This window comes from Strix uralensis, chromosome 22, assembly GCF_047716275.1.
Source record: "Strix uralensis isolate ZFMK-TIS-50842 chromosome 22, bStrUra1, whole genome shotgun sequence".
NCBI lineage: Eukaryota > Metazoa > Chordata > Aves > Strigiformes > Strigidae > Strix > Strix uralensis.
Window position 1 is genome coordinate 6,941,884 of NC_133993.1, and position 144,179 is coordinate 7,086,062.

General features: G+C 48.8%; 1 protein-coding gene across 2 annotated transcripts; it reads right to left on the minus strand.

Moving 5' to 3' along the window:
* Positions 1-11,767: 11,767 nt before the first annotated feature.
* LOC141953501 (acid-sensing ion channel 2-like) lies at positions 11,768-116,291 on the minus strand. 2 transcript variants are annotated; one of them, XR_012631923.1, is made up of 11 exons: positions 115,773-116,291; positions 61,059-61,209; positions 33,946-34,073; positions 19,660-19,810; positions 19,179-19,235; positions 18,469-18,622; positions 17,638-17,729; positions 15,774-15,853; positions 12,630-12,698; positions 12,237-12,411; positions 11,768-11,872 (listed from the first exon to the last, which is right to left on the minus strand). XR_012631923.1 is itself a non-coding variant. In XM_074892118.1 (10 exons), exons 1-10 carry the CDS (start codon positions 116,253-116,255, stop codon positions 12,310-12,312), a joined length of 1,467 nt encoding a protein of 488 aa, XP_074748219.1. In that variant the 5' UTR covers positions 116,256-116,291; the 3' UTR covers positions 11,768-12,309. The 2 variants fall into 2 exon arrangements, 1 of the variants encoding a protein (XP_074748219.1); XM_074892118.1 differs by having other exon boundaries at positions 11,768-12,411.
* Between the last annotated feature and the right edge of the window lie 27,888 nt (positions 116,292-144,179).

The window sequence follows — 144,179 nt, forward strand, 5'->3', positions numbered from 1 at the left end:
TTGGAGGCATCTTCATCTCAGTACAAAATATATACATGTGGCTGAAAGACAGAGGAGGAAGCTTTCTGAATGCAGGATGAACTGAATGGACAGCATTGGTCAAGAAAAGGGAAGTATTTGGTAAAAAATAAACAAAAGATTATCACTTATTCTGACATTTTCAAAGTCAGTACTCAGTTTGCAGCTGGTTGATTTTAAAAAGAGGAGGGAAATGTGTTTTGGGCCACCTGAACTGAGGGGGGTCTTTAAGATCCTGTTTGCATTCATGTAGGAGTTGTGCAAAAAGGAGTAAGTCCTCTGATATGAGGCAAATCATCCCCCCCTGTCTCAAAACCCCTTGCCTAGTTCTAAAGCCCTGAGAAATGTTGTCAGAGCAATAGTACAGGATTGTTATTTTTTTACAACTGTTTTCCCCAGCAGCTCTTGTTGCAGCTCCAAAAATTCTTGCCGATCCTCTCTGCTGGCTCAAGCCTTGTTTATCACTGCCTGTGCTCTTCAAACCCCATTTTTTTCCCCCAGCCCTGCCCTGCCGTAGGGCTGAGCTCTGCCCAGCTCCTGGGCATGCAGGACCCCGGTGCCTCTGTGCCACCTCAAACACCAGCGCTCGTCAAACTTTTATAACCTGGGCCAAGACAGCCACAGAATGCGACCGAGCAGAAAGCTATTTTTGTTTTTGAATTGATACTCACTGAGTGTTACTTCCTTCAATTCCAGTCCCTGGGCTTCTCTTGCTAGCAAACTCCTCCCAGCAAGCACTGGAGGTTACCTGCAGGCTCCGCTTTGTACCTTTTTCTGCCTTTGTAAACCAAGAAGGAAGGTCTTTGCTTTGTGGAATCCAGCCCTCCTATGAGGAGCTGGATGAGAAAAGCTTGACTCTTCTGAGCTGGATCCTCTGGTGTGTCCCCAGGGCAGAAGCTCTGATTGACCCTGATTAGACTAGATATTAGGAAGTATTTCTTTACAGAATGGGTAGTCAGGCGTTGGAATGGGCTGCCCAGGGATGTGGTGCAGTCCCCATCCCTGGAGGTGTTCAAGAGGCGGGTTGACATAGCGCTGAGGGATCTGGTGTAGTTGGGATCTGTCAGTGCTGGGTTAACGGTTGGACTGGATGATCTTCAAGGTCCTTTCCAACCGAGATGATTCTGTGATTCTGTGACCCAGTTGGGGCATTTGGGGCACCTCCATCTTACATTGTGCTAATTGCCCTTTCTCTGCATCCTTTCTCTCAGCATGGGAATAATGAGGATTTCTCACCTCTGTGTTGTCCCTAATTTTGTAATTCTGCAGCCAGGGCACCCAGTAAAGGATTGCACATGGACCCATGCTCACATCAGCTCCCTTGGGACCCATGGGCACTGACCCAAGTGGTTATGACCATACAGGTTTCCCAAAAGCCCTAAATTATCTTTTCAGTGCTCAGCCCTGTCCAAAAGGAGCTGGAAAAACACTTTCAGGGAACATGTCCCTTTTTCCTTTGAACACCACCAGGAGCTAAACTGTCTCAGGCAAGCTGTCTCTCCAAGCATGTGCTGCTCCAAAAATCAAGCTGTGAGTATCTGTAAGATGTAGATGGGGCTCATCCACCCTGCAGAGATAACCAGGACTGGGCTTTTGGCAGAAATGTCTCCCTGCAGGAAGCAAGAAACCTGCTGGAATACTTTGGGTTTTTTTAAGTTTTATACCTGCTGGGATTTGTCCACTCACTGGAAAGGCTGGGATGCTGGCTGGAAAAATACCTCCCATAAATTTATTTTTTTTTAAAAAAAGTGTGGTTTGGTTGTTATTTTTTTTAAACTCAGGATGTGGAAACACCTTTATTCTCCTTCAGAAGTCAAACCTTTCATATCTGGAATTTTGGGCTGGAAAACAGTTTTACTGTTTTCAGATTTCAGAGCAGAGAGTCCATTTTCAGCTGGTGAGAACAACAAACAGGTCCCTCTTTCCCTTTCATTTGCTTTTCCCCAAAGCACTTCTATTTTCAAACAAAAATCTGGAGTTGCAACAATTTTTTCCCTGAAGTTGGAGGGATTTGCCCTCAGCCCGTGGTGAGGAGACACCCTGGGCTTTTCTGGCACCCAAGCTCCAGCTGGAACCCAGCAACTTCCAGCCACTTCTATCTTGTAAATACAGGAGCCTTTGACTTCCCAGGCATTTAAAGTGATTTGTTGGTCCATGACTACAACCATGTGGCCCGGAGTGTCTATCCGTCTTCCATGAGTTCGCCGATGAAGCTCTGTGAGCTTTTAATGCTTCTCTTGGCAAAGGGACCTCTTCTGCAGCTTCAGCTCCTGGACTTCTGACGTGGCCATGCCAATCCCTCCCACATGTTTTGGCTGAAGTTCATTCACATTTTCTGTTTTTAGCCACTCTCTCGTGTTACTCTCCTCTGACTTTTCAGACATTTCAGCCTTTGTGTGTTTTACCCCATGGCAATTTCAGCCTGTGATATCTCATTTTGATGGCCTTGGGAGTGTGTTATTTATTAGTGCTGAGTGTCTGATTTGTGCACTGAAAATTCTGCTCTTTACCCATCTTCCAGGAGACACCAGCAGATCCTTCTGAGCTGAAATACACCTGAAGATTGGTCAAAGACTGAACCAGCCCCATCTCATGTTTCAGTACCTGGTTGTTGGGGACAGTCTTGGGTCAGAAGATGCAACTCATACAAAACTTCAGGGAGCAGCAGCCACAGCAACCAGCATCTCCTCCCATGAAAGAGATGGGAGCTTTGTGAGCTGTTGTATGTCCCTCAGATGCCTTCAAGGTGGGTTTCAGAGAGTCTTTTGCAAGAGCTGCTGGAGCATCTTGCAAATTCTACACCCATCTGAGCCATCACGTAAAGCAATCCTGACTCCTCCCGCTTTGTCTGCTCACACCCTTTGCAGCTGGATCAGCCCGTGTCTAAGAGCAAAGAGGAGGATGTCTCCAGGAAGGAGGCAGGAGACATGAAAGCCCAGCTTGCTCTTTAGCTGCTGCTGGTAGTGCAGAGTGGGGCCATCTCAGCTTGTTAGCATCAAGCAGGCTGAGAAGATGCAGGCTGCTTGAGTTTTAACAACACACAAAACTCCATTTTCCTTTCAACCTTTTTTTAATGCATGAGAAAAAAAAAACCCAAACAACACTTTGCTGCATTGTAAGGTGGTCCCTACAGAGGTTGGATATGATCTAAATTTCCATACCCTTGTGTCCTCTGGAGATGTGTGACTGCCCAGCCTTCATCTGGCTGCAGTCTCTCTGCTTGTATGAAATATCCAACAGATGAGATGTTTCAATAAAAGTTGTGCTGATGGAATCAGCTCAGGAAGAAGCAGAGCCAGAAAATATTTCTAAATTCCCATGCTCTTAAAACTGAAAACTTACTCAGGAAAAGTTTTACTGGGTCCAGGCAGCAGGAGGCTGGTGCCCACGGACTTTCCCAGTGGAGGCTTTCTATGCTGTAGCAAATATTAATAAATAATGAGGAAAGTTGTTTTTCAGGGAAAGGGTGAGATTGCCAAAAAAGATGCAGCCACCTGCGATAGAAATCTGCAGAATGGTTGTACGCTGGCAGTGCAGACCTGGGCAACCTTCTCCAGCTGGGGAAAACAAGCTGCTGCAGTACAGCCATCACCTTTGGTCCCCTTCCTCAGACAGCTCAGCAGACTGAATGTAAAGTGCCTTGCACTGGACAGATACATCACAACAAAAAGTAGACAGTAATAGGGTGGCGGGGATGTACCGTGACATGTCTTTTATGTTCCTTTCTCCTTGTACTCTAAGCCAGCATGGGGCTAATTTGCAGCAAATAATTTATCAAGTGCTTAGAGCTGCCCTTTTTGCTTGGCAGACCCTCTTGCACTTCAGCATAGCTGTTTTCTGTGCTTGCTCAGCAGGTTGGGTGTTTTTTTTTTTTTTCCCCTGAAACCCCCAATATTCCTTGCTTTTCTTGATCTTTAATCACCACTTTTTTTCCTGAGAAGGGGACTGTTAGTCCCAACAGGCAATGGGGTTTTGCACTGGCAGTGCAGTCTCCTTCCATCCCACCTTCTCCACAGGGGCTGCAGGTCCCTTTTCTAGGGACATTCTCAAATGCTCGGCTGGCTCATTTTGTTGGTTTCATGAAAATTTTAAGGTCTTGCATGCTGCTGAAGAAGTGGCAGAGCTGCCACTTGGTCTCTGGACCCAGGAATGAAGCTGCTGCCAACACACTTGTTAAAGGGGAGGGCTTGAGTGAATGCACTGGAATGTCACTTTATTTTCTTGTTACTCTTGTGAGCCAGGTAAAGTTGATTGGTAAAGGAAAAGGTGTAATCAGCTGCCAACGTAGCAATGCTCCAAAACTCCCAGCCTGCGTGGAGTTTCACATAGCTGCTAAAATCTATGGCTTGGTGGAAAGTAATTGCTCCTTGAGCAGTGGCACGAAAGAAACCTGATTTCTTATGGCTTTGTGCCCTTTATCCCCCCTCCCACAGTCCCCTTTGCCTCCAACAGTGCGTGTGCATCCCCCACCTCCTAGGAAAACGCTTCCAGGAGAAGGCAGCAGATGCTGGGAGCATCTCGGAGCCACATGCATGGTCCATCAGCCCTGCTGCTGCTTGGGCTGTGCCTGTCTTCATCCCAGCAGAGCTGCCAACTTGGTTTCCCCTGCTTCTACTCAACCGGCGGTGCTCATGTAACGGCGCGGGACCTGAATTATTTCTGAGAACCCACTGCCAAATTTTCTTGGAACTGACTTGTGGATTTGAAAGCTGCCGGAGGTGATGAATGAGCAGACAAATGGGCTGACAACGAGCTCTCTTAAGGAGACAGGGTCAAAGTCATGATTTTCTATTGCATCCTTAAAAAAAAAAAAAAAATAGCACAGCTACAATTCCTGGCTTCTTCATGACTCCATCCAGGCGCAGTACATCTGTGCCTGACGAATCTGCTTGCAGGTCTTGGTGGGGGCAAGGACTTGAGCTACAGGAGAGCCAGGAGTCTGGTTATTGGGTTGAGGAACATCCTCCAGCATGCCATACCATGGGCTTTTAAAACGGTGGGATCATGCTGCCAACCCCTGTGAGCGTACCCTGAGTCTCACCAGCTCCTCGCTGTGCGGGTGGGTGGAAGCAGAGGATTTGAGTGAAAATCGCAGTTTTCTTTGCACGTTTCCAGGCTTCCTCCTGAGCGTTCGAAACTGTGAAGCGAATGTCACCTTTCTCGCTTGGAAGGTGGGAGGAACAGGAAGAGAAAAAAACCACCAAATTTGGATTTTTTTTCTTTTTTAGAGAAAATTCTCATGATTCTTTAAGGCGACCTCAGGATTTTGGGGAGATTTGCTGAGGGGTGTTGCTCTGGGGATACAGAGCAGGGATGAGCATGGAAAAATGTCCAGATGTTGAATAGCTCCCAGAAAGTGTTGAAGAGCTCCTGTCTGGTGACCACAGCACCAATGTGTCTAAACCCTTGGGATGATGCACCTTCTCATGAAGTTTCTCCCACCTCACTTGATTCAGAGCTCCAACATCTGAATATTAGATCACTAAGATGCCAGGAAAGGGGATGTGAGAGCATCAGGAGGTGGAGAAGAGCATCAGGAGGCAGGTGAGAGGATCAGGATGCAGGTGTGAGGATCAGCAGGTGGGAAAGAGCATCAGGATGAGGGTGAGAGCATCAGGAGGGTGAGAGCATCGGGAGGTGAGGGAGAACATCAGGAGACTGGTGAGAGGATCGGGAGATGAAAGTGGGGTATTGCGGTTTTGTTTTGTTTTGTTTTCCCAGCAACTGTGAACACAGCACATTTCACAGCCTGCAGAATTTGAGCCTCACTTACTTTTTGACATCTTGAAGGGAGAAACACCACGAGGTTTCTGTGCAAGGGGGTTTTGTGACTATGGACACGGCGCAGTGGTGGATGAGAGCAGAGAAGGTCTGCAAAGAGCTTTTTAAGCCAGAGGATGGGACTTTCCTCCCAGACCTGGGGTCTGCCGCCTCTACAAGTGTGGTGGCACTGGGAGAGGTGATGGAAGATTTGTCATCCAGGGACACAAGCAGGGAAGCAGCAGGATGCGAATCTCTGCTGCCTGCTAAGGAGAACCCAGAGGAATGAACCAGCTCCACTTCTCGGCAGCCATGGGCACACCATGGGCTGAGCATCCGAGCAGGAGAAAAGCAGATAAAAATGGGAAAAACTGATCTGGACAGATAGGAGGAGCACAGGGAGAGCAAAGAGAGGGCACAGAGTACTTCCAGCTTGACACCAGTGCTCAGGCTGAGGTTTTAAGGCAGGTGATTAAGGTGATTTTTCCTTTGGCCAGCTCAGGAGTTTACATTTCAAGGGCCATGCCTAAGCCCGGTGGGTCCTGTGTCACCATCTGAGGGCAGATCTCCTGGAGGCTTCATGGCAGCTTCAAACCATGTTTTACAGCCAGGGTGAGAGCCGTGGGTCGATGTGCATTTCTTATCCCACTCCACGTGGTCCTTGCAGCAGCACCACCCTTCAGGCTCAGCCCAGCATCACCCTGTGGTGCCCTCCTGCCTGCTGCCATTGCGATGACACTGAACACCACAGTCCCTACAAGCTGAGCTGTTTATTAGTGCTTATACTAGTGTAGAGAGTAGGCAGGCATGTCCTCGGCCACCCCCAGGATGTGGTATAATGTTCCCTTTCTTCCAGTATGAATTTGGCTTTGCAGCTGATAGATAAGACAGCCGGAGTCAACACAATGTGCGTTGTCTCTAATCAATTGACACGCTAGATTCTTGACAGAAAAACACTGTGTACCCAGTGGTAATTATTTGTTCCCTGCCAGTCTTGGAGATCTCACTGCTTTCAGTGTGATAAGCAATTGAAATATGGACCTTTTTTTTAAACCACCCCCCTGAGGCTGAAAGTCAAAGGCATCAAACAGAGAAATAGCTGGGAGTGGAGTGACCCTGGTGCAAAGATCTGCCCAAGCTCTTGTGAATGCCTTGGGAAGACAAAGGCTTGTGGATGTCTGATGGTGGGAGAATTAGAATTAGGTCCAGCTTGCTAAGGGTTCAGGTGAGCTCAGACACCAACAGGCTCAAATGCAGAGTTTTGAGGTCTTCACTTCCAAGACCTTTACTACCATCTGCAAGATCCTCCCTGTGAGCCAGCCCAGAGAGTGCTGCAGGGATGGGGACCTGCTCTGGGACCACCTCTTGGAAAAGGGTTTCCTGTCTTGATTTAAAGACTTCAGGGGCTGTGGGACCACCCATGGTCCCAGACGGGTTGTTTCATTTGAATGCATTTAGCTCCCCCCTGCCTCCCTGTTCTGGCTTTGTCTGCCAAATTAAAGAACCCTTTATTAGAAATCTCTCCACAGAGAAATTTATAGACTGATGGAGCCACCTCTTCACCTTCCCTTTGTTAAACTAAATGACTCGAACTTTTGTCTCGCTGGCAGGCAGCTTGCCAAGCCTCACGTCCGCCCTTGCAGCTCTCGGTTGAACCCTTTGCGATGCACCAGCATCTCTCCCAAGAGCTGCTGCCTGAACGAGGCTTCGTGTTGTGTGGGAGAGTGGCAGTGGGCCACAGGGATATGCCCTGCCTTAGTGCAGCGTGAGGTTCTTAAATTTGGGATATGCAAGAGATGCCATGTTTTGACTCCTCCAGCCCCCGCTTCCTCCACCACCCATCCCCTCTGCTCCCCACTGTCATGGTTTAACCCCAGCCAGCAATCAAGCACCACGCAGCCACTCACTCACTCTTCCCCACTCCCTGGGATGGGAAGGATTGAAAAAAAAGTAAAACTCGTGGATTGAGATAACAGTTTAATAACTAAAATGAAATAAAATATAACAACAACAATAATAAAATATAATAATAATTATAACGAAAAGGAAGATAGCAAAAAGAGAGAAATAAACCCCCAGGGAAGACAAGCGATGCACAATGCAGTTGCTCCCCACCCGCTGACCGATGCCTGAGCAGGGATCGGCCCCTCCCAGCCAACTCCCCCCAGTTTCTATACTGGGCATGACGCCCTATGGTATGGAATAGCCCTTTGGCTAGTTTGGGTCAGCTCTCCTGGCCACGCTCCCTCCCAGCTTCTTGTACACTTCCTCACTGGCAGAGCACGGGAAACTGAAAAATCCTTAACTTGGGATAAGAGCTACTTAGCAACAACTAAAACATCTGTGTGTTATCAACATTATTCTCACATTAAATCTGAAACGCAGCACTGTGCCAGCTACTAGGAAGAAAATTAACTGTGTCCCAGTCAAAACTGGGACACCCAAATACAGGCTCTTCAGGCAGGAGAGGGCAGGCAGCCAAAGGGAAGAGGCTCTCGAATCAGCCCTGTGCTGAGTCTGTCTGCGAGCCGAGGCGGCTCTGATCAGCGCTACCTCTCTGGGCCAAATGAGCACATCAGGAGCCTTCAAGCCACAGGCTTGCAGAGAGCGGGGCAGCATGGCCCATCAGCTGTGGCTCCAGGGAAGACCCCGTGGCAGGAGGTGGGAATGGGGGAGACCTTCTAGGCAAGCATAAATCCACCAGTGTTGAAACTGCCAAGCCAACTTACACGGAGGGATGGAAGATGTCACGGCTAAAAGTTCACCTTTTTCCACCTTCTGCTGCCCTCCTGCTCAAACCGCCGGTGCTCCAGGGCACTTGGGTCAGCACCAAGCCAGTGCCATGTGTTCCTGGTTACAGCAGCCTCCTAAAAGCATGATAGCACCCTGGCACTGGATGTGGGATGGTTCAGGACAAAAGGACAGGAGGCAGCCAGGAGCTTTGCAAACCTCCAGTGCAGCTGGTTTCTGGGTCAGCTGGCTTTCAGTGTGCGGCAGTGTCTGTGCCTCAACGTACCCCCTCTGCTGCTGCTGCTGTCCCAGCTGTGTTGATGTAATGCACTTCGGTGGTGATCCCTAAGGGGCCTATGGGGCTTTTTTTTTTTTTTTTTTGGGTATCAAAACAAGCTCAGTATACAAATACCTCTAAGGCATTTAGGCATTAAGGCTGCCCCACGGATTTAGCAGAGTAGCCCAGGAACTGAGAGTTCTGAATTTGCCTAGTTTGGTGGTATCTCCTCCAGACTTGGCTGTCAAAGGGTACCAGCTTATCTGCAAGGGACAGGCATCATCAGCAGTGTCTCACTGCTCATCCCCCATCCCCTCTCGATACCCACACTCTGTCAGTGAGTTGTTTTTGCATTTGAGGGGCTGGATCCTGTAAAGTCCCAAGTTCACCCTTGGACTCCAACCCAAACAAAGGTGGAGGCGCTCCTGCTCCTTCAAGCACAAAGAAATACAGTACAGAGGTCCACCATGGCTATAGGGCCAACTCCCTTCCCAGCCATTTCTAGCATAAGGGACAGAAAGACCAGTTTGGATGAGGCACCCAGACAAGGCTGGGCTTTGATGGTTGGTTCAACCAGTTGTCATGGGCATGGCTAAGAGCCTACAGATGTTGCAGTGAGTCACCTTGAGCTAGGCCTCGCATGAACTCCCTCCTCTGGTCCAGAAGGGGGAACAGGCTGGCACAGGGATTTGGCAATGGGAGACAACCCTTGGCCGCTCCACAGCTCTGCAGCCAGGCTGCCAATGAGCACTTGGTACCAGCTGATGGCGGCTGGGCATACCATGGATAATGAATGTGTGGCTAGCATCCAGGTCTCAGGAGATGAAAACTGATAACACAAAATGAGCTCTTCAGCAAGCCCTTTGAGGGTGCGCTCTTCAGGAGCAATCAGAGATGCCATCCTCATGCCAGCAACCCCCCCTCCCCATTCAAGTGGCTTTCCTCTATAGGTGGTATTAGCTAAACTCTTCACATCACCTCCGGGTATCCCTGTGGAGTGCCACCTCATCAAGCTTCATCAGACTTCCAATGACTCTACCAAAATCTCTTAATGGAGATTTAATAAATTGCCAAGTGGAGAAATTTGTATGCCCTTTAGAGGGCACACACCTGAGCACACATGCTCCAGGCTCTGCCAGCCTGGAGAGGATTGGATTGAAGCCTGTCTCCTGCTTCTTGAAGTCTGAAAGAACTCTGCCTGCCTCCTTGCTTGGTGAAGGTTTTTTGGGTGCGTTCAATCCCAGAAACGAGGTATTTTGTTGGAAGCCTTACTGGTTTTTATTTTTGTCTAAGGGAGAAAACGTTGGGGGGCTGTAGAGGACATGCTGCTGTAGAGCAAGGCAAGGAGGAGGACATTGCAGCTAAACAGCCTGCGGGATGTCTTAATGTGGCTCCTTGGTGGCACCGCTCATGTTTAATTGAAGGAGGCTCCTGTGGAGCAGGGAACAGCTTTGCAGCAGCCAGAGACCTCCCAACCCGGCTGCTGGAGGAAAAGCCAAGACTGGGGAGCATTGCTCCAAGGCCCTGCTGCTGGCACGGTGGGGACGGCAGTGGACGCAGGTTTGGTGGCATGTGATGGGGGGACATGATTTGGGTTTTGCAGAGACAGGACCTGCCTTTCCCCGACACACTGCAGTGCACTGAGGGTGTCTGTGTGGCTGCTGGGACTTCTGTCCAAACACAGGGAATCTCTTGTTGACTTGGGTGGCCCAGGACAGGGACCTGCCCTGAGCACCCTTGGCAAGCTGCTTGCTTGACATTGTCCTTGGAGGCAGTATGCTCCAGAGCAAGTGATGGACTGGAAGCTCTTTGCACCATCCTCTGGGTAGCAGAAGGATTTGTCCTGAAGGGAAGTGTTTTTGTGCATGAACATGGGCACTTGAGACAGGCTAGGAGGATGGATTTGCACCTTCTCCAGGGCAAAGGGGTGTCCTCAGGCCCTCAGCCAGCTGCAAATCCCAACACACCTCCCCTCTGCAGCATCCGCTGTGGGTAAATCTGGGCTGACCTCCACTCCCCGTGGTTGGTTTAATGCCCTCCCAAGGTTTGGGACTCCCATCAGCTCTCCCAAAGCAGCTTTTCACAGTCCAGCTGTGATTCTCCCCGCTGTGGCCACCAGATTGGTGATGGTCACTGGCCATTCAGCAGCACCCAGCCATGAGCTAGCAGAGGTGCAAACACCCCCACACATGGCAACCTGTTCCCATTCCCCCAGCCTACAAAACCAGCAGGGTTTGGAGCTCCAGGAAACTTGTTCTCTTTACTGGGGTAAAGCAGCATCATTTTGAGCCAGTTCTATTTAGACTCCTGGTCACTAATAAATGGGGCTCCAAGATGACCACAGGGCACAACATCAGAGCTGGCTCCACTGTCATGGAGCAGACGAGGACGCAGCTGAGCACAAGAAGTTGAGCACGGCCATGGCATGATGCCCACCCCATCAGGAGGGGTGTGAAGACGCAGTGGAAGGAGTAAAGCTGGGGTGAGGGGTGAGGAATGGTCCTGGGCAGCCCCTGGGATGGGCTTGTACCGGTCACTGCCCCTCACCCTGTGCCGAGGCTGCGCTGGGGGCTCCAGCTTGGGGTGGGGGGCAAGGCAGAAATGACACAGCCCGGCCATTTCCACAAGACCAGCTTTAATATCAGTCATGAGAACGAGGAGAAAGCACAGAATCCATTAACGGGAAAAAATAAAAAATTAAAAAAAAAAATTAAAAAAAAAAATAAAGAAACCCACCGCCCCGTGCCCACCTGCCGCAGACGGACTATCCAGGCACTGCAGACGGAGGAGCACGACACAGCAGCCGGGGGGGACGATCCACCGAGAGCCACCCGGTCCGGCCCCTCTCCAGGGATGCTCACCTTGGGGTGACTGGTAGCGCTGAGGAGCCCCGGTGGTGGCCCGGCCTTGGGGGACCCGGCTTAGCTTAAGATTCATCACAGACTGACACGAAGGACAAGAACGTAAGAAGAATCCAAGAGCTGCGACTTTTTGTTTCTTTATTCTAATTCAGCCTACGACGTTAGTAATGGTGATTTCAGGGGATGGCTGGGCCCGCGAGTTCCTTCTTGTAGTGAAAATCAGAGACTGTAAAGAGGAACAGAGCTTATAAAGACAGATAGGAATATATTGCCATAAAAAGAACTGGCATGCAAGTGCTTTATACATTTGGCAGTATGTGAAATGGCAGGGCTTCGGTTTTGTTTTTGGTGGTGGTGGTGGTCTCTTTGTTTTGTACAGTTCAAAAATGAGCTGCTGCCTTCACATCTTGAAGACAACCCCCCCACAGGAAAGGACAACACAAGTCAAGTCCAAGGCGCCTCTCGCTTGGTTTTGGCAGAGTATATATATAATATATATATTTATTTTTTTTTAATGCATAGCGATTTTCTTCCTTTTTTTTTTTTTTTAATATATTTTTTAATTTTTTTTTTTTTCCCCCGTTGCAAACCTGAGCTCGGTCCCTGCTTTCCTGTGCAGTTTTCCTTCCTTAGGTGTTGGCACTGTGGAGCGGTCGGATGGTGTCAGCAGGCGATCTCCTCCAGCGTTCCCAGGGTGGCCTGCAGCGGCACGTTCACAGTGTGGCTGATGGTTTCCGAATGATTTGGCATGGGGTCGCAAGTGCTCTGCGGACGGAGAGCGGGGGACAGGGTTACCCTGGGGCCGCTGGACGCTCCCTGTCCCTCCCCAACCGCTATCTCCTTTCTTTGGCCGAGCCATAGCATCAATCCTTCGGAAATAACTCAAGCTGGGGCTGAACGCTGCATCCGTATCGAGCGACTTCACCTGCCTACAGATCCAACTGCAGGGAAATTTCCTCTTGTCTCCCAATGGGGCTCCTTACCACGTTTTCATCATGGCTCCCTTCCTCTTCCTCCTTTCCAAGTAGGTCTAATAATTTCTCCTTGATCAGCTGCAAAAGAGGAAGGTGGGTTAAGGTGGGCAGGAACAGGCAAGACATCTCCCCTGCCTTGCGTGGGCATCCACGAGGCACAGAGCAGCCTCACCAACACAGCCCCAGGGAATGCACCAGGTTTGGAGGACACCCGCTGAAGGATATGGAGAAGGAGACAATCTTTCCAAGGAAACCACCCCACGCGTCAAAACTGAATTCTTCACACGGAAAAAAAACAACCCCAAACTCAGTATTTTTAAATATATTTGGGGGTTTACTGAAAAATGTCATCTATGTGAGCACCGTTTCTCTTCACAGCCACATTATTTCCCTGGCAGTCACTGCTGCTGAAGAATGTATTTTCAAGGGAAATCCCAGAAAGGTAAAAAAAATGAGTGTTTTTCTGAAAAACTTCCACTGGGGGAAAAGAAAAAAATAAGAAAGCTAAAAATGTGAAAAATTGGTTCAGTTCCTAAGGAAGCAAGGTGGATGCTGGCTGGCATGTGGAGATGTGTGGTGGGGATTTGGGACCCCGATGAACCCAGGAGCACAACTCTGCCCTGAGGCAGGACCAAGAGGAGGATTGTGCTGAGCAAATGAAGCAAAAAAACCATCTCTAGGGTCAACATTTCATCCGATTTTGGCTAACCCACTGGAAAAGAACAGTTGTATCTCTTTGCTGGCAAGCTCGAAGAGTTCACAAATGCTTTGGTTGAAAACACAATGAGTTTTAGGTGCACTGAACCCCACCTTGATGGAACCCTGAGCCGATCAGATCAGCCACGTAGATTAGGCATCATTTAAGACATTTTATTCCTTTTCTCCCTGTCTGGTGTGGGTTAAATATCTGTCACAGGTGACCATGAAGATGTCCCACATAGGGCATAGTTGGGTGAACCTGCTGGTGCATCCGTGTGCACGGGGAGCCTCTCCAAGAAGACAGGATGCTCCCTTAAGCCATGTTTGCCCAAAAAGAAGAAGAAAAAAAGATAAAAAAATAACAGCAAGAGGAAACTATTTGCCTAGTTTTATAAGCAGATGTCAAACAAAGGAGTAAAACGGAGAAGAAAAATCCAAACTTTGTGAGGTTTCTTATTACCTTCTTATGAAAGAACCCCAAGTAAGCCGGGAATAGGCAATTTTAATGAAATATTGTGTGCATTCAGCCTGAGATATAAACTGAGGCGCAGGTTTTGTTTGCACTCCGAAGCCATTATGAGCTTTATGCTTGTAATTTTCAATATATTTTATTGCAGAGTAATGCCACCAAGTGCTAACAGCTGCCCAGAAGGGACTGTGATGGGGAGCGACTGTCTTAAAACATAAAGTCAGCATCCCAACTTTAATAACATGAAGAGGCTTTTCAAGATGCCCCAGCGAGCTCAGAGCAGAGAGCGTGGTTGCCTGACATCCCTGTGCACCCACCTGGCTCGGCACACATTAATGCAACAGCCACGAATGACCCTGACTGCAATATCCATGGGATTCAAAATCCCTGATCCCATCATGAGTCGGGGCTGAGGCAGGGCTACGAGAGTGCTGGACTACGCAGGTCTAAGATATTGTGTATTTGGGTGCAGGGGGCCCCAAGCCACTGCACTGAAATCACCAGGGAACGAGTCCATGAGCTGATTTAGCAGGAGGCACCTTCCCAGGGACAAGGGCAAAGGACCTTGGGCTCCGATTTGCCAAATTTGCTGGGAACTTCCTGCCTCCGTAGGTGTTTGCATCCTCCTTGAAACTATCCCAAGCCATAAACTCCTTCTTTCATGCTACAGAACAGGACACACGCTTGCGTGTTTGGGTCCTTGGGGTCATCTTGGTGCAAACAGGTTGCTCCTCGGTGGCTCACATCCGGCTGCAGCCCCTCTCCCTGCCTCAATTCCTCTTTTACAAATAAAAATCATGAGCCTAGTATCCTCAACATGAAGCCTTCTGTGATGTATTGAAGGACTGGGAAGGAAAATCAACTGCTGGCAGGGAGCATGCTCCAGAGAGGGTTATTTTGGACCACGGCTCATTTAGGTGAAAAATGGGGTGGAAAAAGTCCAAATAGCAGGAGGGTGCAGAGAGCTGCTTGAATCTGCCTCTGCGCTTGCAGGGGCAGCAGTGGAGGCTGCTGGCGGGACGATGCCCGCAGGCAGGCTGTGACAGCAGGGCAACGCCGAGGCCTGCGCTGGCACCACGGCACAGAAAAAGCAAAATCCCCTGGAGAGATGCTGAGCTGTGCTGCTGCGCGGAGACATCAGCATTCACTGGGGGAACTTGCTTAGGCAAAAAGAGATTAGAACTATACAAGGGTCGTAACTCTGCTGCTGGAGGGCAGGAGGAGGGAGGGCTGCCAGGAAGCTACGTCCCCTCCTGATTGCTTATTGCAATAATCCCCATTAAAGAGGGCTTGCACTTTTCTCTGGAGCACCTGCTCTTGGCCACCGCAGAGCCACGGCACCATGCTTGAGCTCGTCTCGGTGCTTCCTAGAAAGCTCCTTGCTCCAGGGCTGCTGGCAGAGCTGCAGACAGCAGATAACAGGGACTGGGGTTTTTCCACCGTACAAGGTCTGGCCTCGCTGCTTCTGCCGCCTGACGGCTGGACTGGGACTCAGGCATTAATTAAAGGTGGTTTTATGAGAAGATAATAACAGCATGCTGCTGGGAGAAGCCCAAATTGAGGACGGGGACAGGAAGGCGCAGCAGCAGGTCCCAAGCCAGCACCCCAGGCAGTGCGAGCCTCAGGGTGGGCAGCAGCACAGCTACATGAAGGTGGTGCTTAATTAGCCCAAGGGAGAAGCAAATCTCATTAGCAGAGGCAGGGTGCCAAGCGAACCTGGCTGTGCCATGCCGTGGCTGCGTGCCAGCCCCCCCTCACAGAGAGCCCCCGCTGACGCAGGGACCTCCGCACCACGCTACACGGCCGTGACTGATTATGTAGCACTACGGTAGAGCAGTAAGTATATAACATCATTAATTAAAATCAATAATCCATGTGGGAATAGCGGGCATGGAGGGTCGTGGTCCACGACCACCCCAGCTTGGCATCAAGGCTGGCAAACCCACACCCTGCCAGAGCAAGAAGGCGAAGGGCGAGGGTCTTACCTCATATATATAATCGAAGAGCTCTAGTATAGTGAGGATGCTAGCACCGATAAATAGCCCCATCTGGCCTCCAATGTCACCTAGGAGAGAGAACAACACGTGCATGGCTTTCATCCCTGGTGTAAACGCTCCTAGAGGCACCCGTGCAACCGTGGTGCAGCTGCCCTGGGCGCTGCCACCCCTGAAGAGTGGGGCAATGCAAGGGATGGCCCCCACAAACACCAACAGCTCTAATGCCATGAAAAGCATCTCGGGAAGGATGTTGCCGGCCACCAAAGTGTCTTTCCTGCTAATGAGGCCATCAGCTGGAAGCCTAATGAGGAAGCGATACTGCACACTGGCATCCGAGGGAGCCATCTGTCAGAGGCAGACAGCAAGCTTCATCCCAGGAATCCCAAAGCCCAATTCCCAAACTGGGCGGGGGGAGGAGAAAGATGCTGGAGAAGAATTAGGTAACATCCCCTGGAGCTGAGAAAAAACCCAAACCTGCTGAAGAGAGGAAAGGGAGACGGCCTGCTTTTTCAGGGGAGCATCTCAAGGCTGTCTCTGAGTCCCCCAGCGCCGGGGAAGGGCTGCGGAGGAGGCACCATGGGGAGAGGAGACTTGCAGGAATCTGCTGGGAAGGTAACTGCTGATATGAGATACTGTGCTATGCCAAACCGTGTGCTTTAGGGAAGATAAATCTCATGGATTTTGCTGCAAAACATCCATGGTTCAACTGTGTTGTGCCCCAGAGCAAAGGCACCCGTGGGTGGAGGGGCTATGGGACCTTTGCTGTGGGTGATGATGAAAGAGAGACAGAAGAAAGAGGAAAAAAGGTGCTTGGGGGGCAAAGTGCTGGTTCAAATAGGGGCTGAGGATTAGGGGAAGATGAGACTCTGCCCAAAGCCTGCAGTGCCCTGGGAATGCGGGTCATGCAAAGTCATGCAAATAAGGAGGCTTGTTTACAGAGGCTTCATCACCAGCCTCCTCTTCCTCGCTGCAGCACTCTTGGGGAACCCACAACTGGTGCAGAAGTGCTCCCAGCATGTATGTTTTGCAGAGCTACCACTGTGGGGTGGCGTTGGGGCACCCAATGGGACGTGGGGTGCTCTGCTCCCCACAGTGTCCCCATCCCAGGGGAGGCTGGCAGTGTCCAGCCCCACGGGGTGGCCCAGCTCCAGCCGCATCCCCGGAGGGATCTGGGGATTCAGGGTGGCACACGGAGGGGGCTGCAAGGCTGAGCGTGGGCACAGAGCATGCTTGCTTCTCCTGACCAAACACCTCCACCCTCAAACCCAACGGGTCCCAAGCACCCAGATCTGTAGCTGACACCTGCAAAGCTTGACCCAGTTTGAGGCTGAGCAACCCAACAACTCCTCCACCTTCTCCATCGAGCTGCAGGGCACCACCCAAAGGCAAAGAGCTCAGGGTCCTGGCTGGCCTGGCTGGAAAGGAGGATGAATTTGGAGCATGGAAAAGGTGAAGGGTAGATGTTTTTAAGAGCTGTTCTCCTCCACACACTGCCCTTACAGCATGGGGGGCACCACAGAGAGCATCCATCACCCGCTCAGCCCTGGGATTTCCAAATAATAGGGCCCTGGTAGCAAGCAGAGATGGAGCAGCTCACGTTAACCTTCCACAGGTGATACACGGAGTAGCTGTGGTCCCTAGGACATTCCTGGGACAGCTTGGGGTTGGAAGGAAAATAAGAGATAGGGTTGAAAGTGTGCTGGCCAGGAAGGTGTCTGGACCTTGCTGGGATTTTCAAGACAATGCACATAAGCTGTGCACCCACTCGTAGCATCTCTCTGTCCCATAAACACACATGGACTCCAGCACAGGCTCACACAGACTCCAAACTGCACCCCTGATCTCTCCTTACCAAGTAAGGCTGCCACTTCATAGGCTTTCTTCTGCTCAATTGTCTCATAGTTGAGTGCTTCAAAAAATATGTCCAGCACAAGAATATTCTCTCTGTAGAAAGAGGACAACAGCATCAGCCCATCAGCCACCAGCGGTCTCGTGTGCTTTGGGACAAGAGAAAAAATGGGACTTTGGGGCTTTATTCCCCTCTCTGTCCTGACTATTCTCTTCTTGGGGTCCTCAGCAACCCACAGACACTTGGACCTCCTGGAGACCAGGACCACAGGGCACCATCAGGACTCTGGTAGTCTTAGCAGAAGATGGAAAATGTTTCCCCAAAATCTCTCGGGATCTGAGCTCTGGATCTCACTTTGGTGCTAACTGCAAAAGTCCAAAGGATCCTTAATATGGAATAACTCTCGCTGCCTCTGCAAGACAATAATGTGCCCAGAACTGGGAGAGGTCCAAGACGGGGGCTGCCTGAGGTCCACAGCCCAGACTTGGGTAGAGAGCGGCCGTATCTCAGACAGGGCCAGCAAGACTGGGCTTCCCTGTCAAAATAGAGTTCTTGCACTGTTTTTGGTGGGTATGGAGTATGCTCATGAAAACAAGGCCAAGGAAGGAACATACAGTTGTCTGGAAACACGTCTACTGAGAAGAAAGCAACCTACACCTCCTCTCTTCAAGGGTTTCACCCTAACCTGCCCTGGAGGACACACCTCTGTCTGGCCATGGAGGCACTGGCAAGGTCTGGCTGGTCTTAGCACAGGCTGGCTTAAACAGCCAACGGGGCTTTTACAGACACTTTCCCCCCATAAAGCAATGAAGATCTGTTTTCTGCAACACTCACGAGATATATTTTTCCGACTTGTTGAACTTCTTCTCCAGGTACTTGGCCGAGGTCTTGCTGGGGATCTTGACCATGGAGAGCTCTTTGTTGTATCTGGTCAGGTTACAGGGTGTCCTGCAGATGCAGTAATTGCTGTCCTTTTCAGCAAGCAAACCTGGAGAAGGCCACAGAGTTAGATCTCATGGAGTGAGGGACACACAGCAGATGTGGGAGCAGAGTCATGCCACCCAGAGTGGGGCCAAGGAGTCATATCTCAGAAGAGCTGCAGGAAACCCCATCCTGGCCATTTCTCTCCCATTTCATTGCATGGCCATCTCCACCACCTTGGAGAGAGGCCTTTTGGGGGAGGCTAAACTCTGTTACCAGCATCTGCTTGGGGAACACGTGGTGATTGAATCTCCTAAATCCAGACACAGAATGGGTCCCTCCATCCCAAACCCAGACCCAAACCCAGAACCAGAGGTGCTCCCCGCCTACATATCCTGGGGTACCTGTTATCCTGAGGGTTTCTGCGTTCATGGAGCCCCATGCAGAACCAGAAGAAACTTTATCCCAGGGTGCACCCAGCCCTTCCCAGTCTCATCGAAACCCATCACCAGGCTGCAGCTACTCTAGATTATCCCAGTCCTGCCAGACAGTAGGACACAGGTTGCTGAAAGCCCCTCCAGCTTGGGACACCGTGGTACCCAGGGAGATCTCTTGGTACTCACCAAGCGCAGGCTCTGCGCATTCCTTATACTGCTCCGGGGTACAGAAGGGAGCATCCCCTGCACGGAAAGGACACATCCATCAGCGGGCATCAGCCACTGCTGCTGCAAGGGACCTGGGGACTGCTGGGCTCTCCATGGGGACCACAAAGACCTCCCTTCAGCAAAGTGAACCCAGGCTGGGGATCGGCAGCATCTGCCCCACATCTGCACGCTGCCTTTTCTTGCAAACTGAGGAGGGGGCTGCTGGAAATACCACCCAGGGGTGTTAACTGGGGCTAAATAAGGGGAAATCAGACCCATGTCCCTCTGTCATGTCTTGCCCTTATTTCTGGGCATTTTGCAAAGGCTGTTAGCATCCTTCTTTCCTTAGGGAAAGGTATTCCCAGCTCCTTTAATCCCTGTTCCCTTTCCAGCTTGTTAACCCTTAATGATGCAGGCTGGGTGGAGGGAGGGGGTCCCTGCCCACCCCTGGCACACTGACCTGGCATGTGAACCATTTTGCAGTTGCAGTTTTCCACAATATACCGGGTCTCGCAGTCGATCCTGCAAGCCGTGATACTGTAAACGGGAAAGAAGTCTAAGCCCATATCCGACGAGCGACATTCACCCCACGGTGGAGGCAGGTACGTCAGCTGCAAGAGAGGGAGGAGCGGGGTGTCAGGGGATGCTGGGGACCAGCAGCAAGGAGTGAGGTGCAGCATCTCCCTCCTCTTGCCACAGAGGAGCCCCCAGAGCACAATTTTAATGATGTTTTTAAGGAGGGGACCAAGCGGTGCTGTGGCAAGGGATGGCCATAGCGTGGCTTTTGCCAGGTGAGCACCTTTACCAAGCTCTTCTGCTCCAGAGTTGCTCTGCTGCGTCCCTCCAACCCAGCACCTCCGGAGCAGAGCTGCAGCAGGATGATGCATCAGAGATGTGCAGCACCAGAGGTTCTCCAAAACCAGCTCTGTGGTCTTTCCTGTACCATTAGGAAAATTCTGCCCACGCAGGGACTGAAGGAGAGGCTCCGACCTGCAAATTATCTCTGACTTCGGTGCGAGCAAACATGGGGTTGTTGGCACTGGTGTGTTGACAGCTCCCATCTCCAGCTTACTCTGACCTCTGAACTGTGCCACTATGTGCCACTCCTGGGGACAATGCAGACAGTGCTGGTGACATTGAGGAGCTAAAAGGGGTGGCAGTGAGATCCTGGCAATGGTTGCGATTGCTCTGGTATGAGCAAAGCTGCCACATTTGCACCGTTCACTTCTTCAGGCACTTTTCTCGATGAAAAATGCAGCAGATCACAACCCTCAGAGAGGTCCAGGGACTTGGGAAGCACGTGGAAAGCACCAAGAACAGTTCAGCAACTAGAGATTGCTGCAGAAGGTGAAAAATGCCAAGGAGAGGGCATACTGGTGCCATAAAGAGCCTCCAAACCTTCATGCTCCCCATGGAGGGATGGCTCTGCTCAGAGTGGTGCTGCCATGGGAGATGGTGCTGGGCTGCAGAGCAGCACCTCACTGCAGCCTTGGAGAAGGCAGACAAGTCATTCATGTCCTTTTCTGAACACCCATGCTCAGGGAGAGCCCTGTGGAGTTAGATCCACATTATCCGCTCTCCTGGCATCCCTTGATGATGAGGAACCTGTCTTCTTCCCTGTTTGCACATCACCTCGCATGAGGCTCATAAGTTGCTCTGCTCAGCGCTAGTGCAATGAAAACCCTTCTGCTGTTACCACTTTATTTAACACAAATGCAAAGATAAGATAAGCAGGACTCCACAATCCACCACAGAAACCTTAATTCAGAGCCCAGGACATGCTGGAGGAAAAATGCTCTCTGGCCCCCATGGCCAAATCTACCTTGTTCCTTTTCTGTCTGCAGCTTGGCAGCCTTTCCCACTTCTCTTTATCTTTGCTAAATGCTCTGCACTACTCTTTGCTAGAGAGCAAAAAATAACATTCCCCTAACCCCTCCTTCTTTGTGTTTTAAAGCAGCATCCAATTTGCTGTGCTTTGCTCCAAACACAGAACGTTTTGTGCTGGCAAAGCACGTTGGCTGAACAAAAACATTCCCTTCAAAAATGTAGTAACATTGATCACATGCTAAAATAAATATGTAAACATGTTGATGGACGATGAGCCTAGGACCTAGTTGGCAAGGCTCTACGGTGCTTGATTTGGGTTTCTTCTGGAGATGTGTGGGAAAGAGGAGAAAGATGACCCATGAAATGGAGGCACACTGCAGATACTGTTGGATAAATAACGACCCCATGAACCCTCCTGGCATGGACCTGTGGTAACAGTGACAAAACTACCATGGTGTGAGCTGTTTGGAGCCCATGCTCTGCTCTAGGCCTGCCCCATGAGATCTCCTGTGAGAGCAGAGCTCCAGTTCTCCAAAGCACCCTGTGAAAAGATGTTCACCTTGTGCACCAGCTTGCAGTGCTGGGTTGCTGGTAAAACTCCCTGTGGCTTTGACTTAGGAACCACTCAGACATTAAAAACCCATAATGGGCTTAAACTGCAGCCAGGAAGAGAAAGTGGGATGTTGGGATGAGCGTGTTTTGTGTGAGGGCAGCTGGGTATGGATCAGTCTGCCTTGGAGGGGCACAAAACCTGGAAGCTAAAGGAGGGTTTGGGGATGATGCCAGGCGTCAGAGAGTGATCCTGCCTTCTGGGGCTGGACAAGCTCTCAACTCAGCCAGGCCAAAGTAATTCCTTCTCTAGGAACAATTTTGCCATGAACAGTTCCCATCCAGGAATCCAGAGGTGCTTTGCTTACTCCAGCACTTTGCTTGCTGCATCTCTGGTCACTACACTGGCTCCCAGTTCCTTCTGTCTCTGAGAGGCTGATGCAGGTTTTATGGGACCAGCTGGAACCATGGACATGGCAGCCCTGTGCCATACCCATCTTCTAGATGAGCCACAGGTCCTCCTCACGATGAGGTGGTAGTTCAAGGTCTTCCCTTGCATGACGCCAAGGTCAGACCCATGAAGAACTCAGACCCAGCCTGCACAAGGGCGAGGGGTGTCTCCATGTGATGGTGAACCCCTCTTTGGCTCTGCTTCCCCCACCAGCTGGGAACCACCAACTCCCCCTGCTCCTGTGAGCACCATCCCTGCTCTCAAGTGCTGATGAGACAGAAAACTTTACAGTGATGTTCAGACACAGATGTGCATGGTCTGCTCAGCACCTCCGCGTCCTGGTGTGCAGAAGCAAAGAAACAGGATGCTCATGGGTGCCCGGGCTGCTCGCTGAGGGACCTGCGCTCTGGCATTCCCAGAAGCTGCCTAAATCCATGCTCAAGCTCAAGCTGCTTTGAAAAGCAACAGCAGCAAGAGCTGCTTGGAGCGACATGCACCGATCTCTGTGCTCAGGGGGTCAAGCTGAAGAGCAGACAAGATCCACATCAGATGTGAAGATGCAGCAGGTGATGGAGGGATCCCATCTGTGGGGACCAGCTGAGGCATTACAGGAAAAAAAAAAAGTTCGCAGCAATCTCAGCATCCTCCAAGAAATAGGCCTGGCTCTGAATGGTTTTGAAAGTCAGCAAAGCAGCACCTTGGAATGAAAATACCTAGAGTGTCTTTGTGACAATAGCGAAGTGCTCTCTGAAGGGGACCTTTTCTCATTTGCTTTACACTTGCAATATAATAGAGTACCAGATGCCATCATTTAGTCATCCACGGTGGAGAAAGGGGCCCATATGTTGCACGTTGTATGATAAAGGAGAATAAATAATTGCAGTCTCAGATGGTATCAGCTCTCTTCCAAGCAGAGCTACACACAAATCTTTTAAGCCCTTTAAATTTTATTCTGAATGTAGGTGACTGGATCAGAAAATGATGGGAGCTGCGACCAGATATTTAGCTTACACATTTTTTTGCTCAGCCAGTGTCGGATTTGAGCCACGGTGCTTGTGAACTGGCACCATGTCTGCAGGAGGTGCACAGCCTGACTGATTAATTAAACCCTAATCGATGCAACTTCATTAACCAAGTTAAGGCCTGTTTTGTAGCCAGGACCACGAGCACCGACTACCCCTATACAGCAAAGCAAAGCTGGTTTGCATCTCCCCAAAAGCACGGCATTCCTTGGGGATTTGCTGCCTTGCCACACGCACACGCCCCTGCCCACACTTGCACACACACATGCAAGTGCAATTCACTTCTCTCCATCTTCCTAAACATGCAGGAATAGGCACAACACATCTCCCCTGTCACACACCAAGACTTTTGCTCTCCCCACCCCTCTCTGAATCGCTGATACTTAAGAGCAGAAAAAGCCTCTTGGCACATTTAACACTGGTGGAGGTTTTTTTGCTCTGCAGTATAAAGGCTCTCCCTGTTTTGGAGAAAAGCACGTTGTGTCTGGCACCAACAGGAGACTCCAGGGAAGCTCAGATTTTCACTTTTTAAAGGAAATTTCCCCAGTGAACCCCCTCGCCATGGAGCAGAGTCCATCAGGTGCAACACAGGCACTTCAGTGCTGCCTTGTTTTGTATTAATCCCTGTCTCTCACATCTCTGTACCACAGGGCAGGGATTTCTTGCTGCTGGCCATGCCTCCGAGCAGAGCCCTGAGGTTACAACAGCTGTAACCAAAGCATCTCCCACACCCGGGGGACCGGCACCAGGAATCCGTGTGCCTCCCCCTCCATCACTGGCTCGGCGGGAAGCAGCGCTGCAGCAAGGGTTCATTTGAAGTATGACAAGCAAATCTGTGCTTCTTCCTTAGGGGCACGATTTTAGAGACAAATCTCCCTTGGCTGGCAGGGTTGGACCCTCCTTCCCTTGAGCAACTCAATGAACTCTCTCCAAGGGGCTCATCAAGGGCTATTACCTGGAGCCTCCATGGTAATTACAGCTTAAAAGACTCGTAGCTTCCCTCGCACTCTGTAATTTGTAATCAGAAGCAAACTCTCAACTGATCATCCTCCCTTCTCTGGAGGGAGAAGGCACATCATTAGGGACAGGGCTCTGCAGAGAGTAGAGGAGGCACATTTTCAAGATCCTGCCTCAACATGCGAAGATAATTTGGTCCCAGGAAAGCTCCCTTCGTCTGTCCCAGGTGGATTTGGTTGGCAGGCACCAACGTACCAAGTCCCTGATGTAGTCAGCTCTTGTCCTGCCTTTTATTTCCAATTATGTCTGAAGGCAGCTGCTCTGTTACCGTCTGTGGAGCCCCAGCAGCATCGCTCGCGGGTACAAAGCGACTGCCAGGAGCGCTGGGTCGCATCCTCTGAAATGCTCCCTGTTACTCTTCAAAGAGGAGACTATCCAGCCCCAGAGCTGGGTATGGTTTTACCCATCAAACAGTGCACCCTGCAGCGAAAGACTTCAGCCAAGCGGCCAAACTCTTGGCAGCCCATGACAGGTTTCCTGCCCAGAAGTGCAATGGAGCAGGATCCCAAGGTTCTTCGCTCCAGCCCCGGTGTCTTCTCCCCCCGCTAACCAGCCCCATCCCTGCTCCTGTTGCCTCTTGGCACAGGACTCCCAATGCCCTGCGAGTTAATGCAATGGTGAACCCATCCGCACGAGCATCCCTCCTTAACCCTCTCCTTGCCAAAATGTGTGCTTTCTCAGGGCTGCACTCTCAAGCAAAGCCTTTACATCCGAAGCACTCAGCCCCAGAGAGCTGCTCAAGCAACTCATTTTAGACACCTGACACTTGAATTTCCTGCCTGTGATGCTAACGAGGCCGCTGCATTGCCTGGGAGAGCGCACAGGGGAGCTGAGCCCGTCTCGCTAGCCAGCAAACAGGAGCGCCTGTGATGGAGCAATCCCGCCGACCGTGGCCATGTAAACACTGTAAACAGCAGAGACTCTAATTAGATTTGATTCCTCTCCCCTGCAGCCCCTCCTGGGCAGTGTGCAGCCATGCAGACGTCTCCTCCTCTTGAGAGAATCGCTTTCCCCTCTTCCAGATGATGCTAATTTGGGGCTGGCTGAAGGGCTCCGGCGTGGGACCAGCGGAGGCTGCCCAAGGGTGCTGAGCGGCTCCCCTCCAACCTGCTCTGCTATCATCGAAGATGAACTAATTTTCTTTGAAGCTGGAGGGAAAAAAAAAAATAAACCAGAAGGAAAAGCAAGTGTAAAGGCAGCACGGCCAGCTTCTGCCCTTGGTTCCTGCAGGAGAGTAGCGCTGAGCTCTAATTTTACTCTGCTGCTGTGGCAGCTTTCCAAGGGCTGCCCGCACTCACCCTTCCCCGGCACCGCGTGGTCTCACGCTTATAGAAATTCAGCTTTAGCCTCTAATTGAGGTTGACAAAATCGCATCCTCGCGCTTTTGCAATCGTTAATACTTAATTAATTAATGAAATGTTTTTTAAATTCTCTTGATCCCGGCTATTAGGGATTACGACAATCAGTTACGAACTGGCAGGCGCCGAAAGGAAAAGGAACAAATTGACTTGTCTCCTTAAAAGCAGGATGGATCTTGCTTGCCCAGAACGCAAGGCACGGAAGGGCGGCTCCCGTCAAACGGGGGAGGAGCACGTCGTGGTGGCGGGGGCTGTTCAGAACAGCCTCCTCCCTGCCACAGCCCTTTTTCCTGGCCATGCTGCTGCCCTTCGCGTGCTGCTCTTGGCCCTGAGCCTCCTGATAACTGCCAACATCTGCCTGCAGCTGGAGAGGTCTTTTTTTAAATTTATTTTAAGTGGTATCTCTGTTTTTTCTGCAAGTTTAATTTTATGCAATAGGGAAGATGTGGAAACACGGTGGAGATGTTTCCAGCATGAGGTTGGGGCAGTTTCAGCTCAATTTGCAGCTGGGCTCTGCGATGAACCCAGCTTTGGGGACAGGGCCTGAAGAATAAATCCTGTGAGGAGAGATTGAAGGAGTTGGGACTGTTCAGTGTGAGGAGGAGAAGGCTGAGGGGAGACCTCATCACTCTACAGCTCCCTGAAAGGACGTTGTGGAGAGGTTGGTGCTGGTCTCTTCTCCCAGGTGATTAGTGACAGAACGAGAGGGAACGGCTTTAAACTGCAACAGGGGAGGTTCAGACTGGACAGGAGGGAAAAATGTTTCCCAGAAAGAGTGGTCAGAGAGTGGAATAGGCTGCCCAGGGAGGGGGTGGAGTCCCCATCCCTGGGTGTGTTTAAGGGTCGTTTGGATGAGCTGTTGGGGGATGTGGGGTAGGGGAGAACTTTGTAGAGTCGGGCTGAGGGTTGGACTTGATGATCCCGAGGGTCTTTTCTAACCTGAATGATTCTGTGATTCTGTGACTCAGCTCAGATACAGCTCAGTCCCTCTCCTGCCTCCTCTGTGTCTGGGTCCCCACCTGATGCCACCAAACTTCACAAGCAACCAGCAGGGAGGGATGGAAACCTCTCCCTGAACATCGCAAAATCTAGATGGGGTGTGTTTGCATTTGCTCCAAATGAAATAATAACCAGAAACCTCAGTTCTTTAATGAGACATCAAATAGCATCAACTTAATAGAATTTCAATCCCAGGCAGCTTTAGCACTTGTAAAATGCTTAAAAAGCTCGGCGTACACACAGCTCGTTGGCACCGTCTCCCAGTTAATGATGCCGGAATTTGTCTATTTGCGCTGGGTGCGGGCTGTTCCTTCCCATTTACTCCCTTCACACAAGCACCAAAGAAGTTGTCTTTGAAGGATAAAAGCTTAACCCTTCTGGCACCTGGAAGGTCCCCCTGAGCAGAGCTGTTATACAGCCTATGAGTCCCCTGTGCTGGAGGTGAGTGGGCACCAGAAGAAAAATGTGACTTTGGAGCTCCAGGCTCCTCTGGGTCCTGGTTTCCTTGGAAATAATTTTGCAAATCAAATAGTAATATTGAAACCTCCTGTGGCTCCCCAAAAAGTCAAGAGCAGCCCCTTCTGAGCCTCATCCTGGGTTTTCTCCCAGGACTCACTGAACAGCTGCTCCTGGCATTTGCTGCACTGATTGTCTACAACTCGCTTCTAGCTCCCCCTAAATGACTTGTACCCATCACTCATGTGCAAACTTGGTCTTAAATTGCAATAAACTCTTCCCTCTCCCCCCTGGTCACCTCCTTGGCATATCTATAGGCAGCAGAAGTGTTCCCCCTCACTCCACTGGACACCACTGGCTCTGTTTGTTGGGACTACATTGGCCAAACTCTTACTGAGGTGCCCAAGTTGGGGGTTGTGCAGTGGGAGTTGGACCCTCTGAAGCTCCCCTGTCCTCAGCGAGCAGCTTTCTGTCTTTTTTAAAAAATCCTCTTATCCACAGTGAAGGGTTAGCAGGAGCACCCAGGCCATCACTTCACCTACATCCCTGATGTTTTCTCTTTCTGACCTCCTTCCTAAGAGAGCCCTTTCCAACCTCTGCCCATTCAGGTGCACTGTTCCTGGCCCTGACTCATTGCCATCATTTGCCTCCAAACCCATTTTCTTTCATACCCTTTTACAAACAGGCTGATTCACTCCTAACACTGTTTTCCAAGCAAAACCACTCTGTTGCCCTACAAAAACCGCTGTGCAATTGTTTTCTTACAGCTCCTGCTTTGAACCACTCCTGTGCAATGAAGTTTTCTATGTGGCTGGCCACCGCTGCCTGCCAGTTTTGCTTCTCGTTGTTGAATTAATTCAGGGTCTGATGATATACTGGAGGAAATCAACTGGGAGAGTGTGTGGGATTGAGGAAAACAGAAATCAGAGAGTGACTGTTTTTCCAGGAGGAGGTGTAAGACCGTAGGTAGGAGAAGATGCTCTGAGCGAGGGTTAGGAAACATGGGAAATGCTATTTAATTGCTCCTAATTTTCAAATCCTGCTGCCTACACCCTGTTGGGAACTAGGGGTTTCAGAGCGATTGCTGCCAGACCCTGAGTCCCGTTTTCCTGCCTCTGTAATTACACTTTTGATACTGCAGTTGTTGGTAGCTGATGCTCTCTGTCCCATGCAAGCATTATGAGGGGATGAGTCTCCAAGGCACACTAGAGCCCTATTAAACAATATTGCTCCATCTTCGAACCTGTTGCTTAATTGAAGCCTCTTAAATTTTTATTGCCAAGTTGGCAGAAATTGCCATTTTTAGTGCGCTTTTCATCTTCTCTAACGCGCTGTGCCAGTGGCGTAGCGGGGAGCAGCCGAGCTGGGGAAGTAACATTATCTGATCCCATCCGTTATGGGAGAGGCTTGAGTGATGCTGCCGAGATGCGGCGACGATGCTGTAAAATCCAGCTGGGAAAAGAGGATTAAAAGGAGACAAATCCAGGAGGAATTTATCCTCCTCCAGGGGATCAGCCCTTCAAAATATAACTTCCAGTGTGCCCGCCCATGCCTTGGTGCTGTGGTCTGCTGCAGGGGTGTGGTGGGACATTGCAGCCTTCCCAAGGCCACGCACAACACGAGGTCTGGAGAGGCTTGTTATAGCACCAGGCTCACCTGAAAGAGCCACGAAAAGGAAAAAAATTGAGGTGGATCCCTCCAAATCCAGAAGCAGCAGGAGCTGAAGGGCACTGCTCTACTTGGGGTGGTCCTGCCCTCCCTTGGGACCCAACTGGAGGGTGACTGCACAGCCTGCCCCCAAGCCCTGCGCAGCCCGTTGTGCTGGTTTGGCTGGGATAGAGTTAATTTTCTTTATAGCTGTTAGTACAGGGCTATGTCTTGGATTTGTGCTGAAAACAGTGTTGATAACATGGAGATGTTTTCATCGCTGCTGAGCTGTGCCTACACAGAGTCCAGGCCTTTCCTGCTCCTCACCCCACCCCACCAGCGAGCAGGCTGGGGGTGCACAAGGAGGTGGGGAGGGACACAGCTGGCACAGCTGACCCCAACTGACCCCAGGGATATCCCAGACCACATGGCACCATGCTCAGCATATAGAGCTGGGCAAGAGAAGGAAGGGGGATGTTTGGAGTGATGGTGTTTGTCTTCCCAAGTCACCGTTACACGTGATGGAGCCCGGCTGTCCTGGGGATGGCTGAGCACCTGCCCGCTGATGGGAAGGGGTGAACAAATTCCTTCTTTTGTTTTGCTTGCGTGCATGGCTTTTGCTTTACTTATTAAACTGTTTTTATCTCAACCCACAAGTTTTCTCATTTTTACTCTTCCAATTCTCTCCCCCACCCCACCAGGGGGGAGTGAGCGAGCGGCTGGGTTGGGGTTAGCTGGTGGCTGGCACGCCCATTCATGAGAAAACAAACCCTGTTCTTTAGACTCAGCAATTGCCATGGAAACTGCTCCCCTGTGCTGTAAGGTACAATGAGGCCCTTGGCCGTCTCTCCCCATGTAAAATGGTGTGAAAACCCCAGAAACCAGCAGCTATGGTGTCGCATGTCCCTGTAAACCACTCCAGCTCCTTTCACTTTGCATTCAGACGCAGCCACTGCTGTGGCGAACGGAAAGTCACCCAGGGAGGATGTTTTCCACCATCCTCCATCAAGACACTCTTGTTTTAATTGCAACTGTCCATCGTGTGTTGCCTTCTTCTGTGCCACCTCCTGAGGGAGCTCAGTCCCAGCTCCCCTTAAACTTCAGGGGATCGCTTTGGTCTGAGATTTCAGACAGAAAGCATCTCCCTTTAGGCACGAGTCTGCAGCAAAGAACCATCTTGGCCTATATAACTCAACAACCATGTTTATGGAGGAAACTGCCTGCTGGCATTGTCTTTGCAGGATTGTTTTTGCTGACTTAGCACACACAACTGATCCATCCGCAAAGTCCCTCTTGTGATGCTACTAGTGCAAACCAGCACGACAGGTGGCCAAGAAGGCCAATGGGATCCTGGCTTGCATCAGAAATAGTGTGGCCAGCAGGGACAGGGGAGGGATCTTGCCCCTGTGCTCGGCACTGGTGGGGCCACCCCTCGATGAGTGGGTTCAGTTTTGGGCCCCTCACTCCAAAAAGGCCATTGAATGACTCGAGCGTGTCCAGAGAAGGGCAACGGAGCTGGTGCAGGGTCTGGAGCACAGGTCTGATGGGGAGCGGCTGAGGGACCTGGGGGGGTTTAGTCTGGAGAAGAGGAGGCTGAGGGGAGACCTCATGGCCCTCTACAACTCCCTGAAAGGAGGGTGCAGAGAGGGGGGAGGACTCTCTTGAGCCAAGGAACCAGCACCAGGACAAGAGGGAATGGCCTCAAGCTGCGCCAGGGCAGGGTCAGACTGGCTCTTAGGAAGGATTTCTTTGCAGAAGGGGTTGTTGGGCGTTGGAATGGGCTGCCCAGGGCAGGGGGGGAGTCCCCATCCCTGGAGGGGTTGAAGAGTCGGGTTGACCCAGCGCTGAGGGATATGGTGTAGTTGGGACCTGTCAGTGTTAGGTCAATGGTTAGACTGGATGATCTTCAAGGTCTTTTCCAACCTAGACGATTCTGTGATTTTGTGACATCGTTACTGCATTAACGATGCAGTTCCCAAACTGGTAAACGTATCTTAAAAGTGTCACTCTGCAGGAATCAGAGGGCTCAGCCACTGCAGAAGGAGGAGAAAAGGTGATTTTGTTCCTTTTCTTAGGACTGACAGCTAATTTTAAAGGGAGATTTAATGAGATTACGCACCATCACAGAGCCAGAGTTTGCTTTCGACAAGGGACTTTTGGAAAGCTCTTGGTATAAAGATCGAGATTTATCGCCCTGGCACCAAGATGCAAGTCCCCACTTGCGCTAAGCAGCTGCATACCTGGAAAGACTGGAGATCAGTAAGTAAAGCCCAGAAAATACTCTTATTTCCAGACTGGGATGGGGGGACGAAGGGATAGATTTGAGCATGGGCATAGGGAATAGTAGAAAGTCAGAAATAAAGACACGAGTCTCTAACCCAGCAATGAATAAATCCCCTTCGCCCCCAAGCCTGTCTCAAAGATGATGCACGGCGCCCACTCGCACCAAGGCAAGTCTGCCCAATTCCACACCTATTATTTTATCACTGGGATAAGTGCTTAGAACTAACACAGAGGCTGCGCTGAGCTGGGAGACATGAAACGACCTCTTCATTTCTATTCTTCTCCAGCTGGAGGATCGTTTCATTTACATTTAATGGTGTAAACCACACGGTTTAGGACCACAATAAGTGGCTGGACTCAGTCCTCCAGGTGATGCTCATGGGCTTTTCCACCTTTTGCTCTGACTTATTGAAGGAGCAGCATGTGCCTGCCCCAGATATAGAGATTTAGTAGAAAGAAAAAAAAAAGACTAAATCAGAGGTCTGAATAAAAGATGTGAATTCAGGGCTTGAGAAGGTGGATGATGCCCAGCTGGTCCCTACAGGGTAATTAGAGCAAGCAGTAGCATGTGTATGCTGTAATGGTTGTAATTAGGCTAAAAAATGATTTTATGGAGAGGAGGGATTGGGGGTAGGCAGCATTGCCCAGGGAGCTGAATGCTGCTCCAGGCAGGCAGCTTGAAGAGCCCTCCAGGTCTCCTGGGTAAAGGCGTCAAAGCCCGCAGAGTAATTTTAAATCACTTACAGAACGCCCAAGCAGAAACGTGCTCTCCCCTCCCCCAGCACCAAAACTCCGGCAAAACCTGCAGAAGAGGGGGCACGCTTGAACTCAGAGTCCCCCCATATGTGTTTTTCTTGTCATCTTCTACATCTTCCCTGCCTGGAATTAGGGATTTGGGGTGGGATGGGTTTTTTCTCTCTCAGCTGGCTGTCTTCTTAATAGGAAATCTATTTTTTTAATAGAAATAATGAAATAGTTAATGCTGGCAATGGGATGGGAAGATTTACAGCAGCTGTCTTGAAAGTCTCCAGCATTTACGCTATTTCTATCTTAAAACAAAGTCCTTGAGATCCTCGCTTCAGGCTCCAGCTCCCAGCCACGCTTCCAAATCTTGCTGAAGCCAGGATGTTTAAGGAAGACAAATCTTTCCAATTACCGCTTGCGCTGCCAGGCGACTTCGATTCGAGGAGGTGTTGCCAAACCCTTTCAGCATCAGGCGACCGCACCGCACAACCCGATACCCTGCCCAGCGCTGCCTGCCCATGTGAAGGGCTGGCGATGCCCTTCTCGATCGCCAGCCGTTAGCGTTTCTTCAGAGCTAAAATGGTCTTACCAAGGGGGTGCTGATTCTGCCAGAGGTATTTTTTGCAGCTGACAATCTGCGAAACAAAACTGCTCTTTGATGCTGAGAAAACAGGAGAAGGCTTCGCTCGAAGTCATGTGCGTGCCGGGGATGGAAATGCAAGTCCCTGACAAGGGATCCCCTGCTCCAACACTGACTTCCTCCGTCACCTTTGGCAAGTCACTTGTCCTCCCTGGGGTAACCCAGCAACTGTGAGCCTCCCGCCAGGCGTCGGTGTGGGAAGGGCTCCCATACGCTGCCACTACAGGGACGATCTGGCCCTAACCCTGGGGCTGTACCCAGGCCACACTGCTCCACGCTGCGTATGCCCACAGCAGCTACAGGATACCCCCAGGCTGCTGCGTGAGATGACCAAGACTCGAGAAGTGATGGATAAGGCATTCAACACCCAGTAATTACTGTCAACAGTTCTGGTGCTAATTAATCAATTTTCCATCCTTCCGGATCCTCTACCTTGCAGCATACCCCATGTAAGCAATGCCAAATGCTGCTGGGTCCCCCGGGGTGGCAGAAAGCAGCTGTGGAGCGAGGTGAGGGTGCTGGGCTTGTGTCAAGGGAATGGGCATGAAAAGTGCCCATGATGGGTTTCCAAGCCTGTTTCTGCTTTGGGCTTCAGCAGCTGCTGCCTCAGCCCCTGAAGAGCCCTTTGCCTTCGCTGTCGCTAAGGTGTTACACTCCAAATGAGAGCCCTGAGCACTAATAAAGCTGCTCATTTTCTCCAGCCCACCGGACTTCCCACCAGATACGAACTGACAACAGTGAAACATTTCTCTGCTTTAATTGAGAAGTTTCCACCTGCCGCTCGCCCACCGGGAACCCAGAGCATTCGTTATCTCCTGGATGATTACACACAAGCGTGCCGTAATGAAGGAGAGAAGATCTGCATCCAGGCTCGCTGAAATGCAGCATCTTCAGGTGTATTTTGGTACCAGGTGGCCATGGAGAGATGCCTTAATGATGTATTTGGTGGCAAATTCCTTGCATTGCTCTGAGCTGAAGTGTAACGACTACAGCTCTGATCTCCACGGAGGTTTAATAGGAGCAAACCCTCCAATGGCTCACGTTCGCTTTCCTCCACTTGATTTATGTCTCATTTGAGGGTGGATGCAAGAGCAGGGAGGAAAATGAGAGAGGCAATGAGGCAGGAGGGCTAGGAATGAAAGCACTGGGGCCAAGCTGGAGGAAAAAATTATTCCACTGGCTGGCTTCCCGTATGTCTAATCGGGATTTGGGTCTAATGACACCACATCACATCACATCCATCCACACCATGATGATGTGCCACTGTCGGGACTCAGGGAGGGTGATGCATCCTGAGCCATGAGCATCCCACCACAGCTTATAATAAATAATGTGGCTATTTCTGTGTTACCTGAAAGGATTCACGCTGGTCTACATAATGAAACACTCTCCTCTTGTCTCTTTTTATATTCTTGGAGTGTGAGAGGCTCTTGGCAAAAAGCATCCTTTCTCGGCGGGTTGGAAGGTACCCAACACACTGAGCGACTGCCACAGCTGAACCATAACCATCAAGAGCAAGGCAGGGAAATTACCGGGGATGAAGTCCCTTCTGTGACCAAAATTACAAGGATTGTGGGCAATGCGTGGGAAGCAACGCTGAACAAGCTGCCCTCATCCCAACCAATTTGAAGCAAGGTATAAAAATAGCTGTTAATGATGAAGATGCCTCTCCAGGGGCATCGGTACGTAGAAGCAACCTCTCATACGGATACACTGGAAAGATCTTGGTGTGTAAATGAAATTTAGGACTTACCCTTTGCTCTTGGGTGGCCACGAAGGTCTGGAATCCAGGGGCCACCCCAAATCCCAGCTCCTGGACAAAGGGTGGCTCAGACTGGCTGTGGATCTGGACTTTGACTCCAGCCTCGAACGTTGTCTCCTCTGGAAGAAGAAGGGGGGAGGTTAGTGGGCTGTGGTGGGTGGGATGGTGTCCTCCTGCATGGGCGCGTTCGCCCCTCCATGGAAAATTATATCTGGTAAATCTGTGTTGCTCAACAGCAGGAGATAAGCTGTTGGGAGTGCTCCACCTGGATGATCAGACTTGTGGGCATCGAGGAAGGAAACCCTGCAGCAGCATTTGCCATGAGCAGAGCACACCTGGGGCTCAGTGCAAATCACCACTGCTGCCCATCAGGACCAAGAGCATCTCCAGGCTCCTGGTCCTTACACTGCTGCCTATCCCAAGGGCCCACCTTCCCTGTAACACACAGATTTGTGACTTCTCCAGCTTGATCTGTACTTCCAAGCTACAGAAAACAGGAGGTGACATCTACTTTCTAGCTGTATTTAGTTAGAGAATGTATGCCCTTATTACTAAACCAAAGAAACTCCTCCTTCTCCCAAACAGAGATGTTTCTACTACCCATAAGGTCTCCATTGATGAAAGCATGGGTGCACCCAGCCTGAGGCTACCTGGGAGATAACGTAGGTAATTAAATAACAAAATAAGTGTGCTAAATTCAAAGAAGCTCATGTTTTTGGCAGCTGAAGTTGCTCCAAGCTGGGCAAAGGCATTTGCAGTGCATGGGCTCAGACACATCACCAAGTTGTGGGTGATGGGAGGTTTCCACATCCCAAATCTATGCTGAATACCAAGTAACTTGAGGTCAGTCCCCCTCTTCCACTAGGAGCCAAAACCAACCCAAAAGAGACTTTCTGAAGCAGAATTAATGGGATGCAAATCAGACCCAAGTGTGATACATGAGCACTCTGGGCTCCTCTTATCACATAAGCATCTTCACACAGCTGGGGTGTGTGACCTGTCTCTCTTTAGTATTGCTGCTACGGTCTTGCATCCCAACAAACTAGAGGGAGCACATGGGACTAAAGGGTAGGGGGCTGTTTTGCAAAGGAAGTTGTTAACTATGCATAATTTGGCCTAAAAACTGAGTTACCTGCTAATATGAATCCATGCCTATGGCCAGCAATGCCACCTCCACATCTAAAGAGCTTCTGTTAAAAGATGAATCATTCTTGATTTTCTTACTATTCCTTTGTCTTTTTCTACTATTTTATTATTCATTGCGATTTTTAACAGCAGTGTATTCGAGATGAAGCACTGGTAGAAACCCACCACCAAGGAATCACAGCCACAGAGCTGTTACACCAGGGCTGCACAAAGATGGATAGCAGGAGACAACAGCAGAAGACACCAGACCATGGGATGATATGGGCAGAGAAGGACAAGGGTGGAATAAGGTGATACTGGATAACATGAGGTTTACAGATTATGAGGTTTACATCACTTAAGAGGATGCAACTCGGCTGACTCAATCAGGCAGCAAAAGGATCAGCCTTCCTCTCCTACGAGGACTTTCTCGGATCCTGCTCACCTGGTAGCTCCCAAGGCAAATGAAGCCAGAGACTGCAGGGGTGGGAATGGGCTCATCCACGGATTTGTCCGGCTAAACACGAGCATTCACAGTGCCCTGCTCTACCTCCTTTACACCTAACCATCCTCTGAGGCTTCTACACTAGCTAGGCAAAGTCATGACCAAACTGATCAAGTGTTAGTCCAAGAAGGTTGGTTCAGAGACCTCTGGAGACCCCCGGATGGACACGCTGCTGTCACCTTCAGCCCCTACTGAGCAAACAAACCCTCCCCGCCAACCACAAACCAAACCAAAGCCTCGCTCTGACGACGAGGCTGCTTTACGTGTTGGCTACGCAAAGCTTCATGCTCTGCACCTGCAGCGACGTGTCTACCAGCAGCATCTCCATATCTCAAGCACTTGATCTCAGGAGCCTCTGCAGACTGAGCAGCTGGAGCAGGCTATTAATACTTAACCTTTTAAAGCCCATCTTTTCTATCTAAGGCACAGGAAAATAATTTGAAGATAAATAGGATTTATTAAAACAGTTACCTCCCCAGGCCTTGCATATTCTGCAAAATTCTGGGATGGCAGTGAGCTCTCCACACGCCTGGTCGGGGCTCAGCTCCAGCCAGTTGAAGTTGGACTGTTAACCAGTCAGAGATGTATTGATCTGCAAGGCTCAATCTTGAACACTCGCTCTCATCGACTGATGCCTCCGGTGCCCACGCTAATTTGCCTGCCTGTGCATTGACTCTGCGATGGTCCACGCAAGGTAATTATTTATTTTTGCCTCCTTGTGACAAAAGTGCTTTTGCTATCTAAAGAACGTCATGATCTAGTGCATGGAGCATGGCTATTGCATGGGGTGGCACGCGGCAGCACGCAGCGGATGTAGAACACGAGTGCATCTCCTCTGAATCCCATGTTGGTGGGACACTGGCACAGAGAGTGTGAGTTTATTTTGGCTCTTCCCTACACTGAAGCCTCCCAGAGCGAGACTGGCATTGACCATCCTTGCTCCTGGCCTCCACTTCTGCTCAAGACCCCACAACCACGACCCAAATCACTTCCCACCACCTTCCCATGATGGGGGCTATTGCAAGCAACACAACCCCATTACTGGCACCCACCATGACAAAAACCTGCCTTGCCTTTGCCTCGCTCAGCCATAACTGGGTTCCCCTCGCTCCAAGAGACGTCGGATGGATGTTGACATCTCCAAGCTCTCTCACTGTCTCCTCATTCCCTGCATTTTCCCACCCATGGGGGTCCCATTTGAGGGTCTCCACCCTGCCAACACCTCCCCAGCGCTGACCCTCCAACCCACCCCAGCGCTGAGGGTCAAGCCAGCTTTCCCCAAAACCTTTGGCAATGCAGAGTGTCCCCATCCAACCTCTGCTGCTCAACAGCACCACAGCAGCTCTGGGCTCTGCAGCCAATTCAGCACTCAGCTGTCCAAGCCCCATGGGTGAACGCACACCAGAATGGGTTCAAACCCTCCCCTGAGCACCCACCAACTCCTCCAGTTTCAATCCCGATTCTGTTATTCCCACGTGACGCCCACTCCTACCGATCCCACCCGGCTCCATCGCTTCGCCTAGTGTTGATCCCCTTCCAACACTTCAGAGGAGATACCATATGCTGTCTTCAGTAATTACCTGACAAGTTGGAGGAAAAAGCTTCTATTTAGTCTAACTTGTTGGGAAACGGGAACTGTTTTGTCGAAACATTTTCCATCCGAAATTACTCTGCCCGTTTCTGCACCTGCCCCGGGTCTGTTCAGCTCTGACTTAATTCCACGGATTTCCCACAACCGGGTGCTGTGCCTGGGTCCATCTGAGGGCAAACCTCTGTACATCCGCATCAGGCAAACAACATACAGCCTGCAAGTATCCATAAGACACTTAAAAGCAACAGGGTTTGTAATTTTAAATAGAAAATCCTGGCATGTAGCCAGCTGTAATCACAGACGGGGAGGGGAAGGCATTTTTCTACACCACAGAAGAAACTTTGATTCTAAAACACACAGTTATAAATTTTCATCATTGATAATAACAAGAAGAGCAAAATAAACAGCAGTTTTTTAGAAACGTTGCCAAAAGCCAGGCAGCATTCATTGTTTTTCCTGCAAGAAACACATGCGAGGATGAAACTATAAACATGAAACTGGCTTTGAAAACTGTCACTTCTCCTAAAAATTCATTTTCCACAAAATAGCTGTTTTCCACTAAGAGAGAAAAATTAAAAGCCCAGCTACAAACCCCTTTAGATGGAATATGCCTGGACCAACCCTCATTAGCTGTATCTTAAATGCTTCCAAGCTCCCTGCTGGAGCTGAGAAGTGTTAGTGTGGGTTAAATATTTGCTGCAAGCGTAAGGAAAAGGAGTCTCATAGGACCCAGAAACTCAAGATCATTTGGTTTTGGGTGCATTTAGCTTGCTAAAGTGAATGTCCCTGGGCAGAGCAAACCCAAAAAGGCTCTGTGGCAAACCCTGGGTCTCGGGGCCTGTCACCCCAAGACAGGAGAAGTGCAACCAGCTATGTGAACATCCACAGAAACACATCCCCACCATGGTTTTGCCAGTTTTTGCAGTTTTAGCATCATCTGAATGGCTTTTTCTAGTGCTACTTCCTGGAGGCATGGGGCTGAGCACCAGTCCGGGTTGTTGCTGCTGTTTTGTTAAGCCTGTTTCTTGCAATCACCCATCAATGGGGTGAAAAACAACCCTGAAAACCCTTGAATTGGCTTAGATGCCAGAAAAACTTTTAAAATAAATTCCAGTGACTTGGGGTTTGGTATCTCATGGTTTTTAAACTAATTTCATGATGGTGCCCAACCACAGACCACCATTCAATCTCCAGGCCCACTTTTCAGAAGGCAGTGATCGTAAATTCATTTCTGAGTGTGTCCCAGGTTGGGAATGGAGCAAAAACTCCTTGGTAATTGCATTTTTAAATACATTAATATACATTACTGTACACAGGACAGTGTTTCCAAACAAATCCTGAGCTGCTCTTTTCACTGAAGGATTAGAGTAGCGTTAATTAAATTGGGGATTAATTCAGCATGTGCTTCAAGCTGGCTGCAGAGTATTATATGTTGCAGACTGCACAGCTTTCTATTCCTGGTGTTGGCTTTCCATGACTTTGTTGGGGCTTTCTGCTTAGAGCATCGCTCGAAAAATCTTAACAAAGCTCCAGCTGACTGTACGCTCGGGTGTGGGCTACAAAGTTCACCCCTGTGAATATGCAAGAAGCTGCAATTAAAATAAGAGATGCTGCCAAAGGCACGGAGCTACCCTTCTCCCTCCGCCTTATTATGTCCAAACTTCTCTCTGGCAATTAACATCCGAAGCCGTGCTCAGCACTAATTTACTGGGAATTGAAGACACACTCTGAGTCATGGGTCGTTTCTAGCCGGAGTCGTCACCTGCCAGCTCTGCCGGCAGCAGAAGACACTCCTGCTCAGAGAAAAACGAAGCAGATCCCACATGGCTCAATCTGAGAAAAGTAGATGGGATTTTCTCAGCTGGTTCACACTGCCTGTATTAGAAGGTGGCTTGAATTTTTGGGGGTAATAAGCCTTCTCCTGCACTGTGCAGAAGTAAGCACAGAGCTGGAACATCTGGGTTCTCCCCAGACTCTCATTGTCCTTTGCCTCAGTTTCCCCATCTGTAAAATGGGAGCAATGGTGCTACTTCACTCATTGGTCTGGAAGAGTCACAGGTGCTTCTATGCTCTGCAAAGTGCAGTTCAACACCGCAGAGTGTTACTGAGGTGCAAAGACAGGGACTGTCTCAATGGGTACAGGAAGCATCAAGCACAACATCTGGCAGGAGGCACAGATGTTCCATCCCCGGGCCAGCTGCGCTGCATCCATGAAGGGTATGTTGAGCTCATGGTTTCTTGTCTCCCTCAGGGAGGAAAGCTCCCCAGGAGCAGAGGGTTGCTGCGGCAGCACAGACATGCCCAGAAGATGCTGTGAGACACTGAGGTTCATCTCTAGTTTTTACAGCATCCTTTGCTCAGTATCGCCATGGAAACAATGCGCATCAGAGCAAGCGTTCCTGCACCTCCCGCACCAGCCCCCCGGGACGGGCTGGCCACCCCAGCACTGGGGCTGAGCACCCCAAGTTGCTCCGGGTGTGCAAAATAGCATGGCCACGGCCCTGTTCTTCCCACCAACCCAGTGACCCCCCAAATCCCCCCTGCATCCCTCCTGCCTGCCTCCCATCTAGCTCAGCAGCACGTGGGACCTGGCTGCGTGTCCTCAGCTCACCCGCCGGGGTCTGTGCCCGCAGCTCCTGAGCACGTTGGGCTCATCACACCAGTGGGGTAGCCAGGACCTGCAGCGACTCAGAGGACGTGCCTTGTGGTCCCAGACTCCGGGAAGTCAGCTGCTGCTTCAACCAGACTGTATCTGTGCAGAAATCTTAAACAAATGCCTAACATTCACATTTTTTCTAGACAAAAATTTATAGATTAAAAAAACCCCCAAATTGCCATGGAAACGTAACTATAAGAAAGCAGGACTCGCAAGCCTACCGCAAAAATATGTGGCATTATAAAGACACCAGTTTAACGCCAGCGAAACCAGTTTCGCTCCCCTGTGCATGCTCTCATTTCTGTGGAAGCGTTGTGTTTTGCTTCACTTAAAGTTGCTTGGTAACAGGATTAAGTGAAGCTGAAATAAGAGTATTCGCACCAGGGTTTGGGGAGGTTTGATAGCATCTGTTTGACAGGCAACAGCGCTGATGCAACTTTCCCCACTAAAAACTAGTCGCTTGAAATTTGTCCTGTGTATTTTGCTATTGTGGGCTGTGCTTTGGCTGCTGTTTTGGGAGCAATCAGGGACTACGAATTTCCCCACAGATGAAAATGAGATGTCTACCACCCGCTCTGGCAGCTGCCGGGAAACATACCATGTGTCCCGCTCGGATGCGGTGGGAGCGAAAGTCCCAGCAGGGCTGTGCAGAGCGTCCGTGAACCCAGCCTGGCTGCTCACCTGCATTTAAGAGGGACAAAATAAATGTACAGAAGCCACTGTGCAAGAGTGGCCAGGGGAGTGGGGAGCCTGTCGTGGTCTCGTCCGTCTGGCCAAGCTTTGGAGGGGTCTGGCTGCTCCTGAGTGTGTGGTAAGGTCAGGGCTGGCCCAAGGGAATGGGGATACGCTGATGCTGGAGAAGGCAAAAATATCCCCAAAGCAGCTGGAGAAGAGACCCTGTTGTAGAAGAGAAAACCTCACTAACTGCTTTCCAGAAGGTGTATATTGCATTTAGGGTGGGGGTGATAGGATGGAAAGTCCTATAATCTACAGGTCATAGTCCTATATAGAGGACTGATGGAGACCACCCACTCCTTTATTCTTAAGGACAGGTCCCTCAGCCCTGTCCCCTTTCTGCTGGGAGCCCAAAAGGCAGGATATCACCTCCAAGGCTGTTCCCCTTTGCAACCTTTTGAACGCACTGAGGAACACTGCCTTTTCTCTCCAACATGATCTCCTTGCCATGGTCCATGCCGGGGTCTCGTGGACGCTGCAGTGACACCCCCTGCGTCCCTGCTGCTGCTGGAGGACTCACTGCTGCTGACAGTGCCAATACAAGCTCTGGGCAAGCCCTGTGCCCAGCTCTGGACACTTAAACCTATTTTCAGACTTCTCCTGTCATCAAAGGAGTGAGGCAGGCAGCTCCAGAGCGATGCATCCCATCCCAAGGAGATGTCTACAGTAGGATGAGTCACGTCCAAGGTGTTGCAACTTCCCTCCACTGAGCCAAGACAATTCCTTAATCTCCGTAAGCAGCTACAACAGGATCAGATAAGCACAACCAAGCCCCAATGGGAATTTCAGGCATTCCCTTTTCAGAGCTAAGGAACTGATAAAGGTAATCAGCTTGTCTCTTTACAAACCCTTCCCCATAGCTATGAAATCAAACCTTGCTGCTTCAAAGCGCTGCTGACAACCTGCAACAGGGACTTCATGTTCCCCTGGTCCTCTTGAATAATCAGCGTCAGGATGACACAGGGAAAAGGATAATTTCCTGGTGGATCAACTCCTTCTCTGTCACGGAGGTGGGACGTGATCTGAGACCCGCAAACATCGCCCAGGAGCTGGACAACCCAGACAGACGTGGCTCCAGCACATCAGTGATGATCTCAAGGAGGCTGGAGGCTTTGATGATGATGGAGAGCAGATGAAGAGCAGCACAGAAGCACTGTGTGACAAGCTGCACTATAGCAAGTCACCAGGTACTTTGTGTGTGAGGTTAAAGATTTATTCCGTGAAAACAAAACCAAAAGCCCTGCACCTGAAAGAGCAACCGGCATGGAAGGCCACCAGCTTGTGTTTAAAGGCAAGTGAGGCAGTGGTATTAGCTACAGAGGTAAATCAATTCTTCCTCTTTACCCCTTGGGATACATTCAGAGTATTTCAGAGGTTTGGGGTTTTTTCCATTTTTTCTTTTTTTTTTTTTTAAATGATAGAATACTTTGACAAACCTCATCTCCTTGTATTGGAAAGGTGCAGACAGCACGGCTCTCCGGGCTGCACCAGGAACACGGAGGGCTGCTTCCCAGCCTCGACTGCTCTGCGAAGGGGATGGGAGCACTGCTGTCACCCAACCGTCACCACAAAATGACACCTCATTTGCCGTTTCTCTTTGCTTTGGCACAAAGAGAAGAGGAAGAAGAGAGAAAAAGAGGAAGAGAAGACGAAGAGAAGAGGAGAACCTTCTGCCTGAAGAGCCTGCGAAGAGGGAGGTTGAAAGGGAGATTTGGGAAGGGCAGGAGATGGACCTTGTGTCCTTCTCTCTCCTGCCACGGCCCAAAGGCTGGAAAAGCAGCAGCGAAGCCTCTGCTGTATGAACCCACGGGATGAGGACACAGAGCCGATGCTCTCACCTGGCACTGCTGGGATTTAACCACTGTGCGGTTCCTACAGTGTAAACTGGGACAGTCTATATGGAATATAAACCCCAAAACACAAGCTAACACTCCAGGACATAAGGCAACACTTACACCTAGCTGGGACCCAAAGCCCTCCTGCCAGTGATTTGTTACTTAATCCCCCACTAAGCATTTATTTGGGTATCTTCTACTTAATTATCCGGTCATGGTGCTGGAAGAGGCAGGAGACAGGACATGATCGAGCTCCTTCACTACAAAAGGCAAGCCCGGAGCGGAGGTTTTTGCCTGTTCACTCCATTCCAAGCTCTCTGTAAAGCGCAGCCGCGATTCATTACTCACCAAGCAACAGAAGGTGTTATAACAAACTACATTAAGCATATCCGCTATTTTTAGTTAAGCATATTGCATTTGCATACTAAATCTGAGGGGCCATATGTCTCAACGTATATTATTAAAAAGCTTCTTACATAATATACAGGGCAGGAGAAACCGGCAGGTCTACAGCAAGCCGAGCCGAGAGATGTTGAAGTGGTTTTGCTGGACGGTAAGGAGTCAGCAAATGAATATTTCAGTTCCTTGCTTCTCTCCTATTAAGCTTAAGCTTTAATCATTAAAGTGGGGAAACAAGTATCTTGTAACCTGCTTTATTGGTGAGGTCATGCCAGGTTATGCTGCTTATATGATCGCTTCTTGGTGGGGAAGGAAATTAAACTCCCTTTGCATCTCAGCATCCTTTTGGAATCATGTGTGGCAGGGAAGGGCGACCGTGGGAGGGAGGATAGACAAAAAATCAGAGGGGTGGTCGGAGCCACCCCAGCATCTCCTCCATCCCTGGGAGCTCCTGCCAGAAACATGAAGCAAGGAAGAGATATTCGCTCCAGAGGGGAGAAATATTCCCTGCATCCAAAGCCGGGGGTGCTGGCCCCCTGGGCCACCCATCTGCCCGCTTTCACTTTGGCAAGCTGCTGCCACCACAGGGACAGAAATGATTCAAAAAAAAAAAAAAAAGAAAGGACACGTTTTTAAGGCACAGAAGCGGTTCTTGCACATCCCTCCCCCCACTCCAGGAGCCTCGCTGCTTCCCCCAGAACATCTTGAAATATTAAATGGTGAAAGAGCTGCTGCTAATTTTGGCTGGTAGCGGAGCCAGATGGAAGCAGATTTCCCAGCGTCGAGGCTGGGTCCTGGCTCTGCTGCTGCCCCTTTTGGGGTGGATGGATGGAGGGAGGGGACTGGGACGCCTCAGAGGCTGAGCCCAGGGATCCAGCCAGCTTTTGGCATTGACAAAAGGGAGATGTCATCTCCATGTACTATAGAGGAGGCAGCAGGACGTGGTTTCTCAAACTGGAGGTCCAAAGAGGTGCCAGGGAGATCTTCCAGCTCTGGGCATCACTGGCTCATGGGAAGCCCCTGTACATCCCGACACCTCTCTGGGGATGCGTGTGCCACGGGAAGGCACGATAGTCCCAAAGTGGGACAGAAGAAGGTTGGGGTGGGTCACCATCCCACACAATGATCCCATCACCATCACCAGCCTGACCTGAGGTGAGAGCCTCCATGGGACTGCAAGGTCCATGCAGGTCATCAGATCGAGCTGGGCCGGGTTCAGCTCCTCCGCAGGATCTGTCCTTAATTTTCCAGCCTGGAGGATGTTGTAGAGCTCGCACTGGTCCAGCACCACTGGCAGATAACCAGGATTGGCTCCTGCTGGGCCTTTACCCTGCAAGGTCAAGACTTCCCTCTCGAGCCAAGCTCGTGCCTCTCCATCACCCACCTGCTTTTCTCATTCTGCAGCCACTCCAATGAGTAATAACTTCTTACAACTATTTATTTTCTCCTGGACACATTGCTGGAGGCTGAAGCACAGGAGTCCCCGCAGGCAGGAAGACTTGGCTGCCAGAGCCCAGCTCCAGAGACGGTCCTGTTTGCTTCTGCATCCTTTCAAAGAAAAGCAATTTCTCTCTGAACGCAAAGCCAGGCTGGATGGAAAAGGTTTGGAGTTAGTGTGCAATTAAATAAAATCACTGCTGTTACAAGGATATTTGAAGACAGGCGGCGGGCAGAGAGGTTTTCACCATTTCGAGAAACCTTGACTCTGCGCCCTGCCTGAATTGCACTGACAGCTGTGGTTATGTCTATTTAATTTGCATCGCCTATAAATGTCAGTGTTTTGAGTGATGTAATTTCAAAGCACTTTGGTGAACTCGGCAACTAAGTAAACACTTATTTTAATGGAAAAGGATGTGCCTCAGACGCGGTTTATGATTACAAAATGCCAGGAAAAAGCTCGTCTATCAGAGTGGGGAAAAAACCCCAAGTATTTCAGTTACGTTGGTGAGGGAAATGCTTCTCCTCCTCATGCATTTGTTTGAGATTTCAAAGTGTTTCCCAGTAAGGACCAAGAGAGATCTGAAATCAATAGCTGACTTTTCTGGAGATGGGAAGAAAAAGAAAAAAAGAAACCCCAACCCCCTGCTCTAACTCATGGTTACAAGGGTATAAGTCTTGGCCTCGCATCCAAAGCAACGCTTCAACAACAGGGATGCAGAATATTTTTGAGAGGTTTGGTTTTTCCATTTCCACAAGAAGTTTCAGTTCCTCCAGGTTTCCTTAGAAAACTCCCCACCTTGTAATTTTTACCCCTAGCAGCCAAATGGAATTTAGACCTTAACAGAGGAAAAACTAAAAGTCTGCAGGTGTAGGGAGTGAAGAATTTCACATTGCCTATTTGTCAGCGATTTTTATAGGGATTGTTCAGGATTAGGGTTACCGAAGCAGGAGAGCAGGTGGCCGCAGGAGGTGATGCTCCCACAGGGTTCCTTCTGCTCCTCCAATCTCAGCTTCCCACCCGCAGACCTGCGAAGGTGCCATCACCACTCCCATCATCCGCACACCAAAACCCTTTTGGAACCAAGAAAGGATTTTCCTTCTCTATGTCCCACCTTCAGCCCAAAGCGTCGCTGCTTCTTCGCAGCATCTCCACCTCCCTGCCTTTGCCCCCCAAGGCCCCCGGTGTGTCCCCCAGCCCTCTCTTGTCCCGCCATCCCCCAATGCCACATATGGAGGATGCTATATATAAAAATATTTGCATTGTGTTGTAGTGCGCTACCCACAGTAAGGCCAGTGGGGCACAGACAGATCTCCTATGGCAGCAGGCAGTCTAATATTTTCCTCTGATAAAAATAACCTGTGAAAATTACATCTAGTGCGGCCTGCAGCGCTGCAATGAATTTTGCTGGAGGGGGGAAGAAAAGAAAAAAATCAATCAGCGCTAACCTGGAGGTTTAAGCGGAAAATGGTGTTGCTGATACTGGAGGTTGCTTCTGAGTTTTTGCAAGGCACAGGGAGAAAATCGCAGCATGAGAGACTGGACAGGAGGTGAAATACTGTGATGGGATGGAGCATGAGGCATAGCTGGACCCTGCTGAGATTCTGGGGAGATGAGGTGGATTTTGCAAGAGAGACAAAGCAAGGGAAATGTTCAGCTCCTCATGTTTTGGCCATCTCAGAGTTAACCATCAAGTCTCAGGTGATCACTACGGTCCCTCCACAGCCCATGGGGAGGGATGGGTGATTATCTACCCCATCCTTTGAGGGCTGCTTGACTTATTTACATTAGAAATCTCTTTTTAATGGGTAACTGAGGGTGGAAAGGCTCCACTTTAGCTTTCAGAGATCAGTCACTCTGTTCATCACCCAAACCCACCTTCTCAGGTGCCAACACACACAAAGAAATGACGCCTGCAAGCCAGGGGAGTCTTGGTAGTGAAACCTCATCTGACCTGTCATCGATCCTGGTCATGGGAGCCTGATTGATGAAGATGGGGAAAGGAGCACACCAAAGCTGCTGGGATGGGAAGAGGAGCAGGGAACCCGGCATTTGGGAGGAGTCCAACACAGCCTGGGTTGTGTATCGTCTGGCGAGACGAAGGCTATGAATCCTCTCTATAAATACATCAAAAGCAAACACCAGACGGGAGTAGAGCGTTTCCACCGACAGGAAAATATTTGTAAAAAAAAAAAAAAAAAATCCAAACTAGGATAAACTGACGGTGAATAAGTTTAATCTGGAAATCAAAAGGTCTGGAGCCAACAATACAGGGCTGTGGGGAAAGTGTATTGCGAGCACAGACAGCTTAAATACCACACCGAGGTAGTGGAGTCAGGATACGATCATCTGTCCTTTGAGAAGTGTTGACCTTTCAAAGCCCACAAGGATTTTGACTGCAAAGGCCCATGGACAGCCCCACACTCACTTCCAGGCTGTACAGTTCATGGTGAAAGGCTGAGGTCCTCCACTGTCCTGGTAGGCACCATGCATGACTGCGTCCGCCCTGCACCCACTTTTGCACCCAGAAAGTGAAACCATTGGAGAGCCGGGTGGGGGACAGACCAGCAGGGTTATGCAGATGCAGAGGCTGCCTCCCGCATCTTACCTGGCCCCAAAGATCTGCATCATGATGATTTATAGACCCCATCTCCAACCCCAAGGAAAGATTTTGCCTCTGAAAACCTCAATTCTTGCCCCGGCACAGTGACAGCGTCCCCGCACCCATGGGATCCACTCACCACCCTTACAGCAACACTCCTGGGCTCACGCAGGCTCCTGCAGGTCAACATCCCACCCTGGGGCAGCAAAATGACCAAATCCAGCCCCCAAAGCCTTAGTCCACTCTTGTCCAAAGCCCAGCCCTTCCCCCTTGGCTGCAGCAGTGTGGGATGGAGCCAGGAGCAAGAAGTGCAAGTGTTCATCTTTTTGTGAGTCTGCAGCTTTCATGAGTTCAATACTAACTTGTATCACAGCAATAATGCTTAATTATTGTTTTTATTATTGAAATATTTATGGAAGCCCATGCAACATTATATGAACAACCCCGTGAGGCCATTACTACTGTTAGAGAAATAAATATCTGCACTGAAGGGCATTACGATGAGACACTGAAGATAAATTGTTCCTGGCTCCCGGGATGGAGTATAACAAACTGCTGTGTAACGTTAAAATCCGTCAATTTTTCCCTTGGGAACACGCTCGGGTAAGAGCTCACAGCGTGAGAAATGCATCTCAATCAGGACATCACTGAAATAAACTGGATTTTTTGCCATTTTTCCCTCAAGAATCAGCTCTGACATCCCTTGTGATGTGGCTACACCACAGAGCTGCTTCAGTCCTATCCTGGAATTAGCTGGGAGTCAAACCTCCATGCCTTGGACGTCTCAGAGGCAGAGGTTGGCAAAGTGATGGAGAGAGGCCACCAGTGAAGCATCCTGGATCATGGGGCGCAAACTGGAGAGACTTTCTGCTCCCCCATAGGGACCAGCAGCCTGGACTGGATTCAGATATTGTGGCAGGTGCTGAAGCATCACAAAATAAATGTCTTTGGGGAGGCTGCTGGATGGCTGAAACGCCAGCACGGGGTGCAAAGTGCCATGGTGTTCAGAACTGGTGGAAAATGGGTTTCTCGCCTGAAAGGGAGCCTTCAAAAATAACATCCCTTATGATCTCTTGCCCTGGACCAAAGGTGACCAGATCACAAGGAAAAGCAGAGCTGGCTCAGAGTCCTTTTTCTCCAGGCTCCTGCATGAACCCTTGGCTGTCTTTGGCCTTTCCCCATAAGAAGAAGGACTTCTGCCTCCAGCTGCCCGGCACACTTCAGGATCTGTTTAACAGCAGAAACTTTTTTTCCCATCCCCAAAGACACCTATTTTCCTCTTCTCAGAAGTGGCCTTCCACTGGAAGAGACGAGACCTTTCCTTTTGTATGTCATATTTGAGAGAAGGCAATGGCAATCGCTTCCCTTCTCTGCTGTTCACACTCTCCAAAATATTTGAGTTAACGACATCATGTAGTATAATTTGTCACTTGGCCAAACTCTGCAGATGGCATTTCCCTCTCTTAATCTTTGTAAGCTTCTCCTTAAATAGTAGTAGTGGAAGTAATAACCACAACAAAAATATTAAAATTGATAAACAAAACACAGTCAGAGTCCTCTTTCCTAAAGCTCCCCAGTTTCGCAGAGTGTCTGGTAGCAAAGAATACATCGGTGGTGGCAGCATGCCAAAACCAACCCTAGATAGCCCTGAAATGCTTGGGTTTTTTCCCAGGTAGTGGTGCCTCTGCACACCATGCAGCTCTAAAACAGCTCGTTTTTTATTGCTAGGTGGCTTCGCGATCTCACTCTGCTGTCACTGAGCGGCAAAGTCATCCAGACCTGTCAACAGTCGTGACCTGGCACATCTCACCTTGCCAAAAAATGAAAGCAGCCTTCGAAGCATTAGAAACGTGTCTTGAAGAAACAGAAGATGCCATCACGCCAGCTGCACAGGACACCAGTAACATCATCTGACATCAGCCTGCAGGGCAGGTGGGGACAGATCCTGCCAGGGTCCCCATGGGCACTGAGTGACCTGTCTTGAAGCCAAGGCTGGAAGAGCCCTGGGGAGACCACCAAACCCAACCTCCTGCCCCAGGGCTGCACCACGGCAGTCCCAGTCTCCTCCAGTGGACCATCATCTAACCTGTCCCTAAAGCCTCCAGTGAAGAGGGGCTTCCCTCACTCCATTATGGGCACAAGGGACAACAGAGGAGAAGACGTCTTTCCAGGGCTTCACCCAGTGTCCTACCTACCACCTAAGTCCATTCATCCTTCATCTACCCACGATAGCTTGTCCTTCCCTTTCTCTCCAGCTTAGTCCTTCCCATACCTGAAGACTTACCAGTGTTTCCCCTTCATCCTCTCTAAACCAGACAGTGTCAACTCCTTCCCCATTTCAGCCACCTCAAGCGCAGCCCAGCACTTCTGCGGTTAAACCTGCGCAGCAGAAGACCTCATGTGGCTGCAGGGGCCACCACCGTATTGTTGCAACGGCTGGAGCTCTGGCAGCACAGACACAGCAGAGCTGATAAAGACTTTGCAACACTCAAGCTTTTTTCTCCCTTTTATCTTTCCTCCACACATCCAACCATCACAGATCCAGTAAATACAGCGGCAGGAATGCACTGCTCGCAGGCTGATGAGAGAGGAGCTTCAACTCTTTCCTGCCCTCCTTTTAACCTCCATAAAAGCTGAATAATTAATCACAACTCTTTTTTTCCCCCCTCTGCTTTTCTGTTCTGCTGAGATAGCCTTCACCTGCTCTCCAGCCATCCAGAAGCACGCTCTAGGTGCTCTCTGCCATCTGTGATTCCTTCGAGCACTTTGTATTACCGCAATGAGACACAGAACAACCAGACAGCTGCGCTCTTCGACAGAGGTGCTCAACACAGACCATTGGCTATTTCGTCTTGTAAACAAGCAAGGAGAGAGCCATAACTGAAAGGACAATGAAAATTTGGTGATGCTGCCTGATAATGAAATGAGGTAAGGAGCAACCACCAAGGAAGGCCCCACAGAATCACAGAATCATCTTGGTTGGAAAAGACCTTGAGGATCCTCCAGTCCAACCATGAACCTCACACTGACCGTTCCCAACTCCACCAGATCCCTCAGCGCTGGGTCAACCCCACAGAACGCTCCTACACTGTGTGTGGGCACTGGGGCTCCTCGATTTCTTTCACTAAGTCCTGCATATCTCAGGAAAGGCACTTTTTCTTTGCTCCGTATCTCAGGAAAGACAGATTATTTGCTCCTTCAGAGCTGGCTGAAGCAATGACGTTTTTAAGAGAAGACTGTTAAGCTCTACTCATGGAACTCAGCACAAGTGAAACACTTCCAGAGCATCTACAGGAGGGGAAAACCCTTCCACTGTCATCCTCAGCACAGCTGTAACACCACACAGGGACTACAGCCACTTGCCTTACAAAGCACCTGGGAGGTCTCAAATGTCAACCAGAGCCCGTGTCGCTACAGGCTGGACGAAGTCAGAGCAAAATGATGATCCCTGCACCAAAGAGATTAATACAATTAAATTTAATTAGCACTTGCAAAAGACTTTTATCTTCAGAGTGCTTTCTAGCCACAAAATCTCCTGGTGCCTCCATGAGACGGATTAGTATGCACGGAGCTCTTCGTCTTCCAGGAGGGAAATGAAGATACCCAGGGAAGGCTCGACCAGAGAAGGGGGTAATGACCTGGATTAGACTCATCTAAAACCAGTGCATGCCAGAGAGCATCCCAAAACCTCACCAGTCACTGATATCTCACTCCCAGTGCTCAGAAAAAAACAGCAATAATAAAAAACCTGGTGTTTGCAGGCACCTTTGTAGTTCCTGGGACAGCAATGGGTGAGGCTGCAGACAGGAGCCCCCAAACCTTGTGACCTCGGTGCGAGCCACCCAGGCACTGGCCAACAGCCGCACCATTGGCCATGCCAGGCTCCTTCTCATGTCTCCTTACTACCCCATTAATTCTCGTTATTTTGAGCACTCATATTTTGGCTACAGACATTTAACTTTACACACCAGCCACAAAGACTTGAATGAAAGCCACTGCACGAAATGCATGTTTAATTTTAATGCTGCATGGCATTGCTTTGTAACACGTATCTGTTGATTTTAGGTGCCTTATCTCTGCTTTACCAGATTTCCCAAAGCCAGCTTCTAGTTTTTATTCCTTTAGTTTTGCCTCAAATGAACACGTCCTGACTTTTAGGTGGTGGTTTTTTTTTTTTTTTTAAGAAAAGCTTTTGAAGCATCTACATCCCTTAAAGGATTTTCTCATTAAGTCATCGATATGTATTTACAGCCTTAACAACATTATGTGACTGGGGATGTCTGTGCCTGCTAATACCAGTCCTACAGAGGATAACATCTTGCTGTCACAGTAGTGCACACACCCTCTCAAGCAGCAGCACAGGAATAGGAGCAGCTTTCCCAGCCACGTCTTAACCACTCTGCACATCCGTATCTGTACAGGGGTGCTGGAAAAGGAGAAGATGAGATACCTGCAGCAGACAAGCACTGTGATTTCATTTTATTTTTTTTTAATTCTGGGTGTCTAACTGCCAAACTCACACAAATTGCACCTAGAGGAAGCATGATGTGCTGATTGCACTAGGATGGGCTGAGATGCACTCCTTAGATGAGCTCATGGGCCAGGACCTCAGCATCAAGCTCATCTTGGGGACCAGAGAGGTTGATGGACAAAACACAGTGATGCAGAAACCCCTTGCAAAAACCCTACAGGTTTCAGGCTCATGTTTGCTTACCAGCTGCCAAAGCTGTTGAGATGTTCTTCTTGATGGCTAAAAAAAGCACCTGTTTTGGGCTCAGAGAACCAAAAGCTTAAAGACTGGCTACAAACAAACATTTCCCCCTATTTATTAAAAACAAACAACTATTTGATTTTAAAACCAAGTTGAAATCTCCCTCCCCTCCAAGTCCTTTCATTCCACAAGCCACGCTGGATGGCCAACATCAGTCCTTAGGGCAATCCGAACCTGAATCAGCCTGACAATTTCTTGGGCACATGGAAACAGCAGTACCTGCTACATCACAAAAGAGAAAAAATAGCTTTTTCAGCAACTGCACTGGCACTCTCCAGCTCCACGATAACATCGAGAGGCCCCGGAGAGCAATTCACCACAAACGCGAGTATATTGGTTATGTGACAACCTTAATGACACAAAAACCCAAGTAACCTTTGAGCTGCCTCTCTTCACTCCAGTGCTATTGATGAGTGTGCTCAGGCAAACATAATTAATTTTTAGTGGCAGCCTAATTTTGTGGATGCTCTGGTTGTCAGGGGGCTGGTAGAAGGTGGAAATAACATTGACCTTTTCTCCCCAGGAAACCTGGCTAATTGAATGAATTCTTGCTCTCATTAGGAAAAGGTCCAAGACGCAGCACATTTTGTGCCTCCCTTCAGGTGACACCAACCAGCCTCCTAAAGGTCAAGCTGCCTTTGATGAGTTGATCTGAGATCAGAGTTTCCTATTGCAAAAAAGCAACAACTTCTGGCCCAAACCCCTTAGTGTTATTTATGCTCAAGGCCACTGCTGCTTTATAAGTACGATTTATCTTTTTGGAAGTCTTCAGAAGGATGAATCAACCTTGTGTCATTGGGGTTTGGGGTGTTTTTCTACTGCCTTGGCTAATTGTTGCTGCCTGGTAATGCCAAACCTTCACATCATTTCAAATGAAAGAGTGTTCTCGCTTTGCAGCACTGACTGTGGTTCAGCAGAAGTTGTTTCGTGGTAGCATTTAACAGCTTGTATTTAAGCAAGAGGAGATTTATGCACGGGAAGCTCTACTTCATTTTGCAGAAAGGGACATAAGCAGTGAGGGTAATTTGACTCTCTAAGGATGAGTTTGATATTACACAATGAATTACTACCCTAGCTCAATCTTCTACATTGATTTTATGGGCTCTCACCGCAGATTGTAGTCTAAAATATTTCTGGCACAGAGGTGTCTGTGCAGGGTTATGAACACACCGATTACCACCAGTCAACCTCGCAGTTTCATAAGCAGCTGACACACGGGGCTCACCCTTGGTGATGGGGAATATCAGGTTTATGGCTTTGTGGATTTTGACTTTGTGTCTTTCTTGCAAAAACTGAAATCCAACGCCAGCCAAGATTCATTTCTCTGCTCTGCCTTGCTGGGAGACAAGGTGTTGGGTGGGAGAGGAGCTGGGGAGGGATGTCCATCACTACTGCCACAGCACGACGTCACCAGATCTGTGCATCGTCCTGCAAACGGTGAGGAGCCAACAGCCAGGGAACCCCCCGCCCAGCCGAGAGCAAGGCAGCACACCACCACATCCCCTGAAGACCCCGAATGAAGCTGCAGTGAAGATGCTGCTGTGTCTTATCCAGCACTCCTTAATAAAAGATTAGCTGAACCTAATCAGGAGGGAAAGTTGTTAATTCAGGATCTGGGGATGCTTCTTTTGTAATAAGAGGGCATGAATCCAAGCATACCCGTTAAATGCCAAGCAAAGCCATCCCCCTCTGGCTCCACAAGTCCCTGCTGCAGTTTCCAGATGAATTCAGTATCATTTTCTCCATCTTAAACCATCATGTAATCTTACTGCGAATAATAAAAGCCTTTCTGGTCTTTCCTCCTCCCAGAGGGAGAAGCATTTCATCCACCTGCACCGTTACACATACACACACGGTTTGTTCATCAGTTGGTGAAAATGCTCTGGGCTGAAAAGTACTGCAGAAGGCAAGTTACTCTTACACACACCTTGCCCTGCCTCTCTTCTTTTTTTTTCCCCTACCCATTTTTATTTTAATTGATAAATGAAATTGAGAACCAAGCCTTCCAAGGCAAACAAGAGTTTCATCTGCAAAAAAGCTGCCCTAAGGCAGCCACGGCTGCACGCAGGAGGCTTGCAACATCCCCATAATGGAAAAGAAATTGCAAAAGCTCCGAGAAGCCCTGGAATCAGCACTAACCACACAGACTTTTAGGAAGTGTATTCCTGTTTTAAAACGTGCTCAGGGTTCTGCAAGCTGATGTGTACCTGTGCAACCCATTGCCATTGGCCACTACCCTGCCATGGCGCTTACCTGCTGCTACCCATCACTTCCTCCATTCCCAGGTCATTTCCTACTTATTTTATATTTACAAAAGAGTTTTATATTAATTATAATTATTCCACTTAGAACTCCACAAGCTGTGAATGAAGCAGATGCACAAAGAAATGCCTTTTTTCCTTTTTCTCAAACTCTGGTTAGTGCTGGTGGCTCAAAGCCTGCAGACGATTCCCCACGGTGTAAATCCAAAACAGCCCCTCAGACCTCACCAGAAGCCTGGCGGTTTGCAGTCATGACCTGGGGGAACCCAGGCTGCCACCACTTGAATTCAGATCTTTTGTAAGCAAAAGGAGGCCTGGATTTATGAAGAACCACCACTGATCATATTAATATGCAGAAGTAAATGACAGTGAGTGCTTTGTGCCTCTCCATAGCTGGCAAATCAAATGCTCCAGGGCTTGGGCTTATTAATGCAGCATGCACAGAGGCTGTGCAGCTGGAGACCAAGTGCTGGGGTTGGGGAGGCTTTGGAGAAAGCAGGGGGGACATCTGACCCCTGAACTAAATCAACTGTTCCTCCTTGCTGTAAAAATCCTTCCAGTAAGATGCTGTAGTGCAGCAGGAACAACGCTCCACAGACCCATCTCAGCAGCACGGAGATGCTGTTTAAATCTGTTTTGCCTGGCACAAAATCCTAGAGGGCAGGGGAAAAAAAAAAAAAAAAATCAAAGAAACCATGGAAACGCTCTCAATTTCTGCCTGCATCAGTAAACTTTTGCGAGATGAATTTTCAGGGTTGGCAGCATTGGCCTCCAGCCACCCGCACGTGCCTGGGGTCACCCTCGCCCCCTCCAAGTCCTCTCTGCAGCAGCTTGGCTGCAGGGTCCCAGAAATTATCAGCGCTTTTGTGAGCAATGAGGAGGAACAGCCCTGTCTCAAGCCAAAAGCATCGCTGTGCTGCTGGCTGCAAGAAGTGAATGTGGATGATTTGTGCTGAAAATCCCTTTGAACTGATGCCCAGAGCATCCCAAACTTTGGGCAGGTCCTGGAGATGCTCCACTACAAATCCCAAAACCCAAAGCAAGCAGCAGATCCCTCAACCCAGCCCTGATAACCTATTCTTTGCCAGAAAAAAGCCACCTGAGACACCTCCTTTAAAATACAATGTCCCCCAAGCTGTGCACAAAGCAAGGCAGTGAGGCTCGTGCTGGTGTTGGCGTGACGTCCCAGGGCACGTCCCCGCTCTGCAGGCATCCCACCGTGCGCTGGTCCCCAGGCAGATGCAGCTGGAGGAAGGTTGGGGCAGGCTGAGAAGTGCTCTTGTCGCAGCATGGATGACACCACTGTCACTTTTACCCCCTTTAGAGACTCAAGGAGAACCCAAATAGCCCTTCCCAGAATAGCCTGCAGCCACAAACAAATCCTAGCTAACTTCTACGGCATCAGGGCTCTCCTGAAGAACTTGGTTCAAAATTAAAGCCACGCTAATTCAATTTATCTATATTCAATTTGGAAACGGAAACAGAGCAGTGGAATTAACGTGGCTTTAATGAGGAAGAAAAGCAGCGGGCATGGAAATTCAATGCCACTGAAACCACCTGCACCTCTGGCTAATTTGGATTAATGCTACAGACATGCCTCAGCTGCCCTGCAGCGATGGCCCGCAGGGGAGGGTGAGCATCCAGTGCCTCAGGCACGGCAGAGGTTGGTCCCCGAGCTCCCACCACACACCGTCAGCTTTTCCTTTTCCCAAACCACAGCCCCCTGAAGAGGGGCTTCCTCCGGCCACCAACAGATGGTTTTCCCTTGCATCCACCATTTGCTAGCAGGGTTTGGTACCCACCACAGCGTGAAAAAGCCCTACTGGGAAGCAAAAAATGAACTGTAACCTGAAGGGGTTGGGTGTGAAGGAAACAGGCTTGAGATCTTTCTCTGCATGACCTAGAACAAAAGTCTTGCTCGTAGTCCATGTTTTTTATCGAGTTAAATAATAGCAGCCCATAATACTACATGATAGTCTCCTAAGTAGATCGAAGCCTCAAGCTTTATAGATTTCATGCTGCTTCTTAGCGCAATTTTATGGCGCATTTCTCATCCTCTTTTTTTTATTCAGCGTGTTACTTGATTAATTGGTATGAAATGTTCATCTTTATCAAACAATTTCTGAAACACAAACGCAGAACTCTCTGATTGTATTTCTTATTTACAGCCCTGTAGCCTGAGTGATTTCCAATTTACTGTACTGTTACTACATAATACCTTGGGCCACTCCAGAAAGATTAACCAGAAGTGGATTCCCTTTCCAATCAAACAGTCACCGCTATAAATTAGAGTTTCTTTTACTATATTTGATTGCCTTTCTGCCACCTTCCCTATCAAGTGCAATAAAACAAACACCCTCAGCGGCCCCACCACTCCCCAGCACCTAATCTTGTGAGACAAAGATGCGTAACCGCAGAGTTTGGGAGACTCTGTGCCATATGTACGACTGGCTGCAGCTTCCACCTACGCTACTCTGAGTCTGTGGTTTGCTGTTTCCCCCTTGGTTACTGGAAAGAGTTTTCCCTGGTATAAATTTCTTCCATCTTGCATTTTACTTCCATGCAGGATTGCTAGTTTTTTTGTTTGTTTGCATCACGATTTCCACCTGGAATATCTAAGACCTTCTTTAAAACACAAAGGTGATGTGAAGACTTCAGCCACAAATTATTTTCCCAACTCTTTTCATGTCTAGTGCACTCGTGGTTAAAGTAAAATGCTAGAAAATATAAATTCTAGAACTGCAAAACTCAAAAGACAGAGATTTCCACCTCTTTTTCTTTTTATCATCATTTTTTTCCACGTGCCTCATGATTTTGACAGTCCTGACACAATATTTTTGCACACCCAAAGATGGCAAGGCTGCCTGATGCCATGACATCCAGACACAGTCAAAATACCCTTTTCTTTGCACTTGAAAATCAAGACTGAAGCAGTCTGTGTACGCTCGCTATTCCAAAATTAGATTGCACATGAATTTAACATGTTCAAATAATGGGCTTGCATATGCAGACAGTCAAGCAAAAGGTGTATTTTTCTATTACAAGCAACTTGTTAGACAAGATATTTCAGCTTCCCAAGATATTAATGGATACTCAGTAAAGGTCTTTTTAGAATGACAATACACTTCATTTTGTTTGCCGAGTCAGTAACAATTAAATCACTTTTTGTATTACAAAGCATATGCCAATGTGACATGGTGGCGGCAGCTCCCAGAGCAGCCCCATCCCAAGCTACGAACCAATATTTTCCTTCTTCATTTCTTATTTGAATTGCAAAGAACAGTTTAAAAAAGAAAGCCGAGATCCTGAGGCATGCAGCCAGCAGCAAAATGAGGATTTTTTGAGTCCATGCACCAACTATTTTCATGCGGGGCTGTGAAGGAGAACGTGGTTTTATGGCATCTCCAAATCTGGAGCAAAAAGCAAAGCAGCTATGGGACTAAATACAGGAGAAGATGCCACCGTTTTAACTTGGCATTGATAAAAATCAGCCCTGCATCCAACAGAACCTCAACTGCGTTGTGCCAGCGAGGGTCTGAGGGACCCGAGGTGCAGGAGGAAAGATTGCACGGGGATTCCTGGCCGTGGCTGGGATGGAAAGGCAGTGAACTGGGGCCTGGAGGGTTCTTTTGGTAGTTGCTTTCTATGGGACAGACCCTTGCAAGAAGCACGAGCCAAGGCCACCATGATGGGCCAGAGAAATGCATATTTTTCCGTGTGAATGCCTCCCTGCAGTGATGGAGCTTGGTCCACCTTCAGCATCTGTGAAGTCCTTCATGGGGTGTAACACCATGTCTGAGACGGCAGCTCGGTGTGGGCAGCTCCAGACAGCTCTGGGAAAACTCGGATTAACATGGGACAACCAGCTGGGAAAGGAAATGGTTTGAGCAGGTGCCTCTAAGGGACACTGCGGAAGTTGGAAACTGGAGAAAAAAGGTCAAGTAGCTCAAACACACACAAACCATTGCCTAAGAGACAACTAAAAGAGCAGCTGCTGGGTACAGGATGGCTACTGGGGAAATGGAGCAGCAAAACCAGTCTGTAGAAATATCTGAAGAGTTAAAGATAAGAAGCGAATGGAATAGTTCAGGTTATAATGGAGATATTCACTCACTGGGAATTAAAAACTCAACTCCTTCCATCTTCAAGGTATCCCCATGGCTGGACCTCCCCATGCCTACACGTGGCTTTGGCACTGTACCGTGGAGATCTCACCCCATGTCTGCCCCCATCCCTCTCCACAGCAAGGGCTGAAGTTCACTGCCAAGAGCCGCATGTCCTTGACAGAGCTTTTCACTGGAGAGCCAAGTTTGTGCGGTCCCAGTGGTAGCAGCTGAGGAGATTTAATTCCAAACACATTTACATTATTATGCAAATATTTGGAAATCATCAACTCCTTCACTTACCTACTAAGAGCTGAGTTAAGTGTTTCCATGGGAACAGCAACTATTAACCACTATAGTTAATATTTTTATTCTGGTAGTGTCCAGAGAGCTCAATGAAGATTGAAGACAGCTTGTACAAGGCGCTGTATGAATGTGGAGGATAAAAGAGTCCCTTGTTGAAAGACAAAGATTAATGTTTTATGAGCTTCAAAGTCAAGTACCAGTTCTACCTGGACCCGTAAGAACATGGGCAAATTTGCTTGCAGTGAGTCCAGGAGCTTCTCCTACATCATCAACCAAATCAAGAGCTCTATTTATATAGTTTTGCCTTGAATCTTACAGCATTTCATGGTCAGATGGAGATCTTAACAACTACCCCAGCGCAATCTAGCCCCATATCATCAACCCAGGTCTAGGGATGTGAGAATCCCTCCCTGTGCCTCTAATCTTTAGCTGAGTACAAATTTAAGTGAAATATGCATGTGATTAGCAGTGGTGAGGTCATGGGGGGTAGGACATCATCAGGGACATCTTGAAAATCAAAGGGGTACATTGCTCCCTTCCACATGCAGTCAAAAGTCAAGTCTGGGCTCAAAAGATCCTAAAAGCTACAAGATTTCTGAAAAAATGAATACACTTGGGGTTGGTTCCCCTCCCTCCCCCTGCCTCAGGTTTCAAATCCACAGCCACGGCCAGGTTTCAAGCACCTTTGTCACATGCAGGGCTTGAAAGTTGTCTGAAGAGAGTGACCAGAGCAGAAGCTGCCATCCCACCAACCTCTGGATGATGGTGATGCTCATAGACATGGAGGTACCAGACTGGAAACCTCCTCCCCGTTGCCACAGGCTCTCCTGCCCGGCTTCCCGCTAGACTGCAGAAACAAGACCTGGTTGATCCTCCTCCCTCACCTTTTTTCCTCTCAAGTTTATTTCTCCACTTGCTTCTTTTTTTTTTTTTTTTTTCTCTCCTGTGTAATGAGAGTCTGGTTTACCCAGCTGAGACTAATCCAGCATTGCAGCGATAGAAAAGCACAGCTCTAAAAGCAGTGTGTTTCTGGATGGGTTCCTCCTAAAGATTCTCCAAAAGGCAGCTCCAAAAAGTAAGCCTAAAGCGAGGACGGTGTGACACAAGGTCTGTGTCTCTATGGGGAACCTCAGAGGGGTCCAAAACTCAGCAAGGTTGAACATACAGAGCTCGTGGTGTGGCTGTCCAAGCCTGCTACATCCCTGAGCCGTCAGTGTGGTGGTTTCCTGCCCCCACGAGCTCCCTCAAGGCAGCCTGTAAGCGATACGGAATCAGGGGTGGAAGATGCACTTCACCTTCCCACTCTACTGTGAACCTGTTTTGCCTTTAAAAGGACTTCGAACAAATGCAACAAGTCAGAAATGATTATTTCAAATCACCATCTCCTCCCCCTCACCCGGGCCAGCTCAGGCTGACTTTGAGTACGAGCTAAAAACTGAAAGGCAAAGCTCCTGCTATAAAAGCCTGTGCAATTGTAAATGATTGATGGGACCGTGGGAATCTGTTTAAATCGTAAGAATCAAACACCACACAAATAAATTTTAAGTTTTGAATGAATGCAACAAACTCTCCTCTTTGCTATTGAGCAGAAGTTTGAAAGGTGCTCAAAGGTACTTGTTTGCACAGGATGACAGAGCAATGGTGACACAAAACCATTAAGTGGTATTTGCTCCTCTCCCCCCCCGATACCCCAAAACAAACACAGACAACCTCATCCTGAAAAATTCCCACTGCAATGCTCTGCCTTGCAACTGCCAGAGAAACAGTAGCTGGCAATTTTCCCAACACTTTTTTGGATGCTTTGTTTCAAATGTCAGTGTGGGTTCAGGAAAACTACAGCCGCCACTGCTGAAGAACCGGTAACTCTTGCTCTGAATGGGTGGCTTTGGTGGCACGTGTCCCTCCTCATGCTGTCCCCTGCCTAGGCCACCCCTCTTGCAGAGCCCAGCCTCCTACCCGCCAGTTTTGTAGCAGGGTTCATTAAAGAAACTGGCACCAGCATTGCCAGCAACTCCCACTGTGGCAGCTCCGTTGGGATGATGGGAGCTGCTGAGCTGCCCTTGCAGGAGGCAGTGTTTCCACATCCACTCCGAGTGCTGCTGTCCCAACCCATAAGACCTGCAAGACAGCACAGAGCCCCAGCCCTTCTGGTCAGCACCTCCTGCCCTTCTCTGTGCCAGGACTAGAGGACAGCAGTGCAGCACACTGGCTCTTCAGAAGATGTCCGACCCAGTTGGGTTCGTTAGGGGACAGATGTCGTCCATCCCAAATGCTCCAAGTGAATGAGCCGAGCCCTCGGTCCACCCAGGCAGCACTAACCCACGCAACAACAACAATTATGGCAATGAATGTCCCCAGAGTTCAAGGAGGAGGAAAACAGAGACAGCAGCTGGAGGTCCACCTTGAACACGGCCTCTCAAAAATGCCTTTCTAGGGAAGAGGGACGTGTTGGAGCATCTGAAGGAGACATCACGCTTCTTGTCACCCACAACTGCCCACACTTGTCCCAGGACAGGCAATGACACTCCTGTTTGGCATCCCAAACTTTGGTGTCGAGAAACCCGAGTCCAGCACTCACTGATGAGCTGAACTACAGAAATGTTGGTCCCCACTGGCAGCCGCAGTCACCAAGCAAAGCAACTAATTTCTGTGCAGACTGAGCAACTCTTGCTTTCAAGAGCTGGTTCAGACATTGGCTGGGAAGGATGGGATGGGATGGTCTTTCCAAAAAGATCACGAGTACATCCATGTTTGCAGGAGGAAAAATAAAGTCTTACCTGTTTCTCCCCATATTGGCAAATATTCATCCTGCTGTATGTCTAGCATGATTTCCAGTCCATTGCCTGTTCCACCCTTAACCGTGGTAAGAAGAGGTCGTCCTTCTTCTCCTGAGTTAAACATGTAGCATTTCCCATACTTTGTAAACACCTGAGAGGAGAGAAGAGATAAATAATATAATATTTCCCATATAATCAATGCCTCTTCCCACCCAAACATGGGCAGAGGGATGAAAAACGGCCACACATCGCAGCTGGAAGGGAAATGTCTGCAGATAAATCTAACTCAGTTTAATCATTTAGAGCACTGTGTTCTCCTTACAGAAAATAAAAGATGGACGAGAGGAAGGGAAAGCCATTTTAGAGGAGTGAACAAATGTCTTCAGCAGCTCGAGTCATACCACGTTAAGTCTCCAAGAAACACGCTTAAACGCTGTGTTTGAGCTTGGACTAAAATATAATGCCACTCGCTGGTTTTGTGTAAGGCACCTCAGTCCGCCACCGCTGCGTGCTCATGGCTGCAGACCAAGAGGGGGGCTCATCCCCAAAGGACAGACACGCCGGCACTGAAGCCCACACTTACTCCGTGCTCATCCAGCTGCTGAATGTCAAACCCTGTAGGCACAGCTCACGCCCGCTGCTTTCCGCCCAAAGGGAGCAACGTGCAGGATGCCTGTGCTCTCCCGACACAAAAAACCCCAACGTGCCATGAACTCCTCACTCTACCACTACCTGGCAAATAATAAGAGTGAAAAACACTTGGGCAAATGAAGACAGATATCCTCCATCACCTTTGATCTTCTTCAGTCCCAATTTGGCCGGTCTCTTGAAAGAAACCTGGGAAAATCCCCGGTGGGGGCTTCCAGGCCACCACCAGCTCTGCAAAGCAGGGCTGACAGGGGCTTCCAAGTGTGGGGGGACAGGGGCTTCCAAGTGGGGTGGCTCTTGGTGGGGCAGCAGAGATGTGACATCAATGTGGTGGCATTGTTGACAGTCTCGGGCATTGACCAGTCCTGCGCTCAGCCTTCCCCCAATCTGGGAGAACATTTGGGAAACCAAAGATTAAAACCCAAGTCCCTCCTATGCCTTGCACTGACAGACCAGGGGATGTGCAGATGTGCAGAACCTCCTCCTATATAAAAGAGGATAAAATGGTTCACAGCCAGTTAGAAATCCCCCAACCATTGCACATGGTGACTTCTGACAAACACCAGCATGAAATGGGGAGCCTGAGTTGTTTTCGAGTCACTCTGCTGCTTCACGGAAAGTTTGGGTTTTGCAATCAGTAAGCAATCGGCAAACACCAGTAATGAATATTCAGAGTGAAGGGAGCCCAACACCAAGCGGCATGCTGGCTGCAGTCCCATCAGAAATCACAAGTCGCTAACGCAGTTGCTGAGATTACACGACCCCAAGATGATTCATAAAACTAAACAGAAGCTGGAGTCATCAGCAATTTATTCCTCTCAAATATTGACATATGCCTTATAATCACAGCATCAGGGAAGCAGGTGAAAAAAAGAGAAATACAAAATCATATTCAAGTTTAAAACCTCTGATTGGAGCAAAATGGATGCAGAGAATATGAAGCGTTTGCGGGGGGGGGGAAAAAATGCCCTTTAAAAAAGATTTTACATGCAAGTGAAAATCCCATTTTAATACTTGACTGACCTATTAAACCATTCAAGCTGGAAAGATAAGCTAAACAACAGTAAGCCTGTGTTAGCAGCCAGTGCCCTGTAGATGGGTTTTCCCAGATAGGCTTTGAAGGCAGAAGTCAAAAATTTCTAATTAGGATAGTTATAAATACAGCAAGAAGAAAACCTGCATTAGTGAAAATCACAGGAAAACAAGCAGGCTTATATCGAGAGCAACAGCACACTGTAAATGCTGAATAAGGATTTAGATGCTGATGTACACAGTGCGGTCTTTAGCCAAATAAATCCAGACAATTTTATGAGGCTTTTTATACGGCCCTTTGCAGCTGTAAAAATTTAAGTGTAAAGCCTTCAGTTAGGGCATGTTTCTCCAACAAACAAGATCTAAAGTGACAGCAGCCCGAGGCTCAATTCAGCTGCATGTCTGGGACCTCAATCCCAGGAAAAGAAACCAAATGGTGACTTGAAAAGGAAGGGATGTTCCTCCATCCCCTCCACTCCACCCTTGGCAAGCGACCGTCAAAGTCCATGAAAGGCTGCTGGCCATGGCCAAGAGCTCATCTGCCACGACCTTGGCAGATGTTGCTCTTGCACAGTAGGAGAAGATGGGAAACCTGTCCAGCCATACACAACCTGGGATGTGTTGGCACATGCATGGAAGAAATGCAACTGCTTCCCAGCCCCACATCTGCTCCTGAGCAGCAGCAAACCCCAGCCACCATCTGAGACACAGCTTAAATCCAGGTGCTGCTGGCATCATCTACATCACCCCCAGGACTCTGCAAGGAAACTTTTCCAGGGAAGACAGATGATTTTCTGCTGCTCTTTAGAAAAGAATAATTTAGATTGGAAAAGACCTTTAAGATCCCCAAGTCCAACTGTTAACCGAACAATGACAAGTCCACCACTAAACCATGTCCCTACGTGCCACATCTACACCTTTAAACACCTCCAGGGATGGTGGCTCAACTCCTTCCCTGGGCAGCCTGTTCCAATGCTTAATAACCCTTAGTAAGGAAGTTTTTTCCAATCTAAATCTCCCCTGGCACAAACCTGAGGCCATTCCCTCTTGTCCTGCCACTGGTTCCTTGGCTCAAGAGACTCCTCCCCCCTCTCTGCACCCTCCTTTCAGGGAGTTGTAGAGGGCCATGAGGTCTCCCCTCAGCCTCCTCTTCTCCAGACTAAACCCCCCCAGTTCCCTCAGCCGCTCCCCATCAGACCTGTGCTCCAGACCCTGCACCAGCCTCGTTGCTCTTCTCTGGACACACCCCAGCACCTGAATGTCTCTCTTGCAGCAAGGGCCCAAAACTGAACCCAGTATTCAAGGTGCAGCCTCACCAGTGCCGAGCACAGGGGGACAATCACTTCCCTAGTCCTGCTGGCCACACTATTTCTGATATAAGCCAGGATGCCATTGGCCTTCTTGGCCACCTGGGCACACTGCTGGCTCACATTCAGTCGGCTGTTGACCAACAGCTTTCCAGCCACTGTCCCCCAAGCCCGTAGCATTGCCTGGGGTTGTTGTGTCCCAAGTGCAGGACCCAGCACTGAGCCTTGTTGAACCTCATACAGTTGGCCTCAGCCCATTGATCCACCCTGTCCAGATCCCTCTGTAGAACCAGATCAACGATCCCACCCAACTTGGTGTTGTCTGCAAACTCACTGAGGGTGCACTCAATCCCCTCATCCAGACCACTGACAGAGCCACCAGCAAGCACAGATCCTCATTAAGGCTCCTGGTGCACATCCATCCTTTCATCTCTGAAAATCAGGCAGTTATTACAGCTTTGTACAGCCACATACCACACCAGAGCCGTGACGGAGATATGACAGAGAACATGAACACTTGTCCTAAGGAGCACTCAGGCATCTTTGCTGAAGCACCCAGAGCCAGCGAACAGCATCAAAACTCTGCGGTAGGGTCACCGCCAGGCTTAGTGGCTAAACAGAACCAGTGGTCAAGAGGAGACCAACAAGGGATACATGGACCAGGAGAAGACGTACAGAACAAAACAGCTGGGGAGGAGGACCTAAAGCCAGACATGACTGAGGGCTTTTTATTCCTTTGGACCAGTCTGAGCCCAATTCCATGCACTGGGTGCCCATTTGGGCTGGAGCACATCTTCCCACTAAGTTTCATCCACAAGGAGTTGTGCCCAAGTACTCCAGGACAGCTCCTCAATGCAAACCAAAGCACAGTAAGTGGGGACAGTTGGGAGATTCGCTCCTAAAGCACATTCCTGATCCAACTAAACCCCATGCAGATGCCTCCACTCGGGGTTTGAGGTGGCTACACTGCTCACCTCCAGCAGCCCTCACTGGGAGAGCACCACCAGGGCTACGAGGACCCAGGCCTGAAAGCACAGAGAACTGAAAATCAAAGAGAATAAACTGAGGATGAAGAAATGAGAGCCTTTCGCTGCAGGACAAGGTTGCTCACAGGGACCCTGTGGGAAAGGCAGCTGTGAGCCATGAGCAGTGTTAATGCTCAAGCAGCTACTGGGGATGCCTTCAGGCAATCTTCTGCTAGGCTGAGCCCTGCTCCCAGGCAGAAGGAGTCACAAATACATCAAACAAACAAACAAACAAGACAGACAAAAAAAAAGGAAGAAGGAAAGAAAGGGAAACCATCCTGCTCATTGCAGCTAAAGAACCTCCCTAGAAGCCCCTGAAGCAGCCCCCTAGAAAACCTCTGCTAGCTCCTGCACTACAGTCCCAGCAGTCACCACCCTACTACATACAACATGCCACACGTAACAGCAGCTTCACCTCTATGTACCACCTCTCCACACCCCAGAAAACATATCCCACCCATCCTGCTATCCACTGACGCTGCATGGAGCGAGCACCGTTCTGAGCACGGACGGGGCGTTCAACCTCAGCTGGGTTTCACAGCGATGTTGGCTTTGCGGCCAACAGCCTTGCTTAGGAGGGAGCTGGGGAGAGGCAGTGGGCATTAGGGAAAGCCCCGTAGGGTTCAGTCTTCCTCGATGGCACAGCTCCCACAGGATGCCCATGCTCTGCTGCTGGCTAGCTTCTTCCCCAAACCCTGGGCAGGCTCCTTCCACCTCCTCTACCAGGAGAAATCCCGATGCCTATATGGAAAGTCCCCTACCAAACCATATATAAATGCCATATATTTAAATATATACCATCCCCACATATAAAATTTCCCTGCACGTAGCCAAGCCGTGCACAGCAGGGCTTAGCCTACGGGCATTGAGCACCGTAATGCCTGACCGCAGCAGCAGACTACGGCACGGGACAACCGTGAGCACATCCCTCTCGAGACCTTCAACCACAAGCTTTTCCATCTTTCTCTAAGAAGCTATAAAAGACTATTTGTAACAGCATTTAAAAAGACATAGCCGAGTTCAAAAATCCATATCCATTCATTTCAACTCACATTAAACGGGGCTGTGCTGTTCCTCACCTTCTCACCTTTGCTATGAATGGTTATTTAGAAAGATACAACTTTTTCAGGGGATCCTCTCTGTTTTAGGCTCTTCTGGGCTCCCTGATAACAGGGAAGGATTCAGGGCATTATCAGATCATCAGGACAAAAGGACAACGCCGTTTGGAAAGGTCAACATCAGTATATATGGTCAACATCAGTATATATTAACTGCAGTGGTACACCTGAGACAGTAAACACGAGGCAATGCAGAATGATTTAACCTCAGTTTATTTGTCTTACGGGAAAACAGCACTCCTTGCTGTTAGTAATGTTTTAACTTGCAATAAAAAGAAGGTCCAGCACAAGCCAGACACAAACATGTACCTTGAGAATAGTCTATAAAAATACCAATATTTTTCTTTGATGTATCACCAGTTACTTTTGACAGCTCGTCTGAAAAATCTCCATTTATGTACAAAGGTAAACATGTTCAAAATACGTGAAACAGTACGAGTGACACAATGAGCCCTTCTTTAGCACGAAGAGGGAAATATGTGTATCCTGTGAAATTAAAAAGCAGAGCGTGGGTATCTCAGACAGACTGCAAGTACAAAACAGAAGACACCACCATCAAAAGCTCCGAGACATCAATGTATATCCTGCTGTCTGTCCAACCAATAGCCCAAAAAAGATTGATATTCAAAACGCAAGGAAGCCTGACTGGAGTAATAGAGAAAAAGGTATTTCACAGTTTATAACCAGCATACACAGGACAAGCATATCTGCTGATAAATTATCCTTTCAATACGGAGCAAAATTATGGTAAAAGCAAGTAATTTGAAGTCTGGAAATTACTTTTCTCAATCCAGACAAAGACGCAGGCTAGAGCTCACTGACAAGGCAAGACATTAGTTGTCAGATTAAGGTACTAACGATTGAAAAGAGCAAATTAGCATCCTTCACAATCATTTTCCCCACAATTGCAGTACACGAAGGTTCAGAGACACATATCCTATCAAGCCACATCCAACAACATCAGGGACAACAGAGCAAAAAGGAAAACTAAAGGACTTTCTAGACAGGTCCAGGAGAAAGGGAACATGAAGCTGAAAGGGCCTGGGGAGAACAGAGATGGGTTTGGGCAGGAACACACATGAGATGATGGGAAAAAGATCCTATTTAGCAGGAAAGAAGACCTTATTTCTGAGGTTTTGGCACAGCGATACATTCCCATAGCTACCAGCTCTCCCGTGGCACCCGCTGAGCGGTGGCATCGAGCCATGTCATTATTCCACTCGAGGTGCAAGGAACAGCACGGTCCGGTTGGCTCCATGCAAGCGCATCATGATGGTCTATTTGTTCACACCCTGGCAGGAGGTAGCGGTACATTATTTAAAATGAAATGATGGCTGCGAAGAGCAAATTGCAACAGATGCCTACAACAAACAGGTTTCTGAAACGTTAAATCCCAAGGGGATCTCTTTCAAAGGAGAACAAGACTGCAATGACAGCTTGGTAAGGAGGGAACTCACATCTAATGGGCAGAAAGAACCTCATCTCCCTCCCAAATGCAAGTACAGAAGGAAAGAAGGAATCAAGTCCCTATCCCAGTCAGAGGGGGATGCAAGCCTTACCAGGGCATCCTCTTCGTTGGACAGGATTATGTATCTCAGTCCTACAAAGACACTGAAGAAATACAAAAAATTCACAGACCCACGTATTAAAAAGGTGACTTGGTCTGTCAGCCTCAAAAAAACATATGGCAAGGCACGGCTCTTTCAAACATTAACATAAACCAGGATGGAAAATGCATATAGATGACATACTTTGGTATCTTCTCCTCCTCAAAGGGTAGCCACAGGTTTATCTTTAAATCCATGTTTGTTTTGTATTATTGGAAACCTGGCACAGAAGCATGTCAGACAAACAAAATATTATCCATCCTTCATGGTGTCAGGTTTAATCTTGCAACGGGGAAGAGTAATGGGGATGGAGCTCCAGAAAGCAGAGCCATAAAAGCTGTCAGAGATGTGTTTACAAGGACAGGGTTTTCCTTTCGGCCTCCAAGACTGAGACATCCCAGCGGGGCTTGTCAAGCAACTCTGCAAGGCAAGGCAGGGAGATGTTTCGTTGAAATCAGTTCGATGTCTGCCCGTACCCCTCCAGGCACCGCTGTCGCACGACTGTATGGGAACACCAGGGATGTCAGCTCTGGTTTTACACAAGTCTGCTGTTTTTAAATAAGAAGTTATTGAGGTCCTAGGTACCGCTTGAGGCTAAGATAGTCTTGTGCTAGCATTAACGTTATTTCTTTTACAAACTAGCAGCGGCCAGCCCAAATGTAATAGTCTACCATTGTTGACAAGCTGCTACATAACGTGTAACACCCAATGCACAGATCTCTGCCTTCAAAACCAGTTTTTGCCACTGGACAGGACCAACTCTCTTTTTAATTTGTTTATTTTATAGGATGGCACTAAACATTGCCCGGTGGATCACAATTCATACCTCTATATTCTACCCTTCAAGAACAGTTAAACTCTAGCAGCACTAACGCAGAGGCATGACAGGCCAGCACATTTAATTCACCAAGAGATATTGCCATTTTCTTCTTATTTGTGCAATCAGCCACTCCCTGTAATGGCATATTGGTGCAAGCATTTGTTTGAAAGGTGAGTGCTTATGGAGGGTCCTTATAGCTGGCATAAATCACCTCCACAGCGATCACTGCAATTTAGCACTGGTTGAGTGGATATTTAAAAAGAAATATAACACTAATATTCTGGCAGCAAATGAATAAACTATAATGGTGAAGCTCCAAATATTTGAGAATTATGTTGGTCCATAAACTAAGAAAACTGCTACCCTCTCTGTGATCCCTGTCAAGCCCTAATTACTTCCACACATAACAAACTGATGCAGAACAATGCGACAGGAGCTCTGTCCCACCAGACCATAATTTATTAATTGTAGGAAACCATATCTGCATGCTCCCACAAAGGTTCATCTCCCATATGAACACAAATTAACCCATGAATCTTTCTTGATTTCCCAAGACTCGGTTTGCAGGAGAGCATCCACTGGTCCTTCAGTAACCCAACGCAGAACACCATCCTCACCATTTTACGAGTTTTGGGGTTTTGGAGGTGGGGAGAGGGTGAGTTTTTTTAACAAAAAGTTTCTCATCTTACAAAAATCAATGCCCCAGCGCAAGTGTGAGGCCTGGGCGTGTACAAATGTGCACGGCTCACAGGTGAAATGAGGTCAATGGCCTGAGACACACCAGGCTGGGACCGTAATATCACCAGACTCAGGTTGAACAAGGTCAAACAACAACCTGGACGATGCCCTCAGGAAGCAGCAGATGGTGTGAAAAGAGGAGAAAGGCAGGTGATGGTGTGTTGCATTTCTCCTTCCTGACCACCAAGGCTGTCCCTCCACCAGCAGCAACCCATGGATGAGCTCTGCGTGTCCCGGCTTTAGGAGCCCTGGAGCCTTTTAACAGGTGCCAACACACGGCTTGAGGGCCAGGATTCATTTGGATAATAATTACAATCTGTCTTCCTAACCTCTCCCCACTGATTCATTTAATGAATTTTCTTCATTACCTTTGCTGAACTCCCTACTGAGTAGCAGCACAGCTCTGTCTCCAGCCCAGCAGCAGCTGCAGCTCTGGGATTGACAACAGCAATATTGCTGCATGGCCCTGCCAAAAACACCTCCAGCGTGTGCAACAGGAGCCCACAGATCCCCCCAGCCCTTATCCTCGTGAAGATACCCACGCAGGTGCCTTAGCAAAGAGGGTGGATAAAACATTTGGACTTGAAATGTTGGTGTCAAACCCAAATCCCTCCAGGTAAGGAACTACCAAATGAGTTCTCCAGAGAATGCTGATCGACCATCTTCAGATCGTAAAATCATGCACCTTAAAACCATCAAGCCCAAAGCCAAGGGAGGGATGGGGAAACGCTCGTGAGCGGGGCAGTCCTGGTCATCCAGGGTGAGACTGGCTGGAGACTCCTCAGCCATGGCCTTCAGCCCCTCCACAACCCTCCTGAGATACTGAGAACCCTGCAGAACGGTTCCTCCCCAGCCAGCACCAGAAGCGTTTGCTCCTTACTATAAAATTGTTCTCATGTCTGAAGCTTTTTAGGCCATTCCCTGCCTAGAAAGCCCAGCCTTTCTGCAGAGCTGGCGCAGGAGGGAGGCGTCAGCCTCATGAAAAGGACAAATAGCTACAAATACTCTCAACGGGACAACTTCATCTCATGCCTTTTGTGAAGGAAAAGCAGCAACTGCTCCCTTACCCTCACGCAGAGGAGATAAGTACTAGACATCGTACTGAAAACAGGATTTCTCTGTAGCCAGCGAAGCTTAAAACCCCGGGAGGCTTTTACTACTTACAGCCCTGAGTGTTACAACTTCTGCCTGAAGTGAAGTATTTGGGGCACAAGTAAAGCCTGTCCCCACCCAGCACAGGCTTGGGGTGGAGCTCAGGACCAGCCTGGCCACCACAGCCAGTGTGAATGGCCATGGCCATACAGCTGGGTGATGGTTTTATGCCCCTCGTACACCACGGGATTTGCACTGCAGGTTTTCGCTGGCATATAACCAAGCCATAATTCAGAGCCCCACCATTTAGGCTCTTAAATGTCTCTACAGTCAATTGAAAAAGATATTTCCATAATGCACTTCCAGGCACTTTAGTTAGAGATGCTCAAACATTAGCACCAAGCACTTTTTTCAACTTTCGTGTGATGGCTACAGCATTTGGAAGAGTGAACACTTTGGAGGGGCTGCATGCATAGTGTCTTTCTTCTTTCACCCGTTGGCTGCACAGAGACCTCCCAGCAATGCCCCACTGCTCTCTGGTGCAGAAAATCCCAGAAAGCAAAGCTGTTTTCCATCACTCATGCACGCACAACCATGCCCCATCACGCCCGCACGTGCCATCAGCGCGGTGGTGAGTCTCATCTCAGGGACTACCTTGGGGTGTGTGGAGCAGGCAGGACAGGCAGTCGTCATGTTCTCACCTCCTATGGGGAAAACACAGCCTGTGGACAGGTAGATTAGGGATATTGGCAGTGCCTGACTCCACAGGAGCACATGAGGCATCCATGCCTGCGAGGTGCTCGGAAATTACAGTAATATGAGGAGCGCAGACATCTTTGCCATATTTATACCATCCTGCACCGAACGCCAACAGCAGAGTTTTGCTACAGACGGGAGTGAGCTGAATCAGGCCTCTGATCAGCTAAAATGCTGTTGCTTTCGACACACCAGCTATGCAACCACTCCTCGTAGAGCCAGACGACCTCCAAGCATCGGCTCACAAGAGGTGGCTGCTGCACTCCTGGGGCAACTGGTGGACCAGAGGCATCTCCGGACTTGCTCCCGGGACTGAGCACATCTGATCCCACCATGCTTCACCTCTCTGCTCCCTGCCATGCGGATGCGTTGTGGTAACGCAGTGTTTCAGCATCCAGAGACACGACAAACGAAACATGATGTCGGCAGGTCTATCCCCAGCTGGAACTAAATTATTCCCAATGACAGCTGCAAAACAAACGGTCCCCCTACGGCAGGGAAAACATGAAAATAACAGCTAAAGCGGATTTTATCCAACCTAAATTCAAGACTTTACAGTAAAATATGGACCCAAACCCCGCTACCAAGACTCCTGCAGTCAGTGGAGAACAGCAAAGCAGGGAGGGAAGTACACATGGAGGTACATATATCGGTACATATAAACACAAGCTGAGATAAAGTTTGTTTTAAGCCTAAGGCTGATGATGGGCAGGATTCGTTGCACCTAAGCATCTATTTCCCTAGGACAGATCCATCCATTTAAACCATACAGGATGAGAGGGACAGCTCTGCGCAGCCACTGGTTTATAGCAAGGTATAAAAAAATTTTGTGCTTGAAATTCAGAATGAATTTATTGCAAACAGATAATTAGTAACCATAGCCCCTTCTTGCTCAGTTGACTGCCCACAGGAAATCAAATCTTTTTGCTCTTTTTCCCCACTTTTAGCTAGGCAGAGTCAGCACAGCTCTGCTTTCTGCCCCGTGTTTCAGCTACAAATACTCACCCAGGGATGCAACTGCAGTTTTATATCATCACTGTCACTGAGAACATGGCTTTCCGATTCCAGGGTAAATTGGTACTGGCAAGCAGGAAAAAAAAAAATTCATGCTTGTAAACGGGGCAGATTGGATCTCAAAATCTATGAGTGGCAGTAAACCAGGCATGATATGTTGGTATTTTTATAGTCACTCTTTAGAGCAGAGCAGCGCTGGAGGAGAAGACAGGCTGCGGCGGCGCAGCCCAGCACGGGCTGTACCCCAGTCGTGCGCAGGGAGGTCTCCAGCCACGACAGCAGCGGGGCACAACGCTCTCAACAAATCCACTTGACTCCTGCTGGGTTAATATAAATCATTCCTGAACACTTTCTATGGGGGATTGAGTCAGATTTGGACTATGGAGTATATATACTGATATAACCAGGCCAGGCTCTGCTGTTCACAACAAACATACATGTAGCTCGTTCAATGCAGGACAGCTTTTTGGAGGCAGCCCTACAAGGACTATGAAACGGACTGGAGTATTTTCTAGGGGAAAGTAAAAGAAAAAAAAAACAACAAACAGTAAGGGTTTTGTACTCTGTATTCCCAAACCTCACACAAGTACCCGATCTCTGGCCTCTGCAGTCAGACACTCTCTAAGCATCCTTTAGCTAAAGGATTAACCTCAGTTAGCCTTTTAATTTAAATTACTGCTGAAGTAGCCAATTCAGAATTCAGTGAGAGATTTTATAGCCACTATTTATTATTTGTACAGCCACAGCTCCAAGCAGCCCCTTGCTGTTCCAGAAAGGCGGTGGGACACAAAACCCTGCAGCTCAGAGCCGGTGCTTTGAGTTACACAGGGGATTTCAGGAACTACCTCTGAATGACTCGACTGAAGCCCCAGGACCAGACACACCCAGCAAAACCCCAGCTCTTGCCAAGAGTCGGAGTGTGTTAAAGGATTTGCTGTACACATCCCTCAGCTGAGCAGCAGCAACATGGAATTTAGACAAGGCATGAAGCACTGGCCAGGCACGAGCATCCCCTCTGTGGCTGCATCCCTCCAGCTCTGGGGCAATCCTGCTCCATCACCAATGATGGATGAAAGCCCAATTAGTCCAAAGGCAAGATTTTTTTATCCCTTAACTCTTTATCGACTCAAAACCTTCCCAAGCAATCCTGATGTGGAATTTGATGTTAATTACAATGACACTCGTGATCCCGCAGGGAGCAGCTTTGCCCGAGGAAGTGCCCAAACCCCAGGACAGGGACAATTTGCTTTGTAAATGCAAGCATGAAATGCAGCAAGGCAAGAGAAACAAAGGGGGATCCCTTCAGCCGAGCAAATACAGGTGTAACGGGGCACAAGGGAGCTGGGCAGCTCGTCTGCATCCCTTCTTAAAACCAACACACAGATATTTTTGGTGGAGACCTCCAAAGAGTCTATTTACGGTCTACTAGGGCCTAAAGTCTACCACAGGGCCTAGGTATCCTCCAGCTCCTTTTTTACCTTTTTATAGCATGTTTCACACTCGAGGGGCACTCAAAGCTCTTTGTGAGCAAACAGTTTCCCAGATGTGGGGCGTTTTTTTCTTTAAAAAACACATACATATAGATACATTCCAACTATAAACTGCCTGCTACTTAGTGCAGAGGAGACACAGACCTAACAGCCTGAACTAGAGACAGACCCCAAGCTGTGTGAGGTAAGAAAACGTGCAGTTATGCTTTTGCTTGATACACACCACCCCTCAGCTCTCATGAGCATCCTCAAGTCAGAGATCTGGAACCTGGAGCTGAGCACACGTGAAAACAAAGTCAGTGTGGCCCAATCCAGTGCTTTCAGTTGCTTCTAGCGTGTAATAACCTCAGAAGATATTCATAACCCAGGCAAGGAAATGACTTTGTTCAGTGCACACAACATGGTTTTAAAGTAGAAAAATATCCTTTTAATTAGATTGCCAAGTACATATATATATATCTTCATATATCTATAGATATATATATCTATATATCTCCACCACAACCCGCCAGCCCCCGACATATGCTTCCTCTCCCAGCTTTGAGGCTGAGATGAGGGCTTACCTACACCACAAAGACCCTTTTGGCACCAAGTGCCAAATCCTCGCTCCAATTACCCGTCCACTGTCCAAACTGCACAGTTTGGTATCCAAGCAGCTACAGAGACTTCTCTTTCTAATATAAGGGTTCTGCCTCTGGCCACATAGCCTCTGGCCAACCCTATGCTGACAGGGAGTGGCATTTGTTGGACAAAACCCACCCCCGCCTGCTGTAAAAGCCACTGGCTGCTGCTACAGAAGCAGGAAAATGCAATAATGCAAAATTTTGAGAACCTGCACTCAAAACAAATAAATATTTTTATTTTCATGCACTCCCTGGGATGCCACTTCACAGCATCGTTGTGCCCTCGCTCCCATTTGCTGCAGTGTAAGTTCACAGTGGAGCAACCAAAATTGCTCTGAAGGAGCCCAGATGCCACCAGCAGTGGGAACATCCTCTGATCCAAATGTAAATGACCCTAAAAGCACAGTGCAAAGGCTTCCGAAAGCAACTACATAAAATGTCTTTATATTTGTCCTCTTTTTGCCTTTTATTTTAACGTTTAGGCAAGCAGCATGCATTGGTTCCTGCCCTCCTGGCTAATAAAAGCACCAGAAAAAACTTTCTTAAGGGGAAAATATCCACTATGAAAAAACCCAGGACCAAAATCCCTGGACCCTCAGCATGTGCACTCCAGTCAGGCCCTGAAATCATGACTCCCTTAACAACTTCCCCCTGGTCTTATTTTATGGTTCGCTTCGCAGGAGTAAGCCTACAGTAATCACCAAGAGAATTCAACTCTAAAAATGTAAAAACCAGCTGTTCAGAAATGTAAAGGCTTTATTTTGTAATTAATTTGACACCAGCTACTAAAAGGCTTGGCTCTTTAGCACTGCGTTTGAGCAGCTCACTGAATAAAGATTTTACTTCTCTCCATTTCAAGGAATTTATTTAATGCCATTTCTGTTCCCGATGATATCCTGCACATCCACACACACAGCTCTATTTGTTTAGGAGCACCAGTAAGAAAGCCTATTTCATAAATTCCTTAGAGGTATTTTGACACCAAACCTACCTATAAAAAGGGGATTTTAGGTTAAGCTGTGCAATTTCTATGCAGGAAAACCATGAGTCCGGTGCCTGGCAGCATCTGCAGGCAGGAGGGGAAGGTGGCAGCACTCTGCAGGGCTGGGAGTTACATTGTGTGGGTGCTGTGTAGGGTTGCTGATGGTGCTGAGGGTCAGGATGCTGCAGGGATTGTGGTGCCCAGCACGCTGGGGGTACAAAGGGGACCTGCAAGGGACCTGCCTGCGGAGGGATGCAAATGGGGAGTGATGCTCAGCTGCAGCAGAAACTTTTTGCAGCCAAAATCAGGCTGTGTTTGAAATAAGGATGTTGCACTTGGAAGTAAAGACCTACTGCATGACCCAAATGCCAGGCTGATTAATTAAACTACATCAATAGAAAATTAACCCTGGGCAAACAATGGGAAACTCTTAAAATGCAACTCCAAGCGAAAATGTTTTATGAACATCCCATCACTGGCAAAGTAAATCTGCAAGTCTTTGGGGGTATGCAGCCCATCCCAAACGGCCAGGAAAAACAAGAGAGGAAAAACGAGCATCGCCAAGATAGCTAAACCCAGGAGCCCTCAGTCCAAAAACCTCCCCTCGGGTGCTTTGGCAAGGGGAGGTTGGAGCATTTCTTGCTGGAGATTTTTCCACAAATGACATTTCTATTTTCCTTCCAAAACCATTTGTTGTTGTAACTCCAGACATTCGTAGTTATCTGCAGAGCCTCCTTACATCCCATGGAAGTTTTAGCCTTGCCAGGGAAGTATGTGACAGCTTCATCAGGACTCCGTATTTTTCATACAGTCAGTTTTCCTTTTTTCCCCGCTGAATTTGCTACCCTGCAGCTGCCCTGAGCAGTCCCTTGGCCATGGCTGAGTGGACATGATCTCACCACCACCGTCCTTCGCAATGAAATAAGAAATACAGAAGAATTTCTGGAAGCTCTCAGCACTTTCATGTCTCCCTGGTGACTTCTTAAAAGCATCGCCAGATCCTGGAAAGCCTCATATGCTCTGTCAAAGGCTTTTGCAGCTACTTGTTCCCAACTAAGTCAGCTATTCAGAGTCAGCCTTGTAGATATTATTTCTCTGAACTAACTTAGCCTGAGCTGGCACATTTTGGATCATGGCAGCTTTCACAGTTGACCTGTCTGAGACACCAAGTCAATATAGAAAGTACTGAAAGAAGTCGGTGGAGGGAAAAAATAGCTAATACAGGAGAGCAGGGAGGGTTTCACGGCGCAGAGATGGTCCTGCATCAATGGAAAAGGCTCTTTTTCCTTTCTTAGCTTTAGTTGCCAAAAGGCAAAACAGCGGCTTATCCTAGAAGAGCATTTTTTACGTTTTCCCCGTGACCACTTGCCCTGCTCTGCCTTCACCCTTATCGAGGGTAATCCCTTTCTGCACACTTAGATCTACATCAGTAAGAAATAAAGGCTCAAACTGATCCTGCTATGAGACCAATGCTCCTACATGAGCTGGCTGCAAACTCCTGGGGCACAGACCGTCCCTGTGTACCTCCTGCTCCAGCACCATGGTCCAAGGCTGGGCTTGGAGCCATAGTTTCCATCATGGATAAACCCCATTTCCCAGCCTTTTGGGTTTCAACAAGAGGGAATGTACCGAGCATCCTCCATGCTGCGTGCTGCAGCATGGCACTGCAAACAGCTGAGCATCTTGGGGGAACATGTGCTGCTCACTCTCCTTGGTGTTCCTGGATCTCAACAGCTTAGTGGGTCTTGGCCACCTGTCTCATACTCTTGGAGCAGAGGCTTAGCTCTTACAGCTGTAAGGTGCCTCTACGAGATAAACTGCTCCACATACAATACAGGTGTACAGATATATACCTCAAACACAACACAGTTATGGGAACCATTTACCAAGAAGTTCTGAAATAACAGTGATGAGGGAAAGGACCGGCTCCAGGGACAGGAAAACAAGTGTTTCCTTCACCTACAGCAATATGAGCCAAGAGCAACTCAACAGAGTTGGATTATCAGAGATGAAACCAAAATGGGACCTCCTCTGACTACTCAACCAGTGAGGAAATGCTCCATGTCCCTATCAACAGCCATCTTCAGGGACTAGCAAATATTTGTCAATTAAAAGCAAAGCAGCATCAGGTTAGAGCAACCGTAGCTGTCTGAAATGCTAAAAGCCTCTGCAAAGCAATGTACTAACTTGGGTCATTATTCCCTGAATACCTTATAATTTTGTTAGTCATCACAGTGGGTTATTTCCCTTTGCTCCTGGGCTACTTGGCTGCCCTGCAAAGCCGCGTTATTTGCAACGTATTTTATTACCAGCAAAGCAGGGGCTGACAGCTTGAAAGTTAATTGTTGTTAACTGAATAACAGACCTGGTGTAGAAGCAAATTACAAATTGCAGAAGCAACTAAGCAACTGGCTGACCCCACACAAGCAAACCTGAACTGGAAAATGAGCAGAACTAAACAAATCCCTCCAACCTTCTCCTGACACATGCTGGGATGAGCTGTGGCCAAATCCACAAAGAGCTGAAACTGCAATGGAAGCAGGGAAGTGAAGCATGGATTTCTCCCCTGAAGTTGAAGGCTCCATGTTGGGGTTATACCACTATTATTTGCCGACCCACAGGACCTGGCAGGGTGGAGATGGCTTTTGAGAAGGCTCCTCTACCCAGAGGGATGTTAAGGCTGAGACTAGAGATGGTCCTGACGCAAGGTGCGGTGGCAGGTTGTGCCATGGTAGGATGCTGTTGGCTTTCATCCCAGAAAGCCACGCAAGAAAAGAAGTTTGGACACCTCAGGAGACGGGTGTGTTAAGGCGGGCATCCACGGAAGGAAAAAAAAATTGAAGACAATATACACATCTCAGGTTTTACAAGAAGCTATGGAGGAAAAAAGGCTCAGGAAGCAAATGCAAACTTGTTTTAAATTTCTATACCACCAAAAGCAATAGGGTTGGCAGTACCACCATGGGCAAGCCCATACTTTATGGACATCACAGAATCCTAGAATGCTTTGGGCTGGAAGAAACTTTAAAGGTCATCTAGTTCCAACCCCCCTGCCATGGGCAGGGACACCTTCCACTAGCCCAGGTTGCCCAAAGCCCCGTCCAACCTGGCCTTGAACCCTTCCAGGGAGGGGGCAGCCACAGCTTCTCTGGGCAACCTGTGCCAGGGCCTCACCACCCTCACAGGGAAGAATTTCTTCCCTACATCTCATCTAAATCTCCCCTCTTTCAGTTTAAAACAGTTACATCTCGTCCTGTCACTACACTCCCTAATAAAAAGTCCCTCCTCAGCTTCCCTGTAGGTCCCCTCTAAGCACTGGATGCGCAGTACACACATGAACTTCCAACCCATCTCAATTAAGCAGCCGAACTGACCTTTGCTTGGAAATTAGATACGCAATTTAATTTAACACAGGACACAATACAGACCCAGCTCAAACAATGTTTGCTTCTCCACAATTTCTTTTGCATTTTTTTTTTTAAATAAATGAAACATCTGTTATTAACTAAAAAAAGGGAAATTAAAATGAAGGAGAGCAACTTCTACAATATAGAGACCTTAGCTCTGAAGGACTCAGACTGCCACTTTCTGCCACAATGCAATAATGTAAAAGCCAAACACAAGCTGAGAACAACCGCCTGGAGTTGAACTTGGAGTGAATAAATCAGACGACAACCACGAGCGCTTGCAGAGCAGAAGGTGATGTCGGAGGGGACAGCAGACGCTGCCCTCTCCAGTGCAGACACGGTGGCAGTTTGCAGAGCAGCAAGCTGTTAGCACGAGATAGGGCATGCAGAAAATTGCAGTATGCCATAAAAACAATATGTTTTCCAAAGGTTTTTTTTTCAGTTGCCCATGGGGTTGTGTGTTTTGGTCCCCAGGAAGGGTTTTGAACTGTATTTGACGCCTCTGCTTTGTCAGCTGTGGGATCGGGGATGGTTTGGGCACTCTACAAAATGCTCCCGTCCCGATCACTGGAGTTATTGTTGGGCCATGAGGGTTCCTCGGTGGTCCATGACCATCTGCTGCCGAGGAGATCCCAGGATCTGGCTGAGACGCACAACCCAAGACTGGCACATCCCTGCCCAGTCTCCCAGAGGTGCTGGGGACAGAGGCACTTTGAAAAGCTTCTTTGCCCACGAACATGGCAAGCCACAGACAATCCCCCAGCACGAATCCACTCTGTATTTGGAGATTTAAAAAACATTACTTTGAAGACTTTCTGACCAGAAAGTTTTATTTAAGATTTCATTTTAGTAACTCAATGCCAGGCAGCACACGCTGCCGAAGGGCTGCGGTGGTGGCACCTCCGCCTCCCTGCCTGGGATGCCTTTGCTCTGCCCCTCTCTTTTATGTCACTATTACATTACCCATCATGTCATGACATTTATGAGCTCAGATGGATCCCATTAGCTAATCAGTGTTAACAGCTACCTGATCTATCTTATCCAGGTCAATGGATGAGGAAAGCAGATTGATGTTTAAAGACCTTCAGGTCTAATAAGTCTTCTAATAGTCCTCATATACCTGTAATAGATATGCATGCACTGGATCAAATAGTTCATTTGGTTATGACCAAGCACCACAACCAGCTGCCTTTGGGGTCCATCTCCCTGAGTCTCCATTTGGCCCCACGGTGTGCGCTCTCCCCTGCATATGGTGGCCATATGAAGCAACACTTTTTATTCAGAAACAAGGCCTAGAAGCAAGAAAAACATGGTAAGCTCCCTCCTCGCCCCAGTAAGGTTTCTAGGTGCTTTATACATCTTGAAGAGCGATGGGGGTTAGACAGCAAGAACACAATTAATCTCACTTAATGTTATCGATCAGCAACGTGCCAGGTAGAACAACAGATGCTGTAAGGACACAAGGCACTTGTTCCCTTCCACACGAAGGATAAGCTGAATTATGTCCGTGTGGGACTAACTCTCTTTACTAACTACGAGGGAAACCTGTGGCTGAGATATCCTCTCCCTGTGTGCTGCTAACACCCCAGGAGCCTTGCTTTGCTTTTATCTGATTTTATACAAAAAAAAATTGAAAATCCCTTGCAGATGTTAAAACCTTCCCTGAGGAAGCAGCAGGCATTTGGGGCTCCCACTGTGATGATACCTTTGGTGCACAGCGATGCTCCACACCCCTTTCCACTGTCCTGTGCCTAAATCAACTCCCCAGCACTGTGCCGTGGGTGGGCACGATGGAACCAGTTCCTCTGCCCATCTTTTCTCCGCCAACTTGTTTTCATCGAGCTTTAGGGATGAGTCACCTGCTTCGTAACTTGTTGCTCAAATTTCAACTCCCGCGCTAACCCCAACCACCTGCTGCCCACACATTAAACACAATCAAGTCAATTCAGAAAGGTAACGTCCCTGGCTTCCCAGCCTCCCAGATGCATTGATCGTTACACTTAGGAAGTGATTTTTGCAATCATGACCATGCAAGGACCGCAGCAGCACTAACAAGGTGTGGAAAAAATAGCCAGGTTGCTTTTGCTTCAGAGCCCAGAGAATGAATTCATCCTCCGTGCAAGGAAATACCATAGCTGAGGTGCAACCGTTCTCCTGAAGGGAGTATCTGAGATGCAGAAAAGCCTCACTTGCACCCAAACAAACCACATTTTATAGCTCTATTATATATATTATAGCTCATAAAAAATATATATGAAGCAATATCTTAAATAGCAATCGCTTCGGTGCTGTTCCCATCCTCCTGCCTCCCACAAGCTCCTGGTTGCTCCAAGCCCTGTCCCACACCACCGCCGCTCTGCCGGGAGCCGCAGGTCTCCCCAAAAGGCTCTGAAGCCCATTTCCCCACAGGTCTTGAAAGCAACTCCAGGTTAAAGCTGTCGTATACCCTGTGGCAAGCTGCTGTCCCGCAGGTGAGCACACGAGCCCTCTCGCCCTGCGCTGCTGCTCAGCCGAGGGATCAGTGGATCCTTCTGGTGCAGCTGTGGTTAATGCCCGAGATGCCCAGTCTTCTTGCTTTTCCCCGTTTCTCATCTGAGATTTTTCTAACCAAGGTGACAGGCAACACCACTGATGTTTAATATACCTTCTTGCTGTAAAACACTTCCAAAATGAGGTCTTCAACTCAGGAACAGAGCAGCCTCCTCGCTGTCTCCACTGTCCCCACACAAACAAGCGCTTTGCAAGGGCTTTCCAGTCCAAACCTTTGAAGGCAGGTCTGCTCAGGGATATTTCCCTTGCCAAATTTCGGGGCACTTGTTTCAGAACTTCAAAACCAGACTCTGGTTCTGCATACTTGTCCTACTAGGAAAAAAAAAAAAAGTTGTTCTGCTTCTTTTTAATTTTTTCCCCCTTCCTTAACAGCCCTTTGCCAGCTTCCACTTGAGGTGATGGCCAGGAAGAGAGTTTCAGCCCCTGAAAAGAAACCTTGGAAGTTGAATCCAACGGACACAAAGTCCCTTCACGCCACCCTGATATATCTGAGTGTGAGCCTAAAAGTCATGAAACTGCCATCCATCTCCGTGCTCTGCCACAGACTCCCTGTGTGACCTCAGTCATGTCACTTGTCTTATGTGGTCCCCACACCAGTGAACCCCCGAGAGCACCCACATACCTGCTGCTCTCACGCTGTAACTCAGCACATCCTATTCCCATCTGCTGTCGCCTGGACGCCCGCAGAACAAAGCTCTAATCCCTAATCCCTTTTCAATGTATGCTATAAATAAATCAACTATAAGCACTGACCGAATCTGTTCCTACACATCCGTTATGTTTGTGGGGGCACAAGTGATGCTCTCAGCTGTACAGCTGCTATTTAGCCCTTTGCATCACAGCCTACCAGAAGCTGGGAAGGTATCATCCCACAACAGCCAGGCAAGCTTCTTAGATAATAAATCCATCCCTCTCCTCCCTGAGGGAAAGGGACTGAGTGGCAGAGGGTGAAAAAAATTGGATGGGACCAAGGGCAGCTTGCAAGGATGCAGGGCTCATGGCTGCACTCCAGCAAGGTCCTGCTGCAGGTGTTTGAAAGGAAACAGGTTCTTGGCTCAACACTGGGGTAGGTGCTACATAAACAATAAGGAAAAGCCCCAACTCCCTAAAGCCAAAATTGAGCTGGAAATAACTGGAAAATTAGAAGTGACAGAGATCATGACGTTACCTGGGGATGGGGGAGTTCGGCTTTAAAGAGACTGTAGGATGGACTCAGGTACAGGCTGGCTAAACATCCCCTACCAATTTTTAATCCTGCCCCAGGATTAGCAGACAGTGACAGTGCCAGATGTGGGCAAAACCACTTTTTATGCTCAACTCTTTGCCAAAACCTACCAAAATCTGCATTAACCACCCTGGCCCACGGTGGCTCTCAGAAGCAGTGCACTTGCTTTATCCTGAGACTCAGCACAGACTGGTCTGGACAAGCACGCTGCCTCAGCCGGTGAAACAGCAAAGAGAATTTAAAGTGGATTGATAAAGTGCATTAACCTCGGAGTGACCCATCCCTTCCAGTCCTGCCATGGCCAGACTTGGCTTTGAATTTTAACTAAACAAGGTTAAAGCCTCTAATTCCGGAGAACCATCTCACAAAGAGCTTTAATGTGCTCTAATGAGCTTCTCTGAATCCTAACATAATTTTCCACTTGCGGCATAAACTAAAACATTGAAGTCATAATAAAGCATGAAATTGGCCTGTGGATGGGGAGAGAATACGGTGCAAAAAATGAAGCTTATTATTATTATTATCTTGAGTTGTCAACAGTCCCTGCAAAATACCCACTACAAGCAGCTGATGCATGTGCCCAGCTCTGGGCACACGTCCCAGGTCTCCTCCTCGAACCAGGTCAGTGCAATGTACGGGCTCTGTGACATCTTTGTATTTAATCTCCACTTTAAAAACAATAACACAGAAAGTGCAGAGAAATGTAGTTACTCAGCCGAGAGACGTGAACCCATGAAAGCAGGGAAGAAAAATGGCCTGGGCCAGCATCCCCCAGCCTTGCCCGAGGGCTGCTCCGCTCTGCTTGAGAGATGGATGGGGAAACCACTGCTGGGGAAAGTGGGTGCTGTAACAGCTTTTCCAGCAGGAAAACAAGCTGGCCAAGCATCCAGGGCTATAAAGGCAGATATAATGTTTAATCAAGCCCAAGTGCTACACAGGTTTCAGCACGAGGCTTTCTACACACCCTTCTTCACGCACCGTATGGACGGAAGCACGTTGCAAGCCAACCCGCAAGTAAACCTGGCCAAACGCGACCCCAATTAAACACAACTCAAAAAGAGCTCGCACAACCTAATTGCAGGCAGAGGGCTGTTTACCAGGGGGCAGCAGGCTTTTCATTACCCGCTCGCGGCAGGAAAGCCTGTAACTGGAGCTGGAAGGAGATGTATTAACAAGGAGGACGATGGTGTGACAGGCACACGTGCTTCGCTCTTAGTCACCCCAAACTAAGGACACAGGCTATAAATTGGGTAACAAATTGGCTAACGGGACACAGGTGGGAGGTCACCCTGACCAGAGGTGGGTCAGCGAGGCCCCGTTAGCTGCTGGCTTTGCTTATTAATGACCAGGCCGAGTCTGTCAAGTGGAAATATTAATACCACCGGTGCCACAGATTGTCTTCGGGATGACTGAAAGCCACACGACGAGCAGGCATGGAGAAAAAAAAGGCAACAGATTTTTTCATGAGTAAGTCAAGAAAGATGCATTGGTGGGGGCGGGGATAAAAACAACACCAAAACACACCAAGCAAGGAACAGCCTCCCCCGCGAGCGGGTAGCGAGTGGAGGAGAGAGGACTGGGAGCACTTGGGGATAAGTGATTTTTCTCTGTGGGATTGCAGCTATCACAGGGAGCTGGAGGAGAAAACCACTGGACACACATTAGGTCCCTTCTGGCTAAAGGAAAGGACAGTTTTCCTCCTATTTTCTCATTCTACAAAAAAGCCCCAACCCTACAGCCCTCCCAGACAGGGAGGTTGCCCAGGTCCCCATTTCAGAGCTGTTTCTGGCAACAAGGCTGAGAAGAGGCACTGAACATCTGTGACTTTCCCTGGTGGTTTGCTCTCCTTTGAGGGAAGGAACAGGGAGGGACCTTCAGCAGGGTCCCTGCTACCCATCACCATGACACATCCATCATCCCCCCAGCAGCTGGCACCGCTGCTTGCATTGCACCACGGAGGTCACTCCCCATTCAGTCCCTGGGATGGAAGTGGCTCCCAAATTTCTTCTTGAAGCCAAACCCACCTCCCAAGGCAAGGATGGGCCAAGGAACATCATATCAACCCAAAGCTTCCTGCTCCCATCCATGGACGGGCACGAACCACCTGCACTTAGCCGGTGCAGGATGTGGCTTTATATAAAGAGCAGAGGATTGAATGCAGCGACAGCTCATCCCTCCGAATTCACACTGTTTCTGACATGGATAAAATCAGCCAAGACTATGGGCAGGTGTAGCATCACTCTGTCTGCAACGTTGCTGTCTAGACAGAGCCTAAAGTGGTGGCCGTCCCCTTCTTGTCACTCATGTGTCTAGATAGTCACCAAAACAAGCATGCACTGCCTTTGAACCACAGGTCTTGGAGTCCAGCTTCCTTTCCTAGTTCTTTTGTAATTTAATCTACTTTCTGGAAGCTTTGTTTTAAAGAGAAGTGCAAGGAGAGACCTAAAAACATTAATTTTGAGACAGCACATTTCCAGGTCCTTTGAACAGAAGAACTAAAGGAAGGAGAAGCCAGGGAGAAGCCAGTCCCACCCAGAAGCAAAGATCAGAGTGCCTTAGAAGAAAAGCAACTCTAAGACTCCAATAGGAATTTTGTGTAAGAAAGTTTAAAAAAAAAAAAAAAGGATGTACAAGACTTACTGTGCTTTGCTCCACAACTGCTATGAAGTGCTGAGAACTCTGAAACCTGCCACTGAAATAATGTTTTGTAAAGATGAGAAGAAAATCCAAATGAAGGTGAACTTCTCCCTCACCTGCCCTGGAGTTGTGTTTATTGGCTCCACACTCCGTCTCCAACCCGCCATGAGCCCCAGCAGAGCCGTCCTGCCCGGCAACGCACAGAAGGGAAAATATTTCTCATCTCTACAAGCCCTGGCAGGCGGCTTGGTCTTCCCCTGCAGAACAGCCTCTCCCAGTCCAAAGCAAAGATCGCATCATACGGCAACCTGGGGAGCATCCTACAAATCCTTCAAATTGGGTTCTTCTCCAATTCCACACTTTTTTCCAATTGTTTGGACAAAATTCAAAGAGGTGGTGACTCAAGGAGTAAGGAGCGGGTGTTTTTTCGTGATACCACTCCATGCAAGCGGGAGAACTAACTCTCCTGGGCAACGGTGGTGGCTGAGGTGAAACCCAACCAAACCATCTGGGCAGGCAAAAAGCTCCACAAAATCCACTGGGGTGAGGACCGTCACCACGCACAAGGGCTGAGCATGGGCAAGTGTGACACGCCAGCTGGACACAACGACAGGGGCACCTTCCTTCTGCTGAGTCAGAGTGCAAGGTGGAGCAGCCCATGGGCAGCAAGAGGCTGGAAACCAGGTGTTTGGGGAGCAGAATGGCCACCCATCATGAGTTCTTTAGACTCAGTGAGATCAACTGGATGCTGAGTGTGTGTTTTAGAGCCTTGAGCAAAGCATCGCATCCCAGGCTCCAGCTGGGTGGGATTCTTGCAGGGGTAAGTGTAAACACAGATGTCCCCTGGACTGATGCTCTGCAGGGGCAGCATTAAACTACCTGGAGGTGGTTTAGGGCTGCAGGAGGGTCTAAGGCAGCTGGATTACAAAATTTGAGGCCAAAGAAAGAGCAAGCTGTCATATTTGGATGTGATGTTGGGGGATATGGTGTAGGGGAGTACTTTGTAGAGTAGGGCTGATGGTTGGGGATGAGTCTCTTTAACCAAGTAACAAGTGATAGGACAAGAGGTAATGGCCTCAAGCTGCGCCAGGGAAGGTTTAGACTAGATATGAGGAAGCATTTTTTTACAGAACGGGTAGTCAGGCGTTGGAATGGGCTGTCCAGGGAGGTGGTGGAGTCCCCATCCCTGGAGCGGTTGAAGAGTAGGGGTCGACATAGCGCTGAGGGATATGGTATAGCTGGGAACTGTCAATGTTAGGTTAATGGTTGGACTGGATGATCTTCAAGGTCTTTTCCAACCTAGATGATTCTGTGATTCTGTTGGACTCGATGATCCCAAGGGTCTTTTCCAACCTGAATGATTCTGTGATCACATTTGAAATAAAGACTGAACTTCCAACAAGGCTTGCACCTTGCCTTAGCATAGGCACCCAACACAGAGGCATCCACCTCCCTTCCTCACGGAAAGCCCAGGTACCCAGCAGCATCTCAGATAACGAGGTTTAAATATGAAAATTTTGTTGTCATTACCACGTCTAAGGAACTGCTGGGACACACAGCTACACAAACCAAGACTGGCGGGACAAATCTCCCCTCTGGAGCTTCCTGGCAGTATCATTTGGCATCTGAAACAGCTTATTCAGCATCTCTTCTAATGAATATACGCTGGTGCTTTGTGCCGGCAGGCTGTTCACAGGGCTCTGCAAGGGTCTTTCTCATTTCAGAGACCATGTCTGCCTTGTACATTTTGCATTTTATTCATAATACATTTATCCTGCCAGTGGCATTTATGGATAAACTACAGCTCCCGTAACATGAGAGCACGGTAAAATCCTTGAGACCAATGCACTTCTCTTTGCCTTCCAAGCTAAGCTAGAAATCCTGGTACAGCTAAAAGGTAAATAACACGCTTTGATGGGTTTTGTGGGCAAACAAACAAATCATCTGACGAAACATCGCTTCTATTTCTGGGCTCCCGTCCTGGGGAACTGTTGTGCTCCTCGCAGGCTCTGAGAGGAGAGCATCCCCAGTGCTCTCTTTAATCAACTTTTAATTGAAAGCAGACAAAAAAATCTCACACCTAATGAGGAGGTGAGGGAGCCCAGCAGATATGAATGCTTCCGATTATCCCCTGGGAGCAGGAAGCGTGGATTTCATTTCGAGGAGTAACCAGAATGCCCTATCAGCTCCATATCAGGGATACACATTGGTGCGGAGTTAAGCGTGGATGCCTTCAGGGTTTGCACCACAAAGGATTTGCCTTTGGAGCATTAATGCTTTGGTGGCCATCCCTCCTCACAAGAAGGCAGCATGCACATCACAGAGTGACCAAAGGCAGCAAGCCAGGCAGATAATCATATATACCTACAGTATTTTCAAGCCACACAAGAAAAGGCATATAGAGAAAAAGTTTTCCTGCAGCTCCATAAAGCCTTATATTTATTGCCTTGGGCTGAGTATATATACGCCAACATAAAGCCCCTTTGCTGCTGATACCCCAGGGGATTTGCTTTACAGACCCTTTACACCTCTGCAAAGCCACTCCAGGCGGGCAGATGACTTGACGTGCGCTGGCTTTAAATGCTGGTGGGGTTTCAGAGGGAGCCAGGTCTGTCCCTACACCACACAGGACAGCATCTCCTTATTGTGGAGCATTATGGTAATTTCTGCAGCCAAACCACATATAACTCATGCAAGCACAAGCCACACCTCTGCCCAAGCAGCTCAAACTCCCGCTTTTTCATTGTAGTAACATCTGTTTTTTTTCACGAGTCTCCCATACTTTGAGGCAGAGTCTCATTTGCTGCCACAAGCACCTTTTTTTCTGAAAACCCCAAAACTTCCAAAATCTTGCTGCTGTACACATTTAAAACCAGTCCAGATACACAACATGTACAGACATGTTATCGAGGTTAATTAATTAAAAAGTACAAGGAAGTTTGGGTGAGACCCCAAGCATCAACGTGAAACACTTGCTCAGTCTTTGGGGTGTATCATTTGCCAGGAAAGTGCGTTGGGTTTTTTTAATAAAAACAGGAAAGAAAATGACAATTTGCACATCACTTGTCTCTAATGGCAGCATCTTTAATTAAAACATCCTCAGAGCTGGCAATACTGATTGTAGCTCTCAAGTTTTTAAATGCTGTTACAGCACAAAGCCCTCTAAGATGCTGACAGCTTTCACCAAAATGCTTAATATTCTCAATTTCACCTCTGTTCCATGCAAGTCCATGCAGATGCTGAGTATTTAATCTAATTGGTCTCACTATCAAGTGGTAAAATAAAATAATAAAACCTGGCAGTGAAGGGAAGCTCCTTCTCTTCAGCTTGGAGAATAAAACCAAAACGTTACGGCACCATGAGGGTTTTTTGGGGGAAGGCTGGGATTTTTCTTTCTCTCTTCTCCTTCTCTTTGCAAAAGAATTTTAAAAGACATAATCACAATGCTAATTTCCTGATTCTCTGCTCCCAAAATCATCAGGCTCAAGTGCAAAAAGCTGCAGCAAGGAGGTAGGAAACACACAAAACTCATCATACAGTAGGAGCAGTTTCAGGTTGGGTATTTTAGCATTGGCCTGTCTCCAGAAAAGAGACAAACTGCAGCTTCCCAAAGGATAGAAAATCATCCTTTTAAGTTTAAGTCCAGCATTCAACAAGTGTAAAACATCAAGCCCTCACATTCAAGATCAGCCACTGGAATCAACTCAAATTAAAGCTTGTGTCTGTGAAGGGCGAGGAGACACATCCTGTGGCACAGAAATGCATCGGGAGGTCACCCAGAGACATCCCCATGCTGTTCAAAGTATAACTTTGGCATAAAAACCTGGAAGTGTTCAAAAAAACAGCAACTCTTTAGAAAAAAGGTATTTACTCTAACTTCTGGTTGTCTGTGCACAGCATCTTCCCCTGGGCTGGGACGAGGGCCGGGGAAACAAGCTGTTGTTTCCTTTCTGTCAAGGAGAAAATACTTACCAGTTAATCCCAAACCACTCAGTGACCCCAAAATGCAACACTTAGGTTTGCCACGAAGGTTTTCACACTGAAGAAAGTTTTGCTTTTTGTTTAACCTAAATGCAAAGGATAAACAAACTCGAAGAGTTCTTGCAAGGCAAACCCCAAATCTTGATGTTTATAGCTCAAAATGCAAGCTCCCCAAAACTCCATCCCCAAACAGTTTCAGTTTTAACTGAAAACAGGCACCCTCTCCACACTGCTCTGAAAAACTCAATAAAATGAGAATATCCTTTTTCTAGCCCTGAGATGGGAAGAAAACACATCTTGGGAGCACTGTGAGTGTCCCATGCTGGTTGGGGCCCCACAGAGTCGTTCGTCGAGGGACGAGCCTCACGGTGCTGTTCCCAACCCACTCAGCTTAAGCATCTCCCACCTCTGGGTCAGTAGGTGATACCAGCTCCGGACACACAGAAGGAAAAGAGCCCCAAGGGTTCAAAACCTGTCTTAGTGTGACTGTGCCAAAGCAAGGCACGGATCTGTGACCCCCTTCCCTCTCTCCCAGGCCGAGCGTGTCCCTGGACATGAGCGATGGTGAGGTACCAGTCACCTTCTCGCCCAAGAGGAGCCCAGTGACATACATCAGATCAGATGCTGGACCAGATCTGTGCTGGAAATCAACTCCCTGTAGTAACTCATAACGCACCAAGTACCAAAAAACTAAGGTGTGATGGTGTCTTAACGCCAGCTCTTGCACCACACCATAAAGCTGTTTTCTATGGCAAAATAACTGTAGTATTTCTAAGGCACAATCTTGCTAAACGATGCACATGAGACAGAACAAAGGATGGTGCTGGGATGGTTAATGAAGCCTTGGTTGTGATCTCCATCGCCGAAAACACTTGACAGTCTTATTTTTGTTTAGGGATAGCTTTAATGCTATATCTTCTGAACAGCACTTAGCAGCTTTAACTGTAACTTAATTATCACCGGTAGCAATACAAAGCTGATATCATGAAGCCTAGCAAGTCATGTTAGCGTGGTTATTATGCAATCCAGCCCAATCTCCTTACTCAAAAAGTCTTCACCTGAAAATTGCCTCTAAATATATGTATTAGTTAACGTAGGAAGGTGAAGAAAGCCTTGTTGGTAAACCACAGCTAGAGAGGCTGGACAGAAAGCCCATGATTAATTGAATTGCTTAGCCATGTCTGTGCTTTCGTTTTCTTCTCTAAGTGCTCATGATTATACGATACACAAAGAAATGAAAATTAATAAGTATATCCTAACCCACACAAACACTCTGAAAAAAAAGATGTGCTGTAGCACAGCCTGTCTGCTGTGACAAAGTTCCTTAAATATAAAACGCAGACCTGTTTTTTAAATGTTGTTCAACATGGTTAAGTAGAAAATTACACTCCTATGCAAACGCCACCCAACACAGTGATGCTGGCACGTGGTGCTCACTGTCCCCTGACCCAGCACCTGTGGCCTCTTGAGCCGGCGCCTGCTCCCATCAGCTCCACTCAGCATCACTCCACACTCCCAAAAAGCAAAATTGGTTCATTTGGGAGGTTACTGCAGCCGAGCACACCTGGAAACCTGTGGCAGCCCAAAGCCCCGAGCTGCGGGGAGGCACGCCAGGATTGCTGAAATCTCCTCACATTTCGGATAACGCACCGATGGAGCCAAGCCCAGCCCAGCAGACAGCTTTGCCTTCCCTGCTCCGCCGGAGCCCAAGGTTTCACCATCCAGCTTCTGGGCTTGTGAGGACAAGTCCATGGCATCCGTGTGGCTACAGCCCCAGCAGCACCTCAGCTCTGCTATCGAAATAAAAAGGCTCCAGTGTTCCCGTCTGCACCTGTAACCCCACATGACGTTAATCCTTTCAGCACAATCCCTCCCCTGCCATGCCCAGACCCTCTCAAGAGCCCCAAATTTCCCATCTCCATGCTCCACCGATGCCTTTAACAGTCTACAATTAAAAAACCCTGCCTATGCTTACATGGCAATTTTTCTCTGCTTCACTCTTTCCCCCAAATTACTAATTTTTTTTTTTCACAAATGCAAAATCCCCTCCGCATTCACCCCAGAGGATTTACACCGCTCTTCTGCTGGGCTTAATGCTGCAAAAGCCGAACACTCTGTCACTCTTGTTCCAGGCACTGAGAGCATCTTAGCATCCCTACAACAATACCTGAAAATGGAAATGACTTTCCAGAAGAGTCAGAAATTACAGGAATTAATTTGCTTCTAATCTTCCAGCACGCTTTTTATTTTGTATGGCGATGCCGATTTACAGTCTCCTCAGGCACCCACCTGGCGGGTTTAAATTAGCTTGCTAAACAGGCAGAAAAGAAATGCAACAAAAGACATTCAACCTCTCCAAAAGGCAGCCAAGACCTTCTGAACCAAAGTGCAATGGCAGGCGGAGGAGATGAAACCAAGACTTCCTCAAAGAAGAGAAAAAACACCAAGTAACTGGAGGAATTTCTTCCTCTATCACTGTGGCTCCTCATAAAATAGCAGGTTTGGGCCGTGGCTGCCTACGATGCAGCCATGACTTATTGGAGATTTTCAGGCATCTGTGGGGACTAATAAAGACTGGAAGATTATTATTCTTATTTCTACTTTAATAGTGGCCAAAATACTTTAAGGGCAGGATGAGAAGCCCTTTCAAGGGCTGGGGTGTCAGGAACACTCTTCTGCCCATGGATACTTCATCTGAAGCTCCTTGTAAACCAAAGCTCATGACACACTGGTGTTGGCAAGAGGTACCGGCAGCACCCAGATCCAACCACAGGCTTCCTTCTCCCATTAAAAAAAAAAAAAAAAAGTGATTTTTTCATTCTTAAATATTTCCCTCTGGAATATTTGTCTATTTTGTCATAAATACTAAAGTTTGGATTTTGTATAGCCACTGCCTTTGGTCCTCCCAACCTGATTCCTCACCCCCCCACATTCCTGCAATAGGCATGAAAGTGCTCAGCCCCGTGCTGCAGCTATAAGGAGTTTGAAAAACAAAAAAAACACCCCTAACCTCAGCTGCATCCACAAAGCTGCTTTGAGTGACCTTCAGCAAATGACCCTCTGACCCATCCCCAGCACATGCTTGCAAATCCCATTAGTATTAGCCAGGCTTAACCAAGGCACTGCTGGCAGAAGGGTCCCGACGGCTTCGTGCTGCAGCAGCACCCGCATCAACCAGCACATCGTATCGATGAGCAGCAGCGATCTTCTGCCAGGCACTGAGATTATTAATTACAGCCCCAGGGCTCACACAGAGCAGCTCTTGGGGAAATAACCTGCTTTAAACTCGGTGCCCGCTGCTACACAGGGACAGCTGCCAGATCTTATCTTAGACCTACAGATGCCAATGGGGCATTTGCAGACCCGCAGGCTGGTGGCAGCAAACAGGAAGGACTTAAATTTATGCCCAGCTGGGAGAAATCCGGGTTAGCTCTAAGGGTGGATCTTTTCCACTTTGATGGCGAGGAAGCAATGATCTCAGCCTTCCCATCAGGCAGGGGCGAGCCACGAGCTCCTTGCCATGATGCTATATTTCCCTGCTGACTTAGCAGGGGCCTGAATCTGGCAGCACGGACAAACGGCTGCCCAGGCAGAGCTGGCATCAAAGCCTGGTATAAAGCAGCTGGTCAAGTCAGTATTTCTATGACTCAGAAATGCACTTGCTGTTGTGCTTTTTAATCAGCCAAATAAATTGCAGCGAGACCTTAAAGTACATGGCAGTAGGAAATGAGAAATTCTGCTGCAGGTGTCAGGAGAGGTCGGCAGGCGATGCTTTGTTTGTCCCTTCCCTGCATCCTCGTGCTGCCTGTTCCACCAGCCCCTTTCTGCCCATCAGCCCAGAACTGCGGCTTCCTTCTCCCTCCTGGGCAAATCCAGGAGAGCAGCTCGCAGAGCAGCTTGTCATTGCCATAAATTCACATGGAGGTACATGAAAGCAAGGCACCTCCATCCCATCAGCAAGGGCAAGGAAAGGCTTTCGTTAAGAGACTTGAAGCAGTGTTTCCACTTGTCGTGTTATATTAAATAGGTACAACTCCCCAGCCTCCCTCCTCCTGCTGCACACACCACAGGCCGAACTTGCCAAAGCATAAAATAACTGCACAGGTGAGCTATAGCAAACGTGTCAAAACCTTCCTTCCAAATCTATTACTCTGGTAACTCATAAAAAAGTACCATTACATCTGGGGCTTATCACAAACACACACCACAAAAATAGGTCAAGAGAAAACGTGCCTGCACAGCATAAACAGGGAGTGGAAGCTGGAAGGGCTGCAGCAAAACTCGGTCCATTGTAGGTCGATGCCTTGCACTCTCGCTCTGCAAAAGACTGAAATAATGCCACTATTTATAAATGGCCTTTTAAAAATAGAAATGTCACTCTTCCTTGCTAGGAAATTGCCTGATCTTTTTCCCTCGAATACAGGTGAGAAGGAGGGGGGGAAGGTTATGCATTATACATGGCAAGATTCATTTTTTATTAGACTTCTTGCAGCTACATCATCGCTGCATCACTGCAGAGCAATGAAGTAACAGTGCAACATCTCCTGAGCCAACAGCCTCCTGCAAACCCCGCAGCTTGGGGCCCCTCCTGCAGCCAGCAGCCCCCTGTGCACGACAGGGAGAGATGGAGCCATCATCCCCAGCATCGATCACCGCCGCCGCAGCGGTGTCAGAGAGGCGATTTGCACGTCACCAAGTCGACACAAGCACTCACTGCCACGTTCCCACAATGTCTTTATGTCCTTGTGCCACCAGTCTCTGCCTTTGCTTGTGGTGGCCGGCTGGTGTGGAGATGCCAGACCCAAAACTGGGAGCGATCCATACCCAGCACAGCGTAAGCATCCCCTGAGCAGCGGGCAGGACCGCAGCCAGGCTGCCACCGCCCTCCCCTCCGCTTCCAAACCAGAGTAAAACCCTGGCAGAGCTGCCTATAGCACATCACAGGCCCCACAGCGGAGCAGTACCGTGTGTGACCCCCGCAATCGCTGCCGCTCCCACCCTCCGTTTCACCACGCTAAGGGTTTACTGAAAGCCATGCAAGAGGAGCCTTGAGGAGCTAATTAGGGGCTTCAGCACTCGGCGCCAGCAATCGCCGATGTGCGAGACGACACGCGTAGGAGTTAGTTTTGAAACACAAAGAGTCGTGGAAGCTTTGTGTGAGCAGGGAAATAGCGACTGACCTTACAGCGATCGGGGAACAGACGGAAAAGGTGCGATGGCTTGTCTGATGGCTTCTAGGCTAAACCCCACATCACGCTGGTACAAGGCAGTCGGATGAGACAGCTGCCAGGCCAGGTTATAACACAGTCCTGGCAGAGCAGAGGAGTAAACGTGCAAACCGGAGAGACGGTATAATCATAGAATCACAGAATCATTCGGGTTGGAAAAGACCCTTGGGATCATCGAGTCCAACCCTCAGCCCAACTCTACAAAGTTCTCCCCTACCCCACATCCCCCAACAGCTCATCCAAACGACCCTTAAACACACCCAGGGATGGGGACTCCACCCCCTCCCTGGGCAGCCTATTCCACTCTCTGACCACTCTTTCTGGGAAACATTTGTTCCTCATGTCCAGTCTGAACCTCCCCTGTTGCAGTTTAAAGCCGTTCCCTCTCGTTCTGTCACTAATCACCTGGGAGAAGAGACCAGCACCAACCTCTCCACAACGTCCTTTCAGGGAGCTGTAGAGTGATGAGGTCTCCCCTCAGCCTTCTCCTCCTCACACTGAACAGTCCCAGCTCCTTCAATCGCTCCTCACAGGATTTGTCCTCCAGGCCCTTCCCCAGCCTCGTTGCCCTCCTCTGCACTCACTCCAGCACCTCTACTGAAGGAAGCGAATGTATAAAGTAGATGAATAAGCAGATAAAATGACACATTTAACTGGAAGAACCCGGGCCTGTTTTCCCAGAGAAGGTATTTTCTGCTCCCGTTAGTCACTGGGTACAAAGGGGCAGCAGCCAACGACTGGTTTTCCTGCTGCCAGCCTTCGCTTCCATTGTAGCAGCCCAGAGAAACCACTCGCATCTTGTTTGGGGTAAGCATATACATTCCTGTAGCTAAGAACACCTCTGCAACTGTAAATAAAGAAACAGTGACCCTGCCTTTCCTTAACAAACAGCTTTTTGGCTAAAAGACCAGAAGTTTTCAGCAGTCGCTCATCTACATCTGCACACATACACACACACATGAACACACAAGCAGCATCGGAGCTCCCCAGCACATGGCTGCAGGCAAACTTTAACCCTCATTAACCTCCAGCTGCAGCTCACAAAGAGCAGAGTCCCTGGGAAAAGACTCCTCTGGTCCAAATACACAACTTTGGTTATGTGTGTCACGAGCAAACCTCAGTGGGCTCCTTTATTTATTGCTAAATAAATAGAGTTCTCCTTTGCATGCAGACTTGGTTGTCAATACAAGCTTCCAGCTTCATTTAATGCTTATTAACTTCCTATGTTCGATAGCCACATGAGCCGAGAGAGAAAGCAGCAATTCCTTGCTGCAAACAGTGATGATGGCAAAGAAACTGGACACACATGTGCGTGGCATCTGCAAAGCCTCCGTGAGCTCCGCCAGTCCCCTCCAGACCACATCTGCAGAGTGGGAGGGCCACAGTCGTTAAGGTTAAATGAAAGCAGCTTGCAAAACCACGCTTCATTTACTTCTTGATTTGTTCTTTCTTCAGGACATTCCCAAAAGCCAATTTTTAACATTTAAAATAAAAAATCTTTTTTTTCCTCCACTTGTGAGCCTTTCCAAGGATTAATTTGCTTGGAGTATGTGAGTCATTATGGTTTGGTGATTTTTGTAAAGGAAGATGAATGAAACACAACAGGAAGAGAGAGCAACAGAAGCTCTGTGCAAAAGCAAGAGTCCCATCTCCATTTTCCTCTTCTTTTTTAATAACCTGACCCTTTTTAGAAAGGCTCCTGGGGCAAAACACTCAGCTTTGAAAAGTGCAGTACAGTCCAGCAAGAGGTTACTTAAGCCCAGATGCTCAAGTCTGCTCGGGAAGAAATTGGGTCTGCTTCCGCCGAGCTGTGGGGGTTCAAACCTTGGAGCAATCTGCAGCAGAGCTCATCGCTCGGAGCCCTGCCAGGCACAGCCCAGACCTGTGTCAGCCTGAGGGAGTTAAATGAACTGAGTCCTAAACCAGCCCTGGGGCAGCCCAAGTGTGCGACTCAGGTGCAGAGATCTTCTCCTCCACCGCTTGCCACCCAGCTACCCCAAAGCCAGGAGGGCACACATGGGGCTTGTAGCCATCCGAGCTGCTCCACATGGGCTTGTTTTCCCCTGCTAGTCCCCAGCAATCAGAGTATTTCTGCCTAATAACGGGTCAGTCCTGCCCAGTCCCACATAGGGCAGCAAATCCCACCAGGAATGGTTGGTAGCACTACCAGCAACTCCCACAACAGCATCTGTTTTAACACTTTCCTAACCAAGTCTCACAGACAGATGTCCTCCAAGACATCCTCCAGACGCCTGAGTTCACAGTTTGTCCAAGTCCCGGCCCCACAGCTCAGGTTTATTAATCCAGCAAGAAAAAATGGGGCAGGAACCCACAGCTCTGGGATGCCACCTGGGGCCAGCACCCAACTGCAAGGAAAAGCTCAGCAATCTCCCCTGCACAATGTCTTCAAACATCTAAGTAAAAATGTATGGCAAGTCATCTGCAAGTTTGAAAACCAGATGGACGAACACCAGGATCCCAGGTCAGCCCTTCAACGTGTCTGCAATCCAGGGGCTTAGACCCTGTCCCGGATTAGGCTGGCAGAAATCCAGACTCTGAATCAACAACCGGGACAAGCACCACACTGTAAAAACCTCCCTGTTCCCTAGAAAGCATCCTCATCTCTGCAGCCCAAACACACACTTGAAGTCCCTGCGCATCCCCAAGACGTGCTGTGCCATCCATGCTTCCTTGCAGATGTGGGTAGAGCCAGGTTAGAAAAAGACTTTAGAGAGATTTAAGTTCTTCAATGAATTCCCCAGCCTGCCTAATAGGAAAGAAGGGAAAATTTTCAGGCCAGAAGTGTTTAAAATAAATAAATAAATAAAGGTATCTATATATAAATGCCCAAATTATAGCATATTATAATCCCAAACTCAGTCAAACTATCCACAAAAGGAAAAGGAAAATGCCACGAAATAAAGCTGCTTGCACTGATACGGCCTGTCCATCAGTCTTGAAACCGCTTCTATTCCAACCCCTCTCCACCCAGTTCCCATTAAAAATCAACTTTTCAGATGCTGAGCTCATTGCCTTACCGCTCCACACCATGGCAGCCTGTTCCAATAGCAACTAATTGCTAACAAGCTCATTACAAGATGAAAGCAGCAGGAGTGTAATGCTGGAAATTTTTTTTGCCTGTCTGCAAAGTGAACAGCTGGCCACCAAACCTACAGGACTAATCTAATTAAAGAGTAACAAAAATACCTACATCAATGGCAAAAAAACCTCCTTTCACTCAGACATAAGTGTTCCCTCCTCAAAGTTCATCAGAACTTTGTCAATTGTGAGACCATTTCCAACCGTCGCACTTGCTGGGAAATGGAAGATTCATGATCTGAGCCCAGCTGGGTGCTGGGAGGAAAAAAAAAAAAAATTAACATGAAGAAGCAAAGCAGATGTTGGCAAGGTAACCTTGCTGTAAGAACAAGAGGTCATGGAGGGGCTGGTGTAAGGCTGCTGCTTTGGAGCAAGGCTGACTCCAGAGCTACACCAGTTTTGCCAGAAAACTGAGGAATTGCATGATGTGATCTGGTGTTTGGTACATAGATCTTTCTTTTTACAAATTCTCTTAAGTCGCTGCTGTTTGTTTTGCTCTGTGTCATGCTGGACATCAGGCATCCTACCTACCCACCCCAAACACCCTTTGCCATGGACAACAGCAGAGAGGCAGGAGGGACATGGGGACATTTAGGGTCTGGAGCACATGTCGTACAAGGAGCGGCTGAGGGAACTGGGGGGGTTTAGTCTGGAGAAGAGGAGGCTGAGGGGAGACCTCATGGCCCTCTGCAACTCCCTGAAAGGAGGGTGCAGAGAGGGGGGATGAGTCTCTTGACCCAAGTGACAAGAGGGAATGGCCTCAAGTTGCGCCAGGGAAGGTTTAGACTGGATATTAGGAAGCATTTCTTTACAGAACGGGTAGTCAGGTGTTGGAACGGGCTGCCCAGGAAGGTGGTGGAGTCCCCATCCCTGGAGGTGTTCAAGAGGCGGGTTGACCCAGCGCTGAGGGATCTGGTGTAGTTGGGATCTGTCAGTGCTGGGTTAACGGTTGGACTAGATGATCTTCAAGGTCCCACACATAATTCTGTGATTCTGTGACATGAGATGGCACCCATCCAAGCACAGCCTGCTCTATCCATGTCTGGGAGAAGCGTGTCCTTGAGCGCAGGGTAAGGGCATGAGACCAGTTTTCCACCCGCCCTCCCTGTGGCTTGTGACTCTGCTGCAATGTGGTCCCAGAGGAGTCTGACTTTGAGCCCCTGCTCACGTGCAGGATGCACATGGGGTGAGGTGGAGGCCAAGACCAGCTTGTCCATCTCAAGGCATAACAGAAAATCAGGGCACAGATAATGAAAGAAAACCACACGTAAAGCTACAGCCAATCACCCCAAGCCAGAGCTGAAGCCCTTGTGTCGATGCCTGCAATCTCACCGTCTGCTCCACCACGAGAGACACTCCGCAGCTCTCACTGATCCGTCATCAAAGTTCACAAGCAGCTAAATATTCACCTGCTTTATCACATCACGAGCAATTTGTTTTGCAAAGTTTATGAGTCTTCCCTCAAGGGCCCGCGTTTTACAGCACTGGTTCAACCAGGATTTTGCAGGCCTGCAACAGCACCAGCTTCCTACATGGTTTGAGCTGGGCTTTGCTCAGGTTTTGAACCAAGTCCTCCAACCATCAGCGCCTCAATGCCCTGCCAGGCCATACAAGGGGTAGCAAAACATCCTCCTTCAAGGCTTTCCATGCTAGTGTTGGTACAACACTAAATAAAGCAATTTTTAAAGCACTAAATATGCACTAATTCCTGCATCATGGACACCCAGAGCTTCCAAATAACTTAAGAAGAGCATAAACTAACCCATGGCATATCCCAGCCTGCAGCTGATCTCCTTCCAAAGCAGCAGCACGTTTTCATCATGATGAGCTTTAGCCTTACTACGCACCAGCTTTTCTTCCACCCATTATTCAGTGGCCGCTGCTTTTTATAGTTAAAGGATTAAGGAAGTATGAATTAGCAAATGAGCTCTGTGCATAATGCAATCAGCATGCTACAGGCGGGCTGTATCCCCCCGGCTCCGGCTAGGATCCCCAAATTGGCAGACAGGAACCCATTTTCTTGATGTCTAACATCAAAAGGGCATTGCCTTTCTGAACCCAGAGGAGAGCAAGATGAAAACCAAGCAAGTGTCAGACCAACGCTAACAAGCACCGACGTCTCAGGAACAACTTCTAAAATAAACAGGTTGCCAGATATCAAGTATTTTGTCTGGGTTTTTCTCACTCCTGTTTAGTTGCTGGGAAACCACCTCTTTTGAGGCATCTCAGACCCTTTTGCACTTACTCCTTGTTCCCTGACAGAAGTCAAAACTCTCGGTGTGAGTCCATCCAATGTCAGCGGGGAGGCGAGAAGAGACTGTGATCCTTCAGATGGGAAAATTAGAGGTGAAGACCCGACCACAGCACTGCCGTCCCTCTTGGCACTGGGCTTTTTAAGACCAAAAAGTCAGCAGTCCCACTAATAACCTGTCTTAACACGGCAGCAGGGCTCACGTGGATGGCACCGGTAGTTTGGTGTTCCCTTCATCTCCACTGGAGCTCATCTTTAATAAGACAGACAGGAAACGGAGGCCAAAGAAGCAAAACCACTTCAAACAGTGGAGGGGAACCAAAACGCAGTATTTTCCACAGGAAGTTGCTCAGGTTCATGTGCCTGGCTGTATGGAAGGAGATCGCACCACCCTGGTGCTGCTCGAGAAGGCTGGTCTCTCCAGAGTCACCCAGTGAGGATGTCTATCGATTTTTTAATTTTTTTTTTCATTTATTCATTTAACCCACCTGGTAGCACCAGCGACACTCCTGGAGAGCATTCCCATTCACCCCTCGCTGCAGAGCATCCCTCATAGTAGCACTGCAGCCAGGCTTGCTGCTGTTAAGAATGTATTTAAAAGAAAGAAGAGCTGTTCTACTGCTTTTATTTCACCTTCTTAAAATTATCCCCTTAGAAATGAGGCATTTAAACATTTTGGCTTAGTAGGCCACAAAAACCTCTGAGCACTGCGATGACCATACGGATGGAAACCCTCTCGAGCATCTTTTCTCTCCTTGCACAAGCTGCCCAGTCACCTGCACGTTTCAAAGTTGCTCCCATGCTTTATTTCTCTCCTTCTTCCCCTTTTATACTCTTTTTCCATCCTCTTTGCACATCACCCTGGGACACTCAGCTCAGGGTTGAGATCTCCATCAGCTGCAGGAGGTGAACATGGGACTGGATGATCACTGTAGGTCCCTTCCAGCTGAACTATTCTATTCTAACATCTCAAAGTAGCCAACGGTGCCCTCGATTCTGACCTTCTCCCTACCAAGCAGGATAATTAGTGAATGAAACATTTCCGTTAACCCTATGCAACTGGTGGCTCCACATCCAGTTCCAGAAGCCCATATAAACACCCACCTCCCCGCACTGCGCATTCTGGATTGCGGCAGGAACCACCTCTATCAACCTGTGGGTTTAAGCAATGAGCTGAAACAAGAAAGGGGAGGGAAAAAGAGACAAGAGGAGACAGTGGGAAAGGATGGGGTTCATGAGAGCTCAGCCAAACTGTAACTGCCGTCACAGAGGCACTGGCAATGAGGAGTCCCAGGCCCCTTTCAGAGGCTAGAGAGGACCCCCTGCTCCCCTGATCCTAGCACTCATTTTAGGACAGGGTGAAAGACTTTCTGTATGGACCCCTCTCTTTTTTCCTTATCACACTAAGTTTAATTTTCTCTTTGAAGCAGAGGGTTGTTTTCCATTTCCCTTATACATATATTAACAGTTATGATTGTGTAGAGTGCTGTACAGGAAAATCCTCCCCCTCTTCCGAGTCGCCTCTCCATCACTCGCTCCAGGAGCGCGGGGACTCGGGCACATCCCACCAGCATCTTCCCCGAGAGGCAATCACCACCCAAGACAGGATGACAAGCCAACAAGGAAGATCCCCAAAACATCAGCGCCCACAATGCTAATAAAAAGGTAGAGCGATGACTCAGCCAGGCTATGAAATGCAGAGAGGAGTGCATCATGCGCTATTTTTAATGTTTGATAGCACAAATCCCACCACCCACCTACCACAAGCTCAAAGCTCTTGCCCAGCCCTCGGCATCTTTCTGCCTGTCCTGTCTGACCGTCTACAAACCTCTCCAGATGTTTCCAGCACCAGCAGAGTTGTTGCAACAGATCGGAGCAGCTTATCAAACCTACACCGCTTCTCTTTGTGGGAGGCAAAAAGGAAAAGAAATCACCTTGGCAGGTCCTATTGGGACGTTAAAAAATCCCCAAAACTAACTCCCACATTTCTCATCTTCAGCCCTAAAACCAGTAACTTTTTTTAGGTGACCAAGTCATTAACAACATGTACAGACATCACAAAATTACCCTGGGCTTTCGCTCCACCCAGCCAAACCCCTGGACTGGATAAACACGCAGTACTCGATGTTTTTTAAAGGCCAGCCCTAAGGACACCCATGAAAACCTCTATTTTGGGACAGACTTTTTTTAAATTTAAGTGTTTAATCCTTATGATCGCAAAAGAAAGCTTGGAAATCTCATCTCTAGTAACGCCCAAGACAGAAGACAAAATACCTAAGAAAATCTTTAACCTTCTTAAAATTATATTTTTATTAGCCTTCATCCAATGACCAGGATTCATTCCTGTTAAACCATTCATTCAGTGCATCTTCACAAGTAGCAACACCCTCTCCTGTGCTGACATTCAGAAACTGCAACGGAGTTGCTTCTACCCAGCGTACCAACCAGCCTGTGTAAATCTACAAAACCTGCAATTTATGTTGATTTATCTCCTTCCCACGTAGGTATCATCTTTCCAAAGAGGTGGCAGATCTCGAATCCAGGAGTCACTCTAAATATAACCTCCCCAACCTCGGGAAGGGTGAGATGTGGCAGGGAAAAGGGACCTGTAATTTCACCGTATCACCAACGCTACAACCAATTAACTAATAATGATGGTTTAAATTGGTGGGAGTAGCAGGGCACTGGATCAAATTCTGGTGAAAAGAAATTACCTCTTGTGCAAAGTCGAACAGTTTGACTTCATGAGCGAAAGGTCTTCTCAAAAGGAGAAGATATTTATGCAAATACAAAATCACGTGGGTTACAAAACACTCACACATCCCGGAGCTATAAATCCCCAGCAGCCAACACAGAGAAACACCAGGAGTTGAGATGAAGCCTGTCCAAGCAGCAAGTCACACCCTCACAGGACACTAATGAATTTATTGCACCTCCCAACCCAGCCAAGAACATTATTTAAACCTGCCCCAATGGCTTTCCTATGCAAGTGCCTTGGACACACTGGCACATGCAATTAACTTGCACAAAAAAAAGTTAAGCCAGGTGAATCAACACAAGCAGTAAAGTGATGGTGAACTGTCCATCACATGGAAAAATCAAAGGCAGAGGACTTTTTAGAGCATGGTAGCACTTGGTCAAAAAATAGAATAGAGTAGACTATTTCAGTTGGAAGGGATCTCCAACGACCATCTGGTCCAACTGCCTGACCAGCTCAGGGCTGACCAACAGTTAAAGCTGTTATTAAGGGCATTGTCCAAATGTCTCTTACACACTGACAGGCTTGGGGCATCGACCACCTCTCTAGAAAGCCTGTTCCAGTGTTCAACCACCCTCTTGGTAAAGAAATGCTCCCTGATGTCCAGTCTAATCCTGCCCTGGCACAGCTCTGAACCATTCCCCCGCATCCCATCCCTGGATCCCAGGGAGAAGAGCTCAGCACCTCCCTCTCCACATCCCCTCCTCAGGAAGCTGCAGAGAGCCATGAGCTTGTCCCTCAGCCTCCTTTTCTCCAAACGAGACATACCCAAAGTCCTCAGCTGCCCCTCACAGGACATTCCCTCCAGCCCTGTCACCAGCTTGGTTGCTCTCCTCTGGATGCATTCGAGGATCTGAACATCCTTCTTAAATGGTGGGGCCCAGAGCAGCACACGGTATTCAAGGTGAGGCAATACTGTGCGCTGTTCTGGGCCCCACCATTTAAGAAGGATGTTTAAAACACAAAAAAAGTTTGTGTTCAATATTACGCAGAAAATACTGCTCAACCAACAAAGCAACATGGGTTGGACTCAGGCAACCAAGCAGCAGCACAGCTGGATGCTCAAGAGCTGACCTCTGGGGAAGGCAACGGGAACAGGGCAATGGAAAATGCGACAAGAGCAGCAGGGACGTGATGGGAAGGAGAGGGAGGACCAGGGAAAGTCACCCAGAGTGATGCAGAGCACCAAGAACGAGCCTTCTCCAAAGACTGTGCCAACTCAGGGGCACACACAGGGCTTGGGAGCAGCTGGGAGCTTGCAAGCGGGAGGAAAAAAGAAAACAGCCAAGACAGGAGCATCCATCTGTCCCGTCTCTCTCCTCGCTCCGCTTGCCTGGCAAAAAAAAGCCACAGCGAAGCCTCTGCCCTCCAGGGTCACAAAAACATATTATCTTAGAGTCAGGAAGATCATACTTTTAACGCCTGGAAATTGCCTTTTAATTATTTAATGAGAAAGCAGCAAGCAGCAATGTGACACCAAAATAGCCTCCTACAAGCACAAACTCTGTAAAGCAAGGGGCCATCATCTCATCAAAAGGTTGGGGACTTGTTTGTCCCCAACCCCAGCAGGCAGGGGAAAGAGGGGTGGGGGAGGGCGGAGAGGGCAGGAAGGATGGATTGATGCTTCCAACCACATCTGGAGATTGATAAAGCTGGGTGGAAGGAAAGGACGAGGGAAATCAGAGCTATGTTCAATACAGGGACAGAGGAGAGGAGGCAAAGCTTGTAAAGATGAAAAGCAAATGCCCTTTTCAGAAGAAAACCATCAGCCAGCTTTGCATGCATCCTTGGCTGGTTGCTCAGTTGAAATATGTTGGTGGATGCACGAGAGCGAGTGTCGACAAGTACTAATAAAACGCACAGCGCAGAATCCAGCCGCAGCCCTGGGTGCAATAAGTCATCCAAGACTTGTAGGAGGTTTCGACAGAGTATATGGATGCAGACATTATTAGAAACAGAATGATTGATGGGTTTGATATTACGGTGCGTGTTGATTTTATGATGGTGTAGGTAGCTGGGATTATGTGCACGCAATGTCTGGATTTGTCACCTTATGCAGTAAATATTTTAAGTATTGTTTCACAGTGAATAACTCAAGGCAGGGTGATACCTTATGTTGAAAATACACTCTCTTGACGGAATGCATTTTTGCAATCAGCTGAGCATAAACTGGTTTAGGGACCAGGAGATGTTTAATTATCGTGCAGTGCAGGGAATTAGCTGGTTACCTTAACTGGTACACTGCAACCTGCCGCTCCAGGCGCAAAGCGCAGCCCCAGCCTCAATGCTCCCACATCCCACCGTGAGCAGCACACACATTTCCATACGTTATTCCAGGAGGTGGTAGCACAGAGGGAAAGAAAACAGAGGGTAAAGACTAATAATCCCTCAGAGAATCCATTGCTATTGAAAAATAGTTGTTATAAAGTTATATGCACCTGGGAGAACCGTATGATACATCCTGGTGTGTTGTCGGGAGCCTTTCAGGCTGCTTTCCTGCTGTAGTACAGCAAAAACTTGCCTGTTTTTCCACTACTTTTGGAGGCATTTGCTAGTTTCTACTAAATTTAGCACAGAAAGGTCTGAGAGACACGAAGCCCCCCAACACAAGCCCCGGAGCAGCAGGCTGGTGACGTGGGAGCGGGTGTTCCTACGCTCTCCCACGGGGACAAGCAGCCTCAAGGGCTCGTTCCCATTCTCTGCGGAGCCACGGAGGTGTGTGAGCACATCTGCAGCTTGCCTTGGGACCCAGCACCACCCTCAGCATCACCATCCCTCCTCACCTCCCCCCCTGCAAAAAGGGGGAACCCCCTCCCCTTGCTTTTGAAGGCGATGGAGGGGCACTTTCCAAGACAGGCACAGGGCAGGAGAGCAGGCAGGGAAGAGAAAGCAGCCCGGAGCGTTTGCAACAAGGAGGGCAAGGCATTCCTTCTAACACTCTGCAAGGCCCCAGCTTCAAAAAAATAAAACACAACAGTGAAAACACACTCACAAGCAGCACTGCTTTCTAGACTGCAACGGGAAAGGCCATTAGACCTTCTCACTGGCCATTAAATCTCTGCGTAAGTGGGTACCCCCCTCCCAGCACCTTCAGAAAGGGCGGGTGAGGAAAGTGGACTTAAATTTCACTTGCAGCTTTGTAAGTGATTTCAGACCTGTTTTCCTGGATATTTTGGTCACTGTGTTTGCCCTCACGCAGAGTTGGGGATAACTATGTATCTTCCCCCCATCTGGTTAAAGAGAGCAAGCAAAGCGAGGGGTTTTCCTCTCGCACAAGCACATGCAGAAGGAAGTTTTCAAGCAGCCCGTTCAAAAATATGAGGCACAGAACATCTAGGATCTGTGCAAAGTACCTCTCAGTGACATTGCCACCTGGATGAAGAAAAGCCAAAGACTCCTGGTTGGAATTACAAAGAGCGCAAGCCCAGGACAGAGCCCAGAGGACCTCATGCACCAACTCCGTATGATTTCAGATGAACCCTGAAGCATCCACCCACAAGAAACAGTGTTGGGTCCACAGCCCCAAGCAGCAAGTCCTCTAAGAGACCACAAAAATCAAACACAGCCCCGAGCAGACCAACAGCACTGCAGAGATATGTCCAGCAAGCCCTCGAGCCAGAGGAAGATGCTACTCAGCTTGCCCCTTTCTCCAGCTGCTTGCAAAAAATGCGACATCTCTGAAATCTAGGCTGGGCTTGAAGTAGTTTGTAGCTAAAGGAATCCAGCACTAAGGTCAAGTTGCTGATGCTTCTGCTCCTGCCCACTGCTCAGACAGATTGGGGTCCTTCCGCAAGAGTGGGTTAGGAAGCACTGATGCATTAAGTCTAATAAAGCTACAGGATGAGGTTATTTATTTTTGTCAGTAACATATGTTGGGAGCCTATAAGATTTACATGCCCACAATGAGACACTTTCGATCCTTCCATAAATTTATTACAAAATACAGAGTGAATTCCCTATCACACGTTATCCTTGTTTCCAGCCATTGGAAGTGTTTCTAAAAGGCAAAAAGGAAAGAAAAAAAAACCCAAACCACAAAGGTTTCAGTCTTTTTCAACCATATTACGTAACTTTTCCCCCACACTGGCAACAGTAATTCCTGCTTGTGAATCATAGCTAATTGTATTATAATAGGCCATTCTTCTTGATTTAATATACCGTATGAAAATCAGTATGTGAGTGAGTGTGGTCATAAGATTAGTAACAGCTCTAGTTCTTAATTTATGTTCACACTTTATTATTGAAAAATTTAAAGCTCAAGGGTGTTGAGGAGGATGTTTTGCTGGAATTTGTTTTATTCCAAAAGTAAATTACAAAACTGGGGGAGAGGGGAGTGGAACAATCAAAAACAAATTACAAATACCTGCTCCCACTGCATGGAATTACAGCGCTCAGGGTGAAGAAACTCTGAACTGCCTGAGAACGAAATGAATCAGCTGCATTATCACAGAGGTCTGCAACAACAGGGTTCCCCATTTTCAAAAAGAGAGAAGAAAAACGTAGAGAAGACCACAGTCCAAAACAGATCAAGATTCATGGGTGATTTTTGGCTGGGTCACAGAGTAGAGAGAGAGGGGACTCGAGAAAGGAAAGGAAATTAGGGAAGGGTGAAAGAAGTGGTGGGAAGGGTGAAAGAAGTGGTGAAAACTGCAAAGAAGGTGAGACAGAGCAGAAAGGCAGGGAAAAAAGAGAATTGCAATCAAGCAAAAGGGCAGGGGAAAGCAAAGGGAGAAGAAATAACACAGCCCTGCTGTCAAACCCTGGCCAAGCCCGCCTACGTGCTTTGAAGCGGTTCGGGGCCAGCACATGTCTTTTTGAGTTTGATTTTTATTTTTTAAGGCATGGGCAATCCATTACAGGCAGGATGTCCCTGGGCAGCTTCAGGCCCCAGGTGTGCCCGCAGCCATCGCTGTCCCTGCCAGAGGGGATAAGGGCATCGCAGCATCCCTGTCCTGCAGCCAGCACCCGGGACCGCTGCTACCCCCCACCAGGGCCGGCTCCAGGCTGGCCTCTGCCTGCACCATCAGGGAATGGAAAATGTGACCTTGGATTGGCATCAGGATGCAAAACTTATGGGCAAGCAACAGCCCCGCACGCAGGCTTAGCCCCAACCAGGGATAAATGCATCTGCAGTAATACCCCACGATCTAACCCAGGCAGCTCTCCTCCATCCCGGCTCAGGAGGTGGCAAGCCCACAGCCAGGATGGAAAAGGCAAACCCAAACGAAAAAGCTCATCCCAGCTCCAATTTCAGCCATCCCGCTGGGAAAAGCGACTGTTTCTGGAGCCAGCCCAGGATGCTGCAAAGCATTTATGGCACCATGTAACGCTCCAGCCAGGAACAAGCTCCGGCAGCCCGGGGATTTCAGGATAAAGGACATTACCTTGAACTACACCCAGAGTAAAGGGCAAACCCCAGGAGCCTCCAGGGGATAACGGGCTCGCCACAGCCATTTTCATTAAACAAACTCTCAGCTGCATCTCCTAAGTGCATGGGGGCACCGGGGAGCCCAAGCCTGACTTACTCCCATCCTGCAGAAGAGCTGGATTTCTGCTGTGTTTATTTAACCTCCCCAACACCAGTTTCCTTTGGTATCTACATCACAATACAAGAATTATTATTCTTTGCATTCAGCACGTATTAGTAGATGGTCGGCAGATCCTGAAGCAATTTGCAAATATTAATTAAGCCTTAGCAGAGTCCCTGAGTGGTAGGTAACTGTAATTATGTCCCTAATTATATTAATTTTGCTGTAGGGCGGCAAGTAATTATTTGGAATCTATTATATAACGAAAACAAACCTATGTTGATGATTACATGTTTAGCATGTGCCTAACTGGTGTTTTGTTTCCTGACTGATGGCTTCGGCATAAAGGAAAGAGGAAAGAAAAAAAAAAAAAAGGCACAAAAAGCACATAGGAAAAAAACACACAGGAAAGTTCTGCTAAAAATCTCTCCTCTGTTCCACAGCCTGATTCCTCTCTCCCAACCACACTCATCCTTCCTCTCGACACACAGTATGTTTGCATACCCCTACACAAAGGGGTTTGTGCTCCAACCCAGGACAAAAAAGGAACAAAAGAGGACCAGAAACTGAGAAAAGCTCAGAAGTTTCATGGTGGTAAGTGGCAAAACCTTAGCTGAACTGTTTCCCCACTGAACAGATTTTTTTCTTGCCTGCCTAAAATAACAGCCCCCATAGTTTTCACCCCAAGTACTTGCCCAGGATTTGTTAAAACCTACAATCCTGCAAAGTTTAAGCAGTTGCTTGCATCTGGACCTAGCTCAAGCGGGTTGCAAAGCACAGGATGCAAAGGATTCAGGAGCACCAGCACGAGCAGAACCCAGCCCTTATCCCAAATTCAGTGGGCCAAGAAGCTGCATCCCACCTCCCTGCGCAGCCACGCAATCCGTAGCACACTTATTCTCCACCAGTTCAGCAAGGAGCCCTAATGCAAAGGTCCTGCTGCAGACCAGTTTCTGGCCAAACCCAGAGGAAAAGTGACCCAAGTGCAGCCTCCCACACCAGAAAGACATTTACTCTTCGAAGACATTCTCCACACCACACACTCACAGTGCAGCGCTACCCAGAAATAAAGACCAGGGCGCTGTAAAATCGTAAAATATAAAGAACTTTCCATGATTTTTTTTCCTAAATTAGCAAGGCAGAGCAGGTCTCCCTGAACACCCTCATCCTACACAGTCTGAAGGGTTCATGGCAAGAGCCCGGGCAGCACATCTCCGCGTCAGCTTGAAAAATTTCACCGTGGCCTTCCCAGTGCGGCGTATTGATGGAGCTCGGAGACGTTAGTGCTGACCCAGCAGCGAGGTGCACTCCTTAGATCAGTTTTATGCCAGCCTTTAAAACCCAATGTCATTTTTCAAATTAAAAAAAAAAAAGAAAAAAAAATAGAGGCAAAAGTCAGAGCAGCTTTGCTGGACCAAATTGATTATCCACAAGACAGTAAAGGATTGTTCCCCGCAGCTCGTTCTCGATAGCCCATCTCCAGCAGACAACCAATTAGGGAAGTTTCTATCCACCCTCACCCTTGAATCTTCTCAGTCTGTATTTTTCTGCTCCATCCCAAACACATCCTCATTACACACTATCCATACCTCAAAGAGCCACATCCAGCTCTCCCAGCCACCCTTGGCTTGGACAACCTATGCAGCTCCTTCGGTCCTGCCTCATAAATCAATCCCCAGTCATAACTCTTTTATTGCCGTTATCCTGCACACTCTCCTCAATTTGTCAATATTTTTTTTTCTTCCAGGGAGATGCTCCAAAGACAGAGGGTGGAAAAATACAGTTTTGTTGCAATTGCATATTATCTTCTTCAAGTCTGGAAGGACACTGGTTTGCACTGTGTTGAAAAGTACCACTAATGTCTCTACCTAAAATTTGTTTGAGTAAGAATTGGCCAAAAATGTTCAAACAGAAGAGTTTTCAAAGCATCTCCATTTTTCAGTGGAAAATTATTAAAGGGGTCTGCTTTGACTATGCTACACTTAGGGAGAAGGTGAAAAGTCAAGATGACGCCAAACCAAAATGTTTTCAGAGAGTTTTACCTCATGAAAAGTTTCAGTATCATACCTATTAAGAAAAAAAAAAAAGTCAAACTAAGTCACGCAGGAGATGGGAGGTCTGAATTTCAACCACACCTAATCCAACTGAAAGCCAGAACTAGGAAGGAGGACCAGGCCTTTCCCAAAAAAAACATACGCCTTCTCCACGCTGGATGCCAAGAAGGGCAAAGTGCTTTGGCAGATGCCTGTGCTGATGAGGATGAGGATGAGCATGAGCATGAGCATGAGCATGAGCATGAGCATGAGCATGAGCATGAGCGGCTAACTCCCACTCCAAGGAAACCATCAGTAGCAATGAAGATGGCAACCCCTTTGCACCAATTCATGTCACTGTCAAGCCAAGCTCCCGACAACAAGGGTTTGATCATTTTAATTCCCTCCTAATCCCTGGACTGTCCTCCTGCTCCCAGCACCAACCCCACACCTCCTCTCGCAGCTGACCCCTTGCCATCCCTCCCCCAAAGTCCCGGCAAACGGCCCTTACAAATTCAGCTGCAGCGCTGAGGCAACATCTGATGCTCTGCTGATGTGGTCTATCAATCCCATGAGACAAGATGAATTAGGCTATCTGCTGCAAAAAAATATAATAATAAAAAGGGCTTAGGTACCCACACTCCAGTCATATCCCATTTCAGACTCCTAAATCAAAGAGATGTGATCATAAAAAGCCCTGCAGAGCTGCCGGCTACTGCAAAGGAGCCAGTTCTCCACAAGCATTGGGCTACCAAATTAAACAAGGGGAGAGAAGCAGCCCACGACCCCCGATCATGCATGCTGCCCAGCCTTTCTTGCTCCATGGATTTATCTGGGATGTCTTAAACTCTGCGGAGCAAACCTGCTTTGGAAGGGCTAGTGCAGCACCAGCCAGGCGATGCTCCTTGGTCCCTGCTCTTCTCCTGTAGCAGCTCAATGCTCATCCACAATCCAGCAATTGAGTGGCAATCTCCAAGCCAGCTCATCTCAGTTTTTATTCTCCAGCCTAATTGCAGTCACAATCACCTCAACAACCAACTTTGCAGGAAAACAAGAATGTTTAACTTCAGTGCAGGGACCAATTGACCCAAACATGCATTAAATCACCCCAAACCCCTCTTCGGAGCCAGCCCATCTTTCACAGCGAGCATCATTTCGGGCAGCACTTAGTACTGTTCAGTCCTAATTTCTCCTTGGATTCTTTGACACTAACTAACACAAAATTAGCAATATTACTTCATGTCGCTGCAGTCTGGTGAGGAAAGCACGGACTTGGCACTGCTGCTTTAATGAGCAAGACTGAATCCAACTGGCTCCACTCGTAATTCCCTTAAATGGCAGCTGTACAAATCGGGAGCATATTTAAAGCTTCAGCCCCACATCAGCATAATTAAACGCAACCCACTTCCCTTCCAAAAGCAATAGTACCAGCAAGCCAGATTTAAGTTATGTTTGGAACTGGCACTAAAAAAATAAATAAATAATTAAAATAAAAATATAACAGAATAGGGGTCTAAAAAGGAATTGGGTAAAACAGTTTGTTTGTAGTCGAGTGAGCAGAATTCCCAAACAAACAAAACCACACATGCACGCTGAAATTACTGTGCAATTAGTTATGGTGGTGCTAAATACAGGGCTTACAGCTACTGCGAGCCTCGGTCCATCCCAGCTGGCGGCACAGCCCTTCCCGTCTGCAGTCACAACGAAACCGGATGCAAACCCAGGGCTGGAAATGTCTCGTTAATTCAGTTTGATGAGGGTCAGCTTCACACTGGACACAGCTGATTATCTAGCTGGGAAACAGCAAAATAATGCCCCCCACCCCCAGCATTCAGGAAGATTTTCTAAAATGTACTTTCCTGCAGCAAAGCAGCACCCAGGTCTCTATTCAACTGCTACCCCGTAAAGTCCCTGTTCTGGGAATAAAAAAAAAAATGTTTAAAAAAAATAAGTGGTGAGCAAATAAAAACACGAACAGGTATTGACTGTGGGGCCTTCAAAGCAGCCCCATAAATCACAGCCCTCACCAGGGCTTGTTTCAGCAAGGTGCAATCAGGATGGAGACTGAGACCTGCCCTCCGTCCCTGCAAAGGCCGTCTCTCCCCCTTGGAACGGGCAGGTCACGAGCCACACTTTCCCAGGCAGAGCCACAGGTGACAAATTTTATTTGGGAAGTTATTAAATCAGGATGAGGTAATTAGCCCATAAATCCCAACTCATGGGATGTATTAATAACTTTCTCAGAAAGAAAAATATAAAATAAAAGAAATCAATAAGCACAGGACAGAATAATCAAGATAAATATTTTAGAAACAGAGCTCAGTGGAATAAATCAACACCCGAATTCAAGCGACGCAGAGCAAAGCGATCGTCCACTTAATCCTGATACTCAGTTACAGATAGATGGGGCCATTCCTGCAAGGGAAAGCAAATACCATCTTTAATCATTAAACCGCCCAGTTCTGACAGTTTTATATTAGCAACTGGAAGAAGTTTCTGAAGGACACCAACTGCTGAACAGCTCCTTCCCTTTGAGTCAAGGCGACAGCCGAGCACGTGCACAGCCATCACGTCGTGCAACAGCTGAGCTTTTAGGTCCAGACTATGGAAATAAGTAAACTTACATATATTGATCAAGGGGTACCAGCCTCCATCTGACCCAAACACAACCGTCCTCATCCAGCTGGAAACGCTGCACACAGCCGGCAAAACCTCCCTTGCACAGCCAAGAGAATAACTCAAAACTGAGCGCTCATAAATAAGCTAAACATGCCCAACTAAATCATCTCAGTCCTACAGCACTTGAGTCCCACAAATTAGTGCAAACCACCTCCCCCCCCTCACTTACATATGTTGGGAAATAAAAACGCAATGCTACCTCCACATGTTGGTTTTGTTGTGCTTATTCTCAAGTAGCCCTTTGCTGTTTCATGTTACGGAAGTGCAATTCCCACCGTACCCTAATGGTATAAACAAAGCGAGGTTGAAAGAAGAGGCAATCTCTTGTACAAGATGCACTAACAGAGTTGGAAAGAATAAAAGGAGACCAGCTCTCTCATCCAGAGCCTTTTCTTCTGCTTCAGATCTAAGGAAGGACTTGTTTGTTCAAAAACAAGTCTGGTTTGCTCTTATGGGTTTTTTACCCAATGAAAGATAGCACCCTGCAAGCATTACCTCACTCTTGTCTTTTGAGACGGAAAATGCTCTTTGAGCATCCAAGCAGGTAAAAAAACTGCAAAATACTCTTTACACTATCATTTATTCAGTTTGCATTTGATCTTTCTCACCCGCTTTGCTTCACATCCATGCCCAGTTCAAACCGCACAATTCTCTTGCCCCTCCTTGGTGTTATTTCTTCCCAGCTCAGGAGGAAAAGCAGAAGCTTCAAGTAACCCAGACCCAAAGGGACGCCTGGGGCTGCCCAACTCTCAACCCTCGCAGCAAACCCCAAGCCCTGGGTTTGGTACCTCGACCCCAGACCACGCGCCCCAGGGAGCACGTTCCCCCCGCGACGAACCCTCCAGACACACGCCAGACCCCACAGAAGATGCTTCCAGCATCTCCCCAAGAAACGTTCTTTGCTAGGGATTCACAGGTGGAAAAGCTCCTCAGCCTTTACTCAAGGACAATGCAGAGGTCACTCTCTTTTGCTTTAAAACAGAGAGGAGGAAGGACGTGCTGCGATGGAGGGAGTTGGTACTAACCCCCCCGCCCCAGCCCTGCTTCCTGCAGCAACTCGGTGCAGGGAAAGCAGATCCAGTCGCTTCCTCTGGCACGGAGGGCTCCCATCTCCCTCCACCCCGGCGTCCCCCTCCCGGGGCCACACACCCTCTGGGATGGGAAGAAGGGGAAAAAATTGCCCTGTATTTTTCCCATTTCCTCAGCTGAGCGATTCCACGCGACGGCACAGGTCCGACAGCAGAGATGGGGAGCGCTCCCCTGCGCCCCAGGCCAGGTCCTGGCACGCTGCGAGCTCCCAGCAAGACTCTCAGGGCTGACACACACCATCTCCTTCCCTCCCACCCTGGAGAGGCAGCTTCTCAGATCTGCGCAGGATGGCTGGAGAAGCAGCTCGCTTTGGTGGCATGAAACAGCTGCTGCACAGCGTTTAGTAACCGGTTACATCGAACAGAGTCTGCCCTTAACTCCCACATCGCTCCCCACTGCGTCCTCTGCTCACGTCAAGCCAGAAGAGCGCTCCAGGATTTACATTTCTTGGGACAACGTGAATCATGTCGCCTTGCTCGCCGCAACTCAGAGCAAGAGGTCATTAAAACCTGCAGTCAGGCCCTACTGACGACTAGCAAACATCATCACACTTGTAAACGGGAGAACTGGACGAGGGAGGCAGCTTTTCCCAGCCCAAAGGCTGAGTGCCTGTTTCTGTCTATTATTCCCAAATTTCCTTATGTTACTGTACTGGTTGGCAGAGCTGTCCTGCTAGAAAGGGCCTGTCTTGATACGCTATTTATTTTTTTTAAATAAAATTATTTTATTTCTGCTCACCTTTGCAGCAGCATATGCTAACTCAACAGTCCCGGGCAGCTCACTTCGTCCCGCAGGGTTATTCTCTCTCCTTCCCTTTACAATTTAGCAGCCAGCTAGGCTGATGTGAGGAGTCCAAAGACACAATTTCTTTTGATTTTAGGTATGCATCTCAGGCAGCGCTTACAGAACAGGGAATTCAACTCCTCTCCTGCGTGCGGAGCAGCAACAGCTCAAACTAGTTATCTCTCCCTACAGACACCAGCACCGCTAACAGCAGCAAGAGTATTTAATCACAGTGTATACCTCTCTCTCCTGGATATCTGCAGAGATTAGAAGAGCAGAATATTCCAGCACAATAAACATCCAGCTGCTCTCAATGAAGTACGAAGGGGCTGTTCAAAAGAGTTCAGTTTCAGCTCTCATTTGGAGCTACTGAAGATTCAGTATCTCCTCTTACCGCACTGTAGCCTGCAAACAGTCCCGCGGGAATTTTTTTCCAGCAGAGATACTCTTGGTGGTTTGCAAAACTGTGCCCTAAGGTCGGGGGTTTGGTCCTGGGCCGGAGTCCAGGGGTAAACTCCCGCCTAGTGCCTCAGCGCTCACGCAGGGGGGGGGCCGGGGGCCTTCTAGAAGGTAAAGGCGGCAGCTCTAATTAGCAGAGCTCATCATTTGAAAACCAAATCACGCTGCACAACACCACACAGCTGCGCAGGGGGCAGCTCAGCTCACCCACCAGGAATTCGCTGGGCAGCACAAGGAGCGGGTTCGAGCTAAGGCTGTGTCCCCCCCCGCCCCCCCTCCTCCAGCGGGACGGGGCTGAGCTCAGCCTAAACCTGCAAATCCAGGCGGAGCTCACCCGAGGAAACTTTTGCTTCCTAGCTGGCGGTGGGAAAAGTCGAGATGTAACTATGCTGGAAGCAACAGGGCAAATGTGACCGAAGTAGCTGGGACGGCCGCAGCATTTTATTTTTGAGTTAAAAAATAAGGGGGCGGCCAGCCCTGCTGATGGCCAGAGTTACCCTTAAGACAGCAAACACCAGCTTTGGTCCGGAGGGGAAACGAGCATTCGGGGAAACAGCGGGGTGGGCAGAGACCTGCCGGGGGGGCGCGGGGAGGGCTTGGGGGCGCCGCACCCCGAGTAGCGGCATCACCGCGACCTGGGGGGGGGGGGGGGGGGGGGGGGGGGGGGGGGGCGGGGAACCAACAAAAAAAGTCAAACAAAACCAGGCGCTGGGCGGCGGGGAGATCCGGGAGCGGGGGGAACCGGGGGCACTCACCGCGGAGAAGTTGTGGGGCCCGCAGAGCTCGCCGCGGTACTTGCAGGAGAGCAGCATGTCCTCCAGCTGGTGGCCCAGGCGGTCCATGAACTCGGCGCTGATGCCCTCGTAGTGCCGGGGGGGCAAAAAGAGGCGGAAATCGGCCAGTTTGGCGAACCAGCGGAGCCGCGCCTCGTCGCCGCGCAGCAGCTCGGTGAGCAGCGGGCGGGCGGTGCGGTTGGGCAGCAGCAGCCCCAGCCAGTGCCCCGCGTAGTAGAGATCCCCCTTGGAGAGGCGGGGGAAGCGCAGCGGGTTGTTGTTGCAGAGGGTGACGGCGGGGAAGGGCAGCTGGCGGCTCCACTCGGTGCGCACCTGGGTGTGCGAGGGGAAGGAGAGCCAGTGCAGCAGGCGGTTGGAGGACCAGGACAGCAGCAGCCCCAGCGCGGTGCAGAAGGCCAGCACCCACAGCGCCCGCCGCGGCAGCGCCGCCCGCCCCCCGCACATGTGCCGCAGCCCGTGCAGCCGAGCGCGCAGCGGCGGCACCCGGCGCCCCCCCCCCCCCCCGCCATGGGCGCTCCCCCCCCCCCGCCCCCTCCCCACCACCCCCCGCCGCCGCCGCCGCCGCCGCCGCCCGGGGATCAGCGCCCGCCGCCCCGCGCCATGCCGGGCCCCGCCGGGCCCCGCGCCGCGGCCGGCAGCGGCCCCGAGCGGCGGGGGGAGCGGCCGCGGGCAGCCCGCCGCGCCGGCACCGCGCTCTCCGCCGGGCAGCAGTTCCGGCAGCGCGGCATGCCGGGCCCCGCCGCCGCCGCTGCTCCCGCCGCCGCCGCTGCTCCCGCTGCCGCCTCCCCGCCGCGCCGCGGGGCGGCCGCACCCCGCGGGGGGCAGCGGGGCGGCCCTGCCCGTCAGACGCCGGCCGAGCCTCCCGGCCGCGCCGCTCACATGCTGCTGCGGCGCCGCTCGCGCTGCCCTCCGCTCCCCCTTTCCTCCGCTCCCCCTTTCCTCCGCTCCCCCCCCGCCTTCCTCCTCCTCCTCCTCCTCCGCCCGCCCGCCCGCCCGCCGCTACCGGGCGCCGCCCGCGGGAGCAGAGGGCTCCGGCACCGCCGCGCTGACCCGCAACCCCGCCGCGCACCGACCGACACCCCCGCCCCGCTCCCGCTACTACCGGGCTCGCTCCCGGGACCTCCGGTGCTCCCCGACCCCAACCGCCCTCCCAGCCCCGGTGCCCGCTCCGCGGGGTGAGGGCTGCGGGACACCCCCCGCCCCGCTTAGCCCCGACCCGCGCCCCGGCCGGCTCTCATGCTGCCCCGGCCGGGATGCCGCTGCCCTCCGTTCCCCCGGGGAAAGCCCTCCGCGGGGTGCGCCCCGTCCGTGGGCGAGGAAGATGAAGAGGAGGAGGAGGAGGAAGAGCGGGGCGAAGCTTTCCCGAGATGCAAGTCCCGGCGAGCCCCGCCGCTCGGCGCCAGCCGCGCTCGGGAGGCGGAGGGAGGGATGCTCAGCCCCGATCGCGCCGTTGCTTCACTGGAGTAGCCCCCCCCCCCCCTCTTCCTCCTCCTCCTCCCCCCCTCCGCCCCCCCCCGTTTAACCCCCGGCAGCGCAGAGGGAGCGCGGCCGCCGGCCCTGGCCGGGCTTTGGGGAGCCCTCCCCCCTCCCTGTCCCCCCCTTCCCTCTCCCTCCTCCAGCTGGAGTTTGTTTTTCTGCTTTTCAGCATCCCCGGGGGAAAACATGATATCACAGACACAAGCAAAACCTCTAGAAAAACAGGCAAGGTTTGCAGCCCGCTGTTTGTAGCGGTTGTTTTCTGGGGAAAGCAGTTGATTGTTTTTGGGGGGGGATGTTGCTTTTTGCTTTCCTTAGCAAAGCTGCTCTACGGGTCCTCCACTTCCCTCGAGAGGAGTGGAAGCACAGAGCAACGCGTTCACCGGAGCATCACCCTCCCTCCGACCCTCGCTGCCTCCGTCTGTGCCAGGCCGAAGCCCTTTGGGCTCATCTTGCCCTGCATCGGACGCACAACAAAAAAAACAAAAAAAAAAAAGCCGCTTTTCCCCAACAGCTTGACGAGATGCAGTAACTTGCGATACGTGTTGGCATCGTGTCGGGTTTCCTTAGCCCTGATCTCTGACAGCAGCTCGCTGTTACCTTCATTTTGATTTCGAATAGTACCAAGAAGCTTTCCTATAATTGTGTCCAATTAAGCTGTAAGTGGCGATTCAACTGCTTTAAATCCCCCCTGATATTTTTTTTTTCCCTCTGACTTCATTTTCCATGTGCATTTCCATCCGTTCTATATTTTTACCCAATAGATGGAGCCGTTACAGCCTGGTTATCTCCAGCTTCTTTCGCAGAGTTTCTGTTTCACTGTGGCAAAGCTGCAAACGTGCAGCAACCCCCGACTTGGTGGGGAACCGTCCCCAAAATCCCACCCTTGGCCCTGGGCCGCAGGGAAAAGTGTGTCTGAGGGGCCCTGAGCTTGTGCCCCCTCGCCCGCGCTGGAGGTGCTGGCAGCAGTGATTTGCACAAACGCCTCGACGTGGGCTCAGCTTTACTCCCTCAAATAACTTTGATCCCTGCTCGCAGCGTACTTGTGTCCACGCTCTGCGGGAGTTTTGCCATTTTTTAGCACCGCTTGTAAGCGTCAAACCCTTTTCAAACCCAGGAAGATAGCCGTGACCTTTCTCAAACCGAATGGGGAAAGGCCAGAAGTTACTACATTTGTTAAAACACGATAGCTAGGAGCTGCCGTGGAGCCTCTCCGCCTGGTTTCAAAGCAGATCTCAGCTTTTTTTCCTGCCACCTGTTGAAATCAGTGGGAGTTTTTCCCCCTTGGCTCACTCGCAGGATCATAAACATCCAAACCGCTTTGCCACGAGCCAGTCTGAGATTGTTATACCCATGATATATTGACACAAATCCAAGGAAATAAAAGGTACCTGACTATAAACACCCTCCAATATTCCCTCCCCCACAAACCTCATCGCTACCTTGCAGCAAAGGCAGCGTCGGATGGTGCCGTGTTCTCTGGCAGCGCCTGGGTTGTGGGTTGTGCCTGGCTGCAGAAACAGCATAGCCCTGGACTTTGTCTACTTGCTTATTTTCAACCTCTTCCCCTTTTTTAAAGGGCTTTTCACTTGCTTTTTTTTTGGGTGGGGGTAGCTTGGCAAAAGGGGATTGTAAAGGAAAGAATAGCAGGTTTGCGTGGAAAGCTGCTTTCTTCCCTTAAATGCGCCCACTCCAAATTACCTGCTCAAATCTCCCTGCCTGGTTTATTGTAGGGAAGTAACTTTTCTTCATTAAAAAACCCCCAAGCAACTGGTGGTAAATAGGAGTAGGATGGCCAAGACCAACTTCACCCTGAGCTGAAATTCAAAAGCTTCCCTGTGAAAACATTATGAAGGCAAACCAGGCAAAACCTCAGCATAAAATTCAAAGCCTGCATCAGCTGGTGTGACCTCTCGCCCTTGCCCAGCCACCCACCCTTTGGAAACCATCTCCATTTTTCAAGTTATTTGAGAAAGCAGCTCCGCTCCTCACTCACCCTGTGCGCTTGCTTCATCAGAGTCCTCGTTAATTCTTTACGCAGCCAGAGCAGCTTAAAAGCTTATTGGGCTTAATGTATGGAAGGAATAATAGAGCTGGAATCAATAAATATTGCTTATTAAGCAACAAGTCACTTTAAAATTATTGCTTTGGGTGGGTGAGTTTGCTACTTCTGTTGGAGATCAGAGTTTGGATGGAAAAAAAACTATAGAGGAGAAATTCAGTGAATCATTCTGGGTGAATCCTGCTGTTCTCCCCCCCCAAGATGTAACCTGCGTGCCCCTGAGAGGTACAGGAAAAACAAATATTCTGAGGTTTTTCTAAACCAAAAGCATTGCCTTCTTTTGAAACTTCATTTTCACTTCAAACATTGACTCAGGTTAAGACAAAAGGATTAAATAAAAGCTTTAAAACCCCTGGAAAGTAAATCATAACACTTTGTTCCAGCTGGACCCTTTTATTATTATTATTTAGTTCATCCCATAAGGGAGCAAAAGGAGTGAAAGCTCAACCCCAAACACTTTTCCCTCCAGACTCGCCGTGTGACTGGCAAGCTGAAAAACCCACAAACCCCCTGTTCGCCAGGGCCCTGCAACCCCCCGGGAGAGCGAGATGCTGAGGTAAAACCTCAGGTCTGTAAATGTGAATTTGGCAAAAGAGTTTCCGAGGTTTCCAGGCTTGGCTCGCAGGGCTACAGCTTCGCTCCACCCCCGTGAATGGGAGTTACTGCATCCCAGGGGATTTATGGGATTTATTCCGTTGCTCAGTTCAGCAGAGCAATTCCTGGTGGGTGACTGGGCATGAGATTTTATCCCTGGTTCAGTGCCACGGCGAGTTATCGGTTGGCAGTAACACCGTGATCGTACCCAGGACGTGGATCAACTTTGCAGAAGCACCATCTGGTTTATAGCGGTTTTAGTCCCCAAAAGCAGGAGGTGAGATGCCAGGGATGGGATCAAAGGGTGCAGGACTCTGATCTCCACCTTGCAGTGCTGGTTTTCGTGCTGTCAAAGCCCCCCAAAAAACGAAGGGCTTGATTTTAGCTCTCAGGAGCTCAAGCCAAGGAGATACCAAAGGGTCAAAACCAAGGGCCAGGTACCAAAAGGCCGGTTGTCCCCAGCCAGTCACTGTTGGTGGGGATGGGGACCCCCTTTCCCTGCACAGAAGCATCCCCTGGTGCCACTGGAGATGCTGGTGTGGCAAGCAAAGGCTGAGCACCGCCACAAAGCTGCCAGCTTTGCTGGGGTCTGCTCTGGGCACCGATACGCAACGAGGCACTCCGTGGGGCAGAACTCATGCTGCAGCCCAGCAGCTTGGTGTATCTTAGAGAAAAATGAGCGCGCTCCTCTCTGGTGAGCTGCAAACACCAGTCTTCCCAGCATAATTCTCTGCTTTGCCTAACCGCTGCAAAAACAATTCCTGCTGAAGCCACCATGTTATGAGAAAGTCATAAAACGCTTGGAAATAGGGGTTTCCATGGAAGCTACCATCTCAGCCTTAATTCTATTACTGCTGCCTCGAATCCCATAGTACGTGACAAACCGGCCCCAGTGCGATCCGAGACCAGCGCAGCTTTGGGGAACCCCCAGGGTGCTGCCACCCCACCACCAACGCCCTTATTCCAAAGGGGGGTTGTCTTCTTTGGTTTTGTTTTATTTTCCTTGAAAGCAAATCATTGAGCTTCCAGCTGTGAAATTCTCCAAACTAATTGAGGATTCTCAGAGCAGAGCCCTCCTAGGTACAGCCCTGCACTACATCTGCTATAGGGATTTTTCTGGGTCTGCAGCATTTTGGGGCTGCGTGTTTTTAACGTAGGGAGGTGAAATACTTGATCCATAACAAAATATTGAAGGCGCATAAATAGTATGTCGGTAGCACGTTTCTTAATCTGCCGCATACATTCTAGCATCAGTAGTGTAGTAAAATGGTTTGCATTTTACAACTCTGCTTTCCAATCCAGAAATAGGGAAACTTTTGATATCTCATTTTCCATGCCTTGTGTCTGTATAATAAAAAAAAAAAAAAAAAACAACCCGAGAGAGATCAGACAAATGCCCAAGTGAGTAAAGATGCTGTTGCTCTTTTGGGGGTTACGTTGGGACTTGCCGTGTGTGAAAAGCAAATAGAGGTGGGGTTTTCTGGGGTTATGCAAGAGGCTGCTAAAGATCAATTAGAAAGACTTTAGGAGGAGCCACATCTCAGCTGGGGGGGGGAGGGGGGGCGGGATCCCCTGTGACTGCCCCGTAGAGGTGTCACCTTTGCCTTTACAGCAGCCGGGATGCACATGTGGGGAGCCCCCACCCACACATTTGAAAAGATTTAGGCCTCCTTCGTCCTGTTTTTTTGGAGGGGACACTGAGACACGTGGCTGGAGAGGGCTGGCCCATGGGCTTGACACACATTTGGAAACCAGCTGTAGATTTTCAAAGGCCCTATGCAATGCCGTGCGTGACAGGGCTGTCCCATGTCCCCTAATTAGCAGAGTCTAGTTAAATTGGCATTTCCTGACGTAACCATTATTCACTAACTTTCCTTGAAGCAACAAAACGATAATATATATATACATATATATATGCCAGTGTATATATATGTATATATTTTTTTCTTCTGTAAGCAGAAAAGGAATGATTTTAATCTATTTTAAAATTCTCAGCTGGCATCCACCCAACTATCTCTTTTTTTTTTTTTTTTTTCCTGTTTTCCATTTCACCACTGAAGGAAAGAGGAGAGGGAGTGAAACAAATGAAAATACCTCTGGATTTCTTAAGAACTAATTTTAACATGAATCCTTTTGAACAAATTAAAGAGCAAAGTTCTCACAGCCTCTTAATGTCACTAAGCTCCTTTTCTGTTGCACTCAATAAATCTCTGATCAAGCATGGGGTATCCTGGTCACAAGGGAACAACCCACCCCCTGCTGCAATGCTCTCCAGGCATTTTGGTGGCCCTGTGGCCACCATCCTGCTGGCCAGAGCTGTCAGGGCTGACCAAAAGCTGGGTAGCCCCAGCGCTTGGCCAGCTGCAGAGTTCTAGCTCAGCCACGGTGACACATGGCAGGGTCGTGCTGGGCAGGAGAGGGTCAGGCAGCACCTTGTGAGCTGGAGCAAATCACTGCTGCTCGGTCTGGGGGATCCTAAGGAAATGGAGAGAGCCAGAAAAAGAGGCTGGCACCCAGTACCCAAGATTTTGGTATACTTCTCCCACATTAACTGGCCCTGCTGGAGTTATCCTGGATCCATCCAGCCATTGCAAAGCACAGATACGAGAAAAGAGAAAGCAGCACCTTTAAAAAGGAGCCCTGCAAGACGGCAGGAAAGAGGGGGGGGATGCATGAAACACAGCCAGAGGCTGGAGAAATTATTCCATCTTCAGGAGGACAAAAAAGAAAATTGAATATTATCTCCTTTTTGGAGAGAGAGCCTGTGTCTCTGAAGTTCAGAGCCTTGGGGCAGCTCTTCACAGAGTGGTGCTGCAGCTGTTTTTTTGTGTTGTCGTTTTTCTTTTTTTTTTTTTTTGTTTTTTTTTTCTAATGTATATAAAGGGCTGAAGTTTGCTTGGAGTCGCCTGGCATTTTGCTGGGTGAGCTCCTGCTATTTTAGCTCACATCTTTATTTCTGATGGGCTGTGCAGCGCGGGAGCAGGAGCGATGTTGTCGCTGCTTCATTTGGGTGTTTAATCACGCTCCAAAGCTTTTTACCGCTTTGTGTACACCGCCACAGGAGACGTTCTGGCTTAATTAAAAAAGAATCCAGAGAAAGAAAAAAACCTTTAAGCTTGCTTTACTATTCAAATCTGTGTAATTCAGTGCTTTGGTCCTGGCTGTGTGGCCGTGAGCTGATCCATATGGGGATTAGACGTCACCTACACCTTCATACGTGGCAGCGGGATGCAACAGTGGGAAGCGTGGGAGGGAGATCCCGGCTCCCCTCTCTTGGGGAAATAATTCTGGATACTACGTGAGCATAAGCCTGGAGTATGAAAGTGGGTCTGGAGGCTCTTCTGGACCTCACCTGGCCTCAGAAAGTCACATCCCAAGGAGCAATAGCACCTGGAAAATGGGAACCTGGCGCTTCCTGGTGGACATTCGGGGCTGAACGTGGCACCAGCACACCAGCCCCTGTGGTCACGCCAGTGTCAGGAGGAGTCCTGGTGAATATTTCATGTCACCTCCTCTGTCTGCAGAGAAAATTCGCCTGCTGTCTTAATTCCACCCTTCCTGCCTCTGCTGAACCCTTTTTTCTCAGGTTAAATTTACTGGACTGAGCAAATAGAGAGGAAAGCTGCTCTGTGTTTAGATGCTGAATGGGACTGAAAATTATATCTCTCCCAGGGAGTTTTGCTTCTAAATCAAGTTAAGGGAGCAATTTCTTAAGTTAATATTTATTCTTTGTCTTTCCTAGGTATTTGAAGACTCTTCTGGGAGCCAGGTGGAAAAGAGCCCTTTCTCCTCTTAAACCTGTTGCTATTATTTCAAATACAAGCAAAGGTAAAGAGGCTGCCACAGCCCCGTTCTTTATAGCAGCAGGGAAGCAGGAAAAGTCATGCTTCAAATACTGAAATATGAGCACAGCTCGGCTGGGACAAAAGGGGACGGTCACCTCTTGCAGGAAGCAACATTAGACTGTCATCCCACAGCACCGGGGCCGTGTTTGGAGGCTGCTTTATTTGTTGCATGAGGATCATCTGCTGGAAAGCAAATATTTCACTCGCTGGGCTGGTTTGGGGTCTCCCCACAGAGGCTTTGGCTGGAGTTTTAAGGATTAATCAACCTTGGAGTGGTCCCACAGTCAGGATCTGACACAAAAGCTGCCACTGAAACCTCCCCATCCTCAAATCTATTTGCTACTGGGAATGATTAGTGACACAAAGAATTGCATGATAATTTGCTGCTGCAAAAATTTAGGGGTTTTTTTCTTTGTTTGTGAGCAATTGGCTCTGCATGGAGAACAGCCATCGGAGGTCCACAGCATGAAGGGTCACCTGGAGATAGATATCTTGAGGACAGGAGAGAGGCACGCGTGTGGGCCAGCATTTGGGAAGGGTGCGTGTCTCACATACGCTCGCACACCCGCGTGCTCTAGCTGAGCACAAAGGTCACATTGGAAGAAATCAATAAATGCAATTATTATAAAAATTGCCGCTGTACCTGAGGCATGCAGCTGGAGGCATACGAGGGCAAGTCTCCAGCAGATTCAGCTTTGACCTAACTCCACTTCTGGCACATTCACCCCGCGGAGCAGCAGAGCGAAGGCACGTGGAGACTCCCAGGGTGACAGCGGCTGTTTGCAGCTATCGGGATTTTCAGTGATATTTCCCAAAGGAAACAAGCCCTTCTGCACAAGGAAAAGACTCCCCCTCTCCATCAAAAAAAAAAAAAAAAGAATTCCTGTCAAAAACTATTTCAAAGGAAAAATTTTGACAGCCACGAAGTTGCTCCAATTCCTTTCAAATTCAGTGGGAATGTGTCTGGTATTTCAGCACGGGTTCGTTTAGGCAACTCCCATCCGTGGAAATCCCAGGTCGCTGCAAACTCCCCCAACACCAGCGGCTGCTGCAGGAGGAGAGTTTGGGGGCTTTTACTTTCTTTATGTGATTTGGGCAAGACTAGAGGACATTGGGTGGGTGTTAAAGGACTGTCCCTACTAATATTCCCGCTGTCTGTGGCATGGGTAAAGCCCATCCGCAGGGATGCTGGGCAGGATGCGAGCAGGGCAGGTAAGTGCTACCTGCTGAGCTGCCAAACAGAAAGGATCTGTCTAACGTTTCTTTGGCAGGCTAATGGGTGACAGCAGTTGTGTGGGAAGACTAATGGAGAAAAGGTTTGATAAAATAGAAGCACCATCCCTAAGTTTTTCAGATGCTTTTTTGCAGTTATATAATTTTAAAATGACATTGATTTTGAAAAAAAAAAACCCAACCACCCAACACTGGGAAACTTTGAACACTTAGGGCTGGATTCTGCTCTTGCTGTCAGCAGTGAAAGTTTGGGTCCCTCCCTGTGAACATCAGGGGAGTCTCAACACATTTTCCCAGGAAGGGGAATTAGAAACAGGATTTGGCCCCACATTCTTAATAGCTTCTAAATGCCACCGGTGCTGTACAGAGAAGAGAAAAGGGGCTGAGCCATCACACTCAGGGAAGCGTCTGCAGTTTGCATCCAGCCAATATTCCCTGCGCATGTCGTTACTATGCCGACAGGCATCAACGCCGCCCGGGGTGCACGAGGGGTTTGCACCTTGCAGGGATGAGGCACGGTTTGTCCCTGTGGTGGGGTCTGTCTGGGGACACTGTCCCCGCCTCACACAGACCCCCCCAGGCACCTCTTGCAAAGCCACCTCTGCAGCTCCTGAGGAGCTTTGGAGGATGCCCAGCTCCACTCACCCTCCTGGACCCGGCCCTGGGGCTTGCTTGTCGGGGAGAGTTGGTGGAAGAGGTTGAAAACAAGGATGACGGCATGAGAAGGAGCAGCCCAGGCAAGGAGTCGGATGGCCAGCAGAGCGGTGAGCTGAGTGTGACACCCTCATCCCCGGCGCACTACGGGCTGGGTGGCGGCTGAGGGAAAGCCAGGGAGCACCCCCAAAACCCTACTGAGCTCACAGGGCTCAGCTGCAGCCCTTCACTGGGCTGAGAGGTGTCCTCAGGGCACACGGAAAGGACACTGGGGGTGTTTGTCTTTTCCTTGTGCCTGCTCTGAGATGTGAAGCTGGACACCAGTTTCCCTGCCCGGCTCTCCTGTATAGACCAGCACGTTTCCAGGCACAGGCTGGTACAGCATGAAGGACACTGGGACCTGGCTCAGATCAAGCCTGGCCTCTTGCCTGGCCGGGATCCAGCCCCCGGGAAGATGTCCCCTCTCCCATTCTAGCCAGGAGGGACTTTTTTATTAACGCTTCCCTGTAGGCTCCAGCATTTAACTCATCTGATGGCTGATGGCTTTTTTATTATTAAAAATACCTGTTTTCTTCTTCCTGTGGGAAGCCAAAATAAAGGGAGCTTTTAGATGGGAAAAAACATGAAGAAATGAAACTGCAGCAGAAGGAAGGTTCCTCCAGGAGGGATGTATGGACTGACTCTGCCTTGACACAAAGAAAGATGCTGTCAGAATTAGTTTCCCTGAAGAAATGTTGTCCATGCTTTTTGGGAAGGTTTGAATTGATTCTCTTACCCCTCCAAGAGAAGTACTTTTGCTTCAGGTGTATAATAAGGCACAAAGGTGAAGTTTCCTGGTCTTTTTTATTCTCCTCTGTAGCAGTGCCCATAAATACTGCATACATCCATATTCATAATTCCTCTCTCCCACTCCCTCCGACTCTTAGAGTCACTGGATGTGGCTGGGGGAGCGCGAGGCGGGTGCACATGGTGCTTGGTGCTTCTCTGAGCAGTGGTTAATGAACTGGATGATTCTCCGAGATGGCATGTCAATGTTTTTTCTTGTCAAGGCTTTTTTGTCTCTGATGTGATATTTTAAAACAATATAGCTGAAGGTGTAAAACCTCCATGGATAACTTTGAGAAGACCCCTCCATTTTCTCCTTTATATCTGCAAGAATATGGGTTGTTTTAGCAACATCATGAGGTTTTTGAATTTTGCCATTAAGCTTGAAACAAGATGCTCCAAGGAAGCAATTGCTCTTGTGCCAATGTACCAGGCTTTAAAATCTGGGGAATGAACGTATCCTCATCTTCCTTCCCCACGTTGTCAGGATCAATTTCTTGGTGCCATGAAAGGTGGTGGCAGTCAAGAATCTTCAAATAAGGGGGGATCGGCAGCTGGAAATCTGCCGGTTTGTACATCGTGCTCCAAAAAGCCTTTTCAGAGCTTCCACGAAATAGAGGAAAAGCAGGACTGTATTTTCCTTCCAGCTACTCCTAAATATGAGTGCAGCATCCTCCCACATTCCCCATTTAGCCCCTGGAGACAGTGACACATTAGGTTTATCACATCTCCGAGATGGACAGAAAGGGACTGAGATGAGACATTTCCATGTGGACACTAAAAAACCTTGAATATATTCTTCACGGTGGGTGTTTTTCATGACAATAGGGTTTCTTTTCTCACGTTCATTGACATCACATTATGCAGTAAGTCCCCGGGGAACTGTTCCCGGAATAATTGCACAAGACAAATAATCAGTATTTCCAATTTATTTTCTTCTGCTCTTCCGGATGAAGTAATGTGGCGCTTCTTTGTGATAATTGGAAACACCTCATATTGACCTTAGAAAAAGAGGGAAGAATTCAAAATATTGATCTTAGAGCTAACTTCAAGGGAAAACTTGGCATTTTGTGCTTGGAAAGCTTAGCCTGGGACAGCTTGCATTGTTCTCCACGAGCTCTTGTGCAGAGACCCAGCTTTTAGGCAGTGAATCGGGGTGTGTGCTGGGGTGCAATCCGTTACTTGGGGAGGTATCAGCACAGAGCAGCCACCACCTCAGCTGCAACTATGGGGGTTACAAATCTCCCTGCCAGTTCCATTCACTTAATCCCCGCCTTTGCTTCTCCAGCGAAGTTTACTGAGATACTGTGTTACTGCTCCTTGGGGCTCAGCAAAAGGTTGTCTTGGATACCAGTATCACCAGTGCTAGGATCAGGGGAGGCATCATCCTCTCTGGCCGATACAAACTAGCATCCCTCCTGAGAGCACCCGGAGTCTGGAGTACACCCAGAAATGTCAAATAAAGTTAGCAGATAGGGTTCAAAACAAGCAGAATAGTGTACTGCTCCACATCATGCATGGTGAAAAATCAGCTGAGGGCTATTGATACAAAGATACAACTCTGGCTTCAACAGGCTGGCCACAGGCTGGTAGAGATCAGCCCAATTTGGGGAACAGTGTTACACGCTGTCCTTATTCTTATCGTCTTCTCTAGGTGTATATTTTTATCAGGGACAGGATGTTGGAGAAGACTGATTCTCAATCTGATTTAATACAGCTACTCGTATAGTCTTACGTTATGCTCCTGACAATCTCCAGACTTTGCAAAGTGGGACATACCTGAATCCAACCACTTCCCATTAGGCTGTTGGGAAGCAGAGGGATTTCAGCTCACCGACAACTCGGTAAAACCACAATGAACCGGTGTTTCTCTGCACTGCAAACTTCTCTGCACCTCTACAAACGAGACCCACGGTGTTTGCCAGAGGCTGCTGTTTAACTTGCAGCAGAGCACACGGGAGCTCGCACGGCTCAGTCACCTCTCAGGACGGAGCAGAGGGTGAGCGCAGCTCCCGACACGCCTGCACCACCGCCTGCAGCAACCACCATCCTGCATTTTACACAGCCTGGAAAGGGATTCAGACACAGGCATGAATGAAGAGTTTATGAATAACCCAGTATCAATCACGCTGTTTAAGCATTATAAAGATCTGTGTACTTTTCAATTGATACCACATAAAAATACATGATAATGAATTTTTTTGAAAATGCCAAGAATCAGCTCCTTGTTACCTGCTTATAACTCAGTCGGTACCCACAGCAATCACCCACCACAGCCCAGTGAAAGCTTTCTGCTTTACTGGGTTTACTGGACTAAGGAACTGGAGGAACAATGCTGCTCTGAATAGGGTGCACCAGGCAGAGCTCAGAGCCTGTGCAGCACAGGGAACACCGGGGTGAGGAGCCAGAAATTGCTCTTCTGAGGAAAAGCGGCACTCACCCAAACTTCCCAGCGCGATTGGTGCCAGGGGCAGACAGGATCGTGGCCACAGCACTGCCAGGGAGTCTGTCCTCAGACCCCTCGAGGGTTTGCATCCACTCAACCTTCAGGATGCAGCAGCTCATAAATGAAACACAGATTTTATTCTCTGCCTAGTCTAATACAGCTGGATCTCCTCACACAGGTCCCTTTAGACTTACTTCCCTGGCAGTATAAAAGAGACTTTAAAGGTAATACATGCCTAAAGCTATGTGAAGTGGCCTCAGCACGACCCAGGATCATCTCATCTCCAATAGGTTTCTCTAGATGTGGACCAGATTCCCTTGCTGGTGTAAACCTAATGCACCCACACGGGTTTGGTGGTGAATTCAGATGAGCACATGGCCCGGAGCTACTATCATGAGTAACAGCTTCATGCATCTTAAAAGGGACTGAATCAGCTACCAGAATAACTCAGGGCTTCTATATCCAGGCAGCGGCACATCCGCCCCAGATTCATCCACGCTTCCTGAGAGTTAGGTTTGTGTACACACGCTGTGCTTGCTTTTATAATTATAATCTCTTGGTTGTCTTACAAACAGTTGCTTTAAGGGTGATAGTCTGAGCAAATTCCCCTGTTTGTTAAGAAAACAATAAGGGCCTGATTACGAGCTGAGATCTACCTATTGCTAAGCTGGATAAATGCGCTGAACTCGGGAGCGTTATACACATGCTCAGCTGGCAGGGAGCGTGCTCAGAAGAAGGGTTGGTCAGTGAAGATTTAGCTTTAAGCATTTTCTAGGGATGAACCTTTCAAAAATGAGATGTGATTGCCGGAGAATTCTTTTTTGAATCATCTAGGTTGGAAAGGCCCTTGAAGATCATCTAGTCCAACCGTTAACCCAGCACTGACAGTTCCCAACTACACCAGATCCCTCAGTGCTATGTCAACCCGCCTCTTGAACACCTCCAGGGATGGGGACTCCACCACCTCCCTGGGCAGCCCATTCCAACGCCTGACTACCCATTCTGTGAAGAAATACTTCCTAATATCTAGCCTAAACCTTCCCTGGTGCAACTTGAGGCCATTACCTCTTGTCCTATCACTTATTACTTGGTTAAAGAGGCTCATCCCCCCTCTCTGCACCCTCCTTTCAGGGAGTTGTAGAGGGCGATGAGGTCTCCCCTCAGCCTCCTCTTCTCCAGACTAAACCCCCCCAGTTCCCTCAGCCGCTCCCCATCAGACCTGTGCTCCAGACCCTGCACCAGCTCTGTTGCCCTTCTCTGGACACGCCCAAGTCATTCAATGGCCTTTTTGGAGGGAGGGGCCCAAAACTGAACCCACTCATCGGGGGGCGGCCTTACCAGTGCTGAGTCCAGGGGTAAGATCCCTTCCCTGTCCCTGCTGGCCACGCCAGTGCTGATACAAGCCAGGATACCATTGGCCGTCTTGGCCACCTGGGCACACCGGTGGCTCATTATTAATCAACACCCCCAGATCCCTCTCTGACTGGCAGCTCTCCAGCCACTCCTCCCCAAGCCTGTAGCGCTGCTGGGGATTGTTGTGGCCCAAGTGCAGAACCCGGCATTTGGCCTTAGTGAAACTCCTCCAGTTGGCCTCAGCCCATCGCTCCAGCCTGTCCAGGTCTCTCTGCAGAGCCTCCCTACCCTCGAGCAGATCAACACTCCCACCCAACTGGGTGTTGTCTGCAAACTTACTGAGGGGGCACTCGATCCCCTCATCTAGATCAACAAAGATGTTAAACAGGAGTGGCCCCAAAATCGAGCCCTGGGATCACATTCGTGTGTCATGATAACTCAGATTGTAATTGTTGCTGCTTCTCTAGCCTACAACCGCTCCTGCTCCTGCCACGTTGACCCTTTGCAGTGCAATGCCTGGCCCCCGTCACTGCAGGGATTGCCGAGGCCCCTGCACGGGAAGGGCTCTCCATCACTGGTTCTTGACTGTCTAAGAGAGCGGCTCTTAATTACACCTCGCCTTGCATTGCACAAGCATTCGTACGTAGCAGCTGGGGGAAACCCATTGCTTTTTTCCAGCCCATCCGCAGAGGAGAACCAACAGCTCCGGGGAAGGAGGTGGCCTGTGGGGCTGGAATTCATGATCAGTCCTTCTGGCAGGGCTGCCGGGAGCCACGCATCTCCCCTCGCTGCTTCTCACCCTGATAGACGTGTGCCATCAGTGCAGTGCAGTTTGCTGCTTAGCCCCAGGAGGCTGGAGGTGGAAATGAGATGAATTGAAATCAAAGATTTCCTTTACTTTTGGACTCTGTCATTTTCTTGTTTGCCTTATGTTTTCTCTGTGTTTAGTTAGAGCCCCTCAGTACTTGAAGAAGGTGTGACACATGGTCATAAATAATCATTAACTCTGCAAGTACTTTCTAGTTTAAACATTTTAAATAAATAGATGTAAATCTTCTGAAATGCCAACTTTTATATAACTGTATTACATTTGCATGCATGCTGCTTTCAACGAGAAAGCCCTGCTGAGAAGCAGGACCAGCATGGGCTAGATTGGTATTTCCCAATCCACAATGGGAAGAGAGACTGCTCTGTCACTGGGAAATAAAACGGCAAGATCAAATACCAGAATACTTCGTCTTGCTTGGAAGTGAGCCGCTTCACACCATGCACTGATTTTTCAGCTAATAAAACCGGATGCAGACTCAAGAGTCACATAATGTTAGACAAGGTGGTGCTGTCAAAGAAATATGAACTGGTTTTGGCAGTGGGATTGAATGGGGACAGGGGTGCAGAGATCAGACCCCTCTGAAATGCTCGGCAGGATGCTCTGCCCTGACTGGGACCAGACCGAGCTCCCTAGAAAAGGGGGATGAGGCATAGAGGGTAAAACTAGTAGTTCATTTTAAGTCCAACTGGGAGCTGGTTGTGATATTAACAGCCAGCCCTACTGACCTAGACTGAAACACCCCCAGCAATGCCCTGATTTTAGAGGCATGCCAGCTGATGGAGTTTTCTGCGAGATTTGACTTGCTCAGTCACGTCCGTAGGCAGCACCATTGCTCCCCTCTTGCAATGAGCATTTTTAACCTGCCTCCTTATCATGGGGAATTCTATGTACCATTGGTGGCACCAACATTTGCGTTCACTGAGGTCAAGTTTTCAAGACCGTGGGGCAGTGAAGAAAAGCCAGTAGTGAGAGATGGCTTTTGCTTTGGGCATGGCCCAAGCGGGACCAGTTTGTAGCTTTGCTGGTGTTGGCAAAAGGGGAGCTGCATTGAAATCGTAGCTGGGAAAGTTGAGTTTTCTGAGCTTGGTCCTGCTGTGACAGTGGGGACTGGCCAGGCCAGAGCATGGCCCACTGATGCCTTTGCAAACCGTCAGGGAGCATGTTGCTAACCCAATTACCTTGGGGTGAGAAGCTCAGGGGTGCTGAGGCCAAACGCGCAGCAAAGGGCCGCAGCCGCCTTCCTCTGCAGCACGGCTGAGCAGGAGCTCGGCGTTATGTCAAAGCAGACACAATTAGCCAAGAGAAGTGCCTGCAATTAGCAGGGTGCTGCTGGGTCATTCTGGTTGAGCTGCTTAACAACCGCAGCAAAGCCCTCTGTCAAGACAGCAAGGTTAAGCCCAGTGAAAGGGGGATGCTCACCTGGCACATGGGAAAAGTCACAGCAAACCAGACAATGCTGATGCAGCAAACTGGGTAGTGGTGATGCAACAGGCTACACAATGCCAGCAATGGGCAAAAACAGGACTGTGAAAAAGAGGCAGAGTCCAGACGGTGCACGCTGGGCTCTTGGATGCCACCCATGTCTCTGAAACTCTTCTTTGATACCAGCTTCTCCAGGCACCAGCAAAGAGCAGGAGCTGGGGGATGCAGAACATCGGCCCTCTGCGTGCGTGTCCACGGCCATCACGCATCTCAGGAGCTGGAGCAGTGGGGTCCAGCTGAGCGTGGTAGGTCAGTGTCAGCACTTGGTAAAGTATAACTGGGGAACTCTAGCAAGAAAAACAGCCGTTACAATAAAAACATGAAGCTAAGAGGTGCCCTGCAATGATGTGCCCATAGCTGGCCTCTGCCCTACATGGCAAAAACCAGTTTGGCTGGAAAGTGAGCCAGATACCACTGAAATAAGTGAGAGCGAGGTTTGGGAAGAGGAGTTGTTTAGTCTGGAGAAGAGGAGGCTGAGGGGAGACCTCCTGGCCCTCTCCAACTCCCTGAAAGGAGGGTGCAGAGAGGGGGGATGAGTCTCTTGACCCAAGGAACCAGCGCCAGGACAAGAGGGAATGGCCTCAAGCTGCGCCAGGGCAGGGTCAGACTGGCTCTTAGGAAGGATTTCTTTGCAGAAGGGGCTGTTGGGCGTTGGAATGGGCTGCCCAGGGCAGGGGGGGAGTCCCCATCCCTGGAGGGGTTGAAGAGGCGGGTTGACATAGCACTTAGGGATCTGGTGTAGTTGGGATCTGTCAGTGCTGGGTTAACGGTTGGACTGGATGATCTTCAAGGTCCCTTCCAACCAATATGATTCTGTGATTCTGTGAGTTTCTTATGAAACCTGTTTTATCAGCACGACCAGGGCTTTTTAGAGTAGCTCAGAGAAACAGCTCTTTATTTCAGCCACCATCACTGCAGGACTTGATGGACTCCCAGAGCAAAGCAGAGGAGATGGCACTAGCAAAGTCCGCATTGGCACAATAAAAACATCAGTGGCGTAAAGAAAGACAGTGACAAAGCAATCTCTGCAGGAGATGGAGCTCAGTCTCCGCCACTTCAGTAAAGGCTTGTTTAATTTACTGCACGGTGGTTGAATTAAATATTTCTTGGCCTTATTAAAATAAGGATTTACTCCCCATTCTATTATTCATGGAGCTGTACAATAAGTACCAGCCAGTCGGAGCATAATTAGCAAGGAATTATTTACAGAGATAAGAAACTGTTACTAAACCCAAGCAAATAGTGTCTCCGTGCTCTCCTGGAGTGGCCTGGCAGTGGGATGGCTGCTCAACATGACCCATCGGGGCAGCACCTCTGCAAGCAAGAGTAATGATGCCTTCAGAGGCAGGCATGGGAGTAACTCAGAGAAACAGCAAACATGCAAACTGTCAGCATGATTCACTGAGTAATTATAGAGTAATACAGTGTAAACTATTAGGAGATAATAATAATAAGTCAGGATTGACTCGTCTCCTTTAAAACTTGAGGCTGCCTCCTAGTTATTTGTTATCTCTCAAAGCCTGCTGCACGCATGAGAGGAGAGCTGAAGGGTGCTGCTGCACGGGAGCCTGCGCAGGCGCCTTCTTCTCTAGGCTTTGACGGCAGCAAACTTCTGAAGGTGGAGCCCATAAATCACCTGGGCTGATGCCTTTGCCAAAGGTAGATGTCTGCTGGGGGCGTCTGGAGAAATGGTTGTGGAAAGGACAGCACAGGGGCACATCTGGTAAGAGAGGGACTGATAGGGGTTATCAGTCCTTGTGCTTCTGGACAGATGAAGCTGTGGGTCAGGGAGGAGTTTCACCTGACTTTTTTTACAAAGGCACCTGTAATGTTCCTGGGGTGCTGGTATTTGCTAAGGTTTGCCCAAGCTAAACCATTTTTAATAAAACTGAACCCAGAAACCAGCTAAGGAGGCAGCTGAACTCAGCTCCTGTCAATCCCAACGCCACATTTTGATAACATTGATGTGTTTGGTTTCAATTTTGAAATGTAACCTTTTTTCCTTCCCAAATAGCCTTTAGGTTCATTTAAATAACTTTTTTTTTTTTTTTTAAAAAAAGCACTTCAGACTGCAACTTTCTGCTCTGAAAATGGCAAATGGGGCACTGAAATAACTGTGAGCTCTGTTGCTGCCTCTCTTCTCTCTGCACCAGCTGTCTTCGGGGTGGGATAGTTGTCAGCTCCAGCCCTTCACTACAAGCCACTTTAGTTAGATGAATGACTTTTTTAGTGAAAGAACTTAATCCAAATATCCTCAGTTGGCAGGTCTTGGTATTGCGTTGCCGAATCTCGTTTACTATGGACAATCCTGTGTTCCAGAAACATTTTTACAATGCCCGATGCCTAAATAGCCTGTTGCCTTTGAAGTGTCAGTGCCACGTGGGGCTTCTGGGGAGCAGTCACTCCTCTCATAAGTAGGGGTTGGGGTTTAGACGTGAACGTGGGGTGCAGATTTGCACCCCACAGATGTGCAAAGCCACATGCTTCTGCAGGGTGTAAGGCCAGGCAGCCTGGGGACCCTCAGGGTCCGACAGCTCCTTCTGCCTGCCCAGCACCAGCAGAAACGCTCGTGCATGGTATATGGTGACAGGTCTCTGGAACAGGGTGGCACAGTTTAATTCTGTTTCAAGCAATGACCAAAATCTTACGTTGTTAGGTAAATCAGGCCACAAAAAAACCCTTGTTATAGGTCTGCCAAGCAAAAAAATAGCAGGCAGTTTAAGGACATATCCTGAAACATGTCTCCAAAGCCATGCCAGCAGGGCAACGGTGGTGATGGAGTCCAACATTTTGTTAGCTAATAGTCATAGGTGATGCTTGGTGGGTGGTGTACGGACATTTCAGGTACCACACATCCCCTCTGGGAGAGGCTCAGCTGGCAAAACACTTGTCACAAGAAGGCTCATCCCTTCCGGCAGCGCGGTATTGCTGTGCTGGAGAGCCCTGTGTCAACACTCAATCCATCACTGGCGGTTCTTTATTAGGGCAGGAGAGCGAGCGGCAGGCGTAGCCGTGCTTCGCCGTTGATCAGAAGGCGACACAGCAGGAACAGCTGTCCATCAGCTTGAAACTCAATTATCCAAGCTACAGCTCTCCTCTGTATAGGTGTAATCAGCTCCTTATACATCATATCATGCGTTCAACTACCGGTTATCATCCTGTCACGCACTTTCCAGACAGTTCATTAGTTATACATACACTAAGCAGATATCCTTCCCCTTGGTGGGACCCGCGTTGTTCCTGATGGGTGCTGAGCCCTTTTCCTGCATTGAAGGGCATCCTATGGGCAGGGGAGCAGCTGGCAGTGCTGCTTGCAAGGACCTGGAAAGAAGGTGGCAGCATGGACCTAAGAGAAACCCTACAACCCTCACAACCTTTGGTTATAAAATCCTGTGGGGTCTGTGATTGAGACCTGGAGGCTTCACTCAGCACTTAAGTGCAGTTCTAAACCAGGGAAAAACTAGGCATGGCCTGTTTGGTTTTTTCACTCTGTCATGGTATTTCCAGGAATATGACTCCAGGCAAGTCTGCAGCTTGTATTCACAGTTGAATTCTTTGGTGGCAAGAGCAATGAGCAATGATTTTTGTTCTCTGGGCTTCAATACTCATAACATTTCCATTTTTATGGCATTTGATTATGTATTAGACATTTAAGATGCATTTATAGTATTAACCTCTCAAAAGAGGCCACTCCTAAAACAGCTCTGTTTGCCTAGTTAAAATGCGACTCTCGCTGTTGTCTGTACCTCAAGTGGTCTGAGTCGATGAATCAAAGATCTGAAATGTTAAAACAAAATATATATAAAAAAAAACCCACAGGGGGAAAAAGCCTTCTTTCCTAACAAATGACCTGTGCTGTAACATCAGCCACTTACTCATTTGTCAAAGCGGCGCGGTTCTGCTCAGCTGCACCGAAAGTTGTAATTTGCAAATCTGAATCCAGTTTGATGCTTTGTCATCTTGTGACACCGCGGGGGTGTGGAGAAGGTGACTCAGTACCGCTCGTACCGTGTGCTGGTGGGAGCTGTGCTGCCCTTCCCCGGTGTCCCGCAGTCAGGATGGGGCCATGCAGGGGTGATGCGCCCAGCACCCCAGGTTATGGGGCTTTTTTGTGATCTGGCAAGCAGAGGAAAGAACCAAGCAGGTTGTTCTGCAACTGGAAGGAACCAAAAGAGGTGAAGGGGTTTGCTCAAGACCCTAGTGTGAGTCCAATAAATACAGAGCCTGGAGCAGCACCAGAGTTCCCTTATCGCCAGCCAGTGGATGAGCCGTTTGATCACGCCGACCCTCCTCCGCCCTCCAAGCTGGTTTGGACCTTCATTAATTGATCAGTCTGTGTCTGTAAGTTCCCATTTTGTTTGTGTTGTAGAAGCAGCTCAAGATCCTCCTGGAGGACATGGACCTCTGAGTACTGGGTGCTGCCCACACATCTAACCAGAAAAGACTTGTGACAGCTCAAGGATCAAAACAGGCTGCAGAAGTCCGATGGCTGTGACAAACACAGGGGAGAGTGAATATCCATCATGCAATATAACACAAAACTATCCCAAAATCGAGAGTTAAGAACATTCAATTGCCCTGAACCACTCCCTGCTTCCTCTCATTTCCCATTATCCGTTACAGGGATAAGGATGTCATCTCCTTACATAGTATTTCCTCATGTTTGTGAAATGCCTGACACAATCGCAGTGAGAACTGTAGAAAAAACTTGGGAGATAACAATTACTGTCTTTTTTTTTCCCTAATAAGCACAAGGCCTGAGAACCAACACTGAGCATAATGACAGAGCCAAGGTAGTAAATCCCCTCTCTTTAAACAAGCTCTGACCATCCTTGCCTGGTACAGGCAGGAGTCTTCCTGAGAGCAATGTGAAATCATGTAAATAAAGACAGTATCACAACTAACATGAGAGGTGAAGAGTGGAAATCATGAATGAAGACAAAGCATATCTGCTATTCCTCATATCCAAAGAATTTCACTTTGCAGCTCTAATGAATTATTTTTTTTCCCAGCTCTGTACATCTGTGTACCGTACTCAGGTTTAGATTTAACAGTACAAATAGGAACCAAGATCAGATGCACCAGCCGTACGACTCCAGCAGCAATGCTAGGGGAACCTCTGGGTTGTTCATACCCCACTGTTTGTGCTGTTACACGTAGGTTGAAGGCAGAGTAGTTATCTCAATACACATGTGTTAGTTTGCTAGGCAGTGCAGGATTTTAATGTATGTACACTATAATTACTTTTAGTTGCTCCCTTCTCTTTTATTGTAATTTGCTTGCTAATTATCGTTACAGAATCTTAACTCAGTTGTTCCCATTAATCTTAAATTAATTATAAGGTAGTCCACACTATTTAACACCAGGGGTGTTTTTTTTCTTTTAATCACATGTTTTTAGGCTTGTTGCTGATGTGCTAGAAACAGTCATATTGGAAGAGCAACTTTGTCCTGAAAAGTGATGTTGCAGAAAACACGACTGCAAGCCAGGGCTGTCCTCTTCTGTTTCAAGGATTCGTGACAAAACAGGCTTCATCTGACATGAGAAAAGAGCTGCTTTCCCCTCTGCTCCCCGGTCCATGCAGACACCACATTAATTTCTTTAATTTTCAGGTGCTGTGTTTTGACACAAGCCTTTTGGATGACCGCCCTCAGGGGGGAAGGACTAAACCCTGCAAGAGTTGGGCTTTCACCTCCCAGAGGTTCCCTTGCAAATCTCCATCTCAATTAAGCATCGTGTTAACGGTGCAGGAATTTAAGAGGATTTGTCAGCCTGCTGGTCTTGAGGCACTAATGGGAGAAAAAAGCCATCCTCTAATGGATCTACACCCCAGGGGACAGAATATTTACCAAGCCTCCAGTGAGAAGCATTTCTATTCCTGGTTAGCTGTTAGGGGACCAGTATTTCCAGATGGAGGATTTATAGGAATGCCTGTTTTCAATAACACTGAAGGTTTAAAGCTGTATTATTGCACCTATTATATCTCAGCTGGGTAGCAAGCTTTGGTTGAGACTTTCTTTGGTAAAGATGGTGACTTGGTGACACCAAGGTTTTTACTGAATTCATGTCAGTCAGTAGTTTATCTCCAAAAAAAAAAAGCATCCTTAGACCCCTGAGTCAAGGCACTTTCCTTGAGGTATCGTCAGAGTAGGTGACTCCATGTGACCCCACTGCTCTTGTCTCCAAGCCAGACACCAATGGGTCAGAGGGCTTCAGGGTAGGACACACATCCTCCCTCCACAGTACAGCTCCAGCCCGTGCTCCAGGGCAGATGACGAACCCACGGTTACTTGCCCACATGCAATTGCATACCCCAAATGACGTGCCTTTTCAAAATGTCATGTGAAAGACAAGCTCAAAACTGGAGGGAACTGTTTTCTTTAAGTTCAAACAGGTTGCTACAGCCATCGCAAAACCATTTCCCCTGAATTCTTTTCAGAGACAAAATACTGTATTTTTCCAGAGCTCCAGTCTTGTTCATGTCACCCCCAGGTGTTTCACAGAATCACAGAATTGTCTAGGTTGGAAAAGACCTTGAAGATCATCCAGTCCAACCATTTGCCTAACATTGACAGTTCCCAGCTACACCATATCCCTAAGCGTTATGTCAACCCGACTCTTAAACACCTCCAGGGATGGGGACTCCACCACCTCCCTGGACAGCCCATTCCAACGCCCAACAACCCCTTCTGCAAAGAAATCCTTCCTAATATCCAGTCTAAACCTTCCCTGGCGCAACTTGAGGCCATTACCTCTTGTCCTATCACTTGTTACTTGGTTAAAGAGACTCATCCCCAGTTCTCTGCAACCTCCTTTCAGGTAGTTGTTTAAGTGCACTTGGAATGAAGTGCTGCATAAGGTTTGCTGAAAATGCTGATGAAATCAGTACGGCCCTGCAAAACACTTCTATTTCAGATCACCCACATTTGTTTTTGCAATACGACTGTGACAGATAAATTCTGACCAATTCTGCTGTCCCTCACATCATGGCTAGTTTTTATGGATCTGGACTCTGTCCCGAGCATTTGCTGGGTACTACCGAAACGCCAAATAACAGGCAGTGCCAGAGCTGAGAGCCCACACGTCCTACAAGGACAGAGGAGCTCCAGCGCTAGGTCAGACACCGCAGCATGGGATGCTCTGTGAACACAGAAATGGGACAGTCCTCTGTCCGGCTGTGTACAGTGACCATCAGACAGAAAATAACAGCTACCTATAACCAGCTGAAGAGAGAGGCTACTAAAGAAACAGTGAAGCAGCTCTGATCTATAACATATAAAAAACCATGGGATGCCTAAGGCTTAAATGATATTGACTTATTTATAGACTAGGCAGGAACATGAAAAGATTTGAGGGAGGATGAGACTTTGGCAGTGGGATTAAATTAGATGTTTTCTAATGCCATTATAAATTTTGTTTTGTTTTGTTTTTTCTCCTAATTTTGGAGAGCTGCTGCTCTCACACGACCCTTGGTTAGGGGAAGTGCAGGATCAGGGCGGTGGCATGCCGAGGAGCTTTGTGCCCCAGGATCACCTCTTATCCGAGAGCCGACCCTCACTTCGATTGCAGCCACACGTTGCGGTTTTGGGTCTCATGGAAGAAAATCACTCTGTTTTTTGGAGGGGAATGCCAAGGACCGTCTGCCCAGCAATGTCCCTGACCCCAAGACCCGGCGTGTGGCACACCAGGCACGGTGGGGGGTCACAGCAGCACAGAAACAGGTGAGCAGCAGGGAGGTACTTGGAGGAGCTCGCTCTGCTGTCAGCTGAGGAACTGAGCCGTAGCGGCTAGATTGCAGCATATTATGAAGTCTGGGTACTTCCTTCTTTAAATCTCTTCTGGCTCCAGTGAAATGTTTTATTATGAAGACACCTCAGTAACAAATTCAGAGGGCAGTTGTGTTTCCTCTGGAGTTTTTCTGAGAGATATAAATGTATCAGAGGAAATACCATATATATCATCTACAATATTTCTCTCCTTTTCCCGGAGTGCTCAGTGTGCCTCTGTACCTTTGGGGCCATGGAGGACTTGCTGCTGCCATATTTTCTCAGCATCCTCCACTGAAGGTTGCAATGGGACATGAGAGAGCTAGACACAAAGCTCAGCTTTTAAAAATACCCATCTAGGCTCTACTGAGGAATGGCCTTGCTCTGTGTAAATGTTTGGTTATAAGTGCAGGGATGCTCACCCCTCTCCTTAGCAGAGCCAGCTGGGTTCTACCTAGTGCTTCATTTGGAAGAAATAAGTGGTTGTGGCTATACCAGTTGCAAGGTGTGCACAGGAGCCTCAAGCCCCGGTGAAGGCAGACTGCGGCGATGCTGAGGCTGGAGGGTTAATAAACACTATGAGCAGCCCATAAAATCCCCCCTGTTTTCCCCGACTGCCAATGTACAGAATGCAAATCAACCCACCTGTTAATGTTGGAGCATAAATAGAGGCTGAAGGATATTCATGCCTCTTACCGCTAGCTAAAATGTCCCTCAGGAAGCTCTCAATTAGCCTTCTGTCTCCGAGCCCTCGCTTGATACAGTCTTTGTTAAAAGATACTGCCAGAGCATTGTGATTTTGGATGCTTAGAAAGAAATAAAGCATAAACAAAAAAATAGGCCTGCTTGCTAAACTGTGCTGACGAGGGGAAGGAGAAAGGCTGAGCAGGCAGGGGAGAGGGCTGAGCTCCTGTCTGACACGTGCTCCTCACTTCAGCATCCCCAGGATGTTGCCACCTTTTGTGTTTCTTTCCAGAAATTTTCTTCTGGGCTAAAAGTTCATTTCAGAGCTAATCAGCACAGCAGGTGACATGTCACTGGGGAGCCATGTCCACGGGAAGTTCATCTCCTGCCTGCCACAGGGCTGCGGGGTGAGGGTAGCACCACCATGCCTGGTGGGCAAGGACATTGCCGTGGCCAAACCAGGGCTGGAGAAACCCTCCATGAACAGCAGCATCTGGATGAGCGGATCCAGGTGAGACACTTTCAAGTGCACACATGAAAAAACAGACTTTGTCCCCCTTCTGTTTTCTGCATCACTTTTCCAAGTGCTTACTCCCCTCAGCCTACCTTGCCTGGGGTCCACATCAGGCACCAATGTAGGTCCTACGGCCTTCGCATGACAGCCCAGGGGGAGGTGAGGTGGCAAATGAGCACAAGCTTTCAGGGTCACGGTTTTGAGCTCAGATTCTTACCATCCCCCAAAAAACCATTTCAAAGCCCATTTTAGTACTTTCTCTTCATTTCCGCTACTACCTGTGTTTATTCTTTAGCCACTGAAAGCGCTCTGCATGTGTTTGTGCCCATCTCTGTGTTGTGCTGTGGTGTGCGGGGGTGTATTTGACTCAGGCAGTGTCTCTGGATACTATTCTAAAGTAAGCAATAATAAATAAGTCTACACCACGCTGTGCTAATTAGGGAGCACGGCTGACAGCATATTGGACGCCCTCATTTCAAGACAGCCTGAGATAAGGGCCTTCCACAGCTCATGTCTATAATGGGAATCCACCAGGCCATGAGTCTGGGATAAAAATAGCCATCATAATTAAAAACAGAATTCAAGGCACAAGCAGCGGTATCACAGACAGATGTAAATACAATATTTAAACACCTAATAAGCATTCAGCATATCACCAAGAAAGAAGAAGTTAGGAGATGGTCAGTCCTCCTTCTATTAGTCATGTAGAGAAACAGAATGTATGTGATTTGTTCAATATACATCAGATCTTTAATGGGACTTTCATTTACTTATAATATATATCATAAACTACTTTGCAAGAGAAAGGCTGGCTGGAGGGACCTGGCAATATATCTGCAGCAGAAATGTCTTTGTACCCTCTTTGCTCAGATTTTCTCTTTGAGATGTTCTTGGAGGAGCTGTGCCAGGAGGGCAATGAGGTTTGAGACCAATCACGCTCCAATCATGAGAAGGGACTAAGGACTCTCAATAAACAGGTGGTCATAAATGTGAATGCTCAAGTCAGCAGGGAAGTGTGTCACTGTTTGCAACTGTGTGCTGTCGAGCAGAGATGTACATTGTGGCCTCAGTCTTACCCAGGCTGTGCTAAATAAGAAGTCACCTTTACTGAATGTTTCTCTGACACAGAAGTTGTAGCTGCTGCATAAAGCCCTTCCTGCAGGGACACGCTGCAAGGCTTTTGTGGACAGAATCACAGAATGGTCTAGGTTAGAAAAGACCTTGAAGATCGTCCAGTCCAACCATTGACCTAACACTGACAGTTCCCAACTACACCATATCCCTAAGCGCTAAGTCAACCTTACTCTTAAACACCTCCAGGGATGGGGACTCCACCACCTCCCTGGACAGCCCATTCCAACACCTGACTACCCGTTCTGTAAAGAAATCCTTCCTAATATCCAGTCTAAACCTTCCCTGGCGCAACTTGAGGCCATTCCCTCTTGTCCTATTGCTTGTTACTTGGTTAAAGAGACTCATCCCCAGCTCTCTGCAGCCTCCTTTCAGGTAGCTGTAGAGGGCGATGAGGTCTCCCCTCAGCCTCCTCTTCTCCAGACTAAACCCCCCCAGTTCCCTCAGCCGCTCCTCGTACAACACGTGCTCCAGAAATCACCTTTTTCACTCACTGATCTCTTGCCTTTGAGCTGCCTCGATCTATGTCAGTGCTTTTCTCACCCTCAGGTACACAGACGTTACAGAATTTGCCCGTGTGCCGTTGGCAATCCCCCCCCCTGAGCTAAACCACTCTGCTCTCACTGTGCAGACAGAGCTAAGGACCACAGGCTACCTCCAGCCCAGGGTGACAATTTTGGCACCATGCACTCGGAGATTGCTTTGCACTGTGTTGGATTTTCTAGCCGCTAAATTCATCCAGGCAGGACCCTGTGCTCTTTCTGGTGGCTTCTCTCTGTCCCAGCATTGCATGACCCTGGGCTGCCGGCAGCAAAGCAGCACTGCTGCCTTTATGGCCATGACCCCAGGAGCAAGAGAAACATTTTGAGGTTCTCCTATGAGTTCATGTGGGGCAGGACAATCTGCTAAAAAGCCAATGTGTTGGATTTTTTTCTTGCTGAATCCCTGCAGTGTCAAGGTCACCCTCTACATCTTTAATTGAGGACTAGGAAAAAGTGAAGATCCAGATCCAAAAGGTACATCCTCCTCACTGCCTGCCCACAGCCCTGCAGGTATGAAGCCAGCTTGCTCGCAGGGCAGCCTGGTGCATAGTGATTAGACCACAGAGCAAACGAGTCTGGAAGTGATGAGTATTGGCTTGGAAAAAGTCCAGGAGCAGAGACACTTCTAGTAAATATTACCCTGAACCTCGGGACTTGGCTCCATTTTCATGTCTTGTCCTTGGTGTACAAGCCTGGGGCAGTGTGCCTGGTGGATGCATTGGATCGATGCTATTCCCAGGCTGTAACTGTCTCCTCGCTTGCGGGAACGGGCTGCATGCAGAACCGGGGTGCAATGGCTGAAGGCAGGGAAAGGGGATGCTGTGCTTTCCAGCTTACCCCTATTACTTTGCTGATGCTCTCAGTTTGGGGATCCCCAGCTCTGTTACTACTCATTAACAATTTGCTTTGGGTGGATTTAGGACTCATTTAAA

Bases quoted from the DNA above. Each gene is read 5' to 3' on its own strand.
- LOC141953501 (XM_074892118.1), bottom strand. From the start codon at position 116,255: ATGTGCGGGGGGCGGGCGGCGCTGCCGCGGCGGGCGCTGTGGGTGCTG. The intron at 19,811-33,945 runs GTAAGTCCTAAA...CCTCTCTTGCAG, and splicing joins TGGCCACCCAAGAGCAAAGG to CTGACGTACCTGCCTCCACC. The intron at 18,623-19,178 runs GTGAGTACCAAG...GGCCTTCTCCAG, and splicing joins ATGCGCAGAGCCTGCGCTTG to GTTTGCTTGCTGAAAAGGAC.